This window comes from Micromys minutus (genome assembly GCF_963924665.1).
Source record: "Micromys minutus genome assembly, chromosome: X".
NCBI classification, from domain to species: Eukaryota; Metazoa; Chordata; class Mammalia; order Rodentia; family Muridae; genus Micromys; species Micromys minutus.
Genome location: NC_137970.1, coordinates 126,655,883 through 126,800,061, shown reverse-complemented (window position 1 = coordinate 126,800,061; position 144,179 = coordinate 126,655,883). Strand labels below are relative to the sequence as shown.

Genomic DNA, 144,179 nt, shown 5'->3' with positions numbered 1-144,179 from the left:
GGCAGATCAGAACTGTCTATAACTCCAATTCCAGGAAATCCAACACAGAGACATACATACAGGCAAAACACCAGGTCACATAGAAAAATAAGTAAGTAAATAATTTTAAAAATAAGAAAAGGTCAGAGGATGAGAAGAGAAACTCCAACATGGAAGTCCACAAAAACCAGCTGGACTCAGGTGATATTGATTGGTGTTAAAAAGCTACGAATATTAAGGATTGTGTAGGTCTAATATTTCATATAGAAGGGCAGTTTGTATCTTAGTCTATTTGATGTAATCTTGTTGTATAGAGGGTTTGTGGATTGAGAATCGAACACATAAACCTGTATGAAAAGCTAAAATAATAAAATAAAATAAAAACAAGAAAAAGAAATGAAACCCAGAATTAAAAAAAGATGAAAATAAATGTTGAAATTCACTCATTCACTGATTCATTCAGTTGCTATTTTGAGACAGGGTCGATTGTAGTCTGAATTGGCCTCAAATTCCCCATATAATCAATCTCTGATCTTCCTGCCTCTACCATTCCAATGCTGAGGCATTTCACTACCATGCCCAAATTCAATATTGTTTTTTTTTTTAACTTTTTCCTTTCATTTTCATTTTTTATGTATAGGTGTTTGTTCTTCTGTGTCTGTATACCTCATGCACACAGTGCCCAAGGATGTCAAAAGAGGGCATCAAATGTCCTAGAACTGGAGTTAAGATGGTTGTGAACTACTATATGGATGCTAGAAATCGAACCCAGGTCCTATATTAGTTATTTAAAGGGGCCATGTCCATTCAGACCTCTATTATATGGAAGGTTTATAAACATTTTTAACTTAATACACAATTACATGCATTTATGTAAATATATACATATATAGTAATAGCAAAGGATGCATGGATGATGCTAACAATGCATATGTGAACAGTAACTAGGGGCTGAGATGTAGCTCAGGGGTTTGAGTGCTTGCTTACCATATATGAAGCAGTTTGCTTGATCCCAAGCACCACATAAACTAGGTGTGGTGGCTCATACCTGTAATCCTAACACTTTGGAACTGAAGGCTGGAAAAATGAAAGTGCAGATTAATCCTTGTCTGTATGGTAAGTTCAAGACCAGCTTATGATACATAACACCTGATCTCAAAAATAAATAAACAAGTATGCAGAAGTATTTTTATTCTTTGAATATTGTCCAAGTATGTATTCATTGATTACTCAAAGTAACAAAGATAAAATAATGGTAAGGCAACATGGAAGGATAATATGATCATGGTCATAAATCCAAACTGGACACAGAGAGCCTGGAGATAAGGGGTTAAGAACATTTGCTGCTCTTTTGGTTGACCCAGGCTCTATTCCTACCACCCATATGGATGCTTTCAATGATCTAAAACTGCAACTCCAGAGATTCAATGCCTTCTTCTGGCCTCAAAGGGTATTTCGTACAAGTGGTGCGCACATATACACAAAGGCAAAACAGTTAAACACATTTAAAATTAGCATTTACAATTGACGAAGAAATGTGACACTTCAAAACTTTACTTGTCTTACAAAATGGTGCCCCTTTGTGGGTCTACAGAAGTTATTGCCATTTTTGGATATTTAAAATGGGATTTTTTTCCCAATAAAGACATCATTATAAGTTAATTTAGTTCAACTCCTGTGCTAAATAACTGGCTAATTTGTGAAAGAAAAAAGTATTATAAGTTGACAAAGACCCATTCAATGAAGACTTCTGTAAGAAATTAATAACAAATATATCTAAAGTTGTGCAAAAAAACAAAAAGCCCCTGAAACATTGTTTGCATTGCATTTCAAACTGTAATAAAATTGGGAAGAAGATATCAAACTATCTTTAAAATAGAAGTTAAGGAAGCAATTTAATTTATTTGCAGACTTTTTTCCAGCTACTGAGGATTGAATCTAGGGCCTCATGCATGCTAGGCAAGTGCTCTACTGGTGTGCAAAAAGTGACCAAGAGATTCAGGAGAGATCCAATTCAAACTCTGGTGAAGAAGGAAGAATTGACCCTTGAAGGAAATAAACAATTTTATATTCATGTTGAGCGAGAGTAGTGGAAGCTGGACACTCTATGTGAATTGTATGATGCTTTGATGATCACATAGCAGTTAATTTTCTCAATACAAGGCACAAGGTGGACTGGCTCACAGAGAAAATGCATGCCAGGGACTTCACAGTTTCTGCTCTGCATGGTGACATGGACCAGAAAGAAAGAGATGTCATCCTGAGGGAATTCCGATCAGGGTTAATCTGGGTTCTGATCACTACTGATTTGTTGACACGTAGGATTGATGTGCAACAAGTGTCCTTGGTTATAAACTGTGATCTACCTACCAATCGTGAATACTGTATTCACAGGAGTCGATAGTGGCAGTTGAAGACGAGATGGCACTCAGAATTGGCATTGACATAATTTAGGATGTGGAATCATAAGCAAAACAGCACACTGTTTGAATAAAGAGTGAGTCAAATTGGCAGAGGGAGTCAACTTGTTACTGAAGAAGATAAGAGGATTCTTCAGGACATTGAGACTTCCTACAATACTACAGTGGAGGAAATGCCCATGAACGTGGCTGACCTGATTTAATTCATAAGATGGTTTTGAATGCAGTGATCGCTGTTGCCGAATCAGTGATCACAACGTGCATTGTGCTTCTTTGAGATTATTTGAATCTTGTCTCAATGCTCATATCACAAATACAGATTTTGATAGCAAAGCAACATTAGTCCTGAGCTCTTGTGAGGAAAGGTATTGGCTCCCAGAGTTAGACTATTGGGGATGGGTATAAAAGATCGGATCTGTATTATATTTTTTCTTAGAAATTTATTTACTAGTTATGTAGAAATGATTGTATTAGATGTACTCTATCATTTTTTCTTACAACTTTATTTTAAAAAGAGAGGTACATGTACAGATTCTTAAAGGCATTTTGGCATAACACTGTATGAATATAATTTTGTCAGTACTTAATTCTTTTAGAAGTTTGATAGCATGCGTTAAAATCTACTAGTTAACATAAGCATGAAGTAAGTATATGTAGAACAGAACATAACATGGAAACAGGCAGAGTTTTCTTGGTATGTATAGATTAAACATAAAGATCTTTGGATACCAAAAATTGCCACAAGGCTATATTCCTAGCTCTTGGATTATTAATGATTTAAGGTCTAGTGTACCACACTCTGAGAGGGTGCTATGCACTTATTTTTTTCCTAAGAAGGAATGAGGCTTTCACATTTGGTCTTTGTTTTTCTTGATCTACATGGCATGTGAGTTGTTTCTGGAGGAATTCAGAGCTTTCTGAGGCTAGTATCCAATTATCAGTGACTGCATATTATGTCTGTTCTTTTGTGACTGGGTTATCTCACTCAGGATGATATTCTCTAGATGCAGCCATTTTCTTAAGAATTTGGTTAAGTCATTGTTTCTGGTGGCTGAGTAGTATTCCATTGTGTATATGTACCACAATTTTTGTATCCATTCGTCTTCTGAAGGACATCTGGGATCCTTCCAGCTTCTGGCTATTATAAATAGAGCCGCTATGAACATTGTGGTGCATATATCTTTGTTGTGTATTAAAGTATCTCTGGGGTATATTCCCAGAAGTGGAATAGCTGGGTCTTCAGGTAGTACTATATCCAATTTTCTGAGGTATCGCCAGACAGATTTCCAGAGTGGTTGTATTAGCTTGCAACCCCACCAACAGTGGAGAAGTGTTCCTCTTTCTCGGCAGCCTCGCCAGCATCTGCTGTCATCTGAGTTTTGGATCTTGGCCAATCTGACTGGTGTGAGGTGGAATCTCAGGGTTGTTTTGATTTGCATTTCCCTGATGGCTAAGGATGTCGAGCACTTCCTTAGATGTTTCTCGGCCATTCGGTGTTCCTCAACTGAAAACGTTTTGTTTAGCTCTGTACCCCATTTTTTAATAGGGTTATTTGATTCTCTGGTGTCTAGCTTTTTGAGTTCCTTGTACACCTTGGATATTAGGCCTCTATCTGATGTGGTGTTGGTAAAGATCTTTTCCCATTCTGTTGGTTGCCGTTTTGTTTTCTTGACGATGTCTTTAGCCTTTCAGAAACTTTGCAATCTCATTAAGTCCCATTTGTTAATCTTTGACCTTAGAGCTTGAGCCATTGGTGTTTTGTTCAGGAAATTTTCTCCTGTACCTATGTGTTCTAAGGTTTTCCCTACTTTCTCATCTAATTGTTTCAGTGTATCTGGTTTAATGTGGAGATCTTTGATCCACTTACACTTGAGCTTTGTACAAGGAGATAAGAACGGGTCTATTTTCATTCTTTTGCATGCTGAGTGCCAGTTGGACCAGCACCATTTGTTGAATAGGCTGTCCTTTTTCCATTGAATGTTTACTGCTCCTTTGTCAAAAATCAGGTGACCATATACATGAGGGTCCATTTCTGGATCTTCTATTCTATTCCATTGATCCACATGCCTATTTCTGTACCAGTACCATGCAGTTTTCAGCACAATTGCCTTGTAATATAGCTTGAGGTCAGGGATAGTGATTCCCACAGATGTTTTTTTGTTGTTGAAGATGGATTTCGCTATTCTAGGTCTTTTGTTATTCCATATGAAATTGCACATTGATCTTTCCAATTCCATGAAGAATCAACCAATTTAAATTTTTCTCTTCCTGTAGGGGTCAAAATTCTCAGGGAAGCAGGACTAGGGTCACCTTTAAGAATATCAAAGAGTGGCTTAAGTTCCTGTGTCGTAAGTTTAAGATAAGGCCTAATCCAATTAATATCTCCTAAGAATTTCTGAAAATCATTTAAGGTTCATAAGTGGCTGATTTTTAATTGAATCTTTTGAGTAATTGTAGTTTAATGGCAGAATTCAAATCCTAAATAAAAATAAGGGTTTTTAATTAAATTTTGTCCAGGACTATTTGGAGCCCACAGTCTGTCATCTACATAAGAGATTAGCATTCTCTCTCTTTTTTTAAAAGAATGTCTTAAAAGATTCTTTTTTAAACTTTATTTTAAAAAACAAAGATAAATGTACAGATTTTAAGCATTTTTGCATAAAAGTATACAAATACATTTTTATAAGGTTGTAATTAAGTATTTGTGGGTACATATACATACACATATGTATATATGTAACAATAATATAGGAAAAGAGGTTATTAATTTGAGGAGATAGGAGAGAAACTGGGAGGGGCTGTAGGAAGGAAAGGGGGATGTGATACAGTTCTATTTTAATTAAAATATATTCTTTTTTTCTTGATCTTGACACAGTCTGTGGGTTGTTTCTGGGGTGTTCAGAACTTCCTGGGGTTAGTATCCCATTATCAGTGACTGCATATTATATCTGCTCTTTTGTGACTGGGTTATCTCACTCAGGATGATATTCTCTAACTGCATCCATTTTCTTGAGAATTTCGTTAGGCCATTGTTTCTGATAGCTGAGTACTACTCCATTGTGTAAATGTACCACAATTTTTATATCCATTCATCTACTGAAGGACATCTGGGTTCTTTCCAGCTTATGGCTATGATAAATAGAGCTGCAATGAACATTGTGGTGCAAGTATCTTTGTTGTATGTTGGAGCATCTCTGGGGTAGATGCCCAGAAGTGGAGTAACTGGGTCTTCAGGTAGTATTATGTCCATTTTTCTGAGGAACCACCAGACTGATTTCCAGAGTGGTTGTATCAGTTTACAACCCCACCAACAGTGGAGAAGTGTTCCTCTTTCTCCACATCCTCGCCAGCATCTGCTTTCATCTCAGTTTTGCATCTTGGCCAATCTGACTGGTATGAGGTGGAATCTCAGGGTTGTTTTGATTTGCATTTCCCTGATGGCTAAGGATGTTGAGCACTTCCTTAGATGTTTCTCAGTCATTCGATATTCCTCAATTGAGAAATTTTTGTTTAGCTCTGTACCCCATTTTTAATAGGGCTGTTTGATTCTCTGGTATCTCGTTTTTTGAATTCTTAGTATACCTTAGATATTAGACCTCTATCTGATGTGGGGTTGGTAAATATCTTTTCCCACTCTGTTGGCTGCCGTTTTATTTTCATGATAGTGTCTTTAGCCTTACAAAAACTTGCAATCTCATTAAGTCGTATTTGTCAATCTTTGACTTTAGAGCTCAAGCTATTGGTGTTCTGTTTAGGAAATTTTCTCCTGTGCCTATGTGTTCTAAGGTTTTCCCTACTTTCTCACCTAATAGTTTCAGTGTACCTGGTTTAATGTGGAGATCTTTGTTCAATTTACACTTGAGCTTTGTACAAGGATATAAGAAAGGGTATGTTTTCATTCTTCTGTATGCTGAGTGCCAGATGGACCAACACCATTTGTTGAAGAGGCTGTCCTTTTTCCATTGAATGTTTACAGCTCCTTTGTCAAAAATCAGGTGACCATATATGTGAGGGCTCATTTCTGGATCTTCTATTCTATTCCATTGATTCACGTGCATATTTCTGTACCATTAACATGCAGTTTTCAGCACAATTGCCTTGTAATATAGCTTGAGGTCAGGGATAGTGATTCCCACAGATGTTTTCTTGTTGTTAAGGATGGATTTCACTATTTTAGGTCTTTTGTTATTCCAAATGAAATTGCACATTGCTCTTTCCAACTCATTGAAGAATTGGGTTGGAATTTTGATGGGGACTGCATTGAATCTGTAGATTGCTTTTGGTAAGATGGCCATTTTTAAAATGTTGATCTTTCCAATCTATGAGCATGGGAGATCTTTCCATTTTCTTAGATCTTCCTTGATTCCCTTCTTTAGAGGTTTGAAGTTCTTGTCATACAGGTCCTTCACTTGCTTAGTTAGAGTCACACCAAGGTATTTCATAGTTTTCTGACTATTGGAAAGGGTATCTTTTCCCTAATTTCTTTCTCCACATGTTTGTCCTTTGAATAGAGGAAGGCTACTGATTTGTTTGAGTAAATTTTATATCCGGCCACTTTGCTGAACTTGTTTATCAGCTGTAGGAGTTCTCTGGTGGAAGTTGTGGGGTCACTTAAGTACACTATCATGTCATCTGCAAATAGTGATGTTTTTACTTCTTCCTTGCCAATATGTATCCATTTGATTTCCTTTTGATGTCTAATTGCTCCATCCAGGACTTCCAGTACTATGTTGAATAGGTAGGGGAAGAGAGGGCAAACTTTTCCAGTACCTGATTTTAGTGGGATAGCTTCAAGTTTCCCACAGTTAAGTTTGATGTTGACTGTTGGTTTGCTGTATATTGCTTTTATTATGTTTAGGTATGGGCCTTGAATCTCTGTTCTTTCCAAGACTTTTAACATGAAGGGGTGTTGAATTTTGTCAAATGCTTTCTCAGCATCTAGTGAGATGACCATGTAGTTTTTTTCTTTGAGTTTGTTTATATGGTGGATTACATTGATAGATTTCTGTATGTGAAACCATCCCTACATGCCAGGGTTGAAGCCTACTTGATCATGGTGAATGATCGTTTTGATGTGTTCTTGGATTCTGTTTGCAAGGATTTTGTTGAGTATTTTTGCATCAATGTTCATAAGTGAGATTGGTCTGAAGTTCTCTTTCATTGTAGGGTCTTTGTGTGGTTTAGGAATGAGGCTTATTGTAGCCTCAAAAATGAGTTAAGTAGTGTTCCATCTGATTCTATCTTATGGAATAATTTGGAGAGTATTGGTATTATGTCCTCAATAAATGTTTGATAATATTCTGCACTGAACCCATCTGGACCTGGGCTTTTTTTGTTTGGGAAGCTTTTGATTACTACTTCTATTTCTTTAGGTGTTATGGGATTATTTAGATGGTTTACCTGATCCTGGTATAACTTTAGTATCCTGTATCTGTCTATTAATTCATCCATTTCCTCCAGATTTTCCAGATTTGTTGAGTATAGGCTTTTGTAGTAGGATTTGATGATTTTTTGAATTTCCTTAGTACCAGTTATTATGTCTCCACTTTCCTTTCTTATTTTGTTAATTTCTATACTCTCTCGTTGCCCTCTAGTTAGTCTGGCTAAGGGTTTATCAATCTTCTCAAAGAACTAGCTCTTGGTTTTGTTGATTCTTTGACTGGTTGTTTTTGTTGCTATTTATTCAATTTCTGCCCTAAGTTTGATTATTTCTTGCCGTCTACTCCTTTTGGGTGTATCTGCTTCCTTTGATTCTAGAGCTTTCAACTGTGCTGTCAAGTTTCTAGTGTATGCTCTCTCCAGTTTCTTTTTGGAAGCACTCACAGCTATGAGTTTTCTTCTTAGTACTGCTTTCATTGCATCCAATAGGTTTGGGTATATTGTGTTTTCATTTTCATTAAATTGTAGAAAAACCTTAATTTCTTTCTTTATTTCTTCTTTTACCATGCTATCATTTAATAGAGCATTGTTCAGCTTCCATGTCTATATGTGATTTTTGTTGTTTTTGTTGTTATTAAAAACCAGCCTTAATCCATGGTGATCTGATAGGATTCATGGGAGTATTTCAATCTTTCTTATATCTATTGAGGCTTGTTTTGTGACCGATTATATGGTCAATTTTGGAAAAGGTTCTGTGAGGTGCTGAGAAGAAGATGTATTCTTTTATTTTAGGATTAAATGTTCTGTAGATGTCTGTTCATTCCAATTGGTTCAAAACCTCTGCTAGTTTCACTGTGTCCTTGTTCAGTTTTTGTTTCCATGATCCGTCCATTGATGAGAGTGGGGTGTTGAAGTCTCCCACTATTATTGTGTGTGGTGCAATGTATGTTTTGAGCTTTAGTAGGGTTTCTTTTATGAATATGGGTGCTCTTTTGGAGCATATATGTTAAGGATTGAGAATTCCTTCTGATTAATTTCCCCTGTAATGAGTAAAAATTGTCCTTCCTTATCTTTTTTGATAACTTTTGGTTGAAAATCTACTTTATTTGATATTAGAATGGCTACTCCAGCTTGTTTCTTGGGGCCACTTGCTTGGAAGGTTTTTTCTCAAACTTTTACTCTGAGATAGTGTCTGTCTTTGTCTCTGAGATGAGTTTCCTGTATGCAGCACAATGCTGGATTCTGTTTATGTATCTAGTCTGATAGTCTATGTCTCTTTATTGGGGAATTGTGTCCATTTATGTTAACAGATATTAAGGAATAGTGGTTGCTGTTTCCGGCTATTTTTGCTTTTAGAGGTAGACCTGTGTCTCTGTGTCTTCATTCTTTTGGTTTTCTTGCTTTTTCTAGGATGTAGTTTCCCTCCTTGTGTTGAATTTTCTATCTATTATTCTTTGTAGGGCTGGATTTGTGGTGAGATATTGTGTAAATTTAGTTTTGTCCTGAAATATCTTGGTCTCTCCATCTGTGGTGATTGAGAGTTTTGCAGGGTATAGTAGCCTGGGCCTACATTTGTGTTCTCTTAGTGTCTGCATGTCTGTCCAGGTTCTTCTAGCTTTCATATTCTCTGTTGAGAAGGAGGGTGTAATTCTGATTGGTCTGCATATATATGTTACCTGACCTTTTTGCCTTACTGCTTTTAGTATTCTGTCTCTGTTTTAACACTTGGTGTTTTGACTATTATGTGTCGGGAGGTATTTCTTTTCTGGTCCAACCTATTTGAAGTTCTGTCGGCTTCTTTTATGCTCGTGGTCATCTCATTCTTAAGGGTAGAGAAGTTTTCTTCTATGATTTTGTTGAAGATATTTACTGTGCCTCTTAGTTGATATTCTTCGCCCTCTTCTATTCCTATTATCCTTAGGTTTGGTCTTCTCATTGTGTCCTGGAACTCCTGGACATTTTGGGTTAGGAGCTTTTTGGTTTTTGCATCTTCTCGGAATGTTTTCTCTATGTTTTCAATGTTGTCTTCAGCCCCTGAGATTCTCTCTTCCATCTCTTGTAGTCTGTTGGAAATGCTTGCATCTGTGACTCCTGATTTCTTTTTTGGTTTTTTTATCCAGGGTTGTCTCTTTTTGTGTTTTCTGTATTGTTTCTATTTCCATTTTCAATTCCTTCATCTCTTTGGTTGTGTTTTCCTGGAGTTCTTTGTGTGATTTTCATGTTTCGTCTTTTAAACCTTCTAATTGTACTTAAGAGAGTTATTCATGCTCTTCTCAAAGATCTCCATCATCATCTTGAAGTATGATTTCAGGTCTGAGTCTTCTTTTTCTGGAGTGTTTGGCAATCTATTGCTTGCTGTGGTGGAGCTGGGTTCTGATGTTGCCAGGTTGTCTTGGTTTCCATTGCTTAAGTTCTTTCATTTTCCTCTTGCCAACTTGTTCTGTGATTATACATGGTCTTGTTGTCAGTGATTGGTACCTGTTTCTCCCGTGGACCTGAAGGCCTGTGGGCTCAGAAAGAAGACCTCTTCTGAGTGTTCAGCTTTTAGTGGGCAAGCAGTGAGTTCTGGTAGCAGTTTCTCAGCTCTGTCTTTGTGGGATCAGATGTGGGAGCTCTTGTGAGGCTGTTCTGGGAGCTCATCCCTGTGCCCACAGGTTCTGAGTACTACTGGCAGAGGCCTGGCTCTTTCTATAGGCCAAAATGGACTCTTTTCCAGATAGCACAGTATTTTTTGCTCTCTGAGAACTCCTGGTGTGCCAGGCTTCCCTCTGGTCCAGGTGTTAGAGGGCTTGGAGATTTGAACTACAAGCACCACCTTTCCCGGGAAGACCCCAGCTCCCACTAACAAGGGCCTTTGCCTGAATATAAAATTAACTCAAACAAATCAGTAGCCTTCCTCTACTCAAAGGACAAACATGTGGAGAAAGAAATTAGGGAAAAGATAACCTTCAAAATAGTCACAAAAACTATGAAATAACTTGGTGTGACTCTAACTAAGCAAGTGAAGGACCTGTATGACAAGAACTTCAGACTTCTAAAGAAGGGAATCAAGGAAGATCTCAGAAAATAAAAAGATCTCCCATGCTCATGGATTGGAAGGATCAACATTTTAAAAATGGCCATCCTACCAAAAGCAATCTACAGATTCAATGCAACCCCCATCAAAATTCCAACCCAGTTCTTCATTGAGTTGGAAAGAGCAATGTGCAATTTCATCTGGAATAACAAAAGACCTAGAATAGCGAAATCCATCCTCAACAACAAGAAAACATCTGTGGGAATCACTATCCCTGACCTCAAGTTATATTACAAGGCAATTGTGCTGAAAACTGCATGGTACTGGTACAGAAATAGGCGTGTGGATCAATGGAATAGAATAGAAGATCCAGAAATGAGCCCTCACATATATGGTCACCTGATTTTTGACAAAGGAGCTGTAAACATTCAATGGAAAGAGGACAGCCTATTCAAAAAATGGTGTTGGTTCAACTGGCACACAACATTCAGAAGAATGAAAATTGACCCTTTCTTATTTCCTTGTACAAAGCTCAAGTGCAAGTGGATCAAAGATCTCCACATTAAACCAGGTACACTGAAACTATTAGATGAGAACTAGGGGAAAACCTTAGAACACATAGGCACAGGAGAAAATTTCCTGAACAGAACACCAATGGCTCGAGCTCTAAGGTCAAAGATTGACTAATGGTACTTAATGAGATTTCAAAGTTTCTGTAAGGCTAAGGATACTGTCAAGAAAACAAAATGGCAACCAACAGAGTGGGAAAAGATCTTTACCAACCCCATATCAGATAGAAGCCTAATATCCAAGGTATACAAAGAACTCAAGAAGTTAGACACCAGAGAACCAAACAACCATATTAAAAATGGGGTACAGAGCTAAACAAAACGTTCTCAATTGAGGAATATTGAATGGCTGAGAACCATCTAAGGAAGTGCTTGACATCATTCTCTATCAGGAAAATGCAAATCAAAACAACCCTGAGATTCCACCTCACACCAATCAGGATGGCTAAGATCAAAAACTCAGATGACATCAGATGCTGGTGAGGATGTGGAGAAAGAACAATCTTCTGCACTGCTGGTGGGGTTGTAAACTGGTACAACCCCTCTGGAAATCAGTCTGGCGACTCCTCAGAAAATTGGACATAGTACTACCTGAAGACCCAGTTATTCCACTTCTGGGCATATACCCCAGAGAAGCTCCAACATACAACATAGACGCATGCACTACAGTGTTCATAGCAGCTCTATTTATAATAGCCAGAAGCTGGAAAGAACCCAGATGTCCTTCAGTAGATGAATGGATACAAAAATTGTGGTACATTTACACAATGGAGTACTATTCAGCTATCAGAAACAATGACTTTACAAAAGTCGTAAGAAAATGGATGCATCTAGAGAATATCATCCTGAGTGAGACAACCCATTTACAAAAGAACAGACATAATATGCAGTCACTTATAATTGGATACTAACCTCAGAAAGCTCTGAACCCCCCCAGAAACAACTCACAGACTATATGAAGTTCAAGAAAAGAAAAAAACGGGAAAAAAACCATTATGCTTAATCCTTACACACCAAGAAAACTTTGACTAATTCCAGGTTACATCCTGTTTTACATGTACTTTATGCTCATTGTAACTAGTAAGATCTTAATGCACACTATCAAACCTTTAAAAAAAAATACCAGGCACTGACAAAAGTGTATTCGTATACTTTTATGCAAAATGCTTAAAATTTGTACATTTATCTTTGTTTTTAAAAATAAAGTTGTTTAAACAAAAAAACTAAGGGCTTTTGCCTTGTTGTGGGCCTGTCTGTGAGCCTGGGATTTCTGGGCAGATCCCGAGTCTCTCTGTTAGAGGTCCAGCCCTACTGTGTGCTGCAGGGTCAGGTTTTCTGCATGTTCTGCGAAGCCCTCTCCATGCTCTGGTCACTCACAGCACAATCTCACCTGGCCTGTGTTCCTGGATCTCTGCTGTTCTAGGTGGCAAAATGCCTGATCATCTGGTCTGTGCCCATAGGTTTTCTGGGCAGATCCCGAGTCCGTATGACAGAGTCCAGCCCTTCCTGTGGGCCACAGGGGCAAGTCCTCCACAAGCTCCACCTAGCCCTCTCAGCGCCTTGGTTACTCACAGGCAATATCACCAGGCCTGTGTTCCTGGATCTCTGCTGCTCCAGGTGGCTAAGGGCCTGAGCCTGTTCTCTATCATTTAATAATATACTTGTGTACTAAAAAGATATAAGTGCTGTATAAAATCAGCCAATTATGTCAAACTAGCATATCTATCTTTATTGTGTTTCTCATTAGCTTGACTAGAAATGCCTTTAAAAGTTATTTTTTTAGAGAAAATTTGAATGCATTTTGTTGGTATTGTATTTATTCAATAAAGTATTTAATCAGTGCTAAGTGTGAACTGGACCTTGTTGCTGATCCTCAGCTAGCAATCATCCTAGGTAGGGTTAACCCCCAAGTAAAATTGCCATATTGCACATGTATTAATAAAGTTTGAATGTTAAATAAACTTGTATTCACTTAAAATATGATGAAAAATTAAAGATATCGATATTAGGTGTTTTGCCTGTATGTGTATGCCTGTGTGCTTCTTAAATACCTGGTGCCTGCAGGCTAGAAGAGTGTGCCAGATTACCTGGAATTGCACTTACTCGATTATGAGCCGCTTTGTAAATGCTGGGAATTGAACCCAGCTCTCTAGAAGAGCAGCAGTACTTTTAACCACTGAGCCATCCCTCTTTTTTGAGACACAGTATCAGAATTACTTTATTTTATTACACTTATTTACTTGTTTGTTTGTATGTGTGCATGCATACACATGCATGAGTGCCATGGCCTAGGTGTGGAGGTCAGAGGACAACTTATGGGAATCAGTTCTCTCCATCCACTACGTAGATCCCAAGGATCAAGCTCAGGTCATCATGGTTGTCAGCAAGTGTCTTTACCTGTTGAACCATCTCAAAAGCTTAGGTCTCATGTTTTGAAACTGGAAACAAATATCCTAGGGGGTTGTGTCATGTTTATATGCTGGAACATAACCAAGATTCCCAGAAACAGAACTTTTTGTGTGTGTAAATGTTTGTGCATGTCCGTGTATATAGGTATGCTCAGATGTATACAAATCAGAGGATCTCTTTTGGCCGGGAACTCTCCTAATAAGTTAGACTGGCTGGCCAGTTTACTCCAGAGATCTGTTTGTCTTTCTCCCAAGCATTGGAATTTCAAAGACAAGCAGCCACACTTGGCTGTTATTAATTAGATTCTGGGCATGAAGCTCATTTCTTCATTCTTTCAGATAAGCACTTTACCAACTAAGCCATCTCTCCACCCCACCTCCACCTCCAGAATCAGGGCTTTTGGTCTGTACTTCAAAAGGTGTCACGCGCCCCACATCCCGCCGGCAGGAACGGCGTGCAACAACAGGATTCTTCTGCGATCAACCTTTATTGTACAGTACTCTGAGCAGGGGACCACGTGGAAGGAAAATGCACTGCTTATATATGCCCATGTCACTACCTGATTGGTGTGCCCTCCAGTAACTCATTAGCATGCCCCAAGAGTGGGCTGTGATGTCTGTGGCACATGCGTGCTATGTCTCTTGGGCTGGGCAACAGCTCTGTTTGCTGAGTCATCGGCGGGAAGCCGGTGCCATCTTTGGGTGTGGCACAAACGGCTCTCAACAAAAAGGTAAAGGGGATTATCCAAAAAATTCAGAGAACCAGAAAGACTAGTGACTCTCAGATTTCTATAGACAAAGAACCTAGAAGTCAACTCAATGGCTGAAACTAAGACCTTACTTCACCTCCCTTGTATATCACCTCATTAGCTGCAGTCTTCCTAGAGAATAGAGTGGGAGACTGTAACACCCAGCCCCTCTGAGTGCCTGGTAGGAACTTTCCATGCCAGTGCTCTGCTTAGATAGCACATAGCCTGAGGCCAGTGACATTTGGGAAAACTTCTTAACTGTGTAGGCTGTGATCTCAGCCAAGGAGGCACTGAATATGTGTCCAAGTGCAGTGAAGCAGCCAGTCATCAGAGGTATAGTTCCAAAGCTTCAAAAGAAAAGGAGCATGTAGGTGGTTACTTTAATAGGCACAGCACGTTAGTTACCCACGGGCTAAAACTCTGCTAGTCAGCCAGGTATGATGACAAGCACCTGCAGTTCCAGCTACTTGGATGGTTGAGGCAGAGGATTACTTGAGCCCAGCATTTCAATATTATTGTAAGCAACAACATAGTGAGTTCTTATCTCAAAGCAACAAAAACCTGCTCTGTATTTATGAGTTGTGTAGGTTAAACCTGAATCACACTGGAACAGATATATCTCCAAGAAACACCAGAAACAACAGAAAAACTTCCTTCTTTTCTCTGTCATCTGTCTGCCTGTATGCATGTGTGTCACAGGTATGAAGCATCAGCAAAGGCCAGAAGATGGTGTCAGACTAACTGGAACTGGAGTTACAGACAGGCATGAACTGCTACGTGGGTATTAGGAATCAAACCCAGGTTCTCTGGAAGAATAACCAGTGCTAGGTCAAAGAGGTCATCTTATCCCCAGGAATTGAAGATCCCAACAGTTCTAAGTCACCATATGGGTGCTGGGCAGTGAATCCAGGTTTTCTGCAAGGAGAGATATTGCTCTTGATGGCTAAGCCATCATTCCAGTCCCAATTTGGATTGTTTGTTTTTGTTGATAAGTTGTAAGAATTTTTTATGAAGAGCAGGGTCTTACTGTGTTGCTCTAGATAGACTGTACTTCTCTATGTAGACCAGGCTGACCTTGAATTCACAGAATATTTCCAGCTTCTGCCTCTTGAGTGCTGATCGTAAAAATGAGTGCTGCTATACTTAGTCAGAGGATTTTCTTTTTAGTTTGGGGTCAGCCTGGGCTTCAAGCTGAATTCAAGACCAGTACAGGCTACACAGTAAGACCCTATATCAAGATAAAAGAAAGGAAGAGAAATAATAAAACATAAAATTGGGACTGTTTATATTTTAGAGTTTGAATAGGTGTGATGACTAATAACCAATAGCTAGAACTTACATTGGAGTGAAGATAGTTTTTCTAGTTCCATCCATTTGACTAAGAATTTCATGAACTCATTGTTTTTAATAGCTGAGTAGTACTCCATTGTGTATATGCACTACACTTTCTGTATCCATTCCTTTGTTGAAAGACATCTGGGTTCTTTACAGCTTCTTGTTATTATAAATAAGGCTTCTATGAACATTGTGGAGCATGTATCCTTGTATGTTGGAGCATCTTTGCGGTATAATGTCCAGAATTGGAATAATTGAGTTTTCAGGTAGGACTATGCCCAATTTTCTGAGGAACCTCCAGACTGATTTCCAGAGTGGTTGTACCAGCTTACAATTTCACCAACAGTGGAGGAGTGTTCCTCTTTCTCCACATCCTCACCAGCATCTTCTGTTGAATGCCCCCAAATTGGGGAAGTCCCTCACTCTAGTACCGGGAGAACTGGAACCCAAGAACTCACAGAGAGCCAATCTTGCTGCAATCAGGCAAGAGGTTTATGGGGAGGGGGAGGCCAGAGCTCTGGGGATGACACATATCTGAGCAGGAGATAGAGGAGTCGACCCCGAACTCAATTAGGGGGACATATTTATAGGGAAAATTATATAAGCAGATAGCAACATGTGCATAGCAATTTCATTGGTTTATTCAAATTGGCATTCTTTGTCTGCATTTGGATATTGTTCAACTCCAAATCACCCTGCTTTGGGGCACACTGATCTTCATACTAGCTTTTGTCAGGACTGCATAGTCAGACCTTATCGAGACCAGGTGGTCTGTGGTTTTTGTTCTCAGCCTTGAAACATACTTGTCCTCAAGGCAGGGTTAGCGGGGCTAACTTAAAATTTTAACTCTTTCACTATCACCTGAGTTTTTGATCTTAGCCATTCTGACTGGTGTGAGGTGGAATCTCAGGCTCGTTTTACTTTGTGTTTTCCTGATGGCTAATGATATTGAACATTTCTTTAGGTGCTTCTTGGTCATTCGATATTCCTTTGTTTAGCTCTGTACCCCATTTTTAAATCGTATTTTTGGTTTGTTGATTTCTAGTTTCTAGAGTTCTTTATATATTTTGGATATCAGCCCTCTGTCAAATATGTGGTTGGTGAAGATCTTTTATATATTTTGAAAACTAGCCCAGCATGATGTGTTGGGGTAAAGGTGGCATAGAAATAGTTGGAATGGCTAACCAATAACCAGTTTGGGATTCATGCCACCAGAGGGAGCAGACCCTTGACAGTTCCTTGAAGGCCAGGAGCAGAGGCTGGATAGCTTATAGACCTATGGTTATACCAAACACAAACTGTGGGAAAAGTCAATTAAATGATTCCTAATGCTATTCTGCTATACCCATAGATTGTCATCTAGACCAGTTGGCATTAAAAAGGTTTCATTCAGTAACCGATGGAAACAGATTCAGAACTCACAGCCAAACATTAGGCAGAGATTGGGGAATCCTGCTGAAGAGGAGGAAGAGGGATTATAGGAGCCAGAGAACACCACAAGAAAACTGAAAGAATCCTTGCACGCAGGAGTCTAGCATAACTGTCTTCTGAGAGGATCTGTCCAGCCACCAGGGAAAACAGATGCATATACCTACAGCCAAACATTAGAGAGCTCCAGGGGTCTTGTGGAAGAGTTGGGAGAAGGATTGAGGGACCCAAAGAGGAGAGGAACTCCACAAGAAGACAACAGAGTCAACTAACCTGGACCCTTAGGGGCTCTCGGAGACTGAACCACCAACCAGAGAGTGAGCATGGGCTGGACCAACTACCCCAACTCACATATGTAGCAGATGTGCAGCTTTGTCTTCATGTGGATCCTCCAACAACTGAAGAGGGGGCTGACTCTGACTCTGTTGCCTGCTTATGGATCTCCTTCCCCTAACTAAGCTACCTTGTCTGGCCTCAGTGGAAGATGTTCTTAGTCCTGCAGTGATTTGATGTGCCAGGGTGGGCTGGTACCCAGGGTAGGCCTCTCTCATCTCAGATGAGAAGGCAAGGGAGAGGGACTATGTGAGGAAGGGACTACATATAGGTGGGCTACTGTCTGGATGTAAAGTGAATAAATTAATTAATTAATGGAGAAAAAATATCAATTGACCTGGACTCATAAAGGCTTACAGAGACTAAACAAACAGGGGGCCCACATGGGACTGACCTAGGCCCTCTGCATATACATTATAATTGTGTAGCTTGGTGTGTTGTAGGATTCCTAACAATGGAAGCATGGGAATGTTTGCCTGCTTTGAGAACCCTTGTTTTCCTACTGGGTTGCCTCATTCAGCCTTAATAAAAGAGGAGGTGCCAAGTCTTACTGCAATTTGTTATGCCATGTTTGGTTTATATCCATGGGGGACTGCCCTTTTCTGAAGGGGAATGGAGAAGTGGATGAGGAGGAAAGAGGCAGTGGGGAGGGATTAGGAGGAGAAGAAGGAGGGGGAACTGCAGTGAGGATGTAATATATGACAGAATAAGTTAATTTAAAAAAGAAAAGTCCCTTTCTATTCCTGTCCTCTTCTCTTTTCTTTACCCAGCCTTTTCTCTCTTTCTTCCATTTCTCTTCACTTCCCTTTTTTCTTATTTATTATTATTTGAAGATATTATACATGTATATAATACATTTGGGCCATTTTACTACCATTAATGTCTGTCACTCTTATCCCCTCTCACTAACTCTTCTCAATAAGTTCTCCTCCTACTTTCACATCTTTTTCATTTTCATTTTGTAATGTGGTGTGTGTGTGTGTGAAAACTGCCAGGCCTCAGCCAAGTCAGCAAGAGTCAGAAGGAGAAACCAAGACCACTAGGGACACAGGAGAAGTTCTTTGCCATGCCTCTCTCAATGAAGCAGAGATCAGAGAAGGCAGAATTCTAAGAAGCATTAAAGCTAGCTATGCAAGCAAGCCAAGCCTCTATCACTGTCCATTGAGTCCTAATAATATCCCCCCAAACAATATGTGTCCTCTATGGGTCTTGCCTCAGCACATGAGTGTCTTAGCAAAACTCCACATGAGTTTGTATCATCTGACATCACTCTGACAATTGGCCAGAGTCAGAGGAAGCAGAAAGAGCCTGCTAACACCTCATTAGAAGTTTTTTGAGACTCGGAACATCGGCCACCAGAAAAAGCAGAGACCCAGACAACATAGGACTGGCGAGAACCAGGTGAAAACGAATTCCGACTAGCTAGGGGCCAGAGAGATCTCAGCAGAGCACGCAGAAAGTGTGTTACTGCCCACCCGGCTTGATCCAGGTATCCAGAAACCTGGCGGCATCGGGCCCTCTGTTCCCAGCCGGCGGCTTCCGGGGTGCACAAAAGGCACTCGGAACATCCGCCACCAGAAACAGCAGAGATGCAGGGACACAGACCAGGTACAAGGGAAAGGCGAGAACCAATCACTGACAACAAGATGGCAAGAAGAAAGCAAAAGAACATACCCCAGGGAAACCAAGACAACCTGGCAACAGTAGAACCCAGCTCTCCCATCACAACAAACAGCAGAATGCCAAACACTCCAGACAAAGAAGACTCAGACATGAAATCCTACCTCAAGATGATGATAGAGATCCTTAAATAAGAGCGGTAAGAAAAGCATAAAGAACTAGAAGCTTTTAAAGAAGAAACAAGAAAAACACTCAAAGAACTAGAAGAAAACAGAACCAAAGAGATGAAGGAATGGAAGAAGGAATTTAAAATGGAAATAGACACAATAAAGAAAACACTAAAAGAGATAACCCTAGAGGTAGAAAACCTAAAAAAGAAATCAGGAGTCACAGATGCAAGCATTTCCAATAACTTTCAACTGAGGAATATTGAATGGCTGAGAAGCACCTAAAGAAATGTTCAACATCCCTAGTCATGGGGAAATGCAAATCAAAACAACCACCTCACACCAGTCAGAATGGCTAAGATCAGAACCCCAGGTTACAGCAGATGCTGGTGAGGATGTGGAGTAAGTGGAACACTCTGCCACTGTTTTTTATTTATTTAACCATTGTGTAAGATTTAATCATGAAGGAGTAAAGAGTTCTAAATAATGAACTTTTACATTTACATGACATTAATTTTTTAAACTTTATATTAAAAAACAAAGATAAAAGAAAAAAGTTTAAACATTTTTGCATAAGTGTATACAAATACAATTGTGTCAGTGCTTGGCTCTTTTTTTTTTCTTTTTTTTAAGGTTTGATACTCTGCATTAAGGTCTTACTAGTTACAATGAGCAAAAAGTACATGTAAAACAGGGTGTGACCTGGAATTAGTCAACGTTTTCTTGGTGTGTAAGGATTGAGCATGACTTTTTTTGTTTGTTTGTTTGTTTTTGTTTTGTTTTCTTTTTTTCTTGAACTTCAGACAGTCTATTACATTCTCATTATCTTTCTGTTTTCCAACTCCTTCATCCCCTATGCTCTACTGTCCTGGGACTTGCTTTGTAGATTGTCCTTGAATTCAAAGACCTGCATGGCTATGCCTCCTGAATACTGGTATTAAAGGAATGTATCACAATTCCACTATTCCTCAAGATCTGGATCACAATTGTGCTCTGTATTTCTGGATTGTAGTTCATTCCAGATATAAAGTCCAAATGACAGCAATATCCACATAATATTAATGCCTAGATATAACTATTTCCTGTTCAATGGCAAATGTATAAAAAGTAAGCTTATCTGGGTGGCATCTTGCCCCAAAGACACATATTTAATTTGTTTACCTCCTTGAACACAGATTTTAGCTTCATTGCACTTCCTGGTGCCCTTTTATTATACTGGAAATTACATTTTGTATATATTTTTAAAGTTTTCTATCCAAATGATATTCATGAGACTAAAGCATTGTATGGACTTTAAACTGGATTGTTTTGGGACTTCCTTTGTCAGTGCCATTAATTTGACTCTCTTCATCTTGGCCTCAGGCATACCTTTTGGACAAGGACAAAACACAGCAACATTCTCCAGCAAAACGCCATAAGAATGATCCCCAGAATTCAAGTCACCCTTAGCACCAAAGTCTTCCATATTCTTACTAGGATAGCCCATTAAAGCTCCACTTAAAGCATTCCATGGCTTTCTGAGTCCAAAGTCCCAAAATCCAAAATCTTCCAAACAAAACATGGACAGGCTTATTACAATACCCCACTTCTGGCACCAATTTTTGTTTTAGGGTTTCCATTGCTGTAAATAGATACCATGATCAAGGCAACTCTTATAAGGACAACCTTTAATCGGGTTAGGGGTACAATCCATTATAATTATGGCAGGAAGCACGGCAGCATCCAAGCAGGCATGGGGAATGAGGGGGAAGACTTGTATGAGGAGGTACTCGGAGGAGAGGAAGGGCTGATATTGTGTATTAAAGTGAATAAATAAATAAATATTTTTAAAAATTAAGAAAAATAGAAAGTAGGCTGAGGGAGACATGGGGAGCATGCCAGTAAGCAAAATCCCTCCATGGCCTCTACATCAGCTCCTGCTTCAGGATACTGTCCTGCTTGAGTTCCTGCCCTCACTGCTTTTGATGATGATCTATATATGAAATTGTGAATAGAATGAACCCTTTTATCTTCAGTTTGCTTTTGGTCCTGGTGTTTCTGTTTCACCACAGCAATATAACCCTAACTAAAACATGTATGTTTTTTACACACACACACACACACACACACATGTTGCCTGTGTGTGTTTGTGTGTGTCTGTGTGTGAGTGAATGAAAAAGGGGGTGTGGGGGGCATCAGAGGACAAACTTGTGGGAACTGTTTCTCTTATTTCACTCTGTAGATTCTAAGGATTATATCAAGCCATCAGGTTTGCAAGACAATACCTTTATGTTCAGAGTTATCATACAGCTCCATTCTCTTTAAAAAAAGAGAAAGAGAAGACAGAAGACTTAGTGTATCTTAGGATGGCCTTGAACTATAATCCCAGTGGGTCTTTTCACGGGGATTATAGTTGTATGTTAACATATATGGCTTCATTTTGTGTCATACATCGGTCTCAAATTTGCTATGTGAATAATGACGACCTTTAACTCCTGATTCTCTTGTCCTCACCTCCATATTTGGAGATGGTAGACCTCCACTCTTGTGTCTATTTTTTGTGACATTTTCATACATAATTTGTTCTTATTTATCCTCTTCCCTTACTGCTCTTCCTTGACCAGTTTCTCTCTCTTGTTGGTCCCTTCTACCTTCATAGCTCCCTTCTTTATATTGTCATATCACATGCTATGCTGATTAGATTTAAAATTTTTAATTTTCACTATTTTTTCTTTTTTTTAATTGGATATTTTTTTTACTTACATTTCAAGTGTTATACCCTTTCCAAGTTTACCTCCTGAAATCCCCCTATCCTACCCCCCCATCCCCAACCTCTGTGAGAGTGTTCCCCTACCCACACACTCCCTCCCTCCCACCTCCCCAATTTTCACTATTTTTAATTATGGGTATATGTGTGTAAGGGGTATATGAATATTAGTGCAGGTGCCCATGGGGTCCAAAAGAGAAAGTGGTTGAGTATTGAACCCAGGTCCTCTGAAAGAACAACAAATGCTCTTAACCACTGAGTCATCTTGTAATTTTAATTTTTTAATTTTTTCAAATCTTATTTTTAGTGATGGTTCTTAAATGCTTTAACTTCCTTTGTAGTCCACCACCCACCAAGGGGTAGTGGAAAAGAAAGGATCCAGGGGAAGTGGACCTTTTTAGAAAGGTTCTTTAGAGCAACTTTCATCTGTGTTGTCTGGAAATTAGCAGTTCAGTTCACAGATCAGCAGTGAATGTGTCTTAGTTACGGTTTCTATTCCTGCATAAAACCTCATGACCAAGAAGCAAGTTTGGGAGGAAAGGGTTTATTCAGCTTACACTTCCACATTGCTGTTCATCACCAAAGGAAGTCAGGACAGGAACTCAAGCAGGTCAGGAAGCAGGAGCTGATGCAGAGGCCATGGGGGGATGTTACTTACTGGCTTGCTTCCCCTGACTTGCTCAGTCTGCTTTCTTATAGAACCCAGGTCTACCAGCCCAGGGATGGCACCACCCACAATGGGCTGGGCCTTCCCCCCCTTGATCACTAGTTGACACAATGTTTTATAGCTGGATCTCATGGAGGCATTTACTTAACTGAGGCTTTTTTTCTCTCTGGTAATTCCAGTTGACATAAAACCAGCCAGTACAGAATTTTATTGAGTATTTTTTCATTAATGGACATAAGGGAAATTGGTCTGAAGTTCTTTTTCCTTGTTGGATCTTTGTGTGGTTTAGGTTTAAGCACAATTGTGGATTCAAAGAATGAATTGGATAGTGTTCCTTCTGTTTCTATTTTGTGAAATAGTTTGAAGAGTATTGGTATTAGGTCTTTTTTGAAGGTCTGATAGAATGCTGCACTAAATCCATCTGGTCCTGAGCTTCTTTTGGTTGGGAGACTTTTGATGACTGCTTCTTTTTCTTTAGGGGTTATGGGACTGTTTAGATGGTTTATCTGTTCCTGATTTAACTTTGGTACCTGGTATCTGTCTATAAAATTGTCCATTTTGTCCATATTTTCCAGTATAGTTGAGTATAGGCTTTTGTAGTAGGATCTGATAATTTTTAAAACATTTCTGTTTCTGTTATTATGTTCCTCTTTCAATTTTTGATTTTGTAAATTTGGATAATGTCCCTGTGTCCTCTGGTTAGTCTGGCTAGGGGTTTAGCTATCTTGCTGATTTTTCTCTATGGGATCTTCTTTCCTTGCATATACTAGCAGCTTGACAGCACACCTGAAAGCTCTAGAACAAAAAGAATCAAATATACCCAACAGGAGTAGAAGATAGGAAATAATCAAACTCAGGGCTAAAATTAACCAAGTAGAAACAAATAGAACTATACAAAGAATCAACAAAAGGAGGAGCTAGTTCTATGAAAAAAATCAATGAGGAATATTCTTTAAATTCATAATCTCTGTATGCAAAGTTAAAACATCCAGAGAGGTGTTAGAATTATGCCAAATACTCAGCATGTATCTTTCAACTTTTCCCAATTATAGTGACTCCATTGTAAGTTTTTGAAGCAACACAAATCCATCAGTATTTAGTATGACACTTAAGATGGTTTCTTAATTTTAAACTCTGAACCTTCTCTCTAATAATTTGAACAGTATCATAAAGAACATCAATCCGTTGTTCCAAACACCTATCTAAATCCTCTTAAATACTCAGAACATTAGTAACATTTTTTTTTTGCTAAATGATTAATAAAGGTAGCTGTCTTAACTTCTTCTGCCAAAGCAATTGCAGAAGCAGTGTTTCTGGCTATTAGTGTAATCAAAGCTGCTATATAAACAATAAACAAGCCCACTATCCTCTTGCTTCTGCTTAAAGACTGACTCACTTCTTCCAGTATTTGCAAATGTTTTTCAGAATATCAAGATCCTGTAAACTCACAGGCAATAAAACAAAAGCTGACTGATAGGCCGCCAAAACAGACATGCTAGATTTCAATACACTAATACAATTAGAAAGTGTACAATCCTGGCCCACAGTATAAGACTATCTGGATCTGCCCAGAAAGGCTGTGCTCCTGGACCAGACACCCAGGCGCTCTGCCACCTAGACCAGCAGGTAACCAGAGGCACAAACCTAGTGAGGTTGTGCAGTGAGTAACCAGAACGCAGAGAGCACTTGGAGGTGGTGCTTGTGGCAAAGGTTTTTTTCAGGCCCACAGTAAGGGAGTACCTAGATCTGCTGGGAAAGGTTGTACTCCTGGACCAGATGCCCAGGTGCCCTGCCACTTGGGCCAGCAGATAACCTGGGACACAGGCCTGGGGAGGCTGTGGCGTGAGCACCCAGAACACGGACAGACTCATCTCAGAGACAAAAACAGACACTACCTCAGAGTTAAAGGCTGAGGAAAAAAAAAAAAAAAAAAACCTTCCAAGCAAATGGCCCCAAGAAACAAGCTGGAGTAGCCATTCTAATATCAAAAAAGTAGATTTTCAACCAGAAGTTATCAAAAAAGATAAGGAAGGACACTTTTTACTCATTATAGGGAAAAATCTACCAGGATGAATTCTCAATCCTAAACATATATGTTCCAATTTCAAGAGCATCCATTTTCATAAAAGAAACCCCACTAAAGCTCAAAGCATACATTGCACAACACACAATAATAGTGGGAGACTTCAACACTCCATTCTCATAAATGGACAGATCGTGGAAGCAGAAACTGAACAGAGGCACAGTGAAACTAGCAGAGGTTATGAACCGACTGGAATTAACAGACATCTACAGAACATTTCATCCTAAAACAAAAGAATACACCTTCTTCTCAGCACCTTACAGCACTTTTTCCAAAATTGACCACAGAACAAGCCTCAATATATATAAGGAGACTGAAATACTCCCATGCATCCTATCAGATCACCATGGACTAAGGCATGTCTTTAATAACAACAAAGACAACAAAAAGTCCAGATATACATGGAAACTGAAAAATGCTCTACTCAACAATAGCATGGTCAAAGAAGAAATAATGAAAGAAATTAGGGATTTTCTACAATTTATTGAAAACGAAAGCACAACATATCCAAACCTATGGGATGCAATAAAAACAGTACTAAGAGGAAAACACATAGCTCTGAGTGCCTCCAAAAAGAAACTGGAGAGAGCATACACTAGCAACCTGACAGCAGAGTTGAAAGCTCTAGAAGAAAAAGAAGCAAATACACTCAAGAGGAGTAGACAGCAAGAAATAATCAAACTCAGAGCAGAAATGAACCAAGAAAAAAAGAAGAACCATGCAAATAATCAACAAAACCAAGAGTTGGTTCTTTGAGAAAATTAGCAAGATCGATAAACCCTTAGCCAGACTAACTATAGGGCAAAGAAAGAGGATCCAAATTTAAAAAAAATGAGAAAGGAAAGGGGAGATATAACAACTGAAACTGATAAAATTCAAGAAATCATCAGATCCTACTAAAAAAGCCTATACTCAACAAAACTGAAACATCTGGAGGAAATAGATATATTTTTAGACAGATGCCAGATACCAAAGTTAAATCAGGACCAGATAAACCATCTAAACAATCCTATAACACCTAAAGAAATAGAAGCAGTCATCAAAAGCCTCCCAAAAAAAAAAAAAAAAAAAAAAAAAAAAAAAAAAAAAAAAAAAAAAAGCCCAGGACCAAATGGATTCAGTGCAGAATTCTATCAGACATTTATTGATGACCTTATACCAGTAATCCCCACACTATTCTACAAAACAGAGTCAGATGGAACACTACCAAACTCACTCTTGGAAGACACAATAACCCTCATTCCTAAACCACACAAAGACCCTACAAAGAAATAGAACTTCAGACCAATCTCCCTTATGAACATTGATGCAAAAATACTCAATAAAATTCTCACAAACCAAATCCAAGAACATATCAAAACGATCATTCACCATGATCAAGTAGACTTCATCCCTGGGATGCAGGGATGGTTTAATATAAGGAAATCCATCAACGTAATCCACCATATAAACAAACTCAAAGAAAAAAAAAAACCACATGATCATCTCACTAGATGCCAAGAAAGCATTTGAAGAAATTCAATACCCCTTCATGTTAAAAGTCTTGGAAAGAACAGGATTTTGAGGCCCATACCTAAACATAATAAAAGCAATATACAGCAAACCAACAGCCAACATCAAACTAAATGGTGAGAAACTTGAAGCAATCCAACTAAAATCAGGGACTCGACAAGGCTGCCCACTCTCCCCCTACCTATTCAACATAGTACTGGAAGTCCTGGCTGGAGCAATTAGACAGCAAAAGGAAATCAAAGGGATACAAATCAGAAAGGAAGAAGTAAAAACATCACTGTTTGCAGATGACATGATAGTGTACGTAAGTGACCCCAAAAATTCCACCAGAGAACTTTTACAGCTGATAAACAAGTTCAGCAGAGTGGCTGAATATAAAATTAACTCAAACAAATCCATAGCCTTCCTCTATTCAAAGGACAAACACGCTGAGAAAGAAAGTAGGGAAAAGATACCCTTCACAATAGCCAGTAACAACATGAAACACCTTGGTGTGAACCTAACTAAGCAAGTGAAGGACCTGTATGACAAGAACTACAAATCTCTGAAGAAGGAAATTGAAGAAGATCTCAGAAGATGGAAAGATCCCCCATGCTCATGGATTGGAAAGATGAACATTGAAAAAATTGCCATCTTACCAAAAGCAATCTATATTATAAAACTATATTACAAAGCAATTTTGTTAAAAATGGCATGGTACTGGTGCAGAGATAGGCAGGTAGATCAATGGAACAGAATAGAAGATCCAGAAATGAACCCTCACACATATGGTCACTTAATCTTTGACAAAGGAGCTGAAAACATTCAGTGGAAAAAGGACAGCCTCTTCAACAAATTGTGTTGGCTCAACCGGCAGTCAGCAAGCAGAAGAATGAAAATAGACCCTTTCTTATCTCCTTGTACAAAGCTCAAGTGCAAGTGGATCAAAGATCTCCACATTAAACCAGGTACACTGAAACTATTAGAGAGAAAGTGGGGAAAACCTTAGAACACATAGGCACTGGGAAAATTTCCTGAACAGAACATTAATGGCTTGTGATCTAAGATCAAGAATCGATAAATGGGACTTAATGAGATTGCAAATGTTCTGTAAGTCTAAGGACACTTTTAAGAAAATAAAATGACAACCAACAGATTGGGAAAAGATTTTTACCAATCCCACATCTGATATAGGTCTAATATCCAATATATAGAAAGAACTGAAGAAAGTAGACTCCAGAGATTAGACTCAAACAAACCTATTAAAAATGGGGTACAGAGCTAAACAAAGAATTCTCAATTGAGGAATATCGAATGGCTGAGAAGCACCTAAGGAAGTGCTCAACATCCCTTGTCATCAGGGAAATGCAAATGAGAACATCTCTGAGATTCCACCTCACACCAGTCAGAATGGCTAATATAAAAAACTTAGATGACAGCATATGCTGGAAAGGATGTGGAGAAAGAGGAACACTCTTCCACTGCTGGTGGGGTTGTAAGCTGGTACAACCACTCTGGAAATCAGTCTGGTGGTTCCTCAGAAAATTGAACATAGTATTACCTAAAGGTCCAGTTATTCCATTTCTGGGCATATACTCCAAAGATGCTCCAACATACAATAAGAACACATACTCCACCATGTTTATAGCAGCCCTATTTATAATACCCAGAAGCTGGAAAGAACACAGATGTCCTTCAGTAGATGAATGGATACAAAAATTGTGGTACATTTACACAATGGAGTACTCCTCAGCTATTAGAAACAATGACTTTATGAAATTCCTAGGAAAATGGATGCATCTAGAGAATATCATCCTGAGTGAGGTAACCCAGTCACAAAAGAACAGACACAATATGCAGTCACTGATAATTTGATACTAGCCTCAGAAAGCTCTGAATACCCAAGAAAACAACTCACAGACTATATGAAGCTCAGAAAGAAAAGAAAAAAAAAAAAAAAAAAAAGAAAAACCAAAAGCAGAAAGTCTAAAATGTGGAAACCTCAGTCTTACTTAGAAAATAATAACAATAATAACAAATGTATAGCACCTTCTCAGAGTGGGGTACACCTAGACCTTAAATCATTAATAACTCAAAAGCTAAGAAGATAATCTTGTGGCAATTTTTGGTAGTTAAAAATCATTATGTTTAATCTTTACACACCAGGAAAACTTTGACTATTTTCATGTTATGTTTTCTTTTACATATACTTTATAATCTTTGTAAATAGTAAGAATTCAATGCATATTATCAAACCTTTTAAAAATCAAGTGCTGTGGAAAATATATTCATATATTTACTCTAAAATGCTTTTTAATAATCTGTATGTGTATCTGTTTTTTAATAAAGTTGTTAAAAAGAAAGTGTACAATAAACATAACTTACATTAAATATTGTAGAAAAACAAAAGTAATCTTAACATGACCAATTAATAATAGTTTAGGAGCCTTAACACATGCACTAACACTTGTTCAAAGTCCATATCCTGTCCCAATTTTATCTATTGTTAATATATCTTCATAAAGAACTGCAGATAACTTCCGAGTATGTCTCTAAAAATGTCCAGAGCTGGCCTTCCAAATGAAGACTGTTATTTTCTTTTTTCCAGTATTGAACTAATTTCTAGATAAGTTCATAATTGACTCAGGAGAACTTGTCACATTAAAGGAAAGAGAAGAGTCATTATAACTTCTCTTTTTGATTAAGTTTTTAAAGGCAGTTTTCACAGTCTCCACCTTCTCTGTCCCACAAGGTCTAAAAGCTTGAGGCAAGGCAGCTTGTCCAATCTAGGATATATGCAAGCAAAGCTGGGTCAGAAACATACATCCAAAACAGCTTCCCAATCACCATTGTCAGGACTCTCAGCAAGCTCACAAGTTAGCATCATTCTTTGTCCCAGCATCAGCATGTCTCATCAATCACACTGGAAGCCAGCATGCTCCTTCAGCATCCTGTGGAAAGAACACAAACATTCCCTCTTCCCCATAATAAATACCTGATCAGCATCCCACATGCTAGTAAGTGGACCCTTCCATTTCACCTAGGCATAAGTATGCCTCATTGTAGGTGCTATAGACATTCAGTTATTTCCCTGGCATCCAAAATTTAAAATTTATAGTAAAAAGAACATGGTTTAAATAAATTTATGATGTACAGGGATATAATTCTTCTTTTTTATTTTATGAAGATTTTTTTAAAGTTCCACGATACCTGTTTCACAATATCTTGTCCTTGAGGATTATAAGGAGTCCCAGTAATATGGGTAATATTAAAATGTCAACAACACATCTCAAATGCTTGCCCGCAATAGCTAGTTCCAGTATCTGTTTTATTCTGATTTGGAACAACCAGCATAGATAAACAATGTAAGCAATGACTAATTACAGTTTTAGTTACTTCTCCTATTAAAACAGTTGCAACTAGAAAGCCTGAAAAGGTGTCAATAGTCACAAATACCCTTTAATTTTCCAAAACTAAAAATATGGTAATAACTATTTGCCATAATTTATGAGGTATAAGTCCTCGACGATTAACACTATTATGTGGTACAGGTAGAAACTGAAGACATTCAGGACAAGTCTTTAGAATTTGATGTGTACATTCTCTAGAAATTCTAAATTGTTGTTTCAAGCTATTATTGTTTTGATGATGTAAAGAATGAAATTTTGGGCTAATTATTCCTGTGTAAGTCCTATAATTTGCCTGGTACACAAATCATTACCCTTGGTAAGTGGCCAGGAAATTCAGTATGAGCTTTCAAATGTCCTACAAATTAAGGAACAGTATGTTCTCTTAAATTGAGTTGCATTTGCATAAATAATTACAAAATTTAGAATTAACATTATCTAAAAAGGAACAGTTTCAAGAAAGTTTGAAAACCATGAGCTATATATTGGCTACTTTTTTAACATCTTTATTTTACAAAACAAAGATAAATGTACAGATTTCAAGCATTTTTTGCGTAAAATTTTACAATACATTTTTGTCAGTACTTTTTTTCAGATTTTAAAATAATTTTTACATAAATCTATATGAATAGTCAGTACTTGATCTTTTTAAAGGTTTGAGAGTATGCATCGAAAACCCAATATTTACAATGACCACAAAGTACATGCAAAACAAAATGTAACATGAAAATAGTCAAAGTTTTCTTGTTGTGTAAAGATTTTTCTTTGTTTTGTTTTGTTTTCTTTATTTCTTGGACTTCCTACAGTCTGTGAGTTATTTCTGGGGCAGTGCGAGCAGAGATCTCTCTGTTCCCTGGCTGCCCAGATCTCCTACACACCAGTCTTTAAAACTTTAGGAACTGCTGGTCCAGGTGGCAGATGGGCCGAGCCCTGTTCTCCCAATTTCTTTATGGAAGCACTCAGAGCTATGAGTTTTTCTCTTAGCACCACTTTCCTTGTGTCTCATAAGTTTGAGTATGTTGTGCTTTCATTTTTGTGATGATGCCTCTGAAGGAGTTTTTTTTTTTTAATTGAACAACTTTATTTTAAAATACAAAGATAAGTGTACAGATTTTAAGCATTTTTGCATAAAAGTATAGGAATACATTTTTATCAGTACTTGATTTTTTTTAAAGGTTTGATAGTGTGCAATAAAATCTTCCTAGTTACAATGAGCATAAAGTACACATAAAACAAAAAGGAGTTTTACTACAAACGTTTGCTCTTACACCACAAGCTTTAACGTTTTGGGGAGCAGTTGTTGCTCCAGAAAAGATTCAAAGGCAATATTTTTCTCAATATTTGGGACATCAGTTATATCCTAAACTAAGCGTGTAATAGAAAATTCAAATAAGAAAAGACAACGAACTTGCTTTAAATGATTTTCCAAAGTTGTTAGATGTTAATTGGCTAAGACTTTATCTTAAGTTTACCACAGTAGAACTTAAACCTCTGTTTGATATTCTTAAGGAGGATTCAAATCCTAATTCCCTCTAACAATTAACTAATGAGGGATGAATAGCTTTGCAGAAAGTAGAGGAAAATATTAGTTAACAACAGATACGTTGTATAGACTATGATCAATTGTTGGCTGTTTGCATCCTTGCTACAATTTACTCACCCACAGAAGTCCTTTGGCAAAAGGGACCATTAATGTGGATTCATCTTTCTTCATCTCCAAAAAAAAAGTTTTAATGCCCTATGATAAAACTTATTTTGTATTAACACAGAATTGTAGGATAGAAAGTATTTTGGGAAAGAACTTAATGAAATATTCCTTATTCCAAACAACAATTAAATTGGTTATTACAGAGTACTGATATTTGGCTTATTGCATGCGCAAACTTTTCAAGAAAAATTAATAACCACCCAAAAAACAAGTTGTTACAATTTTCCTCTATGTGTGCTTTTGCATTTTCTATAAATTTACACATGCAGCCCATGGAAAATACACTTACTCTATTTACAGATGGCTCATCTAATGGGAAGGAAGCATATGTGATTGTATCACAGGTCCATTCTCTTGAGTTTCCCCCTGCTTCAGCTCAAATAATTGAACTACATGCTGTAGCTATTATTTTTGAAATGGTGAAAAAATAGCTTTCAAATTGTATAATAATAGCCAATATATAAGTGCACAGAACAGGATGCGGCCCATCCACGACACGGATCAGCAGCGCCTAAAGCTTTAAAGACTGGTGAATAGGAGACCTGGGCATCCAGGGAGCAGAGAGATCTCTGCGGAGTGAGCACTGTAAGCGCACCCCCAGCACTGACTGATCCAGGGACCAGGAACAGAACTTTGGAACTACTGTTTCCACCCGGTGACTCTGAGGCATAGAACAGGGCTCGGCCCATCTGCCACCTAGACCAGTGAAGAGCCAGGGACACAGACCAGATACAAGGGAAAGGGGAGAACATATCACTGACAACAAGATGGCAAGAGGAAAGCGAAAGAGTATATCCCAAGGAAACCAAGACAACCTGGCAACTCCAGAACCCAGCTCTCCCACAACAGCAAACATAGGAATGCCAAACACTCCAGAAAAAGAAGACTCAGACCTGAAATCATACATCAAGATGCTGATAGAGATACTTAAACAAGAACGGGAGGAAAAGCAAAAAGATTCAGAAGCTTTTAAAGAGGAAACAAGAAAAACACTCAAAGAACTCAAAGAACTAGTGGAAAACACAACCAAAGAGATGAAGGAATGGAAGAGGGAATTTAAAACGGAAATTGACACAATAAAGAAATCACTAAAAGAGATAACCCTAGAGGTAGAACACCTAAAAAAGAAATCAGGAGTCACAGAAGCAAGCATTTCCAATAGATTACAAGAGATGGAAGAGAGAATCTCGGGGGCAGAAGATAACATTGTAAACATAGACAAAACAGCCAGAGAAGATGCAAAAAACAAAAAGCTCCTAACCCAAAATATCCAGGAAATCCAGGACACAATGAGAAGACCGAACCTAAGGATAATAGGAATAGAAGAGGGAGAAGAGTATCAACTAAGAGGCACAGTAAATATCTTCAACAAAATCGTAGAAGAAAACTTCCCTACCCTCAAGAATGAGATGACCACGAGCATAAAAGAAGCCTTCAGAACTCCAAATAGGTTGGACCAGAAAAGAAATACCTCCCGACACATAATAGTCAAAACACCAAGTGCCCAAAGCAAAGAAAGAATACTAAAAGCAGTAAGGGAAAAAGGTCATGTAACATATAAAGGCAGGCCAATCAGAATCACACCCGATTTCTCAACAGAGACTATGAAAGCTAGAAGAGTCTGGACAGACATCATGCACATCCTAAGAGAGCACAAGTGCCAGCCCAAGCTGCTATACCCAGCAAAACTATCAATCACCATAGATGGAGAGATGAAGATATTTCAAGACAAATCAAAATTTATACAATATCTGACCACAAAACCAGCACTACAATGAATTATAGGTGGAAAACCCAATACAATGAGGGAAAATACAGCCTAGTAAAAACAAGAAAACTCCTAAACAAGAAAACTAAAAAAAGAAAAAGATAGAGACACAACTCAACCCACAAAAGCAATAATGGCAGGAAACAGAAACAACTATTCCTTGATATCTATTAGCATAAATGGACTCAACTCCCCAATAAAGAGACATAGGCTATCAGACTGGATACATAAACAAAATCCAGCCTTTTGCTGCATACAGGAAACTCATCTCAGAGACAAAGACAGACACTATCTCAGAGTAAAAGGGTGGGAAAAAAACTTCCAAGCAAACAGCCCCAAGAAGCAAGCTGGAGTGGCTATTCTAATATCGAATAAAGTAAATTTCCAACCAAAAGTTATCAAAAAAGATAAGGAAGGACACTTTTTACTTATTACTGGGGAAATCTGTCAGGAGGAACTCTCAGTCCGTAACATATATGCTCCAAATAAAAAAAGCACCCACATTCATAAAAGAAACCCTACTAAAGCTCAAAAATACATTTCACCCACACAATAATAGTGGGAGACTTTAATACCCCACTCTCACCAATGGACAGATCATGGAAACAGAAACTGAACAAGGACACTGCAAAGCTAGCAGAGTCTTTGAACCAACTAGAATTAATAGATATCTACAGAACATATCATCCTAAAGTAAAAGAATGCACCTTCTTATCAGCATCCCATGGCACCTTCTCGAAAATTGACCACATAATTGGACACAGAACGAGCCTCAATTGATATAAGAAGATTGAAATACTCCCATGCATCCTCTCAGATCACCACGGTCTACGGCTGGTCTTTAACAACAACAAAGACAACAAAAAGCCCACATACACATGGAAACTAAACAATGCTCTGTTAAACGATAGCGGGGTCAAAGAAGAAATAAAGAAAGAAATTAAGGATTTTCTAGAATTCAACGAAAACGAAAACACAATATACCCAAACCTATGGGATGCAATGAAAGCAGTACTGAGAGGAAAACTCATAGCCCTAAGTGCTTCCAAAAAGAAACTGGAGAGAGCTTACATCAGCAACCTGACAGCACAGCTAAAAGCCCTAGAACAAAAGGAAGCAGATATACCCAAGAAGAGTAGATGGCAAGAAATAATGAAAATTAGGGCAGAAATAGACCAAATAGAAACAAAAAGAACCATTGAAAAAATCAACAAAACCAAGAGTTGGTTCTTTGAGAAAATCAACAAGATTGATAAACCCCTAGCCAGACTAACTAGAGGGCAAAGAGAGAGTATACAAATTAACAAAATCAGAAAGGAAAGTGGAGACATAACAACTGAAACTGGGGAAATTCAAGAAATCATCAGATCCTACTACAAAAACTTATACTCCACAAAATTGGAAAATCTGGAGGAAATGGACGAATTCCTAGACAGATACAAGATCCCAAAGTTAAACCAGGACCAAGTAAACCATCTAAATAACCCTATAACACCTAAAGAAATAGAAGAAGTTATCAAAAGCCTCCCAACCAAAAAAAAAGCAAAGGTCCAGACGGGTTCAGTGCAGAATTTTATCAGACATTTATTGCGGACATAACACCAATACTCTCCAAAATATTCCAGAAGATAGAATCAGATGGAATACTACCTAACTCATTTTTTGAGGCTACAATAACCCTAGTACCTAAACCACACAAAGACCCTACAAGGAAAGAGAACTTCAGACCAATCTCACTTATGAACATTGATGCAAAAATACTCAACAAAATATTTGCAAACCGAATCCAAGAACACATCAAAACGATCATTCATCCCTGGGCTTCATCCCTGGGATGCAGGGATGGTTTAATATAAGGAAATCCATCAATGTAATCCACCATATAAAGAAACTCAAAGAAAAAAACCACATGGTCATCTCACTAGATGCTGAGAAAGCATTTGACAAAATTCAACACCCCTTCATGTTAAAAGTCCTGGAAAGAACAGGAATCCAAGGTCCATACTTAAACATAATAAAAGCAATATACAGCAAACCAACAGCAAACATCAAACTTAATGGTGGGAAACTTGAAGCAATCCCACTAAAATCAGGGACTCGACAAGGCTGCCCACTCTCCCCCTACCTATTCAACATAGTACTGGAAGTCCTGGCTAGAGCAATTAGACAGCAAAAGGAGATCAAGGGGATACAAATAGGAAAGGAAGAGATAAAAACATCACTCTTTGCCGATGACATGATAGTGTACTTAAGTGACCCCAAAAATTCCACCAGAGAACTCCTACAGCTGATAAACAAGTTAAGCAAAGTGGCTGGATACAAAATTAACTCAAACAAATCAGTAGCCTTCCTCTACTCAAAGGACAAACATGTGGAGAAAGAAATTAAAGAAAAGGTACCCTTCACAATAGTCACAAAAACTATGAAATACCTTGGTGTAACTCTAACTAAGCAAGTTAAGTTAAGGACCTATACGACAAAAACTTCAAACCTCTAAAGAAGGAAATTGAGGAGGATCTCAGAAAATGGAAAGATCTCCCTTGCTCAATGATTGGAAAGATCAACATTTTATAAATGGCCATCCTACCAAAAGCAATATACAGATTCAACGCAATCCCCATCAAAGTTCCATCACAGTTCTTCATGGAATTGGAAAGATCAATGTGCAATTTCATATGGAACAACAAAAGACCCCGAATAGTGAAATCCATCCTCAACAACAAGAAAATATCTGCGGGAATCACTAACACTGACCTCAAGCTATATTACAAGGCAATTGTGCTGAAAACTGCATGGTACTGGTACAGAAATAGGCATGTGGATCAATGGAATAGAATAGAAGATCCAGAAATGGGCCCTCATGTATATGGTCACCTGTTTTTCGACAAAGGAGCCGTAAACATTCAATGGAAAAAGGACAGCCTATTCAACAAATGGTGCTGGTCCAACTGGCACTCAGCATGCAAAAGAATGAAAATAGACCCTTTCCTATCTCCTTGTACAAAGCTCAAGTGTAAGTGGATCAAAGATCTCCACATTAAACCAGATACACTGAAACTATTAGATGAGAAAGTAGGGAAAACTTTAGAACATATAGGCACAGGAGAAAATTTTCTGAATAAAACACCAGTGGCTCAAGCTCTAAGGTCAAAGATTAACAAATGGGACTTAGTGAGATTGCAAAGTTTCTGTAAGGTGAAGGACATTGTGAAGAAAACAAAACGGCCGCCAACAGAATGGGAAAAGATCTTTACCAACTCCACATCAGATAGAGGCCTAATATCTAAGGTATACAAAGAACTCAAAAATCTAGACACCAGAGAATCAAATAACCCTATTAAAAAATGGGGTACAGAACTAAACAAAACATCCTCAGTTGAGGAATATCGAATGGCTGAGAAATATCTGAGGAAGTGCTCGACATCCTTAGCTATCAGGGAAATGCAAATCAAAACATCCCTGAGATTCCACCTCACACCAGTCAGATTGCCCAAGATTCAAAACTCAGATGACAACAGATGCTGGCGAGGTTGTGGAGAAAGAGGAACACTTCTCCACTGTTGGTGGGGTTGCAAACTAATACAACCACTCTGGAAATCAGTCTGGCGATACCTCAGAAAATTGGACATAATACTACCTGTAGACCCAGCTATTCCACTTCTGGGCATATACCCCAGAGACACCTTAGTACACAACAAAGATATATGCACCACAATGTTCATAGCAGCTCTATTTATAATAGCCAGAAGCTGGAAAGAACCCAGATGCCCTTCAGAAGATGAATGGATACAAAAATTGTGGTACATTTACACAATGGAATACTACTCAGCCACCAGAAACAATGACTTGACCAAATTCTTAAGAAAATGGCTGCATCTAGAGAATATCATCCTGAGTAAGATAACCCAGTCACAAAAGAACAGACATAGTATGCAGTCACTGATAGTGGTATGCTAACCCCAGAGGCTCGCACTGCCCCAGAAATAACTCACAGACTGTGTGAAGTCCAAGAAAAAAAGAAAAAAAAAACAAAACAACAACAACAAAAAGTTTTGCTCAATCCTTACCCACCAAGAACACATTGACAAATTCCGGGTTACACCTTGTATTACATGTACTGTTTGCTCATTGTAAAAAAAAATCTTTACACACCTAGAAAACGTTGACTATTTTCAGGTTACATCTTGTTTTACATATGCTTTATGCTCATTGTAACTAGTAAGATCTTAATCACACTATCAAACCTTTAAAAAAGAAAAACCAAGTACTGACAAAATGTATTGTATACTTTTATGCAAAAATGCTTAAAATCTGTACATTTATCTTTGTTTTTTCAAATAAATTTGTAAAAAAATAAAGCTTGAAATGTATCTATTAAAAAATAAATAAATAAATTGGAAATATCATACAATACCAGCTTAACAGTACAATTGAAATCTTTAGAACAACAACAACAACAAAAGCAAACACACCAAAGAGGAGCAGACAGCAGAAAATAATCAAACTCAGAGCTGAAACCAACCAAATAGAAACAAAAAGAACTATACAAAGAATCAACAAAACCAAGAGTTGGTCTTTGAGAAAATCAACAAGATACATAAACCCTTAGCCAGACTAACTAGAGGGCACAGAGACAGTATCCAAATTAACAAAGTCAGAAAAGAAATGGGAGACATAACAGAAACTGAGAAAATTAAAAAAAAAAAAAAACATCAGATCCTACTACAAAAGCTTATACTCAACAAAACTGGAAAGTCTAGACCTTCATAGAAGACCTAATATTAATAATTCTCAAACTATTCCACAAAATATAAACAGAAAGAACTCTATCTAATTTGTTCTATGAAGTCACAGTTATGCTCATCCCTAAACCACACAAAGACCCTACAAAGAAAGGGAACTTCAAACCAATTTCACTTATGAGTATTCATGCAAAAATACTCAATAAAATCCTCGAAAACTGAATCCAAGAACACATCAATATGATCATTCACCATGATCAAATAGGCTTTACCATAGGGATGCAGGGAAGGTTCAATATACAGAAATCCATCAATGAAATCCACCATATAAACAAACTCAAAAGATAAAAACTCATGATCATTTCATTAAATTCTGAGAAAGCATTTGACAATATACAACACCCCTTCATGTGAAAAGCCTTGGAGATATCAGGAATCCAAGGCCCATACCTAAACATAATAAAAGCAATATACAGCAAACCAACAGTCAGCATCAAGTTAAATGGAGAGAAACTTGAAGCAATTCCAAAAATCAGGGACTAGACAAGACTGCCCACTCTCTCCCTATTTATTCAATACAGTACTTGAAGTTCTAGTTAGAGAAATTAAACAACAAGAAGAGATCAAAGGTATACAAATTGGAAAGCAAGAAATCAGATATCACTATTTGCAGATCATATACATATACATAATAGTATACATATGTGATCCCAAAAATTCTACTACCCTTGACACTGCTAATGATATTTTGCTGTACTTGCAGACAGGAGCCTAGCATAACTATCACCAGAGAGGCTTTACACAGCAATTTATGGCAACAGATACAGAGACACACAGCCAAACATTAGGTAAAGCTTGGGGAATCTTATGGAAGAGGATTATAAAAGCCAGAGGGTCAAGAATACCACAAGAAAACCTAAAGAATCAACTAAACTGAGCTTATAGGTGTTCACAGAGACTGAACCACCAATCAGGGAGCCCGCACAATACTGACTTAGGTCCTCTGCACAAATGTTACAGTTGTGTAACTTGATCTTCATGTGAGACTTCCTGACAGTGGGAGGAGTGGCTGTCTCTGACTCTGTTTTCTGCTTTAGGACTCTTTCCTCCTAGTGAGAATAGGAGAGGAGGTACCTAGTTTTACTGCAACATGATATGTCATGGCTGGTTGATGCCCATGAGAGGCTTGACCTTTTCTGAAGAAAAATGGAGGATTGGATGTGGTAGGAAGATAGAAGGAAGGGAGGGACTAGGAGGAAAGGAAGGAGAGCAAACTGATTTTATTCTTTTCTATGTCTTCATAGCTTTTGACTTTTATGTTCTATTTTGGGATAGCAGCTTCTCAGATGCTTGGTTTTCTCATCATTATCCATGTATATGGATTTAATGTTCACTGTCATTCTTCAGACTGCTCCATAAGTCTGAGTGCGTTAGACATCATCATCTAACATCTTGGCATAGATCACTTGACATAGGTTCTAGAATGTTTCTTGTCAGATAATCACTTTTTTTCTGAAATGGAAATGATTTAACACAAAGTGACTACTAAAGACATGTCTTAGGCCTGTATAAACCCCATGGGCTGACCATTGTAAAGAATGGTTTAGCTGATCTGTTCCTCAGATTCAATTAATTGAACTGTTTGAATTCTTTAGAGACCTATCTGTTCTCTACATCATCCTTTGGTTTGGCAAACACATGTAAATCAATGGGAAAATATTAGGTTATGACAGAGGAAGATTTAAAGGACACCAGATGATATTAAAAATATAGCTTTTATTTTGAAACAGGGTCTTGCCATGTCACCCTAGGCAACCCTTGAACGTCTATTTCTGCTTGTCTCTACTTCCTGAGTGCTGGGATCACAGGTGTGGGCTGCCATATCTGGATCTAGAAAGTATAATTTTGTCGGTGAAGAGAATATATGTGCATAAAGAGAGAACTGTAATGAATTGTTACAAATCAAGGAAAGAAAGTAGAATCTGCTGGAATATTTGAAGAAAAGAAGGACAAAAAGACAAAACAAAAAAAGGAGCCTTATTCTTGAGGCAAAAATCAGGAGAAAGATATAAATTGGCTAAAATTGCAAACAATAACTTTGATTTAGTATGTACCATGTTCACAATAGAAAATGCATGTTTTCTAGATTCAGTAAAAATTTACCAAAAACAACATTCCACAAAGGAAGTTGGGACAATTCCTTAATTGTGTCAGCCTCATTCACTGGACTTGAAACAGAAGGCACCACTGTTACCACCACTACTTGTCATCCTTAGATTTGCTTCTGTCTTAGGATTTCTGTTGCTGTGATGAAACACCATGACCAAAAAAGCAAATTTGGGAGGAAATACTTTATTTGGCTCTTATTTCCATCATTAAAGGAAGTCATGACAGGAACTTAGGTAGGACAGGAACCTGGAGGCAGGAGCTGATGCAGAGGCCATGAAGTGGTGCTGCTTACTGGTTTTCGTGGTCAAGGCTTGCTCATCTTGATTTCTTATAGAATCCAGGACAACCAGCCCAGGGATGTTTCCACCCACAATGGGCCCTCCCACACTGATCACTAATTGAGAAAATCTCTTACAGCTGAATCTCACAGAGGCATTTTCTCAACTAAATCTTATTCCTCTAGAACGAGTATAGTTTGTGTCAAGTTGACACAAAAAATAAGCCAGTATAACTCTTTTTCCATGATGTCACAGAATCTAAAAGTGTGTTTGTTAAAGATTCTGTAGGTGTATTAGCTTTTGTCCCCTCTACTGAAAGGGAAGAGCCTCATCCAGGCATGGTGGAACTTACTTTTTTCTGTCTCTGGACTCTTCTGCTTCAGATTGCCTACTTTCAAGCTTGGGGCCTCATTCAGGGAAAATACACATGTTGGGTTCCCTTCACCTCTGACCTCTATGGAATGTTAGATATTGATAGTCCTTGTCTTCCTTGGCTCTGACAGGACATACCCTCCAATTCTCCAGCAGTACATCTTGAAAAGGGGATGGGATTCTGACAATGTTTCTATTCTGACTTTTGATGCCATTGATAATTTGGCTACTGTCATGAGTGCACTATGCTATAAACATAGAAAATACATTTGTGTCTGTCCAAAATGTCAGAGTTTATTACAGAGACAGAATTTTTAACAGCAATTTACAAAGGCTAGATGTTTCAACTATAGCAATTTTTCATATTACACCTACCTTGTTAGCCTAGCTGAGGAAATGTAGGTTCTTGTATTCCAATCTTAATTACTAATATTAACTCTCATATCACACATCATTCATAACATAGTAAATGCATCTGCATATCTGTATGCACCTATATTGTTTATAGAATGAATACAAGTTAAAGAGGCTGCAGCAGAGTTTAAGAGGTTTCAAAATTAAGACAAGAAAGAGTTTGTATTGATAGTGAATTAGATTATTGCAGGAGAGAACTTCTGATTCTGGAGCTACCAGAGTCAAGGTTTGAGAACAAAGCTGTTCCAGTTTTCCAGTATCCAAGAATAGAAAATGGTGGATATAGGGCCAAGTACAAATAGTGAACAGTGGGAGACTGAGCTAAGCTGAAGTTCCAGAGGCAGTCAGGGGATTGTCTACTTGTTGGTCTTTGACATACACATTAAGTATTGGGATAGGTTGATGTGGGGCCATGCCATCACATTATGAGCTGTGCATCCATTATAGGTCTCAGGTGAGGAAATGATACCACTTCCTCAGTCTGTTGTGTTTGATAAGTTCTTGGACCACTTTCCCTGATATGATTTTAATATACTCAGAGTGTCCGCATCATCTCAGTTCTCCATACAGTTACATAGTGCCTTCCTTCTATTCCCAGGAAAAAACATTCATCATTCTGTGCCACATGGAGCTACCTGACATGTGGAGCAGTTTCTGTGTTGATCCAGGGGCTCCAGTCATCCTTCTCACTCAAAATGGAGTTTCATAAGGTAAGGCATAGCCTGAAAAAAAAAAAACCTGCACTTTTTATATAATGACTTAGCGTAGGGCATAGCCTGAGCTTGGAAACCACCAGTTTGTAAACTAAACTGGAAACTTAAATATTCTTTGAAAAGTCAATTATGTTGGATGATGTTTGGGGCAAACACATGAAGGAGTTTTTTCCTGAAGTGGACACAGGAGAGAGGATGTTTTGCTAAAGAAAGCATGTGAGAGGACATGTGATAAAGGACTCTTTGCTAACAATATGCATGTATTGGTCCACCTTACAGTGCATAGTTGAGCTGTATTAGTCCTGAATTCATAGAGAGAAACAGATCAAAAAACTTCTTTTTTTCAGATTTGTTATTTATTTTTTTTCGAATACATTTTATAAGGTTGTAATTAAGTATTTGTGGGTGCATATACATACACATATGTATGTATATATGTAACAATAATACAAGAAAAGAGGCTATTAATTTGAGGGGATAGGAGAGAGACTAGGAGGGGCTGTATGGAGAAAAGGGGGATGTGATACAGTTTTATTTTAATTAAAATATATTCTTTTGTTGTTGTTGTTGAACTTCACACAGTCTATGAGTAGTATCTGGAGTGTTCACAGCTTTCTGGGGTTAGTATCCCATTACCAGTGACTGCATATTATGTCTGTTCTTTTGTGACTGGGTTGTCTCACTCAGGATGATATTCTCTAGATGCATCCATTTTCTTAAGAATTTCGTTAGGCCATTGTTTCTGATAGCTGAGTAGTACTCCATTGTGCAAATGTACCACAATTTGAAAGTTATTTGTCTAGCTTTGTACCCCATTTTTAATAGGTTTATTTGATTCTCTAGAGTCTAACAATAAGGTGTAGGATTGGTAAAGATCCTTTCCCAATCTGTTGGTTCCTGTTTTATCCTTTTGACAGTGTCCTTTGCCTTACAAAAGCTTTGCAATTTAATGAGGTCCCATTTGTCGATTCTTGATCTTAAAGCAAAGGCTATTGGTGTTCTGTTCAGGAAATTTTCCCCTGTGCCTATGTGTTCTAAGCTTTTCACCACTTTCTCTTCTAATAGTTTGAGTGTACCTGATAAAATGTGGAGATCTTTGATCCACTTGGACTTGAGCTTTGTACAAGGAGATAAGAAAGAATCGATTTGCATTCTTCTGCAATGCTAACTGCCAGTGGAACCAGCACTGTATGTGTTGAAGAGGCTGTCCTTTTTCCATTGAAGGTTTTTAGCTCCTTCGTCAAAGATAAAGTCCCCATAGGTGTGTGGGTTCATTTTTGGGTCTTCAGTTCTATTCCACTGATCTACCTACCTGTCTCTGTATCAATACCGTGCAGTTTTTATCACAATTATTTTTTAATACAGCTTGAGGTCTGGGATAGTGATTCCCCCCAGAAGTTTTTTTTATTGTTGATATTAGTTTTTGCTAACCTGGGTTTTTTATTATTCCAAATGAATTTTCAAATTGCTCATACAGATTTTTTCACTTGCTTCGTTAGGGTCACACCAAGGTATTTTATATTCTTTGTGACTATTGGGAAGAGTGTTGATTCTCTAAATTCTTTCTCAGCTTGTTTATCCTTTGAGGAAAGAAAGGTTACTGGTTTGTTCAAGTTAATTTTATATCCAGTCACTTTGCTGAAGGTGTTTATCAGCTGTAGAAGTTCTCTGGTGGAATTTTTGGGGTCACATAAGTATACTATCATATCACCTGCAGATAGTGATTTGACTTCTTCCTTTCCAATTTGTATCCCTTTGACCCTTTTTGCTGTCTGATTGCTCTGGCTAATACTTCCAGTACTATATTGAATAGGTAGGAGGAGAGTGTGCAGCCTTGTCTAGTCCCTGATTTTAGTGGGATTGGTTCAAGTTTCTCACCATTTAGTTTAATGTTGGCTACTTGTTTGCTGTATATTGCTTTTACTATGTTTAAGTATGTGCCTTGAATTCCTAATCTTTCCAAGACTTTTAACATGAAGGGGTGTTGAATTTTGTAAAGTGCTTTCTCAGCATCTAAAGTGATGATTGTGTGGGGTTTTTTTTCCTTTGAGTTTGTTTATATAGTGGATTATGTTGATAGATTTTTGTGTATTGAACCATCCCTGTATCCCTGGGCTGAAGCCTACTTGATCATGGTGAATGATTCCTTTAATGTGTTCTTGGATTTGGTTCGCAATGATTTTATTGAGCATTTTTGCATAAATGTTAATGCGGGAATTGGTCTGAAGTTCTCTTTCTTTGTAGGGTCTTTGTGTGGTTTAGGAATGAGTGTAATTGTGGCTTCAAAGAATGAGTTGGGTAGTATTCCCTCTATTTCTATTTTGTGGAATAGTTTGGAGAGTATTAGTATTAGGTCTTCTATGAAGGTCTGATAAAATCCAGCATTAAACCCATCTGCTCCTGGGCTTTTTTGGTTGTGAGGCTTTTGATGGCTGCTTCTATTTCTTTAAGGGTTATGGAGCTGTATGGGTAGGCCTCCCAATTCTGGACTGTGGTTCATTCCAGATATAGTCAAGTTGACAACCAGAAATAGCCACTACAGATGGTTTATCTGATCCTAATTTACCTTTGGTACCTGGTATCTCTCTAGAAAAGTATCAATTTCCTCTATATTTTCCAGTTTTGTTGAGTATAGGTTTTTGTAGTAGGATCTGATGACTTCTTGAATTCTTCAGTTTCTGTTGTTATATCTCCCCTTTCATTCTGATTTTGTTAATTTGGATACTCTCTCTGTGCCCTCTAGTTAGTCTAGCTAAGGGTATATCAATCTTGTTGATTTTCTCAAAGAACCAGCTACTAGTTTGGTTGATTCTTTACATGACTCTTTTTATTTCAATTTAGTTGATTTCAGCTCAGAGTTTGATTATTTCCTGTGAGTTCACATGGCAATGGGCTCTAGCTCTAGCTCTGGGTGCAGATGGAGGCCTGAAGAGCACAGACCCAAGCAGTAGCATGATACCTGTGCCCTGAGAGTTCCTTGAGCTCTCTCCCCATATATTTAGTGGAGAGAGAGTGTGGGCTCACATGTGGGCTCAGTAAGGAGAATGCTTCTGAGTCTCCTCTGGGTGCTCAGTTCTCTGCTGGCAGTCCGAGGGTCCTGATGGCAGAGTGCCTGCTCTGTCTGTAGCTCTAGGAAGAGATGGGGAATCTCTTTCTTTAGGTTAGGAAAAATTCCTTCTGTGATTTTGTTGAAGATGTTTTCTGAACCTTTGAACTGGAAATAATCTCCTCCTCCTATCATCATCATCATCATCATCATTATCATCATCATCCTCATCATCAATCGGTTTGGTCTTTTATAGTGTCCCAAATTTCCTGGATGTTTTATGTCATGAACATTTTTAGACTTTGTGTTTTCTTTGAGGATATATTTATTTCTTCTATACCTGAGATTCTCTCTTCCATCTCCTGTATTCTTTTGGTGATGCCTGTGTCTGTAGTTCCTGTTCTCTTCCCTAGATTTCCCATCTCCAGGATCCCCTCAGTTTGTGCTTTCTTGATTGTTTCTATTTTTCCAGGTTTTGGACCGTTTTATTCATGTCCTTCACCTGTTTGATTGCATTTTTCTGTATTTCTTTACATTTATTTGCTTCCTTTAAAAAAAAGTATTTATTTTATGCATGAGTACACTGGAGCTGTCTTCAGACACACCAGAAGAGGGCATCAGATCCAATCATAGATGGTTGTGAGTCACCATGTGGTTTCTGGGAATTGAACTCAGGACCTCTGGAATGGACACATTGCATTTAACTGTTGAGCCTTCTCTCCAGCCCCTTGCTTCCTCTTTTAATGCTCTACCTGTTTGAATGTATTTTCCTGTGTTTTCTTAAGGGATTTATTTATGTCCTTTTAATAGGCCTGTATAATCTTTATAAATTGGATTTGAGCTCTTCTTCTTGTGCTCCAGTTTCATTAGGATATCCAGGGTTTGTTGTATCAAGAAAGCTTAGCTCTGGTGGTGCCAAATTGCCCCAAGTCTTGTTGTGTTCTTACACTGCCCTTTAGGCATCTGGTTTTCCCTGGTGTTGGCAGGATGATCCTGATGGCAGCAGGACTTTGCAGGAAGGTGGGAGGAGTCATGGGCTAGAAATGGAGGTCAGAGTACCCTACTCTGTTGGCTGTGTCTCTGGCAGACCCCACTCTGCAGGCTTTGTCTTGGGGAAACCCTATTCTGCAGGATGTGTCCCAGTCAGACCCAGCTGGGGTGTCAGGCAGATTCAACTAGGATGAGTGGTCAGGCAGGGTTTCAAGCTGGTCTGGTCTGAAAGCATGTACTCACCCTACTTTCTTATAGAACCCAGGATCACTAGTGCAGGGATGGCACCACCCATGGTGGGTTGGGCCTGCCCATATGACTCATTAAGAAAATACTCTACATGGTTGTCCACAGCTAGATCTTATGAAGGTATTTTCTCAATTGAAACTCCTTCTGCTTTGATGATTCTAGCTCGTGTCATGTTGACATAAGACTAACCAGCACACACACACACACACACACACACACACACACACACACACACAAAACTGTGCTCTGCAACAGATTCTAGATGATAATGATGTGTCTGTGTAAATTCATTGAATTTATGGAAGTCTCACTCTAGTGGGTGTTGATAATAAGGAACTCTGCATGTTGTTGGGGCAGAAGGTACGTGGGAATTTTCAGTAGCCTCTTCTCAATTTTGGTATCAACATTCTGCTACTCTAAAAATAAATCTAAAAACAAAATAAAAATAAAGCTAAAGATGATCATGAGTTTCTAGTCTTCGTGCTTCCACCACTGGAGATCTGGAACCACAACTCCCTGCTTATGTGGTGCTAGGGACCAAACCCAGGGCTTTGTGCATGGTAGGCAAAGAAAGATTCTAAAACCCATCCTTTACCTCTTTCTTGTCCTGCAGGGTGGCTTACTCTAGATAGTAGATCCTGCTTAGCACAGTGGCAAGGGAGCTCGTGAAAGAGCCAGAGACTAATATTAAGCCCCAAAAATGACCGTTAATGAAGTTTCAAAACTAGAAAGGAAACAATGAACAAAATGGGGATCTACTAAAATTAGATTTGAATTTCAGTCAAAAACAACCAAAGTTTGAAAATATGTAGAACACTGAGACTGTGAGAGGAGAGGAAAGACCAAGTCAGAACACACAGAGAGAAAAACAGCTCTAACTTCCCAGAATGCCCCAGTCTACTCACCCTCACCTTTCATTGGCTAGAGCTAGGTCCCAAGCCACATTTCTGTGAATTAAGAAAATGAGTGGGTGGGGAAATAGAAGCAGGGCTGGCCAACAAGCTGCTGGAGCTGCTCTTACTGTATTTGGCTCCCTTTAAGAATCCTTGTGTTTCTGTTGGCTGTCTGTTTTGACAGCAAACATGGATTTGTTTCATCTCTGTATTTCCATAGCATTTTAAATTATCTAGTTAAAGGAAGGTTTCACTTCTTGACTGAAGTTATGTTTACTGAAGAACCTTTAAATAATTAATTCTTAGCTAAACTTTGTGTGTGTTTGCTTATTAAGTTCCACCACAACTCAGTGAGGAAAGTGGGTATCATTTATCAGGGTCTCTCAAACCCTAATATCCTTTTTTTCTACTTTCTTCTGTTCTATTTTTGGTTATCTTTTTACATTTCTTACTTATTAACCCCAACAATGTAAAATTAAAGTCTAGCTGATACAAAACTGTCAAATGTAATATTGCTATAGAAAGTTAGTGGTATTGGAAAGTAACGTGTGTTTTTTAGATTTACCAACAACTAAAGATAACCACGTAAGGCTGGGCATGGTGGCTGACACCTGTAATCTGAACACTTGGGAGGCTAAGAGTAAAAACATTGCTGTCAGTTTGAGATTACTCTGGGCTACAGACTGAGAGACCTCATCCCAAAGAACCAAAAGGAGGAGAAGAAGGAGAAGAAGATATGCAAGAGTTGTATTGCATTTTCATGAGTCTAATTTAATGACCTCTGAACCAGTTAAAAAGATAGCACTATACCATTGTGCTGTCTTTTCTTATGTGCCATCAATTAGAAAATTGTGATAAATTTTACTGTGCTTCTGATTTTGATCTTGGTATGTTCTAAGATTGAGAATGACCTTGAACTTCTGATCCTCCTAACTCCTTAGTGCTATACTGTACTGTACAGGCATGTACTATCACTTCCAGTTTATGTGGTACTGGGGATCAGTCCCAAGGTTTCTTGTATGTTAAGCAAGCAGTCTCCCAACCAAACCATATCCTAAACCCATATTCAGCTTCTCCAAACTCCTAATTACACTTTCTAATACACTGAATTCACAAACATATACCTATTTTTTTTTTAATTCTTGGACCTCTTTCTCTCCCTCCCTCCCTCCCCCCCCCCCACTCACTCAGAGTCTGTCATTCTCCACTTCCAACGGGGGCTGATTAGCAGCCAGGACTTCTGCCCAGTGAGCATCCCTGTGACCTCCATCTCCATCTTGTGGAACCCACCACTTCCTTCTTGGCTTATACCTTTGTTTTGCTTCAGATCATGCTTGAGTAGCTTCTTAAGAAAATGTATTTAAGAGAATTTTTATTATCTCATATATCTCTATAAATGCTTATTTCATTGTTACACTTAATAGGTATTTTGACTTGTACATGATGCTATTACTTACTGACAATCATTTTTCTTTAGAACATTTTTAGGGTAACAAGCAAGGTTTTATTGAGAAATAAACAACCTTCTGGATCAGAAAGGGATCCCTAACAATGGATTGCCTTTCCTGCAATTTTAAAAGTGTTGCCCTATTGTCTATGTTCTTGTTGCCCTGTTATCTTTTATCTGGTGCTAGTCTCATGACTTTTCCTCATTTTTTTACTTGTTTATTTTATTAATCATTTTATTCATTTACATTTCAAATGATATTTTCCTCCTCAGTTACCCCTCCACAATCCCCTATCTCATCCCTTCTCTCCCCCCTTCCCTTTGCCTCTATGAGGGTGCTCCTCCACCCAGACACCCACTCCTGCCTCACCACTCTAGCATGCCCCTACCCTAGAGCATTAAGCTTCCCTCTCCTCCCACTGATGCCCAACAAGGCCATCCTCTACTACATATGCATCTGGAGCCATGGCTCCCTCCATGTATATACTTTGGTTAGTGGTTTAGTCCCTGGGAGCTCTGGGTTATCCAGTTAGTTGATATTGTTCTTCCTATGGGGTTATAAACCCCTTTAGCTCCTTCAGTCCTTTCTCTAGCTCCTTCATTGGGGACCCCATTCTCAGTCCAATGGTTGGCTGAGAGCATCTGCATCTGTATTTGTCATGCTCTGGCAGAGCCTCTCAGGAGACAGCTATATCAGGTTCTTGTTAGCATGGACTTTTTTGCATCAGCAATAGTGACTGTGTTTGGTAGCTATATATGGGCTGGATCCCGAGGTGGGGCAGTCTCTGGATGGCCTTCCATCAGTCTCTGCTCCATTTTTGTCCCTGTATTTCCTTTGGACAGGAACATTTCTAGGTTAAATGCTTTAAGATGCATGGGTGGCTCCATCTCTCAACTGGTACCAGGCCTACCTACTGGAGGTGGCCTCTACAAGTTCTCTCTCCCCTTTGTTAGATGTTTCAGCTAAAGTCATCCCTATTGGGTCCTGAGAACCTCTCTCTTCCTTGGAGTCTGAGACTTTCTAGTTTCTCTTCAGTTTTTAATTTTCCAGAACACTCCTCAAAGTACTCATTTTCCCCTCTTCTTAAAAAGTTTATTTTCCTCATAGTTTTGTCTTTGCTATTTCACTGTTTTCTGAGAAACTTCTTGAATCTTCCTCTTTAAAATCTATATGGGAATTTGAACTTAAATAATATTAACTTTTGTTGTGCTAAAGAATGAACTGGGAACTTGTGCAAGGAAATAAGTACTCTACCACTAAGCTATGTCTCCAGCTAAACAATCAAATCCTTATTTCTAAGAATTCCTTTTTGTCTAATTGCTCTTTTATATAATGTTCTGCTCTTATTTGTGGATACAATATTTTCTCTTAGTTCTCTGACTATCTAATTAAATTTAATCCTTTTTACATATACCTTACAGTTCATGAGATTCCAATTTTTTTTCAGTATTGGGCATTAAAGCCTGTGTTTGTACATTTTAGACAAGACCTTGGATTTTTGTGTGTACTGGAGGCTCTCTTCTAATTTCTTTTTTATGTTTAAGAAGACAGGTTCTAACAATATACCTCTGGATGACCTGAAACTTGTGATTCTCCTGCCTCTTGGCCTCTTCAGTGCTAGAATTACAGGTATAAGACACCACACTTATTCTTTCAAGTTTTTATGATACTTAGTAATTATTTATAATTAATAAAGAAGAGTTCAATAGTTATTGTAGATTTAATGTTTTGTTGGAGATTTGTTTTCCTGATTCAAAAGACCTCTGTGAGGGCAGGGGCTGAAGGATGAAGATCATAGAGTCTACTGGATAAAATGAGGAAGAAATTACTCAGGAGTTGTCAGCATCCATGCTGGAAGCCTTGGCTCTCTGCAGATGTCGTTCAGTTTCTTCATAGAACAGTCAGAAGTTTTCTTGGTAGTACTGTGCCAGCAACAGCTCAGCTGTCTGCTGGGGGAGAGGGGTGTTCCAACTGAAGCCATCACCCTGAACTGGGGCCTTCACTGAATCCCTGTGTTTCCTATTGTTTTATTTAATTTTTTTCTATAATGTGCCTCCAAATTCAGACTCTTTGTTGTTAAACCTGCAAACTGTCCCCTGTCTATTCTGCAGCTGCCTTGTTAAATATTTTCAGCTATATTTTCCTAACTACCTACATCATTTTCAAGTAATTCTTAGCTGCATATTCTCTCTCTCTCTCTCTCTCTCTCTCTCTCTCTCTCTCTCTCTCTCTCTCTCTCTCATGCTCTCTCTCTCACATGCTCTCTCTCTCTCTCTCTCTCTCTCTCTCTCTCTCTCTCATGCTCTCTCTCTCACATGCTCTCTCTCTCTCTCTCTCTCTCTCTCTCTCTCTCTCTCTGTGTGTGTGTGTGTGTGTGTGTGTGTGTGTGTGTGTGCGCGCGCGTGCAGGTATACATGTGGATATAGGTGCATGTCTACACGTGCATGTGGAGGCAAGAGACAACCTCCAGTGTTGGACCTCAGGAAACATCATGGGGCTCTCTGCAAGCTCTGCTGTGGTGTGGAAATTAACTGCAAGGGGCAAGAAGGAAATATGTTCTGATTCTCCTTGGTTAGCCAGTGCAGGTTCAAGCTACTAGAGTCTGACCCCGGGCAGTTTGTTTTAGACATATTTAAGTACAGTGCAATTTGGGGAAAGAAGAGTTCCCCGGTTCCCTGTGGAGAACGACAACTCGGGCCTAAGTGCATGGAAAGCCTTTTGCAAAGTATAGGTGACATCTGCCAGGAGGATGTATTCTGCTTCTTGGGGGCCTGGGATCTGGTGTGGTTTCAGTCCTGCAGATAGTGTCGAGGTTACCAGGCCAGAAAGTACATTTTGACGTCTCCCGTAAAGAAGGGTTCTCCCCTAAAGAGGGGTTCTGGTTTCCACCTCGCAGCTGGGGTGTGCGAACACTGCTTGGGGCTGCTCTGGCAGACTCGGGAACAGGTGATGGTCTAGGAATGTAGCCTAAGATGGGGCCCGGCCCAGGTGAGTAAGACAGAGGGAGTGCAGAGGCCAGTGAAGCAGGGGTTCCCAAACTCCTGGTCATCCAGGCGCCACTGGGAATTGGCTAGATCTGGAAAGAAGAGAGGCTGCACAAGCCAGTGATAAGCCCAGGGCCAGGGGGAGGGGGAACTTTGGCCTAGCTCAGGGGCCAGTGTTCTTGTCCAAAGGTCAGAGGAGGGGCCTTCTGCAGGAGACTTAGGAGGCAAGGGCTTCTACCCACAGTGGTCCTTGAGGAGACAGTCTTTGCTTGTCCAAACTGTTTATTCATTGTTCATCATGGAAAATGGGTGCACGTGATTCACTCAGGGTGGACCAGAGGTTAAATACACTTTGCAGGAAGGAATGTTGGTGAAGGGAAGCTTATTGGCTGAACCCTTGGGGGCCCATCTATCTGGATACCACATTAGCACGAAGAACTGGGTGTTCTGTGCTATGTGACTAGGTGATCAAGATTTTAAGGGGTGGGGGATTTGTGGTCACATGTTCCAGGACAGAAACCAGGCGGGAGCAGATGAATCACCTCCCATTCTCCTATATGAGTATATAGCAGGGTTTCTGTATGCGCTGAACCTTCCCAGGTTTTGTCTGGTGACACAGTTCCACGGGTCTCACAGGGCTCTACTGACTGGCAAACAAAACTAAGGATGAAGGTCTAGGGGGTGGGAGTTCAAGATAAACCAAAAAGTCGGGGGATTCTGGTGTCACCTGACTCCACAGGTGGCACAGACCACCAGGCTCCTAACAACATCCACTCCCAGCGTTCTGGGTGGAAAGGGGGCGTATACATTTGTTCTGCTGAAGAGACGAGCCTGCCTGCATGCTTCACATCCCCGGGTTCCATATCCTTGTCTATATCCACAGGCTGCGTGTCATCTTGAGTGAGTGTATTGGGGAATCTTTGTATTTGCCTCTGGGGCATTCTTTGGGCCTCTCCTGGAGGCCTGGGTCCCCGAGTTTCTCCAGAAGCATCTAGACTGAGAGCGGGTAGGAATTTCACCTGACCGCACAGCAGGGCTCAACCAGGGCACGGCTCCAGTGACTTCAAGGGCCATTGGTGGATTCGTGCTTGTGACTAGACACCAACGTTGGATCACTTGGCTTGGGGTCTAGCCAAGCTTGTCCTATCCTGGTGACAAAAAATCAGGAGAAAGAGCTTAGATCAAGGGCTACTGGGTTGTAGAAAGCTCTGCTTCCAGCCAGAATGATGGGACAGGATGTGATTGGACCTTGCAGGGCATCGATGTCACCCTCCCACCTTCTCTTTGCCCCAGCTCACATGGCCACAGCCTGTGGTGTCCTGGTCCCTGTTTTCATGTACAGTCATAAAATTCAGCATCTTTACTGTCCGTGCATCCCACCGTTGTTTCAGGACTCCTGTCTGAGCCAGGAAGGTCCCAGCCATGTCAAGCAAGGCACAGAAGACCATGAAGAAAAGTGCCAAGTGCCGGAGGGTAGATAAGACCCTGCCATCAGATGACTGGAACCCAGAAGCAGCCAACTCTGGTAATAACTGATGGGGATTATGGGGCCCAACCATGGGTACGCTCTACTACTTGGCACATGCAGCATGGGGGCAGTCTCAGACTCTTCCATTCCAGGAATATGGTAGTTGACTTTTTCCACATCTTTTAACTATTTCAGTAAAATTTTTATATATGTTTTTACATTTCTTCAAACATTTTTATTACCTGTATTTATTATTATATGTATATGTACACAGGAATTCAAATGCCACAGTGTGAGTGTGGAGATCAGAGGACAGCTTCCTTGGGAGTATATTCTCTTCCTCCATGATATGTATCTTAGGTATCACTCAGGTTATTAGACTTGGCAACAAGTGCTTTTATCTGCTGAGTTGTCTCAGATACCCAGTTTTTTATATTTCTTAGTAAGTTTATCTCTTGACTTTAACCCTCCCATTATATTTGACAACATTTTATTACTGGCTAGGTTTACATGCCTGCACCCTAATATTAAACCATCCTTGTATTTGGTAGAATAAAACTCATAGTGAAGGGCCAATTATGAGATTATAATAGAAAATGATATATTTTATGAATGACATTGTACTGTAGATCTTTGACCAGATTAAGGACATTCTAGCTATAGTTTTTAAAGGTGTTTTCAAAATCACAAGTAAGTATTAAATTTTATAAATGCTTTTTCCTGCTTGTATTGGGATACTCACATGATCTGTTCTTAAAATTGTAATTGACTTCTAATTTTAAACCATACTTGTATTTGTGGAATAAAACACAGCCTGGAGAGGGCAGCTGGAAAAATGGCTTGTTGCCTTGCAGAGGTCCAAGTTCAGAGCTTATCCTCTGCATGTGCAAATACCTGCATGCTCACACACACACACACACACACACACACACACACGCACACACACACACACTACCATTCTGAGATTATAACCACTTGTTTTTTTTTTACATTTATCTATCTTAGTATTTTATGTGTATGAGTATTTTGCCTACGTATATGTATGTGTACCATATGTGTGCTTGGTGCTTACTGTGGTCAGAAGAGGGCACAGGATCCACTAAGACCAGAATTACAAATGGTTTTGAATGGCCATATGGGTGCTGAGAATCTTCTCGATTTCCCCATTGTAGTAAAAAAAAAAAAAAAAAAAAAAAAAACAAAAAACATTTACTTAGGTGATCCTGCCCCAAACTTAGCCATCATCCTTATTTTTTTTTCTTTCTTTCCATCTGATATCCAATACTTTTGGCTCAATTTTGAGCATAAATCTTAAATATCACAACTTATCAGAATTTAACTGCTAGTTACTGCCATAGTTAAAGCAATCATCATTATTTCTCTATTTCTCTTCAACTGTTGCCAGGCCATCTGATTGGCCAGTTCTCCGTTCTTCACTGGCAACATGAGTTTTATGATGCCAGCTAATGACTCAAATATCTATCAAGGGCTTCTCACCTCAAAGTAATCCCCTAGTTCTTTTGGTGGCCTAAATCTCTTTCCAGTCACACTGGCCTCCTTGGTAAGGGAGGCATAGTCCTTCTTTGGAATGGTTAAACTTGCCTAGAATGTTTTTCCCAGTTACCCATATTGGAGTATGACATGACAGCAAAAGCTAGAGGGTATCAAAATAGCATTTCTTTCATCCTTGCCCTATCTATTTCAAGTCTTTGTCTCTGTAAAATTTTAATTTCTACTTGTATGTTTAATATGACTCTTCCTTACCAGGACTCTAATTTGTCTCCTTGTTCACTACTAAAACAGTGCCTAGCAAATAAATGAATGGAAAAGGAAGGCAAATTTGAATCCAAAAATCTTTTGTTGAGTATATGATTGGCACAAGGAGCATTTGGATGCTGACTGGTATCAGGGTAAGGTTGCTTTTACAAACCTGACACCCTATTACCTAAACCTTCCCTCATATTCTTAAACCCAGATTGCTGGGTCTCAGGTCTTCAAAGCCGTGCTGCTTCCTGTGGGCTCACTCCCGTTTATACATACTTCCATCAAACCATCTGATTCAACAATGACAGACAAATCTCTTATAGGCTTGGCATGCATCATCTGCCCACTATAAAAGTCTGCAAAGACCAGGGTTTATTTGATAAGTTGATTTTACTGCCGGGCTTAAAAGTGCAGCACCTGCTAATTAAGTGGAATAATACAATGGTTAGATCCTTTAAAACAAGTCCCTTGGCTTGGAACAACGTCCTTAACAGGTAACTTTGCTGCTTCTAAAGAAAATACTAAGAAAATGGTGGTACACTCAAATGCTTATTGCAGCGTGCCCGACGTGCTTGTGGATAGAGGGTCAACTGCTTGGCAGGGCGGCTTTAATAGGTGCCAAGAGCCTAGAGACTTCCTTAAATGCCAGCGTCTACAAGGGCCCTGTTAATCCTCAACATTCTAATGCTGCCCAGAAAACCAGCCCCTCTGTACCCTAGCCGCCTCTTTTCTCCAAGTGACAGTAGACCTCCACCAATCCGCAGCAGAATGGGATCCGCCCCTTTTCCCTGCCTCAACAGACAGAAACTCCTGCCAATTGAGGGCGTCACTGCTAAGGATCCGCCCCAGCCTGGGATCCACAGCCAATGCAGGATAAGCTCGACAAAGAGCCTCTGGTGGGGCGCGGGCGCGCAGGTGCAGCAGCGCCCAGGCTGGCCGAGAAGGCGGGGCGCGACGTCAGCCGTGCGGGGTCCCGGCATCGGTTGCGCGCGCGCTCCCTCCTCTCGGAGAGAGGGCTGTGGTAAAAGCCGTCCGGAAAATGGCCGCCGCTGCCGCCGCCGCCGCCGCCGCCGCCGCTGCCGCCGCCGCCGCGCCGAGCGGAGGAGGAGGAGGCGAGGAGGAGAGACTGTGAGTGGGACCGCCAAGGCCGCGGGCGGGGACCCTTGCTGGGGGCGGGGGGTAGGGGCGGGACGTGGCGCGGGAGGGGCCCGCGGGGTCGGACGACAAGGCTGGCGGATGGCGTCCCTCCTCTCTACCCTCCCCCTCCCTCTGCCGCCGGTGGTGGCTTTCTCCTCTCGTCTCCCGCAATCATGAGCGACAGTCCTCAGCGTGATCTCCCTGGAGCCACCTTCGAATGACGCCCTCCCGCTGCCCATCCCATCTGTGCGCATCCTGGGCCCCAGCCCTGCTAGCGCCCTTGTCCTTTGGGCTTCGCCAGTTGGGGCTGCGCGCGCTCCTGCCCTTCTTGGGGCTTTGGGCCGTGGCACTGTCGCGCGCCCGCGTTCTCGGCCTCTCCCTGGATCGCGCTGTCCCCTCTTCCTCGCGCGCCCCCACTTCTGTTACTCGCTCCCCCCTCTCTGTCTCTCCTTCTCTGTCTGCCGCTCTGTCTCTCCCTCTCTCGCTCGCTCTTTCGCGCTCTCCTCTTCTCTCTCTCTCTCTCTCTCTCTCTCTCTCTCTCTCTCTCTCCCCCCTCTCGCTCTCTCGCTCTCTCTCTCTCTCTCTCTCTCTCTCGCTCTCTCTCTCTCTCTCTCTCTCTCTCTCTCTCTCTCTCTCTCTCTCTCTCTCTCTCTCTCGCTCGCTCTCTCGCTCTCTCGCTCTCGTACTGGTGCGCGTGCGCAGTCAGCCTCCCTTTGGGCGAGTGCGCCACAAGGGCCCCTGGGCTCTTACCCCCATCTTTGGGTTTTGCTCCCTACTCCTCCTCTCCCATTCCATGACTTTTTGCCCCCACTACAAGCAAGTCGGTCCATCAGCTCCATTCCCCACTTGGCAGGAACAAGTTGGGGGTTATTGTCCATCCACAAAAAAGGTCTAGACATTATGTTCCCAGGTCCCACAACTCGTCATAAAGAGATGGTTGTAGTTCTCTTCAGGAACCATAGGCAAGGGACTGTGCATTCCTCAGCACTTGAAGCTCTTCCGTGAGACTATGCCCGCAGGGTGCTCTGGTTCTTTGGGGATGCTGTGTGTGCTATAGCTTCGGAATATGAGCGTCTTCCCACCCTCCCTCCCCTCCCTTCGCCAGCGATCATCCAGTTACATAAGTGGAATGGGACGTTGTATGTAACGGGTTCTCTTCCTCCTGGAGTGCTCAGACTCACCAGTACCAGATGGGGCGAGTTCATCACATCACTATGACTCCTGTCAATTATCTCTGAAAGTTCATTCTCTTTTTTAATTTGGTTATGGCTGAATCACTTAAAATAAAGCACAGGTGACTTTTATGTGGCAGTGGCAATGTTTCTGAGGTTTTACACTAAAGGTTTAAAGTCATCGTGGAGTCTAAAAGGATTAGGTCTCACAAGAAAGACCCTGGTATGACATTGTTAAGTACAGACCCCCTTAGGACAAAGCTTGCTAGGGAATACTGTGCTAGTTTCTTGTATGTTTTCATATAGGTTGATCGAAACAAAAATGGGCTTCACCACAAAATTGATATTCCTGACTCATAGTCAGGCAGATATGTACTACTGGTTAATTTTCCAGGAACACAAATGGGCTCTGTTGAGTCATTTGCATGTTGTCTCCAGTGTTTGGAATCATTACCCCAAACAGTGAGACAATAGTGTCAAATATAGGGTGGTTGATGGTGATCATGAAACAGAATGGACTAATTTATAGTGTTAAGTGGCTAAGACATTGTAGGACTCTCACAAGTTCTAGATATTTTGATATACTATATACATGAAACAAATTTGGGCCTGGGTAGTAAAATTTCACTAATAGGTAATTATTACTGTAGAGGAGTATTTGGGGTTTGTTGTTGGAATTATATGAATCTCAGCAATTTCAATTAATAACATGATTTAAGCTGATATCTTGGGTTCCTTGAAATATGTCAAATCTCTATAAAAAGATAAAGTTTGGATTGTTAGATCCTTGGAGAATTTCTACAAAGGATTTGGAAAAATAATTTATAGGCTTTTGGTTTTTCCTTTGTTTGTTTTTGGCTTTAAAATCAAGTCATACTCAGAAAGCCTAGGAAACACTTGCTTTTATTACCTGGGTATGTCAGAGCCTTAAAGAATACAAACACTTTAAAAGTACAAATGATCTAAAATGAGTTAATACACATGACCCATTCCTTAAGCAAAGTGGCTGAACGACAGAGTGGATTCACTTTCACAAGCACACCCAAGTCTTGCTTGTCAAAAAAAAAAAAATTCCAAGGTTTGTATATCTGAACCTGAGCTCAGAGTTGGAACCTTTACTTTGTTTTCATATTCTGTGACATGTTTGCTTCCTCGGTGCCTCTTGGGTTAGCTATTTGTTGTACCCATAGCGCTTTAAAAATTTTAAGCAACTTCTAAAACACAGTTTCCTTTCAAAGTGCCTGTTGACATCTGAAGTTAGTGTGTCCTAAGAATTTCAAGAAACTGTATGGCTTTCTTGCTAGTATCAATCTATCACATATGCCTATTTCCTTTCCATGAGAATGTGTCCTGAGTACTTTAAAGCTACAGTAGTAACAGGTCTCTGTTTCACTGAAGAAGAGAGCATCAAGTAGTCGTTTACTTTAAGGATTTTTTTTTTCATTTTTGTTGTTACTGTTATACTGGTGGTCAAACCCAGGACCTCATGCATGCCAGGCAGTTAGCCCACATCCTTAGCCTTCTTCTCTGCTTTTTGTGCTGTTTGAATCCTGAGGTACCTATGACAACAAAGACCACACATAAACCACGAAGATTTTGGTTATGATAAGTTTTTGCAATCTGTGCTTGTATTTTCCAGATAGAGTTGTTCCCTCTACCTCTACCTAATCTGCTTCTGTGAAGCCTAATCTACTGGGGAAAGGGAGGCAAAGCTATGGAGTTTGAAGGAAACACCTGCTAAATCCCATGTTCCAGTGCCCCAACTCTACCCATGCATTCATGAGAAGTTTTGTTTTTTAAGATTTATTTATTTATTATATGTGAGTCCAGTGTAGCTGTCTTCAGATACAGCAGAAGAAGGCATTGGATCCCATTACAGATGGTTGTGAGCTACCTTGTGATTGCTGGGAATTGAACTCAGGACCCTCTGGAAAAGCAGTCAGTGCTCTTAACTGCTGAGCCCTCTCTCCAGTTTTGTTTTGTTTTGTTTTGTTTTTTAAGCTAGAATAAAGAGCAGCAGTGGTAAACTTGTTAGTTTGTTTGCATGGTAAATGTGTCCTGGAACTTGTTATCTTTTCTAAAGGTAACTGTTAGTGAGAGTCTTTTTTTTTTTAATAATTATTCTCATATATTTCATCCCAACTGCATTATCCACTTCTCTTCTCCCAGTCCTTCCCTCTTCCCTTCCCCTCCCCATCCACTCCTCCTTTTCCCTTTAGAAAAGGGCAGGCCTCTCAGGGATATCAACCAAATGTGGTATATTAAGTTTCAATAAGACTAGGCACCTCCCCTCATATTAAGACAGCCCCAGTAGAAGGAAAGGGATTCCAAAAGTAGCCAAAAGTGTCAGAAAGAGCTCCCGACTGCCTTTGTTGGGAGTCCCACAAAAACAGGTCACTCATTGGGGAGTCTTATAATTGGCTAAGAGCAGTTTACCACTAGTGAACTACATCTGGGAAGCAAAGAGTCATGGACAGTAACATTTCTAGTAGCTGGTGTTTTAAGCACAGCCTAGACTGGAGAATTCCAGGGAGTGTGGCAGAATACTTCATTTTAATCACCTGCTCTAGTAACATCTGTGCAGACCAAGCCATGTGGCTGAAAAAAACAATATTTTTAGTTGGGTAGAGAACACTATTCTTCCAAGGGAAGGACATTGTCCTCAGTGCCCATCACAGCCTTTTTAAATCACTCTGCTGTTGTCCACCCAGAGCACTGCACCTGTTCTTCATTTCAGGGAGGACCAGTGTGAGTCCAGTGGCTCCCTACTGGGGCTTGCTTATACAGAAGGTGTGTGTGCTCTTCTGCTTTCTACAATTCTCTTCTGCCTTTCTCTTCCAAGGAACATTTTCCTTTGAAAGTTTGATTTCAACACTTTCATGGAAAATACAGTGTGTAGAATGTCTGAATGGTGGCAAGACTCAAGAGAAGGCAGATGTGCCTACTCCCATGTTAAAGGGGGGAATTATGACCTTCTCCTGGACTCTCTGCTAGTATGTGAGTGTCTGCTAACCTAGCTCTGCTGGCATTATGGATGTCTGAACTCTTGTTACTGGCCAAGCCTTACTAAAAGTATGCTTATCTTTTTCTAAGAGCTGGGGATGTTTTAGTGTAAACATTTTTGTTGGATTTTCACCTAACTGTATTCATTTTTAGCTTTTTTTTTTCATGAAATCTCAAACTTTTTAAGAGCTTATAATAAAGCTTAGTCCAGCTTCCAATGAAATAAAGGCTAAAGATATAGGGTTCAGTTAGTAGTAGAGCATTTGCTTCATGCTCAAGTTTCAGTTCCATCCTTAAAAAAAGTAAAAATTGCAGGTAGGTAAAACTGTGGCCTTAAGAAGTTGTAACTTTGCAGGCCTTCTTAAACAAGACACTGGTTTTGTTTGATTTTTATTAGGTTGATATCCAAAAATAATTAACTTTGGGTTAATTTAATTTTGGGGTTTTAAACTGTTCCATGACTTAATTCTATGAAATTATGAGAATGAAGAGGTTTTTACTGAGCCTTAAAAGATAACTGTAAGCATCATCAAGGGAAATAGAATACAGCTACAAAGGACTTGGTTGCTGTTTCCCTTTCTCTGGATTCGACCCCATAAGTGACTATAATAGTCTTAAGTTGTATAATATAAGCTTTTCTTTTAATGTAAAGATAAAAGTGTTATTACTAGGAGAGCCGGGTGTCTGAAATTATGTATTTCGGTATAGGCTTTAACAAGTAAACGATGGTTAACTTGATGGCAACAGTTATTTGAACATGTGTGCAAAAAAACGAGACAGAAGCAGGAAGATCTGAGAGTTTGAGGACAGCTTGAACTATATAACAAGAAATTGCCTCAAAAAGCAGCAGCAATGAGTAGAGAAAGAGAGATGGCTCAGCGGTTAAGAGCACTGGCTTATCTTCCACTACCTTCATAGAGGCTCACAATGGTCCAATTCCAGTCCCAGGATTCATCTTCTGGCCTCAGCAGGCACTACCTCTGGGTAGTGCACAGACATACATTGAGACAATTGCTCATACACAAAAAATAAAAATAAAATCTCAAAAAAATTAAAGAAAAATAACAAAAAGTTCAAAAGAACCATCAACCCAGTGTGTTACAGACATTGAGATTTACTGATTTGAGAGGCTTACTGTAATTGGTTAGAGAAGGATTTATATAGTTTGAATGATGGCTTTGGATCTCCTGGTGCTTTTTGTCTTTTATCTCAAGGTGAAAACCCCTTTGTGTGATGTTAGAGCAGTTCCTTGCAGCTTTGACTGCTGGAAGCAGAAGAGAGACTTTTGCCTCTGGATTTGGTTGTGTTCTTTTTGAGGTGATGTGTGGGTGTTGTTTGTTTTGGTTGGTTTTTGTTTTTATTTTTGTTTTTTCCTTTTTTGTTTTGTTTTTTTTTTTTTTGGGAGGGGAACTGGGGGTTGGATTTGGGTTTTTTTTTTTTTGTTGTTGTTGTTTTGTTTTTATGTTGCATATACTCTTGAACACATTCTATCCTTGACTTTTTCTGTATAATGTGGTGGAAGAAATACTTAATCAGAAATCACCACTTGTGGGATGCATTGTAGTTTCAAAGTGTTCCCCAGAGGTGTAAAGACCTCTCTGAGAGTGTCAATTCTGACAACCATAAATCTTGTTTTTATTGTAGCATTTTGTGTTATGTGGCAGTAATTTTGCAGTTTATTCTTTGCTTCTAACTAGCTGAGCTGGGAAGTAACATAGTACTTTGTCTGAATTTATCTTCAGAATGTTCCAAAAAGCCTTGGGAAAAAGGTGCAGCTCAATGGGGACTTTCAACTTACAATTTTCTTTGTTTTAGGCTCCATAAAAATACAGACTCACCAGTTCCTGCTTTGATGTGACATGTGACTCCCCAGAATACACCTTGCTTCTGTAGACCAGCTCCAACAGGATTCCATGGTAGCTGGGATGTTAGGGCTCAGGTAAGTAACCTTCCTTTTTTTTTTTTTAGTATATGTCCTGGTTTGGCCATCTGTTTTTAAAAAAAAGGAAAAAAAAGATATACTATTCTTGGACAGTATGAAAGTACCCCAAAGACAAAAAAAATAACTGAGCCAAACTGTGCCATATAATAAAAAAAAGTCACTTCCCTGAGCCCTGAAAGTTCAGTTCAGTTTGGGTAGAGTTACTTGGTAGCCACAATGTGATCTGGGGGGTGGGTGTCAGATTAGAGCTGGAACTGGTGATCTGCAGCTTCAGTTCACCTTGAAGCAGGAGAGTGCTTGTCCTGAGCTCTTCACCTGTGCTACTGTTCTTACCTAGTGGTCTTCAGCATGATGTTTTCTTTGATTTGGTTTGGGCTAAATGAGTTGCAGGTCAATGTTAGCATTACAATTGTGTACTACATTTTCAGATATAGGAACTGGTATGTGGTCCCCTAAAAGAGCACCCTTCTGAAAGTGTCACAGCACAATGGAGCCTCTGGTTAATGGTGCTTGCTTGCTGAAATCTGATGGAGTGCATCCAGACAGATGTGCAGCTCTTGGGATTCTAGAGCAGGATAAGTGCTTTTGGAAAAACTAGAAAGCCAAGTTAAGACCTAACAGATCTGCTGCAGTGTGAACTACTGTGGTACCATTGTGTGGACTTTAGTTTTGCAAGAGTGAATTGTTCTGTAGTCTCTTATCCTTTATGAGGCTCAAACCTCTCAAGCTTTCTTTTAAATTTGTAATTATTCCACATTTGATATTTTGTCACCTGTATTTCTGTGTGATAAAACAGTTAAATCCAGTTGAATTTTCCTATATTCTACCAAAAAATGTTGAACATTCATTCACACATGCTGCATTGTGATTCTAGCTGAGATCCCCAATTTGCATTTTTCTGTATCTCTAGATTTATTACACCTCATAAAGCTATTGTGTGTGTGTGTGTGTGTGTGTGTGTGTGTGTGTGTGTGATTTATTTGGGAGAGTAGGTTTTGGATGGAGGAGATAGAAGGAAATGAAGAATGAAGACCATAGCACTGCCTCCAGGTTCTGGATTTATTTCTGCTTCTGATCCTGTGACCTTAGTTGTCATTCTTCTTACTGTGATGGGGTATGCTCCAAACCTGGCTAACGGTTCTTTTTGCGTCACATATTTATGCTGGTGGGAGTTTCATGGCTAGTGCTTAGTCTCGGGAATTTTACTGAATGTAATAGAAGCAATGATAGGTTTCTTCTGGTGGATGTTTGGCTGGGAGTAGTTTATGTTTTTTTAAAGTTTTTTTCTCAGTTTATTAGTGCCTTTAGAAAAAAGACAGTGATGACACTATACATGTTTCTCCAAAGAAAGGGTGAATTATTTTTTTTAAGAAAAAGTTCTTACTACTTACAAATGAGAAAAACAACCATTTCAGTTCAAACAATAGAATTTGTCTTTCTAGAAAAGTATATATATTCTTCTTTAAAAAATGCTATGCATGATGGTATACAATTTTAATTCCAGCACTTGGGACGCAGTGTTAGATAGATGGATCTTTGTCAGTTTGAGGCCAGCTTAGTTTACATAGTGAGTTCCAGGCTAACCAGGGCTACACAGCAAGACCCTGTCTCAAAACAAACAAACAAACAAACAAAAACTGTAAAACTTTAAAGTAGAACTTTATCGGCCAGTCATTTTTAAAGATGGCTTCCTAGTCTTGGAGGTACTGGTAGGTATTGGCCTATCACCTTTCCAAATGGCAATCAGAATTCTTGGAACTTCATAATTAGACACCTATTTTTTAAAATCAGTGTTCTTTTTGTTATTACTAAGCTGAACTTGAGTAATTATTGGCCATTAATTTTTAATTCTGTGTGTGAGTGTGTCTTTCTGTGTCTGTGGGGCACACATGGAAGGTGAAGGGGTGCATATGAACTCAGGTACCTGCAGAGGCCAGAGGTAAATCCTCTTGGAGCTACAGTTATGGACAGTTGCAAGCTACTTCACATGAGTGTTGAAAACCAAAAACACCGGTCCTCTACAAGAGTCACAAGTGATCTTAGCTTCTAAGCCATCTCTTCAGGCCCGAGATACTTGTTTTTAAGTGGATCTATAAGAAGCCAGGACCTTATACTTTCTAGAGTCACTTAACCTGCTTGCCTTTCTACTATATAAAATCTCAGGCAGCCCAGTGATTAGCTTAGTAGGTTAAAAATGCTTCCATCAAGCCTAATGACTTGAATTTGATCTCTAGAAGCCACATAGTAGTGGAAGGAGAAAACCAACTCCTCCAAGTTGTTGACTCCCACAAGCTGTCCTTAGACTGTAGCATACATGTAGCATGGACACTAAAAAATATGTTAGGATTTCATTTACTCTTCTTAGAAAGTGTTTTCTGGGGGCTAGAGATATGGTGTAGTAGTTAAGAACATAAGAACACTTGCTGTTCTTGAAATGAAAGGGCCTGGATTTAGTTCACAGAACTCACAAGGGTATGTAACTCCTGTTCCAGGGGTTCCAGTACTCTCTTCTGGCCTCCACATGGTATTTGGTGCTTAAATTTACACTAGACAAAACACATAAAAATAATTTTATACAAGAAAATATTTTTCTTAAAAGAGTTAGTTGATACTTTCATTTTCTTTCTAAAAAGATTGATGTATTTCTGATGGATACATATTTAATGCACCTTAACTTCCTGTTTGTTGATATTCTTTTTAAATTGTTTTTTTTAATTGTGTGTGTGTGTGTGTGTGTGTGTGTGTGTGTGTGTGTGTGTGTGTTAGGCTAAGGGATCATTAGGCTTAGTGGCATGCTTCTGTCTCTCCAACCCTTAGGTAGTTTATTAAGTTAGCTTACAAAATGATAATTTTATTGTGGTATTTTTATATATACTCTGTTTTGTTTCTCATTCTTCTCCATTCTTTTTCCTGTTCTCCTGCCTTGTCTTCTGGTTCTCTCTACAGAACTACCCAGAAAATTTCTTGGTTTCATGTCATATTGCCTGTTTCCCCTTAAGATTGCCCTACGTTTCCCCAAATACTGGTTTTTTTTTTTTTTTAACTTTGAGATGGGATGATTTTTGGAGTATGCTTGATTTTGTTTTAGCCATTTGGTGAACGAGTCATTCACTTTTCAGATTATTATTATTGCCATCCACATCCAGATCTCTTTCATAAAGCCGTATTTTTGTGCTAATTGAACACTAATACCCACTTTCTTCCTTCAGCCCCATCCTTTGCTAAACCACTATCCTACTGGTTATCAATACTAATCTAGTGCCTTACTCTGAACGTTTATGCGCGTGTGTTTTATGTACTTTGTATGTTTACACATGTACAAAAGTATGTGGAGTATATCTTTTACCTGAACCATAAAATATGTCACATAATTGCAAAGCTTGCCTTCTAGTTAATGTATCTTGGAGATTATCTGGAATTAGTTTATACAGAACCATATCATTCTTTTTAACTGTTGAAAGAAAATAGTTCATTATGGGCTATGCTATAATACATTTAATTTATTTTCTATTAATAGATGTTTGTGCTTCTAATTGTTAAAATGTCATTTATCGTACCATAGTATGGTGGCACACACCTTTAACTCCAATACTTGGGAGGCAGAGGCAATAGGATCATTGCAGATTTGAGGCCAGCCTGCTCTACGTAGTGAGTTCCAGACAATTCAGAGTTACATAGCAAAACCTTATCTACCTCAAAGTGTTGATGTTCTATGTCTTAGGGTTTTATTGCTGTTAAATATGGTTTATTGCCTGATCACCATGACCATGACAGCTCTTATACAGAAAAACATTTAATTGGGGTTGGCTTACAGTTTCAGAGGTTAAGTCTGTTATAATCATGGCAGAAAGCATGGCAGCCTACAGGTAGAAATGGTGCTGGAGAAGGAACCACGAGTTCTACATCTTGTTCATCAGGCAACCAGGAAGAGACTCTGATTCCACATTGGGTAGAACTTGAGCATAGGAGAACTCAGCTGGTGCTTCATTCTTTTATGAATGTTGTAGTGTATATAGCAGTACTTTATTCATATAACCTTTGCTGATTGAGCGTCTTTTATGTGGGTTAACTGTGCTAGCTACTGGGACTGTCCTTACCCTGGCCTAATGTAGGTACAGATGGGCAAATGGGATGTGATTTTTCAACGGGTAGACAACTGTGATTGTGAAAAGTATCTGCCACTGAGAGCACATAAAATGTTAGATTTATGGGGTGGAGGCAGAAAACAGTTTAGTTGTCTTTTACTTAAATGGCAGTAAGCATCTGCACAGTAAAGGAAGTTGAGTCTATGAGAAAGCATCAGCAGGTAAAGATGGTATGATTATGATGTTCAGGCAACTGTATACCAGGCATGCCAGGGAAGCTACATCATACTCTTAAGAAACTACTCTTATCCTCAGAGTCACCAAGCAGGACTGTGACCATCCATCCTATACCATTTCCACTGGCTGGCCTAGAATTTGAAGCAGTCTTTCTCCCTCTGGTTTCCAGGTGCTGGGATTACTGGTGGGAACCACTGTGCCCAGTTGTTTTGTTTTGTTTTGTTTGAGACCATGTCATATAGCTCAGGCTAACCTTAAAATCACTATGTAACTGACACCAGTCTTAAATTACTAGTCATCCTACCTCTTCTATCTCCCAAGTGCTTAGATTAGAAGTGTGTGTCACCATAGTTGGCTTTATTAATTTTTTGAACCGTACTTTGATAGTAAAGGAAACATATATGAGCAAAATTGTTTCTTCCTTGTCATGCTAGGTCCACTCTGATGAACCACTGTTAACATCACTCCTCTAATTCTTCCATCCTAGGCTCAGGGACTGAAACTACAACCTTCTCCCAGATCCTCTGAGCTTTTTGCTCATCTGTTCTCCCTAGGTCATTCTGCAGTTGTTTTCCCACAGCCTTCCTAGCCCCGTGCTCTACTCATATGGTAGCTACCTCAGTACTTTTTGACCCAGACATAAATGTTATCCATTTGCATATTCATGCCAGCCTCCTTCTGTGGAACCCAGAAACAGTCCCAGCTAAACTCCAACTCATGGCCATTTCCCTGCCTCCCCAAGGTAGCCAGCCTACTAAAGTTCATCAGGACACATTACATTCCTTGCAAGGTTTGTATTGTACATATAACAGTATATTCTACAGTGCTTAACAAATTTGCAGGATGCTATTGTATGCAACTCCTTTCTCTATTTTTTTAAAGTATGGTTATGTTGATCTTTGCAGACCCTTTCTTCATTTGTGCTTCCTTTTTAACAGACATCTAATCAGTCTTCACTGAGAATAGATTAAATAGAAACAAGGATTGAGGTTTGGTTTATATTTGCATCCTTGGGTCCTGTTAACCAGAAGTTGTTATTTTCTATGTTTATAAAATCTTCCCACACACAAATATAGATATATGGAATCTATAACTAGACTTAACTCCTTTGTAACCCTCTATATTTCTACTAAACCATGAATTTAATACTTTTGCAGCATGATCTTATTTTTTTCCATGTAAGTCAATTTTTAAAATCTTGAAATACTTTTTAGCTTGTTTGGGGCTTCTAATAATACTTTGGTGTTCTCATCTAACCTGGGACCATATCTGATGCATTTTTGTAAATTATTTGAGCAGTATATGCTAGTGTTCCTTATGTTTACTTGCCTAGTCATTGACAGTTGTTCCTCTGTGACCAATTCCTGATAATCCTCTATCTTCATTAGTTTGCACCTTATAAATGAACAGATTCAGTATACCAAACTACTAAGGGAAAAATCCATTGCTTGAGGTATGTATTAGTATTGCTTTGATGTGTTATATTCTAATTTTTCTTACACATATTTGGTAATTTGTTTTTAAAATATAAGTTTCCATGTGTTTCTAGGTTTTGTGTTTTTGTAAACAGCAGAAGGTATTAGAGCATATTAAGGACTAATTTGCTCTAATATTTTTAGCTGGTTTTGGAATTATACTTGGCAAAAATTAGACAAACGTCTGCAAGTTGTGACAGTTTAGCTTTTGTTCTTTTAAATTCCAAGCTAAATAAATATGGTGATTTTTTTAGGCTTGTTAGACTATGGGAATAATAAAAATCCAAGTAATTAGGACAGTTGAAAGTCATGTTTTTAATAGTTATTTATTTTTTATGTATATGGGTATTTTTCCTGCCTGTGTATTTGTACACAGTATACAGGCTTGGTTCCTTGAGGAAGCTAGAAGAGAGTTTCAGACACCTAGGGCTGGAGTAACAGACAATTGTGAGTTACCATGTGAGTGCTGGGAATTGAACCCAGGTCCTCTAAAAGAGAAGCCAGTGTTATTAGCCAGAGCCAATTCTAGCCTTGACTGTGTGTTTTAAGGTGGTACTACCTTATTAAAAGTGTTAATGTAGGGCTGGAGAAATGGCTCAGCAGTTAAGAGCACTGACTGCTCTTCCAGAGGTCCTGAGTTCAATTCCCAGCAACCACATGATGGCTCACAACCATCTGTAATCGGATCCAATTCCCTCTTCTGGTTTGTGTGAAGACAGCGAAAGTGTACTCATATACATAAAATAAATAAATCTTTAAAAATGTTAATGTAGCTATTCCTTGGATGTTCTTCCAGATTAATATAAAACAAACAGAAATAGGTTATTTTTAAACTTTTTGAGTTTTTGGTTTTTTATTTTTTTAAGGCAGCATGTCATATATCCCAGACTGATCTTAAAGTCCCTATATAACTGAGGATGACCTTGAACTTCTGATCATCTTGCCTCCAAAATACTGGGATTATAGGCATCACCCTACAAAGCAGAGCTCTTTATTTTTAATTATAAAAATAAAATATTACAGTAAGAAACTTAGAAAATGCATATAGGTACAAAGATTAAAAGTTAAAAACATTCTGTCGAACATGGTGGGACATGAATCCAGAACTGAGGGAGTACAGGCAAGATGGGTCTCTTAAGTTCAAGGCCTGCATGGCCTGCATAGTGAATTCCAAGACAGCCAGGAGTACAAAGGTAGCCATACTACCTTCTTAAAAAAAAAAAAGCAAAACAACAAAAGTAAAAAATATTCTGATACTTCACCAAAGGAAACTGCTATTCATGTGCTTGTAGCTCAATAGTGGAATGCTAACATGGTCATACATAGACCTGATTTAGTCCCAAATACCTCAAGGAATTATATCTTTCTAGATTTCTAGATTAAGGGCTTTGAGTCTTAGCTCAATAATTCAGGGGTTTATGGCCTTTGATGGGAAAAACATTTTATTCACTGACAGTTGTGGACAATAGATCGTTTATGGTATGTTGGGAATAGCTCTAGCTTTGGCATGTAGCTCAGTGATAGAGCATATATTTAGCATGGGTAAGGCCCTGGATTTGATCTCTACTACCAGAAAAATATGTGACTATCATCAGTAGAAAATAAAAGTCTTTTCAGATTACACTATATTTGTTGTAGATACTTGAAATGTCATGTGTTCTTAACTGTCTCTAACTTTGATAGTTAGATCTACCTCTGGATCTGATTAATGATTTACCAAAGAAGCACATTTTATTCTAGCACAAATTCTTAAAAAGTCATAAATCAATGTCTATATATTTTATGTATTTCAAATCATTTCCTGAAGAGGAATCCAGAAAACAAAAAGGATTCATAGCAAAAAGGGGGAGCAGTAATGAATGCTTATCTGAAAGTGTAGCTTATTGGTAGGATGCTTGCCTAGTATTTGTGAGGTCCTGCAACTCAGCACTTGGGACCCCATCGTGAGTGAGTGAGTGAGTGAGTGAGTGAGTGAGTGAGTGAGTGAGTGAGTGAGTGAGTGAGAGAGAGTAAGTAAGTAAGTAAGAGTAAGTAAGTAAGTAAAAGTAAGTAAGTAAAAGTAAGTAGAAGGAAGGGAGGGAGGGAGGGAGGGAAGGAAGGAAGGAAGGAAGGAGTAAGTAAAAGTAAGTAAGTAAGTAAGTAAAAGTAAGTAAGTAAGTAAAAGTAAGTAAATAAATAAATAAATAAATAAATAACCAGTTGATTTCAAAAACACCCCAATGGGCTGAAGAGCTGGCTCAGTGTTAAGAGCACTGACTGCTCTTCCAGAGGTCCTGAGTTCAATTCCCAGCAACCACATGGTGGCTCACAACCATCTGTAATGATATCTGATGCCCTCTTCTGGTGTGTATGAAGACAGCTACAGTGTACTCACATACATAGAGTAAATAAATCTTTAAAAAGAAAAGAAAAAAAAATACCCCAGAAAAACTTTAGGATCACTGGGTAAAGTGCTTCCTTTACACATGAGAATCTGAATTATAATAACAAACAAACAGCTTTGGCAGAGATGAAAACAGGATTCCAGGGGCTCTCTGACTAGCCACTTTGGTCAGTCTGTGAGGTCCAAGTTTGGTGAGAGAAATTTTCTCAAAAAACAATGTGGAGGATGCTGAATAGAACACTCAGTGGTTAAGAGTGCTTTCTGCTCTTGCAGAGGGCTTGGTTTAGTTTCCAGCATCTAAAGCAGCTCACAGCCAACTGTGGCTCTTAGAACCAAGATATCTGTCACCTTCTTCTGGCCTCCTTTGCCACCTGGATATTCATGATGCATGAACATACACACATACACATAAAATAGTAAGTCCCTTAAAATAGTAAAAATAAGCTGGGAATCAACAGCGGAAGACACTACTTGCTATCCTCTTACTTCTGTATGTGTACATATGGGTATACACGTGTGTACCCATGATAAATTAGTAAAACTTGTAAAATAACTTATCAGTGGGCTAGAGAGATGGTTTAGCAGTTAAGAGCACCCATATCTCTTATTGGAGGACCCAAGTTTGATTCCCAGCACCTGTGTTACAACAGACTGCAACTCTAGTTCCAGGGAGATTCAACATCTCTAGCATCCATGAGTGCTTTCACTCTACACACACTTAAAAATAAATCTTTTTTTTAAAGCTAAGGTATCTGTTGAGGTTTGGTCTGTTATTATATATTGTAATGCTAGGGCCAAAGACCTGGTTGCCCCAGAGATGAAAGAGCCTGCATATAGACCCAAGTGATGTTATATGACCTTGTCCCCAAGTTATTTCTGATTGGTGAATAGAGAGAGATGTCTGCAGCTTCTAGCTGAGCAGAATTGAAGATAGGCAGGGATTGCTGTTCCTGACCTTGGGGTCTGAGCAGACCACACAGAAAGAGGAGAAAGACACCATGAGTTAGGAGTCAAGAAAGCATGCCCATGAGGGCTGGCCAGTTGGAGTTAAGAACAGCACAGATGAAACACAGTAAGTATAGTAACTCGGGGTTATCAATAGGAAAGTAGATTTTAACAACATAGAGGGTAGATAGCTGCGCAACTTTAGTGCATATTAAATCTTATTGTAAATCATAAAAGGTGTGTGTCTTTTATCTGGGAACAAATGATCAATGGCAATAGATGCCATGGATTGAGATTAAATATTTTTACAATAGGCACCAGTACCCAACTAAGCAGTTGTATAGAAAATAAAAAGCACAAATATGAAAAAGACAAAGGAACTGGAGAGATGGCTTAGCAGTTAAAACAGCACCTACTACTCTTATAGATTGCCTGAATTTGGTTCCCAGCAGCTATGGTAGGTAGCTCACCAATTATCTTTCAATCAATCTCCAGGGCTTTTATCCTCTATGGATACTCACATGGGTACATTACCTCTATCCGTACTTCATAAATGTAATTTTAAAAGTAAATACTTTAAATTAGATACAAAATGAAATTTAAAGTTTCATCTTTTAATTTTGAGATAGTGCCTCACTATGTTGAAGTGGAAACTTATGGATTCTTTGGAAAGTCAGTTGTGTTAGATGATGTTTTGCTGGGGCAGACAAATGAAGGAATTTTTTTTTGAAGCAGACACAGGAGAAAGAATGTTCTGCTAAAGCAAGCATGTGAAAGGACATGTGATGAAGGATTCTTTCTTAAAGACACATATGTATTGCTCTGCCTTACATTACATAGTTGAGCTGCATTGTCTAAACTCCATAAAGAGAAATGCACCAAAAAACTTCTGATGGTGTGCTGTAGTTTCTTGCCGCTTCCACAGACTCAGAATGATTGGCAGAGTGATGTTAGCCAAAACAGACACACAAGCTGAGGCAAGACCTGTGAAGGACACTTGATGTTTGGAGGGTATAAATAGGACTCTACGGACAGTGAAGGAAGCTGAGCTTGGCTTGATTTTAGAGCTAGCTGTGCAATGCTTGTTGGTCTCATGTCTTCGCTGAGAGGCACAGCTGAGAACTTCTGGCATCTCTCCAGGTCCCTCCTGCTGACTTGTGCCAAGGCTGAGGCCTCCCTGTCTCTGCTAGGTAGTGCCACTGCTGCTGAGTTGTATTACAAGTACATTTGCCTGCTGAGCCACCTCAGCAGCCCAAAAATCTGTTTTTAGTACTTAATGCCACATCAATGACGTAATATTTAATAGCCTAAAATTTTATATTAATAGCCTATGCTGTTGACATTTTAGGTGGATTTTGTTGTTGTTGTTTTTCCTTTCTTTCTTTGAAACAGATCTCAATGTGTTGCACAGGCAAACCTCAAACTTGGCAATCTTTCTGCCTCAGCCTCTTGAGTTCTGGGATTATAAGTGCTATTGGCATTTTAAATTTTCTCCTAGTTTTCCTTTTCCTTCCTGCATACATAATGTTTTAGGGAGTGAGATCATTTAACATGTGCTGTTGTAATCTGCCTTCTCTTTTTAACGTGTGTTTAGGTATCTCTGCACAGCAGTAAAATAGATGGCATGAACACTTTCCTAAAGTAAAGATAGCTCAACTGTATTTTCTTACTCTAAAAATGATAATGTATTAGAATTTGTGATCCTTCTGACTCCAAAAATAAAAATAATATATACTTGATAGAAAAGGTTTCATAAAATATAGAAAGAGGAAAGATAGGTATTATCCATAAATTTGCCATGGATTGGTAGCTAACATCTAAATAAGAGTTTTATAGCACTATTTTTAGTCCCCACATAACATTTCAATGTCATTTTATAACTTTTCAAGACTGTGCCTTCAGTGAGTGACATTTCTATTGTTTCTGCCTTTTTATTACTCCGAATGATGATATATCAGCAAACCAGAGGCACCAACTCTGCCTGTACCCAAGTCTTCCTGAGTCTCAAATTTAATGGCTTCTTTAGATACACTTGTTGCCCATTAAATTTAAAGTCTGAAACAATTCTTAACTTTCTTTTTAACTTCATTTCTTTTGCTCTTTACTCCATTTTAGGAAATAATACCAATATCTAACCAGTTACTTAATCCAAATTCAAAGAGTCAATCTTGATTCTGCTCTTTCTTTCACCATCTTTTAATAGCACTTCCTATGAGACAGGATGCTTCTCATCATTTTAACTGCCAAGATCTCAGTCCAAGCCACAAATTGCCTCTCAGATGGATACATCAGTACTTTGGATGACATGTCAAACATCATCCTCACTGACATCCTTATGAAACAGATCTCTTGGTTATACTGACACTCCATTTTTACATAATGAAGTTTTTGCATACTCCATGCAGAAGCATATACAGTACATCAAGTTACCACCATTCATTCATCTCACAATAGAATGAAATGTCTATAGTGGCCCAAGCACTGATTTAGACAATTGATAGGATGATCATAGAGTTTTGGTAGAGTGTCAGATACAGACATAAAATAATTATACAATATTTAATTATACTAAGAACAGTAGTTCTCAACCTATGGGCTGTAACCTCTAGGGAGTATCAATTGACTTCACAAAAGTTGTGCATCAGATGTCCCACATAGCAGATGTTTATATTACAATTCATAACTAACAAAATTACAATTATGAAGTAGCAAAAAATAATTTTATGGATGGCAGTCACCACAACATGAACTGTATTAAAGGGTCACAGCATTAAGAAGGTTGAGAACCGCTGGCTTAAAAGGACAAGTGTGACTCACTATCCTTTATACTGTTGGAAGAGCTCAGCCTTGGGTGAATTAAGAAAGTCTTTACTGAGGAGGCACAATGACAAAGCTGGGAACTGGTACTTGAGTGGAAACAGGCAAGTTGTAAAGTAGAGGATGGCTTTTTACACTGAAAAAAAGCATGGATAAAGGTTTAGAGTTTAGCAGGAACTTAGCCTTGGCTAGAGCAGAGCAAAGTTTGGGGTAATGGTGAGAAGTGGTCAGAGAGATGATGACAACTGGATCATTCAGATTTTGGGTGTTGACACCAGAGTAGTAGGAAACTTGAGGGTTAAGGTTATTGGGGTTTAAGATTTAGTTTACAAAATAATAGGTTTAATTATGACATTTACATATGTATAAATATTTGGTTATATTAACTCCCTTGTTATCCACAGTTACCCTTCTTGCTTGTCTTTTTATTCCCTAAAAGTCCCTCACTAATACTTTCATGTCTTCTTCTTTTAGACTTAGGGGGGAAAATGTATTTTTTTATTTTAATTCTTTTTAATATCTTTTTGTCTTATTTCCTTTAAGACAGAGTCTCATGTATTCAGGGTGTGGCTTCAAATTTGCTGGGTAGCCAAGGATGACCTTCAAATCTTCCTGCCTCTTTTTTGCCCCAAGTAACTGGAGGTGTGTATCACTATGCTAGGTTATTGTCTTTCTGAGTTGGCTTATTTTAGTTCTCATATAAGTGACCTCCTTTATGTATTTCCTTTCCTAGATTTTTTAGAATATTCTCTTTATCCTCTGTGTTCTAAGATTTAAAGGGACTGTTGTTCTAGGAATTACTCAATCAGAACACTTTTGTCTATCATCTTTTTAAAAAATTAACTTCTTAGGTCAGAGAGATGGATGGCTTAGTAGTTAAGAGCACTTGTTGCTCTTGTAGGGAACCCAGGTTCTATTTCCATCACCCACATAGTACCTCACAACTGTCTGTAACTCCAGTTCCAGGAGAATCTAATGTCCTCTGCTGTCCTCCATGAGCACTGCATGCATTTGATACAATTACACGGAGACTGGACAGTCATGCACATAAAACAAATATATACTCAGTTCTTTTCTTTTAATTTTGGAACCGTGGATTGCTTCTGTATCAACTTTTCTGGAACTCACTTTGTAGGCTAGGCTAGCCTGGAACTCAGATCTGCCCACCTCTTCCTCCTGAGTGCTGGGATTTAAAGGTGTGTGCCACCATCACCTGACTTCTCAGTTTTTCTTTTAATTTCCATTTATTGGAGTATTACTGAAATTCAAACACTCTCTTCATTTTCTGAGCCTCTGTTAAGTGCTTTATTTCATTCTATCCCTTTTTCTTTATTTTGAACCTTGTATGTCTGCTGCCTAGAATTGTCAGTTTTTAACATAATGGCATATTTGCCTGGTCTACATAAACTGGTGTATTTTTACACTTCTTTGCTCATAGTTTGAAAGGAATTCACAGATATGATAGCATTTTACTCTGAAGTACATCTCCTAAAAATACTATATTTTCCAGTCTAAGCACAATGTCCTGGGTCACATCTAAAACACTTAATAGCTCTACATGTTATCAAGCACTTGCTCCAATTTCCTGTTCCCTTCAAATATCTCTTATTCCTGTGAGTTAGGCCACAAATCAATTGTTTTATATATTTACATTGCATTCAAGTTTTCTTCCTTTGTCTATTTTGACATGGACATCCTATCCTCCCTGCCTCCACTTTACTTTGGACAATGAGTCTTTAAAAATGTGTTGTTTTTTTAGATTTAATTGTTTTATGTGTATGATTATATTGCATGAATGTATGTATATGTGCCAGTTATGTGCTTTGTGCCCCCACAGATTAAAAAGGGATATTGAATCCCCTGGAATTGGAGTTCTGAATGGTTGTGAGCTGCCATGTTAGTGCTGGGAATTGAATTCAGGTGTTCTGCAAGAGCAACAGTTAATCTTAACTGCCAAGTCATTTCTCCAGCCTCCAGCACTGACTTTCTAAAGCAGTCATCTCAGACAACTCACATTTTAGATTTCTCTCTTAATATAGAACTTGACTTTTATCCATTACATTAATTGTGAGAAAGTAAGTCGGCAAGTTTGTCTGGGTTAAAAGCTTACAGCACGAATTTCTTATAGGCAGTACTTCATTTCACATCAGATCAGGAAGCACTTAATGGCCTGTCTTATGTGTTATATGAAGTTACATTTTACTAAGTTGTTAAAGGAGATAACTGTTTCAAAATGAGCAAAGCATAAGGGCACACAGTGTACATACACACTGAGAGTAGATGATGACTGCCTAATCTGTTCAATATAAATGTACAGTTCTTTTGTAATAACCAACAAATAATCTATGTTGTTTAGCACTGCACAAATAATTATCTTTTTCCCAACAGGTATTCATTTGATGACTTTAGCATTCATTCATAATCCTTGCCTGAATCCATTATTTTACTGTGTGCTGAAAAATTATGGCTTAATCTAACTCTGTCATCTTAACAATTGCCATCCCTCTGTAAAAGAATTAACCATAAGGAGGAACTATTTCCCCTCCCCCCAAAGTTATAGATTCTTAATCTTTGCCTTTAATTACTGGATTAATTACTAAATTTAAAAACAAAGAGTTAATAGATTATTGGTGACAACATATTTGTTGTTATGTTTTTCATGTTGATATGGACTCCTGAAATTATAGTTCTTAGAAATTTTAGAATTCAGGAAGTCTATGGTGACAAACATCTTTAATCCCAGCACTAAAGAGGCAAAGGCAAGAAAATCTCTGAGTTTGAGGCCAGGCCAAAACTATACAGAGAACTTGTTTAAAAAAAAAAAAATAGAAATTTTAGAATTCAGCTACAGTCATTGTTTTGTCATTAGTTATTCTGAATTTGGTCATTGAAAAACCTCCTTATATTGGTGCCTGTGCTCCCTTGTCACACTTTTATTAACAAGTCTTTGAGCAGTCCTCTTGTTTTCTAGCACCAAATATTGCATCCCAACATATGCTTTTTCTGTTCCAGAATTGACTGCAAAGATCTTTGGTTCATTTTAGTGGTAAATGATATTTAGGCCCCCAAATATTTATGCCAGATGTGATTTATTTTTGCTGGGTTAACAGCACACCTAAACCCATTGGGTGAGCAAAGCTAGGAAGATTTTTTTTTTTAAGAAAAATCATGATTGTATAATGAAATCTTCAAAGATAGTTTTTAGCTTTCAGTGGTCTTTAATTTATGCCCATATATTTTTCACTGAAAATGTTGATTTCTAACAATGCTAATATACATACTTACTTGCTCTGTTTTATACTAAATATAAAATAATTACAAGGGACAGAAGAGATGGCTCAGTAAAGAAGTGTACTAATGTTCTTGCAAAAGACATGGTTCTGTTCCCAGCATCCACATGGTCGTTAATAACCATCTGTAACTTCAGTTTCAGTGGATGCAAACCCCTCTTCTGTCCCCTGCCAGCATCAAACACTCGTGTGATGGATGTATAGACAAGCATGCATACATACACTCATTCATATAAATATATATATATATATATATATATTATAAAACTAATGACAGTATTAACAAGAAATTGATACATAAGGTTTTTATTTCTGGTAGAGATTTTACTAAGGATGTAAAGTCAGGATATATATACAAAAATTACCTGGTATACCTGCCTGGGCTGTGATGATACATGACTTTAATTTCAAAACTCAGGACTACATAGAAAGACCCTGTTTTAAAACAAAAATTACATGGAGTGTTTGCTTTTATTAGTGGTAGAGTAGCTCATTTTGCTCTACTTTTCTTACAAATACTCAAAACTCTGATAAACCATATATATATAAATTTATTAGAATGTCTTACAGACTGTGGTCCTGCTAGTCCAACAATGGATGTCTAACAACAGAAGACCCTAGAATCCAGTAGTTGTTCAGCCCATGAGACTTAATGTTTCTCTACTGGTCATTCGTATATGCCAGAATTCCATAGAAGTGAGTTCTAATGCCAGTGAAGGAATGGACTTGCCAGCCAGAGAAAGCAAAACAGTAAAGAGAATTAAGTTTTCTTCTTTCCTGTTCTTTATATAGGCAGCTAACAGGTGGGGCCAGATTAAAGGTGGATCTTGCCACCTCAAAAAATACAGATTACAAGTAGTGTTGGCATTTAGTCCAAACTCTGTCCCACAGTTACCTGGCAACTGTTGCTGAGATGAAACACCATGACCAAAAAGCAACTTGGGTTTATTTGGCTCACATTCACGCATCATAGTCCATCATCAAAGGAAACTAGGACAGGAACTGAAACAGGGCAGGAACCTGGAGATAGGAGCTGATGCAGAGGCCTTGAATGGGTGCTACCTACTGACTTGCTCTTCTAGCTTTTTCAGTCTGCTTTCTTATAGAACCCAGGACCACCAGCATAGGAGTGATACAATCTACAATGGGCTGGGCCCTCCCCATCAATCACTAATTAAGAAAATGCCTACATCTAGATTTTAGAGAGGTATTTTCTTAATGAAGTTCCCTCCTCTCAAATGACTCTTAAGTTCTTTCAAGCTGACATCAAAACTAGCCAGGACAGGGATGAAGTGATTTTTGTGATGCATTAAAAGTGTATAAGACCCTGAGTTGAACCTCCAAAATTAAAGAAAGATAATCTGATAGATTAGTAGATGGGTGAATGCTGTGCTAAGTCTTTTTGTTGTTTTGTTTTGTTTTTTCACTTTACTTCCTCTTACTCTTTTCACATCCTGTTAGGATAGTGATCTTCTTTGGGCTGCAAGAAGCTACACTTCATTCTTCTCATTGTTGACTCCTTTGTATAGATGAACAATACTTTTTCAGTTTGGCAGTTTTCCTTTGAATGGACATTTGGGTCATTACAGACTTCTCTTCTGGGAAATGATTGGATACTGGAAAACACTATACAATACATGTGTTGTACCTAACCTGTTTTTAATTTCCAAACTCTTTTATCATCTGTTTCCTCATTGTATAAGAGTCTCTTTTGGGATTTCTCTAAAATATTTTCTGCTTTCTCTAGGGACAGAATTGGAGTCTATATGATACTGATTCTCTGAGCCTCTAACCCTGCCCTGAAGAACCTCTGGGATTGGGGTATGGAGTCTACATGGTCTCTCTACAGAGGGAGTCTGGAGACAGGAATTCTATGGATGGAAGGGCAGGTTGACAGGCAGACTCAACTTTATGAGGAAGCAGTCTATTTGGCCCTCTGAGGCCAGAAAAGATGAGTTTCACATGGAGAAAGTTTTGCTAAATATACCTTTCTTCATAAGTTTGTAGGTCTCTGTTGGAGATTTCTTTCTTTTGGGGTGTCTGCACTTGTAGTTCTTAGTGTCATTGTTCTCTTGCAGTAAATAGACACCATGACTGATTAACATCTAATTGTGAGCTTGTTTACAGTTTCACAGTCTTAGTCCTTTATCATGGTGGTAGGAAGCATGCTTGCAGACAGGTGTGGTGCTAAAAAAAAAGAGCTAAAAGCTACATCCTGATCTGTGGGCCAAGTGAGACTAGGCCTTGCCTGGTCTTTTTAAGCCTAAAAGCCCACCCTCTGCTACAGACTCCCTCAAACAAGGCCAGACCTTCCAAAAGTCACACCTCATAATCCCTCTTAAGTAGTGCCACTTCCTGATGACTAAGCATTCAAATATCTGTGCCCATGGAGGTTATTCTTATATAAACCAACACACAAGAGAAATTACTCCTTTGGGGGGATAAGAACCTATTTCACAAGTTTCGTAGGAATGCTGGATTTTACCTAATCACCAGAAATATGTCTATAGTCCATTTTGAAATCATTTTTAGGCATAGACTACCTAAGACCTAACAGATGTATATATACCATGTTTGTGCCTGGTGCCTGTGGAGATCAAAAAGAAGGCATAGGATCCCTGAAGCTGGAGTTAATGGATGCTTGTGATCCACAATATGGGTGCTGGAATTGAGTCTGGGTCTTCTGGAAGAGTAACAAGTGCTCTTAATCTAAACTTTCACTCTGTCCCTGTCAAAAACTTTTTAAAGCTACATTTGCTCTGCGTTAGCCACTTCTTTCTCAAGCATTCATGGTGGCTAGTGCTAGTTCTGGTGTCAGAAAATTTAGCCCAGTTCATGCTTTTTTTTCTTTTTACTTCATTTTATTTTGTCTATTAATATGTGCATGTGTATCACACCAAGTGTTTTGTACTGGCTTTGAAAACTTGTATCTGCAAAAGCAGAGATCCTCATGTTTCAACTGCCTATAGTGCTCAACTCCGATACTCTCATTACCTTGAGGACACTTAAAATCCATATTTGCTTGCATTTTTAGTCTGGCCATGCCTTCCTCTTATCTCCTTCCTTGTTTTAATACCACCATCAGTTGTTTGTGCTCAGTCATTAGGCACCAACTTTGGTGAAATCTCTGTCTGCTCCACACACACTGAATATGGTTTCTCTTTAATACACTCCAGGTGAACCTTATGTTCACCTTTCTTTGGCAGGTATAATCTACTTCCCCATGTCTCTGTTCCATCTCCTTTAGCTATGTGTTATACAGTACTATAACAAATATATGAAGAAAACTTAAAGGAGGATTATATTTTGGCTCACTTTCCAAGGTCTCTTCATAGTCAATTGGCTCCATTGTTTCTGGACCTATGGTGAGATGAGCATCATGGCAAAGGGATGTTAGAGAAGAGCTTCTTACTTCATAGTGGCCAGGAGGCAGGAGAAAGCTTAGAATAGGAGACAAAATACATCTCTCAAAGACATGCATGCCTTCAGTAACCTATTTCTTTCTAGCTAGATCAAACCTAATAACATTTCTACTGCCTCCCAGTAATGTTGTCAAGTTATGAATCCATCAGAGCTCTCATGGTTCAGTCACCTCTCAGGAATTGGATCAAGCTCCGGATCAAGGCTTCTGTATACCAGAGCTCTCTGATATCAGCCTCTCCCCTCAGTGGCACTGTTTCTGGTTCCTGCTCCCTTCAGGCTTCACCACTTCCCTTTCCCTTTTCAGTGACACTATGTCTTTCTTAATGCTTTCCTAAGCTCTTTGCTACCAAAGCTAGGACAGGCAACACAGTAAGGCTTCACCAATAATGACCTTCATATTGTTCAGTACAGGTCCAGTTGTTGCTTATCCTGTTCCAGGACATTTCAGCACCATTTGATCCTAATATCTATAGAAGTCAGTTCCTTTCTTCTGTATCTGCATGAATGTCTCCCTTCTCGTGGAGCCTACCGTGACTGGGCTTCTTTTCCTCTAACAGTAGCTTTTGTCCTTTTTAATGCTATGTAGCTGACAGTACTTATTTGGACTATCAGCCCATTTTAGCATATGCTACTTTAAGTCAGAGTTGTCCACTTGATATGTTCCCAAGCATCTAACTAGAACAATGGCTAGTGTCTAATGCAGTCATTCATCCACTGTATCAGGGTCAGGAGAGTAATAAGGGCTTCCTGGATCTACCCTGACAGATTCAGGTCCTTAGCCCATGCTATGTCTTCTGTTCCTGGTATCACAGCAAGCTCCCTTGTGGTTTTTTTCAAGTCTATTCAGGGATCACTTTTCTACTATGACCTTCTCTGGCCATATCCTAGGTCAAAGTCTTCTTTCTCCACCCTTTCACTGCCAATCTTAACACTTGTCACCTTGTCACCATCTGCCACAAGCTGAATATTTTTGCTTATACTCTCCTCTCCACAGTACAGTCTAAGCCCCATGAAGGTAGAGGATTGGAATATACAGATAGTGCTGTATCTCTAGTACCTAGACTCACACATGACTATTGAATGAATGAATAGATCTGCTTTGGGACTTTGCCCTAAGGTTTTTGTCTTAAAATAAGCTGGACAGAATAAAACACAACCTGCACTACTGTTAGCTCAACTTCTGGGTGGCCAACAAGGACATTATTTATGAGTTAATCAAACCTGTAGTTGTGACTCAGAGATACACAAAAAAGGGGAAATATATGTGTTTGGGGTTATTTTGGGGGAGTTGTAGTCACCCAAAGCAGAATGAATCAGTGAGAGCCTAAGTAGCACCCTCATATTCTACCTCCTTTTAAATATAAGTGTATGATTAAACAGCACAGTTTCTCAGTTCAGCTTTGCAAAACAAGAGACATGAATTTTAAAGACTATCAGGTGCCTCTGCAATCTGTGACTTCATATTTGTGTAACAACATTTGTGTTTTGCCAACAGTTGTGCCACTTAAAGTACCCATGAGAATAGCCTCTGTGGTTTTCTGTTTCACTAGAGGAAACTTTAGGAACTGATGAATGCACAGAGACTGGCTCTACCCCCAGCTCCAACCCTGGGGAATTTGCCACTCTGTCTGGGTCCTGGTTAACCCCTGTAGGCATTTGTCACTGCTCCTTCCTGGCACATTGTTCTGCCCTCATGTTTAATGTGTTCCTTGAGCACAGAAGTGCACAGGTGACTTCCCTTTGCTTCCTCTATATAGGAAGGCCTGTGTGTTGAGGTATCCAACAACTAGTCAATGAAAAGAAAGTATTTGATAGAGACTTCCAGGACGTTTAAGGGAACAGGAAAGGCAGCAATTCTGTCTCATTCCTTAAATCCTGACCATTGCATCTAAGGAAGTATGTCACGTGTGCTTGGTGTCCAGGTTCAATCACAAGGCTTCAGTTGCTTCCTTCACTTATAAGTGACTGCTGTAGCTTGGGAGTGTGTTTTCTTTTCTGTGGCTAAATGAACTTTCTGAGTCTCAGCAATTTAAACAGCTTAGTTTTGTTCTGATAAGATTGAAAAGGAAGAGTTTAGTATTAATAGGCTTAAGTTTTTTATAGTGTTTTAGCAAAGTACATTTTCTTTGAATAGATGCTATGAGGTTACTTCCTAGAAGACATAATGTTTATACAATACAATCTGAATTATCTTGGTTTGTTATGTTTTTTTGGATTCACTTATAACCAAAAGCAGATTTTTGGGGTTTTTGACAATACATAGGAAAATCTTTAATTTTATCATTTTTATTTGTTTTTATCTATGTGTATGTGTCTATGTGAGTATATCCCACATGATTGTGGGTGCTCCCAGGTATCATATCTCTTGAAGCTGGAGTTACAGATGGTTATGAGCTATTCAACATGGGTGTTGGGAACCAAACTCTAGTTCAGTTCTATAAGAGCAGAAAGTACTTTTAACCACTGAGCCAATCCCACTTGTCATTTTCCCAGTGGGTTGAATTGTGACATGTTAGTGGAAAAGCAGTATTGCAAATAAATCTCACATATGGTCTATCATGCCTGTCTTTTGTTTCTGTTCATTTTGATATCTCATTTGTATTATAAGAATGACCAAACGTGCATGTAGACAAAAGAGCCATACATATACAGTTTTAAAGAATTCTCTTGCTGGGCATGGTATTACATGTGTGTAACTCCAGCTCTTGAGAAGCTGTGGCAAGTGGATCTTTGTGAATTCTCACATAGTTCTAGGTGAGGTATACTATGTAGTAAGACCTTGTCTCAAAAAGTGTGTGGGGTGGCTAATAGAAATTATGTCTTGAACTGGAGAGATGAGTCAGTGGTTAAGAGCACTGACTGCTCTTCCAGAGGTCCTAACTTCAATTCCCAGCAACCACATGGTGTCTCACAACCATCTGTAATAGGATCTGATGCCCTCTTCTGCTGTGTCTAAAGATAGCAAAAGTGTACTCAAATATATAAAACAAATAAATAAATAAATTCTTTTTTAAAAAAAGAAAGAATGTCTTACTTTTTGTTCCTGTGATAAAACACCAGGACCAAGCCAGCTTATAAAAGAAAGCATGTAATTTAGAGCTTACAGTTTTAGGGCACTAGAGTCTTTTTGCCTCTAATTTGTGGAACAAGATGTTAGCTCTCAGATGTCCCTGTCACTGTGCCCTACTCCACTACCATAGACCCTAATCTTCTGAAACAATAAGCCAACTAAACACTATATGTTGTTCATGGTATTTTGTCACAGCAATGTAAAAACAACCTAAGACAGATAGTTCAGTCATTAAAGCACTTGCTGTTCTTCCAGAGGCCCTGAGTTTGATGGTAAACACCATGCTGAGTAGTTTACACCTTCCTATAACTCCAGCTAGAGAACAGGGCAGTTGACACCTCTGGCCTTTGTGGGTACTTCCATTCACTTGCACATTCTCCACACAGATACACACATGATTGCTAAGCATGGTGGTTGGCATGCCTTTAATCCCAGCGAATGGGAGGCAAAGTCAGATGGATCTTTGTGAATTAGAGGCCAGCCTGGTGTATATATATAACAAGTTCCAGGATAGCCAGAGCTATGTAGAGACCCTGTCTCCAAAAAAGAAAGAAACAGGTACATATAATTAAAATTTTGACATTTCTCTATTGTCTACTTAGCCTGAAAACAAAATTAGGCATTGATATTGCACTTATCTTTCATGTACCATGATATCTAGAAGTAGGATTCCTAGTAGTTATGTGTGTATATACAAAGCAAAGCCCCTCAGTAGGTGTATTTCATCCCCAGGATAGTGTTCTAGCCATTGCACCCATCTTTCTAGACTAGAGGAAGGGCAAAAATGCTACCCTTGAAGGTAGTAGTTGTTTCCAGAGTCTGGCATGGTTGTTGTGGTGGTGGTGGGTGTGTTTTGTGGTGTTGCATGTATGTATATACAGGCATTATCTTTAAAATTGTAAGATCCTAAGACATTTTAGAAGAAATTACCATTCTAATGAATTAACTCATTAACTCTCTATCATATTTTTAGGAATTATAATAAAAAAATCTTAGTCTTAACATTTGGGTAGCACAATGCAATAAATTTCATAGCAGTTAAAACCCCAATTGTGACAAGTTTATAAGGATTCCTTTCTCCCTGTATCTTTGCAAACATTTAGTAGCTCAATAACATCATGGTCAGAGAACCTAATATAGTGATACCAGTCCTTGCTATTGGTTGATAACTACTTTGTGACCTTACATAAAACAGACATGAGCCTGGCTGCCATCCTCAGCCTCTTCTTAGTCCCTGGTGAGGCTTGAGTTTCAGCTGACATCCCATTAGGTGGTGATAGAGAACACTGAAAGAAATTACCATGGACTTGATTGACTTTATGGTAGAAAGAGGCTAACATAAAGTATGCATTTTGTCAGATTTTACCAATATCTTTTCTAGTGTATATTACTTTTACAAAATAACAGGGTTTCTTTATGATATTTTCATATAGACGTATGCTGTGTGCCTGTTATCACTCTCCCTCACTACCTTATCTTTTCTTTTTTCCCTCCTCCTTGTGTACTTCCTTGGCCGAAAAATAGTACCTGATGAATTTTTTGTTTGGGGTTGTTTTGTTTGTACTCTTCCTCCTCTTCTCAACTCACTGCCTGCCCTACCACCCACCAACCTTCTTCAAAACACACTGGGAAAATAGGAAGACCAGGCAGCCAGATGGCATGTGCTCTGCTTACAGTCCCCCCGGCTGGGCACTCAAGGGTCTTCTGCCCTATACTACAGTACCAATATTCGGGGAGCTGCCCAGCTATGCTATACTGCCCTTATCTTTTTCCCATCTTTCCTTTGACCACTTCTACCTCTGTCCTGAATCAAACACCCTCTTGATGATTTCTGTAACCTTGTCAACTTTCCTACATATACCTGTCTTTCACACAGTCTCTGAAGTCAGATCTCTCTGCTTTAAACCCAAGTGCTATATTCCTGATTTTTGAATAACATCAAGGCCCCTAATTTGACTCTTGCCTTTCTTTCTAGACTCTTCCCTATTCGGGTTAGATTCCCCTATCTTTGTACACCCAAACTTCATGCCAAATCTCTTGCCCCACCCCCAACAGGAGCTGGTTGATTGTTTCCTATCCTGTATACCTTAGAAACATAAGGGCTATGATACTCAACATCTTTATACCCACAGCTTCTGTCTTTTTCTCTCAGCCCCTCTCATCCTGAAGGTGACTACATTGCACATGTTAACAACCTTTCTAGTGTCAGACTTTCCATCTCCTTGATCACCTCCATTCCAGTGACCTCAGCCACACATCCCCATACTCATGGACTAGACTTAGTCATGCATGACTAAAACCTGTTCCACCCACAGAGCCTAACACAGACCTCTTGATGACAAGGATTTCTTGTCTGTCCAGCTTGTGCTGTCTAGTGCTGTTGCATGTCCCTGGGACTTTATTTGTCTTCTCTCCTCATGAATCACACTCATAATCATAAAAATGTGTTTTAGAATTTCCTGTTTAGCCATGCAAATCTTCAGCCTCTGTTTAGTCTCTACCTCCCCTTTTAATCAAATTCTTCCAGCATTCTCTGCTCATGGACCCTTCCCTCACCTCCTGTAATTGACTGTATAAAAGCATATAAACATTCCTGTGTTCCATGAAATAATTATAGCAGTCTCCAGTGGACCTTCACATTGTTATGGCCAGAAACAAGCCCTCTTCTTTGTTGGCATTGTTCAGTCCTTTAAAAAAAAAAAACTGTTATCATACAGAGGAATGGATTCAAAAATTGTGGTACATTTACACGATGGAGTACTACTCAGCTACTAAAAACAATGACGTCATGAAATTCCTAGGCAAATGGATGGAACTAAAAGCTGTCATCCTGAGTGAGGTAACCCAGTCACAAAAGAACAGACACAATATGCAGTCACTGATAAGCTGATAGTAGCCCCAGAAAGCTCTGAATACCCAAGAAACAATTCACAGACATTATGAAGCTCAAAAAGAAGGAAGGCCAAAATGGGGATGCCTCAGTTCTTCTTAGGAGGAAGAACAAAACACTCATGGAAGGAAATACAAGGTCAAATAGAGAAGCAGGGATTGAAGAAAAGATCACTCAGAAGCCACCTCACCAGGGGATCCACCCCATATGCAGCCACCAAATCCAAGCACTATTGCTGATGCCAAGAAGTGCTTACTGGCAGCAGCCTGATATGGATGCCTCCTCAGGGACTATGCTAGAGTCATATAGATACAGCTGAGCATATTTGCAGCTAATCATCGGACTGAACATGGGCACCCCAATGAAGGTGCTAAAGAAAGGACTGAAGGAGCTGAAAGGGGTTGCAACCTCATGGGAAGAACAACATTATCAACCAACCAAACCCTCCAAATCTCCCATGGATTAAAACACCAACCTTTGTGCACAAACCTATGGCTCCAGTTACGTATGTAGCTAAAGATACCAGTGTCTGGCATCAGTGGGAGAGCGCATTTTCTGGTGTAGGGGAATGCCAAGGCACTGGGGTGGGGAGGGTGATTAGGAGTGAGTACACCTTCTAGAAGACTAGTGGAGGGGGATGGGAGTGGGTTGGGGGAAGGAGATAACATTTCAAGTGTAAATACAGAGAGTATCTAATGTAAAATAAATAAATGAATGAATGAATAAATAAATAAATAAATAAATAAATAAATAAATAAATAAATAAATAAAGGCATGTATGGCCAAGAAAAGAAAGAAAACTGTTATCTTGTACCTCTTCTGGGACTCCACAGTCTCTAGGTAACATTTTGTGTTTGGAGAACTTCTCACCCTACCTTAGGAGTTTGAATGGAGGCCAAGTAACCTCTATAATCACTGAAAAATGCCAGTAGCTTGTTTATGTAGCTTCTCTTCAATTAACACCAGCAGCTGGTGAGCCACATCCCAGGAGTTAGCTCTGGCTCACTGCCTGATTTAGTTCAGTTTGTTTGTGACAGCCTTACTGTATAGCCCAGATTGGCCTCCAACCTCTGATCCTGCTGCCTCAGTTTCCAGAATGCTGGAATTATAGTTATGTGTCACCATACCATACCCGCTTCCACTGCTTGTTTTTGCATATAAAATTCCAGTGGAACTCAGCTCAACCATTCCTTCATGCATTGTTTTTGGCTGTGTCCCTGCTACAGCTCTTAGGTTGAATGATTATAACAGAGGCTGCTTAACTATCAAAATGGGAGGAAAAGCTCCTGAGTCCTGTGCAGGGATGTGAATCAGGCTCTGCCAGTGTTCCTCACCTACTCTTGTCTTAAAAATACCAAGAAGATTATGGCTTAGCAATTAAGAGAGCTTGCAAAGGACCAGACTTCAATTTATAGCACTCACATTAGGCAGCTTTTGTCTCTGTAACTCCAGCTCCAAAAAATCTAGTGCCAGCCACACATGCACACTCACCCCAACATGGGCATATGTTTAAATACATTTTTTATTTATTCATTTTAATTTTTGTTTGTTACAATCCAGTCATTATCCGCCTTCAGATCCAGCATCCTCTCACAGTTCCTCATCCCATTTCTACCCACCCCTGTCTCCAACAGGATGTCTCCACCCCACCAGTCCTTCCCACTCCCTGGGTCTTCAAGTCTCTCGAGGGTTAGGTGCATCTTTTCTCACTGAGACCAGACCAGGCAGTCCTCTGCTATATATGTGTTGGGGGCCTCATATCAGCTGGTGTATGCTGCCTGGTTGGTGGCTCAGTATTTGAGAGATCTTGGGGGTTCAGGTCAGTTGAGACTGCTGGTCTTCCTTTGGGGTTTGCCCTCCACCTCAACTTCTTCCAGCCTTTTTCTAATTCAGCCACAGGGTTCTCCGACTTCAGTCCATTGATTGGGTGTTAATATCTGCATCTGTCTGGGGCAGCTGCTTGTTGGGCCTCTTGGAGGGCAGTCATGACAGGCTCCTGTCTGTAAGTATACCATAGCATCAGTAATAGTGACAGGCCTTGGAGCCTCCACTTGAGATGGATCCGGATTTGGGCAGATCACTGGACCTCCTTTCCCTATCTCGGAACTACCAGAAGAGGAAGAGAAGCCTGCTAGAACAGAGTCAAAATCCCAAGGGAAAGTGAGGAAACAAAAGTTGCTTATAATATAGGCTTCTCAGTGGAAGAAATGAATGAAAGCCTGTATAAGCAGTGACTCTGACATTTTCTCTCTTCTAATCTCATTTATGAGGTCAGTCTGTGAGAAAGACACCCTACCTGGATTTTTTGACTACCAGTTTGTAACCTTGACCTGATTGTTTTTTCTTCCTTGGTGAGTCCTAGAGTAGCCATTTTATCCCTGTTCTGGAGCCTTTCTGGCTACTTGATAAGTCTTCCCTAGCTCCTAGCACTGATCCTTTATGTTCATCAAAGCTGCTATTTTGGAACACCATCCATACAAGAAAAAACAGCAGCAGATGCTTCATTCAAGTAGAGAGTCTTTATTGATAGCCCAAGTGTGGCATGAACAAGATACATAGATGTTTAAGGGGCATTGTGTAATGCATGATCAAGTAAGTTAAGTGAGTAAGATGGAGCAACACAAAATTTTCCTGGAAGTATTAGACTAATGGGATGTACCACCATGCTCTGGTTCTAGGATGACTTCTATTTAAACCCTGCCACTAGCTACTAAGCATTCAAGAAGCATTTCTGCCACCCCACTTTACTTCTATCTAGCTCCAGAACATTTTAAGTACTGCTAAAGGGAAAGCAGTCTGTCAGCTTCTCAGAATGTTAAACATAAGAGTAATCACATGCTATAACAATAACTCATAGGTTTATAAATAGAAGAGAATTAAAATGTATGTTCACATAAAACTTGTAGAAACACTATTCCTAATACCCAAAGGATGAAAAGAACCCATGTGTCCATCAATGGATAATCAAGGAATTTTAAATGTTTTTGTAGGTGTGCAGGTCTGTGTGGCTCTGAGTACATGTGTGGAAACTAGAAGAGAATCTCAGATATCCTGCTCTGTCACTTTATGCCTTTCTCCCTTGAAACATGGTTTATCAGCGAGCTTCTTGGATCTGTATACCTCCACTCCCCATCACCAAGATGCAAAGGCAGGCAGATCTCTGAGTTCAAGGACAGCCAAGGTTATACAAAGAAAACATGTCTTTAAAAAAAACACCAAACAGGGATATTCTGATCCATGATACTTTAAAGACATTATGCTACATGGAAAAAATAAGCCATGAGTCACAAAAGGCCACAAAATTTATGACACCACTGTGAATAATGAAATGTACATAATAGGTCAGTTCAGTAACAGGAATAGATAAGTGGTTGTTAGGGACTGAAAGAAATTTGAAAGTTAGCAGCTACCTATGAATACAGGGTTTCCTTTGAGAATTTCCAAATATGCAGGAACTAGATAATAGTAATGATTACTAGATGCAATTAATGGTAAGCTTTATGCCTGTGTTTATTTTACCACAGTTTTTGTGATACTGAACTGCCCCGAAGATATTTAGCTAATAATCTACAACCTGACCAAAACTCCTAGTTGTTAGGCTTCTTGAACTAAATTCCTTTCTGGGGAATTTGCAGTAGCGGTACATACCTATTTAATCAGCACTTGGGAGGCAGAAGCAGGAGGATCATAAATTGTGGTTAACCTGTCTTTAAAGAATAGCAAGAATCTGTCTTTAAAAAAAATGGGAATATGGTTCAATTGGTAGAGTATTTTCCTGGCATGCATAAAGTCCTGATTTTAATCTCCAGCACCATATAAATAGTACATGTTGGCATACACTAAGGAGATAGAGGCAAGAGGATCAGAAATTCAAGGTCATCATAAGTTTTAGTTATATGAATATATATTTATATATGCATAAATACATAAAATTGTAGTTCAGTTTGAGCCTAGTGAGTGGTACAGGATGTAATCCCAGCTACTCTGGAGGCTGAGGCAGAACAATTACACATTCCAAGGCCTGCCTGGGCTACAGATTGCATTCAAAAACTGCAAAAAACTTTTTGTGAGACCCTATCTCAACATTAAATTTTTTAAAAAGAGTTAGGGATTTAGCGATTGATGGAACACTTGCCTACCACAAATACAGCCTGGGTTCAATCCCCAACACTGCAAAAAATAAATGAACATTGTGTACAATTCAGTGGTATCAAGTATATTCAGAGTGTTGTGGAACCATCATATATGTAATTCCCAAACATTTTCATCACTCACCACCCTGGAGAAAAAAATCCCTCATATCCATTTGTAATCACTTCTTATTACCCACAGCCCTTGCAAATGACTTTCTGTTACTACCGATTTGCTTATAAATTTTATTTGAATAGAATCACACTGTGTGGACTTTTGTGTCACAGAATGTTTTCTCTAGACTCATCCATGTTATGCTGTATCAGAATTCCTTTCTGTTTTGACATTAAATAACATTCCATTGTACTTAGAGATTCTCCATTCATCCATCACTATACAAGCATCTGTTTGTAGGCCTATTCTCAAATTTTTGGAATCTGTACTTCAAATTGGAATTGCTAGGTCATAGGAACTCTATATATAACACTTTGGCCTCAGAGCTATCAAGACTTTTTCACTATAGAACTTTTTGTGTTGTTTTGTTTCATTTTTGTTTGTTTGAAGGAACCCAATCTCAAACCCACTGTGTAGTCAAGGATTGCCTTGAACTTCTAGTCTCTGCCTCCCAAGTGCTAGGATTATATATAGGTGCATGTCATCACTCATTTAGGAGTGGGATTTTATTGTTGTTGTTGTTAGTTATAACTGACACAGTGGATTTGTTTTTGGGTTTTCATTTTTATTTTAATAGATATTTTATTTTCAGTAGCATAAATAAAAGTTTATTGATAATGCAATAAACATTCTTCAGTCAGCTTTTTCAAGCCTAAAGAAAAAGTCCTGAATTACAATTTATATTTTGTTTCACATATTACAAACTTCATTTATGTCAGCTGTGGATTTTTAATTCTGATACTGTTGGTCTCTTGTAAAGATAAACATTGATCGGGGACCTAATCCTTAATTTTTGCTATTCATTTTTTTCTGATCTTTCTCTCTAATCCCATACATTCCAGGCTGTTTAATGGATTTGTAATAAACTTCCAAAATGAAGGGAAATGTCTTGCTCATTGTTTGCCAGAAATCTTGGCTTCAATTCATCTTTTTAAACAAAAAATAAGCTCCAAAGACACCCACAAGCTCAGTGGCAAAAGTTTCTTTAAAGATCTTCCTTGCCAGAGGTTCCATGGTCCTGAAGCCTCTGCAATAGGTTTTAATTTTATATACCTCTAAAAATGAGGTGTACTATAAAGAATTGGTTTCCTTTAGTCTTTATATTTACTTGAACTTTATATTTACTCAACTCAATTTCATTTCAGTAAATTTTACTAATGTGAAAATATTTCAGTCTTTCATTATGTTTCTTTAGGCTAATTAAGACATAGGTCATAAGGAGGTGAAGGGGTTTACAACCCCATAGGAAGTACAATAATATCAACCAACCAGACCCACCAGAGCTACCAGGGACAAACCACCAACCAAAGAGTACACATAGAGGGACCCATGGCTCCAGATGCGTATGTAGCAGATGATGGCCTTGTCTGGCATCAATTGGAGGAGAGGCCCTTGGTTCTGTGAAGGCTCAATACCCCAGTGTAGGGGAATGCCAGGACAGGAAGGTGGGATAGGGTGGGTGGGTGGGGGAACACTCTCATAGAGGCAGGGGGAAGGGGATGGGATAGGGGGATTCCAGAGGGGAAGCCTGGAAATAACATTTGAAATGTAAGTAAAGAAATATCCAATTTTTTTTAAAGACAGGTCGTTTCTTGCATCTTAGTCGGAGAGATTTTAGAATACATACTGAATTTAGATCCAGGCAGCTAAAGTTCAGACTCTACCATTGTAGCCTTCAAGCTACAACTTTTTCCCTCTTCCTTAGAGACCTTAAAAGACTGTTTCAGTGCCAGTTTGATTTCAGGGATATTTAAACAGCTGAAGGTGTAATTTCAAATTGGTGCTGCCTTTATACTACTTCATGCAGAGAAGCCTCCCTAACTTAGAGATTCTACCAGCAGAAAAAAGTGGGAAGGAATGAGTGCAACAATTGAATCACACTGTAGTTCGGAAGCAACTGGTGTAAAGAAACTAATCTTGTTCTTTGGCCCCATACCGTTGTGTGTGGAAGTAGCCTCTATTCTGCCCTAAGACCGTGAAGGTCTTGTGTGGTGTTTTGACTTGTGTTACTTCATGAGATAACCAGAAATGAAGGGGGCTGAGAAACATTCTATCCTGAAATTGGCCTAGTGCATACATACATGAGGAAGGTGGGCTTGGGTATGAGTGAAATTAGACTTAGAATGTTGCTAAGTTGCTGAATTTTGTCCTAGAGCTCATGCAAGAGAGGAATTGTGCTGGGTTCCAATTCAAGTGAATATGTTTTAGCTGGTGGTTTCACCTGGCTTTTTAGTACTTTTCTTAGTTAGGGTTCCTATTGCTGTGTAAAACACTATGACCAAAAACAACCTGGGGAGGAGTTTATTTTTTCTTAAAACTTAATAGTTCGTTACTCAGCCAGGGCTACACAAAGGAAACCATCTCCAAACACAAAACAAAAACAAAAAGAAAAGTTCATTACTGAGGGAAGTCAGGGCTAGAACACAGAAAAAGAACCTAAAGGCAGGAACTGAAGCAGAGGCCGTAAAGGATGCTGTTTACTGACTTGCTTGCTCTTTCTTCTCATAGCTTACTCAGCCAGCTTTCTTACAGCATCCAGGACTACCCAGCTCAGTGGTGACACTACCCACAGTGGCTTAGCCCTCCCTCTCAGATTAATCACTAAGAAAATGTACTGCAGATATGCCTACAGGACAGTCTTGTGGAGACATTTTTCTCAATCGAGAGTTGCTCTTCTCAAGTGACCATAGTTTGTGTCAAGTTGACATAAAACTAACCAACACATTTTCCTTGTTTTCTTTGAGACAAGGTCTCTACATAATCCAGGCCAACACTGAACTTTCAGTCCTTCTGTCTCTCAGCCTCTTGACCACTGAACTTACAAGTGAGTGCCACCACACTCAGCTCCCCCTTTTTTGTAATACTAGAGATAGAACTTAGAACATGCATGTGAATATTACAAAAACACTCTACTGAGACATACCCAACCCACCTCCCTTGTTTTGTTTTGTTTTGTTTTTTCTGAAACGGAGTTTCTCTGTGTAACAGCTAAGGCTGTCCTGGAACTCTCTTTGTAGACCAGGCTGGCCTCAAACTCACACAGATCCACCTGCCTCTGCCTCCTGAGTGCTGGGATAAAAGGTATGCACCACCACACCTATTTCTTCCCCATTTTTTTAAGTTTAAAAGTCTTAGGGATTGTGATTAGCCTTTGATCAAGTACGGTTATTTGAGGGACTTAGGCTACCCATGTTGGCCTGCTGAGAACAGAACATAGCCTCCCAGTATTGCCTCCAGGTGTTACTATAGATAACTGTTACTATAAAACACAAGTAATTCTTACTCCCCAACTCCTTGGGATATAATGATTTGGCCTCCAAGTTCAACAAGATTTATCCAACTCTTAATTTTCTTTTTCTGCATCCAGTGAAGGCTTTGACCTAATATTTACATCCTAGCTGTGGAATACCCAATGTTGTTTTATTACCCAAGAGCATTACTTTGTGCTTTATAGATTTTAAGATCTATGATCTGTTCCAATTTTGGGGGGATAGGGAAATAGTTTTTTTTTTCAGTGCTGTGTATTAAACCAGGAGCCTCACACATAAAAGGCAAGTGCTTTACCCAGCGCAGAAGTATGAGTTTTTAAAGGAAAAGCTAGGGTGGAAACATAACAAACGTGGTTTGGTAACTAGACCTCACTAGTGAAACCATTAAAAATGTTTACTCATAGGGGCTAAGAGATGCCTCACAATTATGAAAACCTCAGTTTGATTCCCAAGAGCCTACATACAAAGCTGGATATGATGGCACACCCTTGAAACCCCAGCACTGAGGAGGTGAAAAAAGGATGATCCCTGGAACTCAGTGGCCAAGATAGTTAGCCTAACTGATGAGTTCTGGGACATAGTAAGAGATCTCAAAGGAAGTCTTATTCTTAAAGATGACACTCAAAATTGTCTTCTGGCTTTTACATTCATGTGTGCCTGTGAATATACACACAAACGTGCACACACACCAGCACATACAAGCATTTAAAATCATGGTTACAAAGCTGGACATGGTATGCACCTGTAATCCCAGAACTTGGGAGCATCAAGAGTTCCAGACTAGCCTGGACTTTGTGAGACCTTATCTTGCACACTACGGCCATCCTTTCTTCACCATAATCAGCCTGCTCCATTTCTCATGTTGCCTCAGAAGATTCTGGATGTCATTTGCTCCTAGGCAGACAAGTTCTTGGAGCCCAGATTAGGCTACCTCTGGCAGTGCTTTTTTTCTTAAACATGAAGGCTGTAGCTTTATATCTGTTTCGTCCCCACATGGGAGCTTCACCATATACAGTGTAGTGTTGTGGTTAGGCATTATGTCTGTTTGAGCTACTAAAAGACAGTGTTTCATCAAGGTTTCCAGGTGTTTCTTTTTGTTTTGCTTTTTTAAGAAAAAAATCAACCTGTACAGACCTTTAATCCCAGCATTTGGGAATCAGAAGAGATGGATATGTGAGAGTTAAAGGCCAGCCTAGTCTCCATATTTTGTTCCAGGATAGCAAGAGCTACATAATGAGACCCTGTTTTGGAAAACAAAACAAAAAATGAATAACAAGGTATGGATATGTAGTGCTAGCTAGCCTAGAACTCATCATGTATGTAATATGCAGCCTGATCTAGAACTTGCAGTGATCCGTCTTGCATCTGATTTCTAAGTCCAGTTGTTTCTTATTGTTTCCTTGTGACACAAAGGCACTTATTCTCTTTGCTAAGAAGCTTGCTTGTTACTACTTCAAAATAACTACTCTTAGAGCTAAGGATATGACTCAGTGGTAGAGCACTGCCTAGCATAACCATTAAAAATTGACATCATGCTGGGTGAGGTGATGTACACTTTAATCCCAGCACTTAGAAGGCATAGGCAAGTGGATTTCTGTGTGTTAGTAGCCAGCCTGATCTACATAGTGAGTTCTAGAACCACCAGAGCTACATAATAAAGAGACTCATGTCTCAAAAGATTTTTAATTGCCATAAACTAGTAGAGTTTCTGATACATTTCCTCTTTTGAAACATGTTATATAACATTGACACTATACTTTGACCCCTGAATCAGGTTCCCCTTGAGAGTTGGAAGGCATCATGATGTTCACTTATAAATACTTAGGGCTGACTTTCCTAATAGCACACAGTCTAATTACAACAGTCCGGAAGTTTAGCAATAAGCTAATATAGAGCCTTGTTCACATTTCCCTGGATATCCCATTAATGCTTTGTGTGTGTCTTTAAAACTAGAATCTAGTCCAGGGTCTTGTGTTAACATTCAAATATTCTTTCTCCTTAGTCTTCTTACTCTTTAGTCTGTATATTTCTTCTTTTCTTGTAAATGTGTTTAACACGTTCTGTCATGTCTTCTCTAAGATATTTGTTTAGTTCAGCATGTTTAGGTGTTTCCACACGAGGGTTGTGTGCTATGTTACCTGGAAACTGAGCGGTCCTACTGTTGTAATCATCTTCTATATTACCATCCTGTCACTCTAGGACCCTCAGGGACTTCTCCAATCTCATCTTCTGCCAATTCCAAGCCACTGATGTCCAACATGCTATTGCTAGTTTATTCAAAGCCTATCTGAAGCACAAACCTAGCCTTTGGTCAGAGATATAGACATCAAAAAAAAAAAAAGTAGATATAGCACACAGTCTGTGCCCTGACTTCACTTGGCATACATTTATTAAGTGTTACGTCTTGCTGAGCACTGTGCAGGAAGATGGGATATGCAGTGGTATATTTTATGTTCATCAAGAGTGTAGGATAGTGGTGCCCTGCTTCCAGGTCACTTGATGAGAGAGGCAGGAGCAGGAAAGCCCTCTGAGAAGTGCTATCTTAATCTACAGGATGAAAGATCTCCAAGTGAAAAGACAGGAAAAAGCAGGCCTAAAGCTGCTGTTGATACATGAAGGATATCACAGTGATTAATAGTATAAGACACAATAACAAAGACAGTTGATAAATGCACATATTTGTAGTGATACTAAATTCGTTGTAAATCCTGGCCATAAACTGGACAGTGACCTCAGACAAGTTACTTTGTATAGTTGAGCTTCCTTTTTCCTTTATCTGTAACATTCCAAAATTGAACATGGTGGTTTTCTGATGAGAGGGGGGATAAAAGAGTATTTGGTTTCTTTGGAAATGTACTTCACTAAACAGCACAGACCCTCTTGGATGGCAACCTTGGGAAGTCATCTGGCACCACAGCCTAGCCCTTCTCCCTTGAATTCTATAGTGATGACAACTTGCCCTAGGACTGAACAGGCCCTTGGACAAGTGTCAGTTCATTGGAATTGCATCATTTGTATCCTTTTTATCTTCATTTCACATCCAGAAAGAATCCAGGGTGCTTTGTGGGGTTTTGTTAATTTTTAAATTTATATGTGCATGTGTGTTCCTGCTTGTCTGTATGTGCACCACATGCATGCAGGAACTGACAGAGGCCAACAGCAAAGGGTGGCAGATCCCCTGGACCTGGAGCTACAAGTGATTCTGAGTGGTCATATGGATGCTGAAAAGCTGAGAACCAAACCTGGTTCCTCTGCAAGAGCAGTAAGTGCTCTTAACCACTGAGCCATAATTCCAGCTTTATTACTTGTTTTTAAATAGAGAAATAGCTGGTATGATGAAACTTGTTTGTAATCCCAGCACTGAAGAGAATGGAGGTCAGGGGCTGGTCTTAGCTACAGAGTGATTCACGGATAGACCAATCTCAGTATTTCTTCTTCCTCCCTTTTCCTTCCTCCTTAACTAGTAATGAGAAAATAGAATGCCAAACATCTGTGGGCCTTTCAGTACACAGAATTAAAAATCACTATATAGTTGTTATTTGCTACAAATGTTTTCAATTTGAAAGGATATAACTCAATTAATAAAGTACAATGGGGGCCCCCACATTTATAGCTAGTAGCTACAGAAATGCTGTTGAGTGCCTGTTCCTCACCCAGACTTCTCTTTCTCATTCATTGGCACTGCTGTCTGCCCGTAATTCTTAACTTACTTCTGCCTTGTTGATCCCCTGCTATACAGATCCCAAATTCATTATGGCCTACATCCTTGGCCATGCCTAGGCTATTCCCCCTCCTTCACCCTCACTGTATTTGTACTCCCATCCGTAGTGTTACTGGCACTACAGGATGCCCCAGAATCAGAGTCACCCATTTTGCCTTTGAACTGGTTTAATGTATATACTGCCCCTGAAATATTACTATTGGCTCTGGACTGTATCCCATTACAGAAGTACTGTGGTCAAAAGTTAGTCTTTTTTGTATAGTGCGTGACATTTGATAATACAGTGAAGCTTCGTTTTCCTGTTTGCATGCATTATAATATTACAGTTTTGTTACTTTTAAGTATATAAATATTGATGTAATCCATTAGACAAAAGTATATTCTAAGAGGTGTTCAACAAGAGCTCTTACCTAGTTTTCACCTACTCTAGACTTCATTAGTTTCTAGGCTAGCCTACAATCCTGTATACCTGATACATATGGAAAATGTGTCTGCAGTTTGTTTTGTTTACATCAAAAAGATCTTGACACTCATCTAGTTGCACACCTTCCAGTATGTAGGCATCCTGTAGTTGATTCTCCAAGACTCCTTGGTGATGAGGACCTGAGAGGCCTGCATTCTCAGCTAGTGAAAATAAAATCTTAGTGAAAATTATTATGCCTTTGTTGCTAGATTTCTAGAAAGTGCTCCTTTGCTCATGTAGTTTGTATTTGATGGTAGTTAACATATTTCAAAATACAAGTGAGAATTCCAAAGTAGCCAGCCTGCCCTGTTAGTTTAGTGGTTTTCTCAAGCTCAGAATCAGAGCAGCAGCCCTGGTGTTCAAAAGGGGCCTGTGAAGTTATATGCACATGATGAGTACCTGTTGGCCTTTGTCAGCTTTGCTGGTGAATACCCCCTTCTTTTCTTCTGTCACTGAGAGATTCTGAATAAACCAGTCTGAAGACTGAACTGTAAGCAGACCATAGGCTTCCAGATGCACATCACAGCCTTAATTCTCTTCATTTTAGACCAATTAGGCATCTGCTACTTTTTTTCCAAACCTTCCTTAGTCTGGCCTGTAACTCAGAGGTACAGCGTAGTGTGGTCAGATTCTAGTCAGAGAAAGACTCACTGTTTCCCTACAGTGGCCATTAAAGCATCAGAGACAGGCTTTGAACGCTAAAGTGCATAAAGGGACCCCCACAAAGAAGAACCAAAACCTGTAGAAGGAGGCAGTCTCTGTCCTGGAATATGGTAGTTTCCATATACTATACACTGTTCTATTGCATCTCTTTCTCTGTTTCTGCTGAGGATGTGGTTTTGCTTTTATTTATTGTTTTGCTCCACCACCACCACCCCCCCCCCCCCCGCTTTGGTTTGGTTTTAGATGTTTGTTTTTGTGTAGGGGGGGGATACTTTGTGATAAAGACCCATGTGACTCAAGATACCTTTTTTCTCATACTGGAACCCTAGACAGCAGTTGCTATTTGTCTGAGTTAGCAATAGTTATACAGTACCTTGGGGCCTTTATGTTCATAATTCTCACAGAAAGAATGCCTCATGGATGAGATTAGCTACTGTTGAGATGAAGAAACTGGAGCTTACAGTGCTGAAATATCTTGTTGGAGTCCTTGTTTTGAATTGGAAAGTCAGGAGACTATAACAATGGGTCAGAAGTTAAGAGCACTGGCTGCTCTTCCAGAAGACCTGGATTCAGTTCCCAGCAACCACATCATGGATCACAACCATCTGTAACTTCAGTCCCAAGGGATACAATGCCCTCTTCTGGCCTTGCCGTTTCATTTTATTTATCTTATATGTTTTGTCTTGTCATGTGGCAAGCACGGGGGTCCTAGGTGCAACTTATAAACTGACTTTTGCCAATGGTATGTTAAGAAGCTAGCCATACAGTGCATATATATATATATATATATATTCCAGGGGAGGAAAACAATGTGCCACTTAACAGCACTAGAACTAGGGTTTGGAGAAGTATGATAAAAGTCAAATGTGTTGACCAACATCCCTAACTTGGCCCAAGGATACATTGTCCTAGGGAAGTTACCAAAATCAGAGAGAATATGCAGCAGCCAGGGATCTCATGTGTGGCACTCAAGTTCACCTATACTCACTGCTGCAGACAGCTTTGTTCTCTGTAATACTTACATATATGTTTAATACTTCAGGGAGGAAAAGTCGGAAGACCAGGATCTCCAGGGCCTCAAAGACAAGCCCCTGAAGTTTAAGAAGGTGAAGAAAGACAAGAAGGAAGACAAAGAGGGCAAACATGAGCCACTACAGCCTTCAGCCCACCATTCTTCAGAGCCAGCAGAGGCAGGCAAAGCAGAGACATCAGAAAGCTCAGGCTCTGCCCCAGCAGTGCCAGAAGCCTCTGCTTCCCCCAAACAGCGGCGTTCCATCATTCGTGACCGGGGACCTATGTATGATGACCCCACCTTGCCTGAGGGTTGGACACGAAAGCTTAAACAAAGGAAGTCTGGTCGCTCTGCTGGAAAGTATGATGTTTATTTGATCAAGTAAGTAAGAGCAAGTCCTGTGTCTACAGAACAGGGAAGGCCAGGTGGGTAGGAAGGCTAGGATAGAAAAAAATGGCTTCTCAAAGAAGCTGGACACCATGCCTTGGTTAAAATGTAGGAATGTTTTGGTGGTGGATTAGGTCTGGGTACCAACCAACAGATTTGGCTCAGTCCATTGATCCCCAAATACCAGGCCTTTGGTTTCAGGCTTGAAGGCAGGCAAGTTCTGTTTTCAGATCCAGCTGTTATGGCTTCTGAGCAAGCTGTAACATGGTTTCTAGCCATGCATCTGGCCTAGATGTGCCCTCCAATTTTAGGACTTAAGTTTGTTCCTTGTTTACTTACAATGTCTTAGAAGAAAGTCTATCTCAGTCTCTACAGTGTCAAAAAGCTTCTATTATTTGTGTCTCTCTGTTTGTCTCTACAGTCCCCAGGGAAAAGCCTTTCGATCTAAAGTAGAATTGATTGCATACTTTGAAAAGGTGGGAGACACCTCCTTGGACCCTAATGATTTTGACTTCACGGTAACTGGGAGAGGGAGCCCCTCCAGAAGAGAGCAGAAACCACCTAAGAAGCCCAAATCTCCCAAAGCTCCAGGAACTGGCAGGGGTCGGGGACGCCCCAAAGGGAGCGGCACTGGGAGACCAAAAGCAGCATCAGAAGGTGTTCAAGTGAAAAGGGTCCTGGAGAAGAGCCCTGGGAAACTTCTCGTCAAGATGCCTTTCCAAGCATCACCTGGGGGTAAGGGTGAGGGAGGTGGAGCTACCACATCTGCCCAGGTCATGGTGATCAAACGCCCTGGAAGAAAGCGAAAAGCTGAAGCTGACCCCCAGGCCATTCCTAAGAAACGTGGTAGAAAGCCTGGGAGTGTGGTGACAGCTGCTGCTGCTGAGGCCAAAAAGAAAGCTGTGAAGGAGTCTTCCATACGGTCTGTGCAGGAGACTGTGCTCCCCATCAAGAAGCGCAAGACCCGGGAGGCAGTCAGCATTGAGGTCAAGGAAGTGGTGAAGCCCCTGCTGGTGTCCACCCTTGGTGAGAAGAGTGGGAAGGGACTGAAGACCTGCAAGAGCCCTGGGCGTAAAAGCAAAGAGAGCAGCCCCAAGGGGCGTAGCAGCAGTGCCTCCTCACCACCTAAGAAGGAGCACCATCATCACCACCATCACTCAGAGTCCCCAAAAGCTCCCATGCCACTGCTCCCACCCCCACCCCCACCTGAGCCTGAGAGCTCTGAGGACCCTATCAGTCCCCCTGAGCCTCAGGACTTGAGCAGCAGCATCTGCAAAGAAGAGAAGATGCCCCGAGGAGGCTCACTGGAAAGTGATGGCTGCCCCAAGGAGCCAGCTAAGACTCAGCCCATGGTTGCCGCTGCCGCCACCACCACCACTACAGTTGCAGAAAAGTACAAACACCGAGGGGAGGGAGAGCGCAAAGACATTGTTTCATCCTCCATGCCAAGGCCAAACAGAGAGGAGCCTGTGGACAGCCGGACGCCCGTGACCGAGAGAGTTAGCTGACTTTACATAGAGCGGATTGCAAAGCAAACCAACAAGAATAAAGGCAGCTGTTGTCTCTTCTCCTTATGGGTAGGGCTCTGACAAAGCTTCCCGATTAACTGAAATAAAAAATATTTTTTTTTCTTTCAGTAAACTTAGAGTTTCGTGGCTTCGGGGTGGGAGTAGTTGGAGCATTGGGATGTTTTTCTTACCGACAAGCACAGTCAGGTTGAAGACCTAACCAGGGCCAGAAGTAGCTTTGCACTTTTCTAAACTAGGCTCCTTCAACAAGGCTTGCTGCAGATACTACTGACCAGACAAGCTGTTGACCAGGCACTCCCCCCAACAAGCTCCCCCCGCCCCCGTGTGCTCATTAGAGAGGGCAATTGAGAGGACACTCCCATTTTTGGTGCCATTGATGCCCTGTCCATAGCTTCCCTGACTTTTACACCACCCAGTTTCAAATCTGAGGGACTGGGAGGTGTTAACGCAGGAGAAACTATAGGACTCTTGGGAGAAAACTATGGAGTTGGCCAGTGATTGAGGCTCAGTAATTCCAACTGTGGTAGCACAAGTCTGGCTCCACACCAACCCAATCCAAAACTGACAAGGATATTTTACAAAAAAAATGAAAGTGGCACCTGTCTGATTGAGCTCTGGCATGGCTAGAGGTGAGTCCTAAACTGCTGGCTTATAAACTGCCCTGAACCACAGAAGAGGATGGCTCAGAGTGAAGTGTCATCATCTGTTCACAAGGCATGCTCCCCTAGAAGATAATGCTAAAGAAGTGCCAAGGAGGCAGCAGGACAAAGTACAGGCTAGGTGGAGTCAAGCCAGGCCTAGTGCCACAGAACAAGAGAGCAGTCTGTGACTAGTAGTGAAGAAGGAAGAAAGGAAAATATTCTTCCAATTACTTTCCAGTTCTCCTTTAGGGACAGCTTAGAATTATTTGCACTATTGAGTCTTCATGTTCCCACTTCAAAACAAACAGATGCTCTGAAAGCAAACTGGCTTGAAATGGTGACACTGTCCCACAAGCCACCAAACATGGCAGTGTTCAGAACTACCTGTATCTGTATATACCTGCGCTTGTTTTAAAGTGGGCTCAGCACATAGGGTTCCCACGAAGCTCCGAAACTCTAAGTGTTTGCTGCAATTTTATAAGGACTTCCTGATTGCTTTATCTTTTGTCCTATCTCTTCCTTTCTTCCATTTCATGCTTTCATTTCTTCCCCTAGCTTCTAGTTGTTTCTTCTGTTCCAAGCAGCTGCAGTGCCTAACCACATGCTTACCTGACAGCAGCCAGCTGCAGCCCTAGGATTCTTTCTGCCCCTTAACTTCCCATTGCCAGTGCCAGGTATCATGTTTAACCATGAGCAAGCGCTGGGCTCTTCTGAGCCCTCCCTAGCCTCTGAAGAACAAGAAGGTAGGAAGCTCTTGCTCTTGCTAAGAAAAAGTCAAAAGGCTTTCAGACCCTAAACAATAAGCCTTTTCACCTTCTACTCTAGAAAAGTGGACTAGAAAATCTGGGTCACATATGGTAGATGAAGGAGATATAGAGGCCTCTATGGCCTACCAGAATCATTGCATGGCCCAACAGGAGTTCAGTGCCCACTACCCTCGACCCTACTCAGAAGTCTAATATCAAGCGTAATATGGGCAGGGTATCTATCAGGACAGATATAGACCTGAGCAGGGAGTGTGACACCAGGGCCCCTGGCCCTTTTTCTGAGAGAGACAGATACACACTCACACTCTATCTATCTATCTATCTATCTATCTATCTATCTATCTATCTATCTATCTATCTATCTATCTATCTCTTTATCTCCCCAAGTCTTTTTCTAGTGGAATTCTTACCCTCTTGCTTACTGGGGACTGGGCAGCATCAGCACATCCCATATATCAACCTCTGTTCTATAAGTGTAGTGGTGAATTTTATAGACTTGACTTTGCTGTGGGATTTTAATTGGTTAATTTTCATTTGGGATTTAACCTCTGTTCAGGAAGTCCTTATCTAGCTGCATATCTTCATCATATTGGTATATCCTTTTCTGTGTTTACAGAGATGTCTCATATCTATCGAAATCTGTCTGAGAAGTACCTTATCAAAGTAGCAAATGAGACAGCAGTCTTATACTTCCAGAAACACCCACAGGCACGCCCCATATGAGCTGCTGCCATGAACTGTCAAGTGTGTGTTGTCTTGTGTATTTTCGTTAATGTTCCCCAGCTTCCTTCCTGCAGTGTAATTATGGAAGAGTGAAACATCATAGAAATCTTCTAGCACTTTCTGGCCAGTCTTTAGTAGTTAACAGTTCCAATCGATAGCTTAAGATACAACCATGTTTGTCTCTTATGGAATGGTTTTAGAACTAAGTGAGAGATCTTGCCCCATTCTGTTTGCCGAATCATAGCTGGACTTTCTAGTGTATTTGTATCCATTTCCTCGTGCTATAAAAGCAAATCCTGCAACCAGCTTTCTATCAGGCAGTCCTTTTGCCTGCTCTGCTTTTGATCCTTAGTCTTGCTTCTGATTCCTCTCTGGAGAGGGAGGAGGGGTTGGAAGAGGAACTCTGGAGGGTCCAGGATGTGTCCTTCTGAACTGCTTCTTCCAATGATGAAAGACCCCTGCTGCCCCACCCTAACCTGCCCCATGCACTCCTCAAGGACACTTCCATACCCTCATAGCACCTAGCCAGGTTGACACCAAGTTGTTTATTGTGGTCCACTTGGGATTTTGCCTGTTATGCTTACTTAGTCCAATAAAATGGACTCCTAAGTTGGGGAATTCCTCATCCTTGGAAGACAGCCTATGATGATTAGACATTTACAGTTGGGATTGCAGCACTTTGGGTGCCATTTTCTTTTATTTGGGCTTATCTGAAGTCCCTATACTCCCCCACTTTCCTGTATGTAGAACTGTTTTCAAAACTGCAGGTGGTGGGTTTTCTTCGCTTCCTGCTTCTTTTCCTATTCCCTCATCCCACAAACTACTAGTCAGTCTCCTTTGAGCAGGCAGCATTGGGAGGGTTTTTTCCCCTGGAAGCCAGGGACCCTGTATAGCTAGCTCTCAGGCTGCCTCTGCCTTTTGGTCAGGTTGACGGGAGGTTGGAGGAGAAAGCCTTATTAAGTCATGGGATTCTTACCAGCTTTGTCTGGCTCAGACCTGGAGTGTGACCTTTATTTTGTTGTATTTGAACATTGTAAAGTATAGGTGGTATCTTTCACTGAATATGTGAAGAATGCAGAAACTGACCAACAGCTTTCAAATACCTGAGGCTAGGTCACTAAGGACACATCCAGTCTCCCCTACCCTGTTCTAGTTGTTAGTTACTACCTCTCCCAGATAAATTGCTGTAATATCCTCCAACTATGATCATCCTGGCCCAAGTTTGCCCATTCTTGAGTCTGTCTTAACGAGTAGAACTGCTACCCTTGATGTGCAGTGAGTGGAGGACTCTTGGTCACAGCCAGGCTCTAGTAGTACAGCTCCTTTCTGCTGGTGCTGTATTTCCATATCAAAAGGCACAGGGGAGATCTAGAAATACCTTCTCCTCCAGTCCATCAGTGCCAAACAAGCCCATGATCCCAGCATGGGTACAGACAATTCTGTTCAGTGCTATCACAACAGACTACAGGCCATGAACACAGACGTGGGAACCAGAGCAATCCAAATTGCTGCTGCTTCACTCTGCTTTCTGTTGCTCTGACAGTGATAAAACAAGGCAGGAACCAGAAACAGACTGCCAGGTTTGGCAGGCAAAGGAATTTCCCTAGCTGACAGGACCTCCAGATTTTAAATAAGTTGTGATAAGTGGCTCAGACCCATCCAGGAAAAGGCAAAAGGGTTGTAACTGACCAGATAAGACCAGCCAGATTTCATGCAGCCCAACTAGAGTCCATCTGTCTGAACTCTGCAGCACTTCTCTAACTATAGTCTCCTTCCAGAGCATTCCAGCCAGGCTCTTCAGGCTGAGGAGACATCACAGGTGCCAGTTCTTCACGAAGACCTTTGTGCATCAGTTTATAACCTATATCTTTGCCCCAAATTGTTTGCTGATTCAGGTTAACACTGCAGATTCTAGGGCGGAAGACTGAGACTCAGAAAAAAAAAAGCAGTTTCTAAAGCCCCTGTGGAGTGTAGTATAGCCAAGTCCAAAAATTGAAGGGGATTAGGGCAAATGCAGCATGCCCCATGCCTGAGCCAAGCACTGTTCCATCCACATCATCTGGCTCTTCCTTCCTGCTCTCCGCTTCAGTGAACCAGCCCCATTCTGAAGAGATTTGTTGATTCTCTATATTTTTATGTCTTTCTCTTCTAGGTACTATATAGAAAAGGCTTAGTCTAATTGTTATAAATTGCTAGAATACTGCCTCCCCAAGGGTCTAAAATTATATGCTAAAGGGGAAAACTTGAACACTGAAAACAGTTTTGAACAATTTAAAAGGAAAATCTTGAAATTACATTTTGATGTTTATGAATAAGAAGAGGCTTTTGAAAAAAAAAAATGTTGATCTATAAATACTTAATTTTGGCCTGAAGTGTCTAATGAGTGATCTAAGCAAAGGGAACTCAAGGCTTAAGCCTCCTGAATCAAAGGAGGTAGACCAGGAGCCTCTTGAGATTTGAGGTGTTTTAGCATTGGAAAACCACTCTTTGGGTAGCTGACCCCAGAATACAATTTTTGACCTTGTCATTTGGTATGGAGATTAGTGGTCTGCCAGATGCCAAAGCTACATGACACCAGCTCTTGGTGTATCAGTTTGAACACTCACTGACCTAGAAGGCCCAGCACAAAGTGTCTGCTCTCTCTTCTTAACTGAGCCTGCCCCAGCACTACTGCACAAATTAGGGAAGGTCTACTTCCTACAGAGCATCCATCCCTGGGGCCTCCTGTCCCTTGCACTCTACCTACCCCACCGTCAGGATCTTCTTAGCACATATGAAATGACTGTGTGGCAAGCACTTTGACATGCCCTCCTAGACTTACCCCAGAGTCTCTCCCTGTCTCCTTAAGCCTGCCTGCCTTCTGGGAAGGTATTAGAGCCTGTAGAGTGGAGAGGAGAAAGAAGACAGGAAGAGGCAGGCAGGCAGGTAGTGAAAACGCTCTGGGAGGAAAGACAGGCCCCCAAGGCTTTGCACAAGCAGGACTCAGCCCCTCATGGGAACTAAGTGCCATCTTTGAGTTTAAGAAGATTTGGACAATTTGCAAATGACCTTTGCTCCTTGCTTCTCTCACCTTTTATCAGGCCCTACTAAACACTGAGAGCAAATGTGGTGAAAAGGTAAAGAGGTTTGGCTCCTGCCCACTGATAGTCCTTCTCCCTGCAGTGTTTGTGTGCCAAGTGGCAAAGCTGTTCTTCCTGGTGACTCTGATTATATCCAGTAACTTAGAGATTGTATACATAGGTCTGCTTTGACTCTTCTATTCTGGGCTTTTTATTTGTTTTTCAGTTTTGCTTTTAGTTTTCCTATTTTTATTTTATGCACCAACTAGACACACAAAGCAGTTGAATTTATATATATATATATATATATATATATCTGTATATTGCACAATTATAAACTCATTTTGCTTGTGACACCACACACACACAAAAAAAAAAAAACCTTTGAAATTATACCTGTTGCTTAATTACAATATTTCTGACAACCATAGAGTAGGACAAGGGAAAAAAATTTAAAGAAAAAAAGAAAAAAAAAACACATCTGTCTGCTGGTCACTTCTTCAGTCCAAGCAGATCTGTGATCTTTCCTTGCTTCTTTCAAAGGCTTCCCTGTGCTGAGTGAAGGAAACTCCAGGCTGCATACAGGTTTTGTGCTTTGTTTCTACTATGTTTTGAAAGGGGCCCTAAGATTCTGGGTACAGGACAGTTCATTTCAGCATGGAGTTGGGAAACAAGAGCACTCCCTTTACATGCTGAAGTCCAGAACTTAGTGGGCATAGCCTAGTCCCTACCTCTAGGGATTGATAGCTAGCATGCATGGGGATGGCCCAACTCCCTCCATCATTCCCTGGCCAGGGAGAGAGCCTATGAACAGTAAGTCTGGCAGGCTTTTCCTAGTTAGCAGGGCTCAGAGCATTTCAAAACCTTCCAAACTTTTCTGAGTCCAAGGGACTAGACAGGAGATAGGAGACTTGATTTGTCTCTAAATCCTGTAAGCCATACCAGGTAGAATGCCAGAGACCCCAGAATCACATCCAACAACCCAATGGGTCTCCCCCAGAAAGTAGTGAAAACTTGAGAAACAACCCTTTCTCTTCTCCCTGCTCCCATGAGTAACTGCATTTGCTTATGTGATTCTTAATGAGAAATATCTGCTAGAAAGTTTAGCTGTAACAGTTCTTTTTGCAAAAGAATCATTCTTAATTAAAAACACCGCCCCTCACCTCCAAAAAATAACTCCAGAACCTTGTTCTTCCAAAGCAGAGATCATTACAATCACCAGGGCCAAAATCTGTCCCACACTTCTACACCATCCCCTCATTGCTTCTTCTGAGGCCAGAATACAGCAGAGATATTTGTAGGCCCTTTAAGTGGCTGGGCTACCCCTTGGAGCTCTTAAAAGATGGGCTGGGGAAGCCTCTGAGACCCTATCCTAGGGTCTTGCTCTAGGTAGTAATCAGTATTAGTAGAGTATCACAACATTATTCCCCAGCTAGCATGGGATGGGGGCAGAAGAACCAAAGGGTTGTTGCCACTGCTCCTTACTTGGCCACTGACAGGTGAACCATGTATGTCCATATACATGCTTTATGGCTGATGTGAGATCAGCACCCAAGTTAGCTTCACCTGGTGACCTCTAACTCTGCCTGGATGGAGCAGGCCACCTGGTTCAATGTTTCTGGGAAGCTGGACAATGGAGTACGAAAGGCTTGCAGAACTTGAAGCCTTTTCCTTACCTTGCTAGCACGACCTCCTTTTCCATTTGATTTGTCACTGCTTCAATCAATAACAGCCGCTCCAGAGTCAGTAGTTGATGAATATATGACCAAATATCACCAGGACTGTTACTCAATGTGTGCCGAGCCCTTTCCTTGTGCTGGGCTCCCTGTGTACCTGGACACTGTAATGTGTGCTGTGTTTGCTCTCTTTCCTCTTCCTTCCTTGCCCTTTCCTTGTCTTTCTGGGGTTTTTCTGTTTGGGTTTGGTTTAGTTTTATTCTTCCTTTTGTGTTCCAAACATGAGGTTCTCTCTACTGGTCCTCTTTAACTGTGGTGTTGAGGCTTCTATTTGTGTAATTTTTGGTGGGTGAAAGGAACTTTGCTAAGTAAATCTCTTCTGTGTTTGAAATGAAGTCTGTATTGTAACTATGTTTAAAGTAATTGTTCCAGAGACAAATGCTTCTAGGTACATTTTCATACAAGCAAAGCATTTGAAGGGAGGGGAGTGGTGAATAAGACAAGAGGGGCAATCTGAAGAGATGACCCCTGCCCAGATCAGCCAGAAGCTATCATAAGTTAAGCACTGGATTTTCATTCCAAGTCAAGAGACTGAAGCTGATGTGTTGCCATTTTCAAAGTCAAAGCAAAAAGAGCTTTTTGACCCAGTGGATTCTTGGCTTCTCCTTCCCAGATTATTGCTACTATTGTAATAATCTAGGAGTGCCAGGAGGGAAAGGGGTATGAGAGCAGAGCTGAGCTCACTGAGTATGGAAAGGCTTGGCCTGACTTTTCAGGGGGATGCCCCACTGTGGACACAGAGAAAACAGAAGATGAATTAGCCGCTCCCTCCCTGAGATACCTCTTAATAGATAAGCCATGGACATTATTGTCTCCAAGGCATACTTCAGAGACATGACCAGTTAGGACACTTCTGTCACACTCTATACTGTCCACCATGCCTGGGGGAATAAAATGATAGCAGAGACCTCTCTCCTTTGATGTGATCTGATTCCCAACAAAATCTGGATATGAGATACCACCTTCTCTTTCTGTGGCAAACATCCTCAGTAAAGTGTTATCCTCATTACAAATAGTTCCAAGTTCATATAGAGGAACAGAGCTGTGCTCCATTGTAGCCTCATGTGAGGACAGTGATACCTGTAGTGACCAGTTGGCTGTGGTAGTTATTAGCTGGAAGAACTAGACAGGGTACATACCCCCCTCTTAAATCCATGTTGTACTCCCCTCTGCCAGCCTGGGGGGTGGGATGTTGAGATCTGTAGAATAGTGTACCCACTGACAAGCCACCCTGTATTTGACACCCTCAAAAACCCATCTAATGTTGGGAGCAGGCAGAGAAGGCAGAGAGAAAGATCCAGGACAAACAGCTGGAGGGGTCTTGAAAAGCCCTCTGTAATATTCACCTTCAGTTTTTGTGCTTTGGGACAATTACTTTAGAAAATAAGTAGATCGTTTTAAAAACAAAATATTGATTGCTTTTTTGTAGTGTTCAAAACAAAAGGTTCTTTGTGTATAGCCAAATGACTGAAAGCACTGATATATTTAAAAACAAAAGGCAATTTATTAAGGAAATTTGTACCATTTCAGTAAACCTGTCTGAATGTACCTGTATACGTTTCAAAAACACACCCCACTGAATCCCTGTAACCTATTTATTATATAAAGAGTTTGCCTTATAAATTTACATAAAAATGTCCGTTTGTGTCTTTTGTTGTAAAATCAAGTGGTTTTTCATAAGGTTCTTTTACTATTTGAAAAGATGGGCAGCACGTGGTTTCATTTTATTTTTGTAAGTTTTTTAATACATGTGAAAGCAAAGAATACTCAGCATGCCTTTCTAAGTGATGCGTTTGCACCTTTTGTTGGGAAGTACTGTATCCTGTGCTGTTAGCATTCTCGATAAATCTCTCTGTGAAAGTGACTAAAGGTCTTGGCTTTCATTATAAGTCACCAGTCCCCTCCAGCTCACCTGACAGCATGGTATGTTTGATTCAGCTATTCCTGAACCCCAGTAGCCTCTCTCAGGAGTGGTGTGGGAGGGAAGGAAAGCCTAGCCCATATATTTGCCTCCCTGGCATTCTCTTTAGTTTGTTCTGTGTCAATGCTTTCCAGGGATACTACACCAGCATGCAGCAGGAAGGCCTGACACAAGTGTGCGTAGAGCATATCTTCCCTCTCCTGACCAGTGTGGCAAGGGCAGCTGCTGAGTCCTGGTATGCCGTATTGTTATCACTTTTCTTCCCAACTATGAGAACTGCCCAAAGAGAGCTTCCTGTAAGAATATGAGCCTTCTGTAGTCACCTACTCTTTAGGCTGACATGACCTTGAGGAGAGGATAATGGCATGGCAAGTGTAATTGTGAGCATACCTACTAGAAGTTATCTTGAAGTTCTGGCCTCAAATGTTACATATTACATGAAAGGGTTAAAGATTCAACATGTAGAAATGGAGAAACTGCTGTGTAACAGGTCTGTACCCGACACTGAGAGTCCCCAATACATAAAAAGGACCAAATGCCTGCCCATAGAGTTTAACATATATGTACATGATAATTTTGAATACTGGAGTTGACAGATCTTAATACAGACTGACCCATGAGAAACCACTGGAAGCTTAGCATATAGTTGACCTCTTGAGTTGTTTTGTTTTTAGTCAGGATCTGACTTCTACTCCAGGCTGGCCTGAAACTGAGTGTGTAGGGTGATCTACCTCAGCCTCCCAAGTTCTGGAATTGCATGTATAAGCCACCATGCCAAGCTTTGTTTTATAATAAGGTCTCACTGTGTAGCTCTGTCTGACCTGGAAATATGCATTGTAAACCAAGCTGGCCTTGAACTTTTAGTGATCTTCCTACCTCTACTGAGGGAGTGATGGGATTACAGGCATGCACCATCACATCGAGTTTGACCTCATCTTGAGAGTGGGCCACAAGAACTATGGCTTCAGAGAAGAGGCCCCAGTGAGAGCCAGCCATGGATCTTGTGTAGACCTTTCTGGAAACATACTATAAGTTCCTTAGAGAACAGACTAAGGAGAGGGAACCCTTTGCAGTTAGGATCAATATGACAAAAAGTGTCTGTTGGAGAAACTGGAATCAGGAGAAGAAAGCTGTCACTTTACAAGCATGCTTTCAGTTGGGGAAACAAGGAATGCCAAGTTGCTGCCTGTGGATCTTCCCTGGGCAGTGGGAAGTGAGAAAAGTTCAGAGGTACAGAACTCCAGCAAGTTCAAGATGTGTTCAAGAGAAGAGTTGGGTTTAGGAAGCTTTCCTCACAGCTGTTTATATTCAGTCTTGTCAGGAAGGGCTACAGCAGGGGTGTATATGCAAACTCAATTTCAGAGCAGAATGAGAAGTGCTTTTCAGGACATCACTAAAGAGGGCTTTTTTGGGTTTGGTCTTGGTCTTTCTGATGTAGGGTCTCACTTTGTATCCCTGACTATTTAACCCAGGCTAACCTCAAATTCAAAGAGATTCACTTGCCTTTGTTTTCTGGTTACAGGGATTAAAAGAGGTGTATCACCAAGCCCAACATCTAAAAAGTTCTTACTGGCTTAAGGCTATTGGTATATACAAGTTCAGGTGGGTGGACAGAGGCTGGCTATGCCATCTTCCTAACAGCCATAAAAGAACTGGGATTCTGGGGGCCTTGGTGATTTGAACCTGAGAACTCCACCTGAGCAATGAGCTCTATCCAAGCCATACAGTCCATGCAGGTGAGTGGCAATGGCTAATGTTAAGAGTAGTGCACTCGTGTGAAGAGGACTTAAGAGAGCATAATGAGAAAGTAGTGTACACTGAGATATGTGCCATAGAGTGACCAAAAAAGCCAAAGAAATCCCTGAATGGAGAACAGTAAAGGAGTAGGCAATGAACACATGACTAAAGGTCACAACAGATGGTGTCACCAACAACTGTTCTAGAAAGGGGTAGGAGAAGCTGCTAAACCTTAGCGTCCTTATAGAGAGAAGTGCAAACTAAGATAAAAGTGTGAAAGAAAAAGGAAAGGGACATTTAGAGCTGAACACTGTGTGTATGTTAAGAAACATAAATGTGTTAGTTGGCAAGCAAGTTAGGATCCTGCACAGGCAGATTCTGTGATCTGACACTTTGTTGGCCCAACTGCTGTCAGGTTCCTGGAGACAGAGGTAAGGGCATGGGGATCTAGCACACAAGCAGTGTGTTCTAGTGATATACACTCTTACAAACCATTCTCAGGGCATCCATCCTTACCACCAAATGACTAGTCTGCCAGAGGGCTATTTTGTGACCTACATTTGACCCTGACTGACAATTTGGCTGACTCTCCACTGCTCCTCAAGTAAAGCCGAGGGGAGCCTCTCCTCCATGACTTTAACCAGGCCTGGCATAGAACATTGTGTAAAAAACATCGTGCCCTTTGTCTTCAGAACAGTAGTCCTTCATCCTGTTCAGCCCTATTCAGATGGTTCCCACTACTGGAAGCCCGTCGTCCCTGTAGAACCACAGCCCTCTGTTCTCCTACTAGGGACACCCTCCTTCCTACCTAGCCGAACTCCTCCGCGTCTAGGGCGGCGCCGGACGCCCCCGTGTGGCAGAATGCCGCGGAGGGCAAGATGGCGGCGGGCCGAGCGCCGCCTCTTCCGCCCTGCCGAGTGTCGCACGAGGCCGGTTTGAAGGGGAAGTGAGTCAGTAGTGTCCGTGGACCCGGCCGGCTAAGGCCCGCGCCCGCCGAGGCCCCAAGAGGCCTCGGCCCGGCGGCGGGGGGCGGCGGCGGTGGCCATGGCCGGGGGCCCGGGCCCCGGGGAGCCTGTGGTTCCCGGCGCCCAGCACTTCTTGTACGAGGTGCCACCCTGGGTTATGTACCGCTTCTACAAAGTGATGGACGCCCTGGAGCCCGCCGACTGGTGCCAGTTCGGTGGGTGACGGCAGGCCGACGTGGGGCGGTGGACCCAGGCTTTTGGAGCTGAAGCCTGATGTTCCCCGTCCCGCAGCGGCCTTGATCGTGCGCGACCAGACAGAGCTGCGGCTGTGCGAGCGCTCCGAGCAGCGCACGGCCAGTGTCCTGTGGCCTTGGATCAACCGCAACGCGCGTGTGGCTGACCTCGTTAACATCCTCACGCACCTGCAGCTGCTGCGTGCGCGGGACATCATCACAGCCTGTGAGCGAGCTTAGCCCCAGGGACCCTAGGGAAGGGAACCCAAGAGGGATGATGGGTACAGAGCTTCCTAAGACAGGGGGACTATATGGGAGCCCCCCACCCCCAGCCCCTACAACTGGAGATGGAGAGACCTTAGTCACAACCCTCCTCTCCTTCCTTGTTATCCCAGGGCACCCTCCTGCCCCTGTTCTGCCCCCAAGCACTGCTGCCCCAAGGCCCAGCAGCATCTCTACAGGCTCTGAGGACTTGAACCCCCGGAAATTGCAGTCCTCTGCCTCCACCTTCCTCTCTCCAGGTAAAAAGAACCTGGGTGTTGGTCTTGATATACCTGAGGAAAAGGCCACCATGACTGCTGACATGGCTGTAGACTGCTGCTGGTCTCTGCCTCTCACTGCTATCTTTATGAAGCTTTTCCAGGTTCCCAGACCCATTCTGAGTCAGAGCTCCTCCAGGTTCCACTCCCTGCTTCCCTTGGGCCACCATTACCATCTTCAGCCCCTTCCTCCACAAAGGTAGGTGTCCCTTAACCCCCAGGAAAATTTCCAGACAAAGAGGAAGAAACTTAACTTTTGTTCTACCACAGAGCACAGCCAGGTCATTTGAGAGACAACTAGTGTTGAAGGGAGCTTTCAACCTGGACCAAAGGGAATAGACAGAGTCCTCGCCTAATTCATGGTCTCTTCCAGCAGCCAAGCCCAGAGAGCCCAGTGGCTGGCTTCCAAAGAGCCCATCCCTCCCCATTTTGCTGGCCCTTCTGTGAGATTTCCCAAGGCACCTGCAACTTCTCTGAAGAACTCAGGATTGGAGAGGGTGGTTTTGGGTGTGTATACCGAGCAGTAATGAGAAATACTACATATGCTGTGAAGAGACTGAAGGAGGTAGGTATAACAGTGGGGTAGCCACCTGGAAGACAATCCGTCAGTCCTTGTTTGTCCAGTTCCTCCGTCCATCAGCCCCTCACTTCTGCAGTTCCCTGCCTCCAGCCTCCCCAAGCAATTCCTTCAGTCCTGATTCCAGTTCAAGGACCCCAAGCCTTCCATTGTTATGGGCCTGGAAACAGCTGGCAAGCTTGGCTCATGCTGCCTACTTTCCCTACCTCTTCCCCCACCATGCCTGGGGCTACAGGAGGCTGACCTAGAGTGGACTGTGGTGAAACAGAGCTTCCTAACGGAGGTGGAACAGCTATCAAGGTGAGCCTTGGGGGTCCCTCCCATCTAGGGGCACAAGGAGAGCCACACCAGGACCTTATCAGTCTTTAGGACTTCACAAGACAAGATCTGGTTCCCTTGGGCCCTCAAGGCCTTGCCAAACCCAATGAGGGAACATCAAGTGCTGCCCACTTAGCCTGGCCTGATGAAAACTAAAGAACTCAGACTCCACACTTTATAACAGGTTTCGTCACCCAAATATTGTGGACTTTGCTGGCTACTGTGCAGAGAGTGGCTTCTACTGCCTTGTTTATGGCTTCCTGCCCAATGGGTCCTTGGAGGATCAACTCCACCTTCAGGTAGCCCTTGCTGATCTGGCACCTTTACTAGCATAGCCCCTTAGCCTATGTCAGGCAGGACTTGGGCTTCTGGCTCCCCCTCAAACTCAAGATTTGTTCCAGGGTTTTCTTTCTTCCTTTTTATTTGCTTGTTTGTTTGAAACAATGCCTCACTCCCCAACCAAGGTCAGCCTCAAACTGGCAATTCTGCCTCAACCTGCCTGCTCTATGCTAGAATTATAGGCACGTACCATTATACTCAGCTTGGCCCAAGATTTTTTTCACACATTTTTCCCTCTAGCCTCTCCCCACTATTCCTCTATTGGGAGTTATTGGTTTTGCAAGCAGAATAGCTAGAGGATTTAATCCACGTAGCTCTTGAAGAATAGGGACCAGTGAAGACCGGCTGTCAAACTGAACCCAAGCTTGAGCCAAGCCTGAGTGTCATACTCACAAGCCATCACATATACAGGATAAGAGCTTTATTTCTCAAATTGTTTTGGGAGAGGGGAAGGAAAAGGGCATTAGCACTTTCTGTGCAGTCAGGTGAACCTAAGCCATCACATTTTGTCTTGAGTTCTAAGAAATGTTCCCTAGCTGTTATCCCAGTTGTAGAGTGTTTGCCAAAACGTTTGGATTAGCTTTAGCTACCACTCGATCATGAATTAGGTCATAGACAGTCTTGCTCCTTGTTCTCCAGAAAGTGAAACTGAGGCTCAGAATAAAGTGGATAGCTTGCTCTAAGGTTCAGAGTAACAGGTGAGGGGAGGTTGGGGGGGTGTCAAAGAACAGCTGCCCCAAGCTGCCCCTGTGCTTCCATCTTTGCCACTGCAGACCCAGGCCTGCTCCCCCCTTTCCTGGCCTCAACGACTAGACATTCTTCTGGGCACAGCCAGAGCTATTCAATTTTTACATCAGGACAGCCCCAGCCTTATCCATGGAGACATCAAGAGGTAAGGAGGGGCTCAGAAGAGCTATATAGCCAGGGAAACAGTGACCCCTGATCAATGAGCAGCTCTGTTCTGAGTGTTTCTGTGATAATTCTTCCTGCCCAGCCCTGCAGATATGGGGACAAGTGTTGCCTGGGACCTCAGAGCTGAGAGTACTTAGGGCTATGAGCACCCCAGCATGGTGCAGGTATAGATAAAGCTCCAGTGGGTGAGCAGAAGCCAAACAATGTGAAGGGGTTCAGGGACAGCTGGCTCTCGGACAGCTGGGATGCCATGCCAGCAACTTTCCATAAGCAAAATGTCAGGCTGGTAGCCTCTAATCCAGTTTATCAGAACCATTTAAGTGTGAGGGACAGAAAAAAAAATGTAGTGGGACCTGAACTGGTGCCATTCTTCCCTTTCCAAGTTCTAATGTGCTTCTGGATGAGAGACTGATGCCCAAGCTGGGAGACTTTGGCCTGGCTCGTTTCAGCCGCTTTGCAGGGGCCAACCCAAGCCAGAGCAGTACTGTGGCCCGGACTTGCACAGTTCGAGGTACCCTCGCTTACCTGCCTGAGGAGTACATCAAGACAGGCCGGCTGGCTGTGGACACTGATACCTTCAGCTTTGGGGTGGTAAGGCACTGGCCCTTCTGTTGACTTTGGGAGGAAAAAACACCAGTAAGTAAGTAAAGGCAGGAAAACCTAGAGAATTCTAGGCCTAGGACAGAGGCATATCTAGTGAAAAGTTAGCATAGCACTAAATTGTGTTGATAATTTGCATCCTTTTACTTCATATAGCCGCTCTGAATTGCTTAAGCTTCAGTCCCATAACAACTCTGTCTTTGCTGGGAAGTAGTCTTTACCTGCCTATCCCAGCCCATGCTACAAGCCTCTTTTCTGCACACAATTTCTCCCTGCTAAGGTGATGCTGTCTGTCCCACCCCCTTTTAGGTAATACTGGAGACCCTTGCTGGTCAGAGGGCTGTCAGGACGCAAGGTGCAAAAACCAAATATCTGGTAAGCCTCCTAAGGTGGGGCATGGAGGGAGGGAGGGAGGGACAGATGCAACCAGTGTGTACAGCCCCAGAGAGTGGGATAATATAGATTCTTTACAGTGCCCCACAGTAGCCTGCTACTGCTGCTGCTGACCCTTCTTTAGAAATGGGTGAGTCCCCAAACAGTTTCTTTTACCTTGCAAGGAAGAATCTGTCTTTATGTAACCTCAGTGGTAGAGTGGTTATCTTATTGCATGCAAGGCCCTGAATTCTATACCCATCAAAGGGGAAAAAAGAACTTTGACAGATTCCCCCTCTGCTTTTGGCTCGGGACAGAGAGGTGGGTATTCCTGATACCCTGGAACCAAACCTGCTATGGAAGTTAGAGAAAGCAGGCCTGAGTAAAAGTAGTGGGAGATAGGCAAGCTGTTAAAGTGACAGCTCCACGCCATCCTGACCTATACCCCTAATAGGCCTAAGGAATAAGAGACCTAAAGCTTAGTATCTGAGCACATGATTTTAGTCCCAATATTCAAGAATCTAAGGCAGGAGGATTGCTGGGAGCTAGAAGCCAGCTGGGGCTATATAGCAAGACCCTTTATTAAAAACAACAACAACAAAATTAGTTGATTATGGTGGCATATGTCTATAATCCTAGTGCTTGGGAGGTAGAAGTAGGTGGAGGGTCACAAATTCAAAGTTATCTTCAGTTATATAGTAAATTCAAGGCCAGAGTAAGTTACATGGTGCCCTCAAGCAAACAAACATACACAGAAGAGACAAGAGACCTGGGTTTTATTCCCATCTGCAGAGTTGCCATGGATTGAATTCCTGCTCTTCATTGAGCCTCAGTTTCCCATATAGAAAATAGACTTTAAAGGTGATGACCTAGCATTAGCCAAGCAATTCCTGGGCCTAGAACATCCTTGGCTAATGTAAGGTCATCACCTTTTAAAGAGTTGTACATCTCCCATTGCTTCTCCAGGATGAAGCCTATTGTTGAGCTGAGTGGGGGATTTAACCCAACCAAACAACTGAACCAGATTCTACCCATCCCTCTTTCCTTTAACCTTCTACATCCATTAGCACATCCCAACTCAAGTATCATTTGCTCAGGCCCCATGGACCTTGGCTAACAGACTAGTAGGTTTGTTGGCATCTATTTCCCCCACTGCAATGGAATATCAGGACTGTAAAACAAGGCTCAGAGTGTTTGGTTTGTGGATGTTATCAGTGCAGCCCCAGATAGCACTGGGCACACAGTGGGTGTTTAATGAACCCAAGGAAGGAAGACGGTAGTACTGGGTGGCAGTGGCCTGGAAGATTTGGCAGAACCATGCTGACAGTATTTGTTCTACAGAAAGACCTAATTGAAGATGAGGCTGAAGAAGCTGGAGTGGCCCTGAAAAGCACCCAGCCTACTCTGTGGGTGGGTGTAGCCACAGATGCTTGGGCTGCTCCCATTGCTGCCCAAATATATAAGAAGCACCTGGACTCCAGACCTGGTCCCTGCCCACCCCAGTTGGGCCTGGCCCTGGCTCAACTAGCTTGCTGCTGCATGCACCGTCGGGCCAAGAAGAGGCCCCCCATGACCCAGGTAGTCCTGGGGAGGCCAGCTACCAATCGGGACATAGTGGCCAGCAAAAAAACTTTCATACTTGCCCTGCTTGATAACAATATTTACCAAGTGCCTACCTGATCTCTATAGAGGCAAAACTCCCAACATTCTTTGCTTACCCTTGGCTCTGTTTGGGGAGGTGCTCTGTGGAACTAAGTGGTAAAGGGTTGCTGCTTTCCTGGGTGGGGCTCAGATCCTAGAAACAGCAGAAGGAAAGGGCTCTCCCTAGTGTGGGGGCTCTGTGCCACTCACTGCCTTTGTCTTTTTCTCTTAACTTCCACCTCTTCTGGCGATGGTTCAGAATAGAGTTCTTGACTTTGGTGGTCATGAATCTCAACAGTTCTTGGAATGAGACAAAAGACCAAAGGGCAATGTTTTCCCAGCTGCAGAGTGCACTAGCTTTGTGTTATCTGTCATTCCTATGGCTGTATGGGGCCTGTGGTGTTAACCTCAGCACAGGCAAATCTAGGCCAACCTGGAGCAGCAGAATACCTGTGTGGTTTGAGCACAGGGTGTCAGGTCTGGGGTGCCCTGTCCAGCCAGGAACCCATGCTCCGCCTATACTGAGAGCCTTTCTCTTCACACAGGTATACAAGAGACTAGAAAGGCTTCAGGCAGGGCCTCCCTGGGAGCTAGAGGTTGCCGGCCATGGCTCCCCTTCCCCACAGGAGAACTCCTACATGTCCACCACTGGCAGTGCCCAGAGTGGGGATGAGCCATGGCAGCCTCTGGTAGTGACCACAAGAGCCCCAGCCCAGGCTGCCCAGCAACTCCAGAGAACTCCCAACCAGCCAGTGGAGAGTGATGAGAGTGTTCCTGCCCTCTCTGCTACCCTGCATTCCTGGCACTTAACTCCAGGTTCCCACCCAAGCCCAGTGTCCTTCAGAGAGGCTAGCTGTACCCAGGGAGGCACTTCCAGAGAATCAAGTTTGAAGACTGGCCCAGGCTTCCAGCCTACAACCATGGAAGGTAACTCTGGGGCTAGAATCTCCCTTAGCCCTTCTCCCCCACCCTGTGCCTAAAGTCAAAAATGTAGAATTCTAGGCTCTGTCTAGGCAGCCTGGGAGCCAGGTTTGTGGTCTGATCCCTCCCAACCTGGGCCCCAGAATTTACTGGAGAATTCTGCCCTGCAGCCAGCATCACAGACAGTGGGGGCTGGGAAGACTCTGGAGGCTAGAGTGGCACTCAGGGTTGCCAAAGACAGCTAAGAAGTTACTGTCTCTGCCCAGGCTCATCCATGGGCAGCTCATCCCTGCTGTCATCAGAGCCACCACAGATCATCATCAACCCAGCCCGACAGAAGATGGTACAAAAGCTGGCCTTGTATGAGGAGGGGGTCTTGGATAGCCTGCAACTGCTGTCATCAGGCTTTTTCCCAGGTACCTGCAAATAACTCTAGCTCAGCTTCCCCAGAAGAGCTTCCCACCACTGTATTACACACATACAAACATGCATACGAGCTCATACTCTGCAACTCCAAGGCACACAGGCATAATTCCTTATACCAACCCTTAATAGCAGAGCATTTGTTCTGGTTGCACAATTAACCCCCTCCCACCAAGAATATAGGACCCAGGTTTTGCTCAACACCTGTAGGGAGATGTCTGGCTCAATCACTTACATTCCCTTTATCTGTGGGTACCAGTCTCCTCCCACATGCTCCCAGAAAATGTGAAGTCCCAGCAGGAATTTTCTACCCCAGGTACTATATGAAAAGCTGCTGTTTAGAAAAAAGAATGCCTTAGCTGGGGATAAGAGTATGACTGTAAAGGTCATCCAAGTTAACAGGCTGGAAAGACTGCTCAGTGGATAAGGCCATGTAATGCTTTTGCAGATGACCTGGGTTTAGTTTCCAGACTCCAAATTAGGTAGTTCACAATTACTTGTAACTCCAGTCCCAGGGAATCTGAGTTCCTCCACAGATACCTTTGTATATACATATGGTGCATATAAAACTCATTCAGGCATATACACGTTCACACATATAAAAATAAAGAATCTTATTTTCAAAAAGCAAACTAACAAAGAAGAAAACCTTGGCTCCAAAGACTGCCCTGAGCTGGGCAGTGGTGGGAGGCAGAGGCTGGCATATCTCTAAGTTTGGGGCCAGCTTGATCTACAGAGCAAGTTCCAGGACAGCTAGGGCAACCAGATAGAAAAACTCTGTCTCAAAAAGAGGTGGGGTAGGGTGGGGTTAGCTCAGTGATAGAGCACTTGCTTAGCCAGGGAAAGGCCCTGGGTTCTTCCTGTTCAAATCCCAGCAACCACCTGGTGGCTCACAACCATCTGTAATGGGATCCAATGCCTTCTGGTGTGTCTGAAGACAGCTATAGTATACTTATATATAATAAATAAATAAAAATTTTAAAAGATTTTTTAAAAAAGAATCCAGTCTCCTCCCACCCTGTAAGTTCTGCAGTTATGGTTTATATCAGGGTATTCGGAAGACAAGAAGTTATCCCATACTTATTAAGTGTTATTTTCTCTTTCATAGGCTTGGATTTAGAACCTGAAAAGAGAAAGGGACCTGAAGAAAGTGATGAATTCCAGAGCTGATTTGTTCACCCAGGAAAATCCCTCAGACTCATGTCAAAGTTCTCATGGTTGGAAGTTCTCATGATGTGAAAAATTCCTCAGTAGCCCAAAGGCATCAGGTGTGGGACCCTACCCTGGCAAAGAAGAGAGGGTGGTGGACTCTAGTGTTCAGAATGTGAGCAAAGACAGAGCCAGCCAAAAATCCTGATAGAAGCTGATAAGCTGTCAGGCCAGCATTTGTTAGCAAGGCAAGCAGAGTACCTAAGGGATTAAGTAGTACATAACAAAAGACTGCTAGGTACACAGACCCAGAAGACGAAAGTGAATCTGTTTGTATGGTGGAAGCTGGCTCCCCTGAGACCTAGACAGGTTATCTGCAGCCTAACTATGAGTCCATTCCTGTGAACTTCCCTAGAACCCCAAGAGAAAGAAGCTATTGTGCTTGTAAAATTGGAAAAAAAAAATGAGTGTCTTACAGTTCAATCCACTAGCTAGAAGTGAGCACTTTGAAATTCTCTCAAGAGTTCAATAAAAACCCCATTCTGACCTTGGGTGGGTATGTACAAGCCTTGCCAGATACTGATAGTTTCATATGACTACTGCCTGCTAGGCAGGCTGTCTCTAGACCTTGCAAATTGACTGGATGCCCAGGTTGAGCTATAGATCAAGATTCTGCTTATGACAGAAAGGTCCAGCAAAGCCCAGCTTTGTGGTACACAGACAGTGGGAAGCCCCAAGAAAGCAGAAACTGAGAGCAAGGCTAAATATTTGAGGAGGGAGGGATGTTAGATTTTAAGAAACAAGTTTTTGTGTAACCAAATGTCTTCACATGTAGCCTAGGGTTATAGCTCAGGCTTATAGTGATTCTGTGTTCGAGTCACGAGTCACACTACATGGCCCTATGAAATTGGTGACATCCAATTTGTCCTTGAGTAATAAAAGCATTCATTTCACTGTCTGGTTAAACTTGTGGAATTTGTTTTGCCAAAAGCTTTATGCTTTACTAATGCTTTATAACTCCAGGTTCTTAAGTATCTACCCAAAACTCAGGCCCCTTGCATTTTTTATTTTCTTTTACCCAGCCTAGACTGGGGATAGATCCCCAGGCTGCTCCCCTTGCTTTCATGTCCTGCAGATTTCATGGATATTGATGCTATTGGAAATAAAGCCTTCATGTCTGAATTATTCATCAATCATATATAGAAATTTAATTAAGTTTTGATTCTGATCTTTATTCTGTGACCTTACTTAAATACACTTACTGGTCCCACTTGTTTTGGGGGTAATTACTCTGGGATAGTTTGTATACAATCATCCCTCCAGAAAATAAAGACAATTTTACTTCATTGCCAACCTATATGCCTTTTAGTTTTATTTTTTTAAGATGTATTTATTTATTTATATGAGTACACTATAGCTGTCTTCAGACACACCAGAAGAGGGCATCAGATCCCATTACAAATGGTTGTGAGCCACCATGTGGTTGCTGGGAACTGAACTCAGGACCTCTGGAAAGCAGTCAGTGCTCTTAACCACTGAGCCATCTCTCCAGCCCCTCTTTTCTTTTTAGAACTAACTATAGCCCTGACTATTCTTGATCTTGATATGTAGACCAGACTAGCTTTGAACTGCCTTTGAACCCGCCTCTGCCAAGACTTGTTCCACCATACCCAACTTGACTTTTTTTTTCTTTGCATTGGCTAGGGCCTATAAATTTTGAATACAAATGAGGAATCCCACCCACTCTCAGGAGTTCTCACCTTTCTTAACAAATCTATGTTTGCTCTATTTAAAAAGAAAAGAAACATCCTTGTTATTTTTCTTGTGAAGGTTGAATTGGAAGAGGAGTTACAAAATGTTTCAAATGATGCTTCTGAGACTATTGAGATAAACATGAAATTTCTCTTCATTTTGTTCATGCAGTGGTCACATTGGTTTTGAAATGCTAATGCATATCCTGGCTTGGTCACCACATGTTCTGTTCTTGTTTGTTTTGCTGAATTCTGTAAATGCAAATTTAAAAGTGACATATTTTCTCTATCCCTGCTCTCTCCCAGATAAACGAGACAGACTATATGATTTATTTAATAAGCTTTACATTTACAGCACATTAGATGAACAGGAATACCTATTGTATTCCTCTAAAATAATCTGGCTACTTCTCAGCCAAAATCCCCATGATACTTGCAATTTTAGTATTGATCTGCCTCTCTCTGCTTCAGATGTTTTTCCAGAGTGTCATGACCGTCTTCTCATGGCTCAATTCTCCCTTCCTCTCCCACTCTCTGCTCTCCCTCTGGCTGGTGGAGTCCTACCCTATTTCCTCTTCTTGGCTGCTTAGTTTTTTATTGACAAATAAGAAAATTAATGAGGAGCAATATCTACACAAACTTGAAATGGAAACTTAAGGGTTCTTTGGAAAGTCATTTGGATGATACTTTAGCTGGGGCAAACAGATGAAGGAACAGTTCCTTAAAGTGAACACTGGTGTGAAAGGCTAAGGTAGATTCCTAAAGGAAGCAGACACTGAAGCAGACAGGAGAGAGGATATTCTAAAGCAAGCATGTGAGATGACACTTGATGAAGGATTCTTTGCTAATGACACACATATATTGGTCCACCTTACACTTCGGAGTTGAGCTGCATTTGTCAGGACACCATAGAGAGAAAAGCACCAAAAACTTCTGGTGGTATGTTGCAGTTTCTTGCCACCTCTGCCAACTCAGGCTGATTGGTGCTGAGGCAAGACCCATCATGGAGAACACATGATGTTGGAAGGTATACATAGGAAGACTCAACACACAGTGCCAAAGGCTGAGCTAAGCTTCCTTGTAGAGCTGGCTGTACCACACTTGTGGGTCTCAAGACTTCATTAATCTTCACTTTCCCAAGAAAAGCGCAGCCAATAACTTCTGGTGTTCCTCCAGGTCCCTCCTGCTGATTCTAACCTAGGCTGAGGCCTGGCTTTCTCTGCTAGGTCTTATCATTTCTGTGGCTAATCCAGCTCTACCAAAGTAGACTGCTGGTGTATCTAATGAAATGTTTTCATCCACCCCATATCCTTTCTTTTCCACTACCTCTGGTGGGTGGTGGGCTAAAAGGGAGGTTAAAACATTTAAGAACCATTATTAAAAATAAGACATTGAAAAAATTAAAGTTACACAAACTTGAGATAAGAGATTCTTAGAATAAGCATTACAATGCTATGACCAGATTACAACTAGATATGGGGGCGGAGAAATCAGCATTTGAATATCAGCATAATATTTACATAGTACACAATAACATTTTGCCTACAGAATTTTATTTATTAACATCTTCAATGGGTTGGGGTTTTGTTGATGCTTTGTTTTCTTTTTTCTTTTCTTTTTTTTTTTTTTTTTTTTTTTTTTTAGGCAGGGTCTCACTATGTAGCCCTGGTTGATTTCCACTACATAGCTACATAGACTGGGCTGGCCTAGAAGTCTACCTCTTGCATGCTGGGATAAAAGTAATGTGTATGTGGCTGTGTGTCTGTTTCTGGATATGTGTACAAAATTGGGAATCAGTTTTCCCCTTCACCACTTACATTGATCATTTTGCAGCAAAGACTTACCTGCTGAACCATCTCACCAACATTTATGTTCAGTTTTTATACCTATATTTGTGACAGATGATTGTACTACAATTTCCTAGTAATATCTTTTTCTTGTTTTAGTAACTGAGCCTCAAAAAAATAAGTTGGAAAATACTCTGCTTTTCATTTTGTTAAAGAGTTTGGGCATACTTAATATTGTTTTTTTATGCATTCCATAGGTTCAATTGGGAAAGTCATTTGGACCTAGAATGTCCTTTCTTTTTTTTTTTTTTTTTTTTTTTTACTTTATTTTAAAAGACAAAGATAAATGTACAAATTTTGAGCATTTTGGCATAAACGTATACAAATACATTTTAAGGTTGTAATTATTTGTGGGTGCATATACATACACATATGTATGTATATATGTAACAATAATATAGGAACAGAGGCTATTAATTTGAGGGGATAGGAGAGAAACTAGGAGGGGCTGTAGGGAGGAAAGGAGGATGTGATACAGTTCTATTTTAATTAAAATATATTCTTTTGTTGTTGTTGTTGAACTTCACACAGTCTATGAGTAGTATCTGGGGTGTTCACAGCTTTCTGGGTTAGTATCCCATTATCAGTGACTGTATATTATGTCTGTTCTTTTGTGACTGGGTTATCTCACTCAGGATGATATTCTCTAGATTCACCGATTTTCTTAAGAATTTCATTAAGTCATTGTTTCTGATACCTGAGTAGTACTCCATTGTGTAAATGTACCACAATTTTTGTAACCATTCATCTAATGAAGGACATTTGGGTTCTTTCCAGCTTCTGGCTATTATAAATAGAGTGGCAATGAACATTGTGGTGCATATATCTTTGTTGTATATTGGAGCGTCTCTGGGGTAAATGCCCAGAAGTGGAATAACTGGGCCTTCAGGTAGTACTATGTCCATTTTTCTGAGGAACTGCAAGACTGATTTCCAGAGTGGTTGTATCAGTTTACAACCCCACCGATAGTGGAGAAGTGTTCTTCCTTCTCTGCAACCTCGCCAGCATCTGCTGTCATCTGAGTTTTGGATCTTGGCCAATCTGACTGGTGTGAGGTGGAATCTCAGGGTTGTTTTGATTTGCATTTCCCTGGTAGCTAAGGATGTCGAGCACTTCCTTAGATGTTTCTCAGGTGAGAACTCTTTGTTTAAGTCTGTACCCCATTTTTAAATAGGGTTGTTTAATTCTCTGGTGTCTAGCTTTTTGAGTTCTTTGTATACCTTGGATATTAGGCCTCTATTTAATGTGGGATTGGTAAAGATCTTTTCCCACTCTGTTGACTGCCATTTTGTTTTCTTAAAAGTGTCTTTAGCCTTACAAAAACTTTGCAATCTCATTAAGTCCCATTTGTCAATCTTTGACCTTAGAATTCAAGCCATTGGTGTTCTGTTCAGGAAATTTTCTCCTGTGCCTATGAGTTCTAAGGTTTTCCCTACTTTCTCATCTGATAGTTTCAGTGTACCTGGTTTAATGTGGAGATATTTGATCCACTTACACTTGAGCCTTGTGCAAGGAGATAAGAAAGGGTCTATTTTCATTCTTCTGCATGCTGAGTGCCAGTTGGACCAACACCATTTGTTGAATAGGCTGTCCTTTTTCCATCGAATGTTTACAGCTTCTTTGTCAAAAATCAGGTGACCATATACGTGAGGGCTCATTTCTGGATCTTCTATTCTATTCCATTGATTCACGTGCGTATTTCTGTACCAGTACCATGCAGTTTTCAGCACAATTGCCTTGTAATATGGCTTGAGGTCAGTGATAGTGATTCCTGCATATGTTTTCTTGTTGTTGAGGATGGATTTCACTATTCTAGGTCTTTTGTTATTCCAGATGAAATTGCACATTGCTCTTTCCAACTCAATGAAGAACTGGGTTGGAATTTTGATGGGCATTGCATTGAACCTGTAGATTGCTTTTGGTAGGATGACCATTTTTAAAATGTTGATCCTTCCAATCCATGAGCATGGGAGATCTTTCCATCTTCTGAGATCTTCCTCGATTTCCTTCTTTAGAGGTTTGAAGTTCTTGTCATTCAGGTCCTTCACTTGCTTAGTTAGTCATACCAAGGTATTTCATAGTTTTTGTGACTATTGTGAAGGGTATCTTTTCCCTAATTTCTTTCTCCACATGTTTGTCCTTCGAATATAGGAAGGCTACTTTTGTTTAAGTTAATTTTATATCCAGCCACTTTGCTGAACTTGTTTATCAGCTGTAGGATTTCTCTGGTGGAATTTGTGGGGTCGCTTAAGTACACTATCATGTCACCTGCAAATAGTGATGTTTTTACTTCTTCCTTTCCAATTTGTATCCCTTTGATTTCCTTTTGCTGTCTAATTGCTCCGGCCAGGACTTCCAGTACTATGTTGAATAGGTAGGGGGAGAGTGGGCAGCCTTGTGGAGTCCCTGATTTTAGTGGGATTGCTTCAAGTTTCCCACCGTTAAGTTTGATGTTGGCTGTTGGTTTGCTATATATTGCTTTTATTATGTTTAGGTATGGACCTTGGATTCCTGTTCTTTGAGTGTTTTTCTTGTTTCTTCTTTTAAAGCTTCTAATTCTTTATGCTCTTCCTCCCGTTCTTGTTTAAGGATCTCTATCATCATCTTTAGATAGGATTTCGTATCTGAGTCTTCTTTTTCTGGAGTGTTTGGCATTCTGCTGTTTGTTGTGATGAGAGAGCTGGGTTCTAGTGTTGCCACGTTGTCTTGGTTTCCCTGGGATACCTTCTTTCGCTTTCCTCTTGCCATCTTGTTGTCAGTGATTGGTTCTTGCCTTTCTCTTCTACCTGGCCTGTGTCCCTGGATCTCCGCTGTTCGTGGTGGTGGATGGTCCAAGCGCCTGTTGTGCACTCCACTCCAAAAGCCGCTGTCTGAGAACAGAGAGCTCATTGCCGGGTTCCTGGGTCCCTGGATCAAGCCGGGCAGGCGCACACTTTCCGCGTGCTCTGCTGAGATCTCTCTGCCCCCAAGTTAGTTGGAATCAGTTCTCACCCGGTTCTTGCCAGTCCGGTGTGTCTCTAGATTGTTCTTTCAATTTGGGTGCTGCTGTTGTTTTGAGACAGGGTTTGTCTGTGTAACCCTGGCTGTCCTGCAACTCACTATATAGACCAGGCTGGCCTCAGAGTCACAAAACTTTGCTTGCCTCTGACTCCCATGTGCTTGGATCGAAGGTGTGAGCCACAACATCTAGCTAGAGTACATTTTGTTGTTGTTTAGTTTTTTGTTTCATTGGTTGTTGTTTGATGATTTGATTTAGTGGTTTGGTTTATTTTGGGATTGTGATTTTGGATTTTTTTATATACTAGGTATATGAAAGGACTTCATGAGCTGTACTAGAAAGTTCTTAACACCTACCTCAGAAAGCTTGAATTATAAGTTCAGTGCCAGTGGGAGTGATGGTGCTTACCTTACTCCTAGCATTCAGGAGAAAGAGCCTGGTGGGTCTCTGTTAGTTCAGGCCAGCATGGTGGCAGAGGCAGGTGGATCTCTTTGAGTTCAAGGCCACCCAAATCTTTTTTGTTGTTTTTGTTTTGTTTTGTTTTTATTGAACAACTTTATTTTAAAGAACAAAGATAAATGTACACATTTTAAACATTTTTGCATAAAAATATACAAAAACATTTTTGTCAGTGCTTGGCTTTTTTTTAAAAGGTTTGATAGTGTGCATTAAGATCTTACTAGTTACAATGAGTATAAAGTATATGTAAAACAGGATGTAACCCAGAATTAGTCAAAGTTTTCTTGGTGTGTAAGGATTGAGCATAATAGTTTTTTCTTTTCTTTTTTCTTTTCTTGAACTTCGCACAGTCTGTGAGTTGTTTCTGGGGTGTTCAGAGCTTTCTGGAGGCCACCCAAACCTAAATAGTGAGTTCCAGGAAAACTAAGACTACATAAGGAGAACCTATCTTAAAAATAAAAAGGTAAGATAAATTTAAAAAAGAAATTCATTGTCTTTAGATATTTGGCTATTCAGGTTGTGTTTTGTGTCAGGGTTAAGTTTGTGGACTTAACCTCTATTATGGGATTCATCCATCTCATTTAATAAAAGGAATATCAACTCATCCTTTTAGCATCTATGGGATCTGTTGTAATAGCTGTCATTCAAATAGTGGTAGTGTTTCTTTTTTTTTCTTTTTTTTTAAATTTTATTATTGTATATTCTCTGTATTGACATTTCAGATGTTATCCCCTTCCCCCAAAACCCATCCCCCCTCCCTTTGCATTCATGAAGGTGCTCCCTCTCCAACCACCCTCTCCCACCTCAGCACCTTAGCATTCCCCTACACTGGGAAAATGAGCCTTCACTGGAACAAAGTCCTCTCTTCTCACTGATGCCAGAAAATCCTATTCTCTGCTGCATATGCACCTGGGGACATGGGTCTCTCCATAAAAACTCATTGTGTGGTGTTTTAGTCCCTGGGAGCTGTGGTTAGTTTGATTAGTTGATAATTTTGTTCTTCCCATCGGGTTGCAAACACTCTGAGTAGGCATCCATATCAGGTTCCTGCCAGTAAGCACTACTTGGCATCAGCAATAGTGCTTGGGTTTAGTGGCTGCTTATGGGGTGGATCCCCAGGTGAGGCAGTCTCTGGACGATCTTTTCTCCAATCCCTGCTCCTCTATTTGTCCCATTATTTCCTCCTATGAATATCTCATTCTCTCCCCGAAGAAGGACTGAGACATCCACCTCCTGGCCTTCCTTCTCTTTGAGCTTCATAATTTCTGTGAATTGTTTCTTGAATATTCTGTGCTTTTTGGGCTAGTATCCGCTTATCAGTGAATACGAACCATCAGTGCTCTTTTGTGACTGGATTACCTCACTCAGGATGATAGTCTCTAGTTCCATCCATTTGCCTACAAATTTCATGAAGTCGTTTCTAATAGCTGAGTAGTACTCCATTGTATAAACGTACCACATTTTCTGTATCCATTCCTCTTTTAAAGGATATCTGGGTTTTTTCCAGGTTCTGGCTATTATAAATAAGGTTCCTATGAACATTGTGGAGCATGTGTCCTTGTTAGATGTTGGAGGTTCTTTTGGGTATATGTCCAAGAATGGTATAGCTGGGTCCTCAGGTAGTACTATGTCTAATTTTCTGAGGAACTGCCAGACTGATTTCCAGAGTGGTTGTACCAGTTTACAATCCCACCAAAAGTGGAGAAGTGTTCCTCTCTCTCCACATCCTCTCCAGCATCTGCTGTCATCTGAGTTTTTGATCTTAGCCATTCTGACTGGTGTGAGGTAGAATCTCAGGGTTGTTTTGACTTGCATTTCCCTGATGACTAGGGTTGTTGAGCATTTCTTTAGGTGCTTCTCAGCCATTCGATATTCCTCAGTTGAGAATTCTTTATTTAGCTCTGTACCCCATTTTTAATAGGATTATTTGATTCTCTAGAGTCTAACTTCTTGAGTTCTTTGTATATTTTGGATACTAGCCCTCTATCAGATGGAGGATTGGTAAAGATCTTTTCCCAATTGCCATTTTGTCCTTTTGACAGTGTCTTTTCCTTACAGAAACTTTGCAATTTCATGAGGTTCCATTTGTTGTCCTTACTCTTAGAACATAAGTCATTGGTGTTCTGTTCAGGAAATTTCCCCTGTGCCTCTGTGTTCTAAGCTCTTCCCCACTTTCTGTTCTAATAGTTTCAGTGTACCTGGTTTTATGTGGAGATCTTTGATCCACCTGGACTTGAGCTTTGTACAAGGAGATAGAAAGGATGGATTTGAATTTTTCTGCATGCTGACTGCCAGTTGAACCAACACCATTTGTTGAAGATGTTGTTCTTTTAACATTGAATGTTTTTAGATCCTTTGTCAAAGATCAAGTGTCCATAGGTGTGTGGGTTCATTTCTGGGTCTTCAATTCTATTCTGTCGACCTGGCTGCCTCTGTATCAATACCGTGTGGTTTTTAACACATTTGATCTGTAATACAGCTTGAGGTCAGGGATAGGGATTTCCAGAGAAGTTTTTTTATTGATGAGAATAGTTTTTACTCTCCTGGGTTTTTATTATTCCAAATGAATTTGCAGGTTGCTCTAACTCTATGAAGAAGTGAGTTGGAATTTTGATAGGGATTGCATTGAATCTGTAGAATGCTTGTGACAAGATGGTCTTTTTTACAATGTTGATCTTTCCAATCCATGAACATGGGAGATTTTCCATTTTCTGAGATCTTCTTCAATTTCCTTCTTCAGAGACTTGAAGTTCTTGTCATACAGATCTTTCACTTGCTTGGTTAGGGTCACACCAAGGTATTTCACATTGTTTGTGACTATTGTGAAGGGTATCTTTTCCCTAATTTCTTTCTCAGTCTGTTTGTCATTTGAGTAGAGGAAGGCTACTGATTTGAGTTAATTTTATATCCAGCCACTTTGCTGAAGTTGTTTATCAACTGTAGGAGTTCTCTGGTGAAATTTTTTGGGTCACATAAGTGTACTATCATATTATCTGCAAATAGTGATATTTTGACTTCTTCCTTTCTGATTTATATCCCTTTGACCTCTTTTTGCTGTCTGGTTGCTCTGGGTAGTACTTCCAGTACTATATTGAATAGGTAGGGAGAAAGTGGGCAGCCTTGTCTAGTTCCTAATTTAAGTGGGATTGTTTCAATTTTCTCACCATTAAGTTTGATGTTGGCTGTTGGTTTGCTGTATATTGCTTTTATTAGGTTTAGGTGTGGAGCTTGGATTCCTGTTCTTTTCAAGACTTTTAACATGAAGGGGTGTTGAATTTTGTCAAATGCTTTCTGAACATCTAGTGAGATGATCATGTGGTTTATTTTTCCTTTGAGTTTGTTTATATAGTAGATTACTTTGATGGATTTCTGTATATTGAACCATCTTTGCATACCTGGAATGAAGCCTACTTTAAAATGGGGAATGATCATTTTGATGTGTTCTTGGATTAGGTTTGAAAGAATTTTAATGAGTATTTTTGCATCAATGCTCATGAGGGAAATTGGCCTAAAGTTCTTTTTCTTTGTAGGGTATCTGTGTGGTTTAGGGATAAGCATAGTTGTGTCTTCGAAGAATGAGTTGGGTAGTATTCCCTCTGTTTCTATTTTGTGGAATGGTTTGGAGAGTATTGGTATTATGTCATCAATAAATGTCTGATAGAATTCTGCACTAAACTTACCTGGTCCTGGGCTTTTTTTTTTTTTTTTTTTTTTTTTTTTTTTTTTTTTTTTTTTTTTTTTTTGGTTGAGAAGCTTTGATGACTGCTTGTATTTCTTTAGAGATTATGGGGCTGTTTAGATGGTTTATCTGATCCTGATTTAACTTTGGTACCTGGTATCTGTATAGGAAATTGTCCATTTCCTCTAGATTTTCCAGTTTTGTTGAGTAGGATCTGATGACTTCTTGAATTTCCTCAGTTTCTGTTATGTCTCCCCTTTCATTTCTGATTTTGTTAATTTGAATACTCTCTCTGTGCCCTCTAGTTAGTCTGACTAAGGGTTTATTAATCTTGTTGATTCTCTCAAAGAACTAGCTCCTGGTTTTATTGATTCTTTGTTTAATTCCTTTTGTTTCTATTCGGTAATTTCAGCTCTGAGTTTGATTATTTTCTGCTGTCTGCTTCTCTTGGGTTTATCTGCTTCTTTTTGTTCTAGAGCTTTCAGGTGTGCTTTCAAGATGTTAGTGTATGCTCTCTCCAGTTTTGTTCTGGAGGCGCTCGGAGCTATGAGGTTTCCTCTTAGTACTGCTTTCATTGTATCCCATAAGTGTGGGTATTTTGTGGCTTCATTTTTCTTAAATTCCAAAAAGTCTTTTTGATTTCTTTCTCTTTTTTCTTCCTTGACCAAGCTATCATTGAGTAGAGCATTGTTCAGCTTCCACGTATATGTGGGCTTTTTGTTGTTTTTTATTGTTATTGAAGACCAGCCTTAGTTCATTGTGATCTGATAGGATGCATGGGATTATTTTAATGTTCTTGTACCTGTTGAGGCCTGTTTTGTTACCGACTGACTATATGGTCAACTTTGGAGAAGGTGCTGTAAGGTGCTGAGAAGAAAGTATATTCTTTTGTTTTAGGATGAAATATTCTGTGGTTGTCTGTGAAATCCATTTGGCTCATAACTTCTGTTAGTTTCACTGTGTCTCTCTTCAGTTTCTATTTCCATGATCTGTCCATTGATAAGAGTGGGGTGTTGAAGTCTCCCACTATTACTGTGTATGGTATAATATATGGTTTGAGCTTTAGTATAGTTTCTTTTATGAATGTGGGTTCCCTTGTATTTGGAGTGTAGATGTTCATCTTTATAGATTTTTCCTTTGATGGGGTAAAAAGTGTCCTTATCTTTTTTGATGACTTTTGGTTGAAAATATTATATTCAATGTTAGGATGGCTACTCCAGCTTGTTTCTTGGGACCATTTGCTTGGAAAGTTTTTTTTCCCCAAACCTTTTACTCCAAGGTAGTGCCTGTCATTTTTGCTGAGATGGGTTTCCTGTATGCACCAAAATGTTGGGACTTGTTTAAGTATCCAGTCTTATAGTCTATGTCTTTTTATTGGGGAATTGATTCCATTGATATTAAGGAATAGTGATTGTTCTTTCCTGCTATTTTGTTGTTAGAGGTAGAATTATGTTTGTGTGCTTTTCTTCCTTAGGATTTGTTGCAAGAAGATTAATTTTTTGCTTTTCCTAGGGTGATGTTTCCCTCTTTGTGGTGAAGTTTTCCATCTATTATCCTTTGTAGGGCTGGATTTATGAACAGATTGTGTAAATTTGCTTTTATCATGGAATATCTTGGTTTCTCCATCTACAGTAATTGAGAATTTTGCTGGATATAGTAACCTGGGCTGGCATTTGTGTTCCCTTTGAGTCTGTATGACATCAGTCCAGGATCTTCTAGCTTTTCACAGTTGAAAAGTCTGGTGTAATTCTTATTGGTCTGCCTTTATATGTTACCTGTCCTTTTTCCCTTACTGCTTTTAGTATTCTTTGTTTTGAACATTTGGTGTTTTGACTACTGTGTGCCGGGAAGAATTTCTTTTCTGGTACAATCTATTTGAGGTTCTGTAGGCTTTTATGTGCATGGTCATCCCTTTCTTTAGGTTATGGAAGTCTTCTATAACTTTGTTGAAGTTATTTACTGGGCCTTTTTAGGTAGTAGTCTTTGCTCTCTTCTACACATATTATCCTTAGGTTTGATCTTCCCATTGTGTCCTGGATTTCCTGGATGTTTTGGATTAGAAGCTTTTTGATTTTTGCATTTTCTCTGACTGTCATGTCAATGTTTTCTATCGTGTCTTCTGCCCCTGAAATTCTCTCTTCCATCTCTTGTATTCTGTTGGTGATGCTTGCTTGTGTTTATGACACCTGATCTCTTTTTTAGGTTTTTCAACTTCAGGGTTGTCTTCTTTTGTGATTTCTTCATTGTTTCTATTTCTGTTTTCAATTTCTTCACCTATTTGGTTGTGCTTTCCTATAGCTCTTTAAGTGATTTTTGTGTTTTTGTGTTTCCTCTTTAAGGGTTTCAACTTGTTTGTGTATCTTCTCCTGGCTTCTTGTACTTCTTTAAGTGTGTTATTTATGTGCTTCTCAAGGACCTCCATCATTATGAAGTATAATTATAAGTCTAAATCCTGTTTTTCTGGTGAGTTGAGATATCCACAATGTGCTGTGGTGGGACAACTGGGTTCTGAAGTTGCCAGGTTGCCTTGGTTTCCTTTTATTAGATTCTTGTGCTTCCCTCTTGCCATTTTGTTATCAGTGAGGCTAGGTGATCTTGTCTCTGACCAGAGCTTGTCTCTCCTGTGGGTCTGTGGGCCCGTGAGCCCAGAAGGAGATTGCTCCTGTGTGTTTGGATCTCTGGGTAGGCTGTTAGTTCCAATGGCAGTGGGCTGGTTCTGGGTTTGGTCTGAAACAGTTCCTTCCCAGGTAGCACTGAGCTACCTGAATTCTGAGAGTTCTAACTGGTCTCTCTCCTGATAGTCAGTGGAGAGGGAGTGTAGACACATACCCATGGGCTCAGGAGTGAGACAACTTCTTCAGCTCCTCTGGGTGCCCAGCAATCTTCGGGCAGGCTGCCAGTCCTGATGAAACTCAGTGTTTCTTTTTCTTTCTGGTTTTTCTTTTTTTCTGGGCATAGCAGTCCTCCTAACTCAGTCTCTCCAGTAACTGAGACTATAGTTATACGACTGTACCTATCTTTCTTATTTTTCCCAGTCATCCTAAGATAAAGGCTTTTCAATTTTAATGATAATTTAAATAACTAATTTGGGGGATTTCAACAATTTTTCTGAGTTATTTATTATTTATCTGTTTTCTATTTTTTCAATTTCTACTCCTGTTAATTTTCTTTCTTTGTTTTTTGTTTTGTTTTATGACTATCAGTCCACCATGTACTTGATTTCTAAGCTGGCTTAACTCAACTGGAATTTCTATTTTTCCTTTTCCATTCTCTGTGTAACTGCTGAAATTTATATCTTGCCTACTCTGAAATTTTTCTTTTAAATTCTAACACAATTTATATTATAAAATTATCATCAAACTTCAAAAGAAATGTTGGTTGGTTGGGTCCGTAGATATGAAACAATAAATACAGGACAGCTGCAAGGTTTTACAAATTATCTTAAAGCTCTCTCATGAAATACATTTGTCTTAATGTATCTTTCTATTGTTATAAAATACCCTTCTGTCCCTGGTAGTGTCCCTTCAGAAGTTGGCTTTATCTGGCATTAATATAGCCACTCTAGCTTTCTTTTCTTTTGGGGGAGGGGGTGAGACAGGATTTTTCTGTGAAGCCTTGGCTATCCTCAAACTCAATCTATAGACCAGATTCAGAGATCCTCCTGCCTCTGCCTTCTAAGTGCTGCTATTAAAGATAGGTGCCATCACCACCTGGCTACTCTACTTTTCTTACATATAGGATTTTTTTCATAGTATAACTTCCGCCATTTTTAAAAGATTTATTTGTTTATTATATGTGAGTACACCGTAGTTGTCTCCAGACACACCAGAAGAGGGCATCAGATCTCATCACAGATGGTGTGGCTCATCATATGGTTGCTGGGATTTGAACTCAGGACCTCTGGAAGAGAAGTCAGTGCTCTTAACCGCTGAGTCATCTCTCCAGCCCAACTTTCCCCATTTTAATGTATTTGTTGTGTCTTTATAATTAAAGACCATTTATGACCAAGCACAGTGGTACACACCTACAATCCCAGAACTTAAGAGGATGAAGAAGGACGACTGCCATGAGTTCAAGGCCAGGCTAGGCTACTGTCTTAGTTAGGGTTTTACTGCTGTGAACAGACACCATGACCAAGGCAAATTTTATAAGGACAACATTTAATTGGGTCTGACTTACAGGTTCAGAGGTTCAGTCCATTATCATCAAGGCAGGAGCATGGCAGACATGGTGCAGGAGAAGCTGAGAGTTCTACATCTTCATCTGAAGGCTGCTAGTGGAAAACTGATTTCCAGGCAGCTAGGATAAAGGTCTTAAGCCCACACCCACAGTAACAGACCTACTCCAAAAAGGCCACACTCACTCCAACTGGGCTATACCTCCTAATATTGTCATTCCCTGGGCCAAGCATATACAAACCACCACATTCCACTCCCTGGCCCCCATAGGCTTGTTCAAACACATGACTCTATGGGGGTCATTTCTAGCCATAGCATAATAATAAAATACATTTAATCCAACTTCCAAAGTCTCTGTAGTCTATAGCAATCTCAACAATGTTAAAAGTCCAAAGTTCAAGGTCTCTTCTGAGATTCATCCAATCACTTAACTATAATTCCCAAAGCAAGACAGGAAACCATCTGGGCAAACTCCAAACTCTGCATCTCCATGTCTGATGTCAAAGTGGTTGGTCTTCAGATCTCCAACTCCCTTTTCATCTCTGTTGATTGCAACAAACTTTTTTCCTGGACTGGTTCTACTCTTTGTTGGCAGCATTCTTCAGCTGATATTCTTTTTTTTAATTTAATTTTTTAATTGGATATTCTCTGTATTTACATTTAAAATGTTATCACCTTTCCCTTCACTTTCATCCCCCTCCCCCTCCACTTGCTTCTATGAAGGTGCTCCCTCTCCCAGTCACACTCCCTACCTCAGTGCTTTGGCGTTCCCCTACACTGGGAAATAACACGGGACCAAAAGCCTCTTTCCCCACTGATGCCAGACAATGCTATCCTCTCTCAGCAGATATTCTATAGCTCTGGCATCTCAAAACTCCTGGGGTCTCCAAGGCAGCTTCAATGTTACAGCTTCTTGTTTCAATGTCTGGGATCTACACATGATCCTCTGGGCTTAGGTCACTTCAGCTCTGCCCTCTGTAGCACTTTAAACTCAGGTTAATCCATTTTACTGCCGCTTTTGTTCTTGGTAATCATCCCATGGTACTGGGATCTCCAATATTCTGGGGGTCTTCTGATGCAACTAGGTTTCACCAATAGCCTCTCATAGGCTCTCTTCATGGTGCCAAGCCTTAACTCCTCTGCATGACCCCTTCATTCCTGGGCCATCAACCATAACTGAGGCTGCACCTTCACCATGGCCTTCTACTGCCTCTCACTGTGCCAAGCCTCAGCTTCTTCATGATGCCTTCATGCCTTCAAAACCAGTACCACCTGGGTGACTCTTAGACATTACCAAGTACAGCTGCTGCAGGAGGTACAGCCTTGGCTATCTCTGCAACACAGCTTCTTTGTGCTCTCAGAAAACACGTCCCAGAAGGTTTCGTCTCAGTGGTGCTGGTCTCTTCTTAATCACCAGTAATCTCATAACTCCAGCTAACCAGCATCAATTTTCTCAGTATTCCCTTTTATTCTGAACTATAAAGCCAGAGCCACACGGCCAAAGCTGCTGAGCTCTGCTACTTGCAAGAGCTGGAACATGACCCCCTTATTCTATTTTATCATCACTAGCTTTCTGTTTTCCATCTCCTTCACTGCCTAAGCTTGGGTGTCCTGGAACTTGCTATGTAGACTGACTTTTGAACTGCATGACTGTTTCCTAAACACTGGGATTAAAGGTGTGGTCCACCAAGCCTGGATTTAAGTTTTTCTTCACCTAGAATTTGCAGTATTCTAGGCTGACCTTGAACTCAGAGATAAACTTGTCTTTTGCCTCCTGGGATTAAAGGTTTGTACTAAATTGCCTAGAGCTAATTTAGCTGGGTGTGGTCTTGCCCCAAGGTCACTACTCCCTTAGTTCAATTTAATATCCTTGAACACTGGATTCAGCTCCATTTCACTTCCTGGTGTCCCTTAAATACCATATATTTTGTATCTTTCCTTTCTCAGCTTGCTCCTTTTCATTAAAATGCTCTTCATAAGAGTGAACTTCAGTAACCACACAACAGAATTGACACCACCAGGCTGTTTTGAGACTTCCTTTTTCAAAGCAATTAATCTAAATCTCTTCACCTTAGCCACAGGCAGATCTTTTGGAAAATGGCAAAAAGCCACATTCTTCTCCAAAAATAGTCTCTTGGCCACATATTAAAATTCTTCTCCTAGAACCAGTTCAAATCACCCTCAGCAACAAAGTCTTCCATATTCCTACTAGGATGGCCTATCAAACCCCACTTTAAGTATTTCATGGCTTTCCACATCCACAAAATCCACAAATTACAGCTACAATTTCAGGGACTTGTCTCTGAAAAACTCAAAAAACAGAGCTGAAGACATGGCTTGGCAGTCAAGAGCTATAGCTATTCTTTCAGAGGACCAGGGTTCAATTCTAAGTCAATTCTAAGCAATTACCTGGTAGCTCACAATCATCTTTAACACCAGTCCCAGGAGATCAAACGCCTTCTTCTGGCATCTGAAGTCACAAGTGGGATGCATAAACAAACATGTAGGCAAAACACTCACACACACATAAAGTAAAATAAAAAAATTTAAGCCACGTATGATGTCACACACCTGTAATCACAGTATTTGAGAGGTGGAGGCAGGAAGATCAATGTTAATGCTCTAGAAGCAATAGCCAACTTTATGCAGAGCCTCAGGCATTTTATACTGAGAGTTAAGGTCACCTGAGTAAAATTCTCAAGAATACAGGTTGTATACAATCACAAGAATAAGCCACACATGGCAAAAACTTGTTTTTACATAGAGGCATATAAAGGATAGTTGAAGGATTTAACTGAACAATGTGAACAAGCAATAATGGTAAATCTGAAGTAAATGCTACACCATGTTTTGAAGAACAAGACAAGAAACCTTGGAGTTATGTTGAAAGCACTCAGAATTTTTCTCAAAGGACCCATCTCTGGGGAGGGTGTGTACCTGAGGGATGGGTATGGGAGGAAGAAGCATCCTCTAAGGAACTGATTCTCGGCCTTATTAATGTTGTGACCCTTTAATACAATTCCTCATGCTGTGGTGACCCCAACCATAACATTATTTTTGTTGCTACTTTCATAACTGCAATTTTGCTATTGTTATAATTTATAATGTAAATATCTATATTTTTGATGGTTTTAGATTATCCCTGTGAAAGGGTCCTTGGCTACCCCCCCCCAATAATGTAGGAAGGTTCAGTTCACTCTGGACAAGTAGGTGGTCCTGGGTTGTATAAGAAAGCAAGTTGAGGGGCTGGAGAGATGGCTCAGTGGTTCAGAGCACTGACTCCTGAGTTCAATTCCCAACAACCACATGGTGGCTCACAGCCATCCCTAATGGGATCTGCTGCCCTCTTCTGGTGTGTCTGAAGACAGCTACAGTGTACTCATATATATATATAATAAATAATAAATCTTTATAACAAAAAGAAAAGTTGAGCATGCTATGGAAAGCTAGCCAGTAAGCAGAACTTTTCTGCTTCAGCTCCTGCTGCCTTCGGGTTCCTGTTTTGAGTTCTTATTGCTTCTCTTCTTGGTGGACTGTAAGCTGTAAGATGAAATGAACTCTTTCTTCCCCAAGTTATTTTTTGGTTGGGGTATTTATCACAACAATAGAAAGCAAACTAGGACAGAAATTGATACCAGGTTCATGAGATTTTTTCTGTGGCAGCCCTGACCGTGATGTTTGGGGGCAGATAGTGAAACTGTTTGGAACTTTGGTCTGGAAACTCATTGAGTGCTCAAAGCTTAAAGAATTATTCTGTGAGACTCAAAAGCTAAGAATGTAGCCAGTAAAGCAGACAATGGAGGCCTAATATTGTACTTGAAAAGGAAAGCAAAGATTCTATTTTGGTTGTTAGTGTGATGTTTTGAATTAAAAGTCAAGCCAAACACGTGGTTCATGTCTTTAACCCCAGCATTATGGAAGGTAGTGGGAGTTAAAGGTGGCCTACTATTATTATCAAGAGATCTTAATGCTTTGTTTTTAGATTTTAAATTATAATTTTATTTATTGTGTGCATGTGTGGGTGCACATAGTTAGAGTACAACTTGTAAGAGTTGGTTATATACTTCTACCTAAAAATATATTCAGAGTTATATAGACTTTCTTCATCTTGAATTTAATATTTATCTGAAGATGACCTTGAACTGCTTTTCCTACTGTCTCTACTTCTCCAGTGATGAGATTTCTTTTTTTAATCTTTTTTTAAAGATTTATTTTGTGTATATGAGTACATTGTAGCTGTCTTTAGACACACCAGAAGAAGGCATCAGATCCCATTACAGATGGTTGTGAGACACCATGTGGTTGCTGGGAATTGAACTCAAGACCTCTGGAAGAGCAGTCAGTGCTCTTAACCACTGAGCCATCTCTCTAGCTCCCAGTGCTAAAATTTTAAGTGTCCAACACACCTCCATTTAGGTTTAGTTGTTGTTTGATTTTGTTTTGCTGTTGTTTTTCTTTACAGGGTCTCACTATGTAGCTCTGGCTGTCTTCGAACTTATTATATAAATCAGGCTGGCTTCCAATTCACAAAGACCCTCCTGCCTCTGCTTCCTTATTGCTAAGATTAACTGGTGTACCACCACACCCAGCCAAGTTTCTTAATTTTATAGTCTGAAACCAATATTATTTCGTAGTCCTGTGTTCAACAATACTGGGATCAAACACATCTTCTTGCCTCCACAAACAACAATTCTGGGACCTGGTAATCTTTCCCTTTCCTGATGTCAAATTGATAGACCAGCTTGACTCCATTTTAAGATTAGAATCCTTTTTTAAAAAAAATAATAAGGTCCAAAAAAGCTCATTTCTGTTTTTTGTAAAATTTTAATTTGATCAGGACTTGAACCAATCTGTTGGAATTTAACACGTTCCCATGTTATACCCTGACTTTCGTCCTGATAAATTAAGATGTTCTGCTAAATAATTTTGAAATGTTCAGTCAAGTTCCTATGGAACCCAAAATCCTTGCAAACTTCCTAGCCTTGCAATTTGGAGGTTAATACAAACCCTACCTTTTTCTGTGTTCAATGCTATTTTCTCAAAACCCTCTTTAAAGAGATAGCTCTGTTTGACAGAAAATAAAACTTGCATAATTTGACCTAAGGCTTTGGGTAATGGTATTTATTTATTTATTTGTTTGTTTATTTTTGTCCCACCCATCTCAAAATCCTACCTACTTCTCAAAAACTTTAGGCCGTTCCTAACATGATTTCCTCAGCTGTAATTGTGTTTCCTCCTGTGGATGTAAATCCAATAAGTCCATCTGTAGATCTTTCTTTTTTAATTATTTATTCTTATTTTATGTGCATTGGTATTTTGTATGTTTCTATGTCTGTATGAGGGGATGTCAGATTCTGGAGTTCTAAACAGTTGTGAGTTGGCATGTAGGTAGTGGGAACTGAACTCAGGACCTCTGGAAGAGCAATCAGTGCCTTAACCACTGAGACATCTCTCCTGATGACACGGAGTAGGGACAGATACAGCACAGGGCCTCTCAGAAACGGGAGAGAAACATTTCTTGCTTAAGTGAAAGCTATTATCACCTCAAGCAATGTAAAAACAATCCATTCATCAAGTTCAGGCCTGAAATCTCAGAATTAAAAAAGGTTTGGGGACAAATACTAAGACTTGGAGACCAGCCTGTCTGAGATACAGAATGAGACCTTGTCTCAAGGGAAAACAAAGCAAACAGACTAAAAAGGTGCCTGTTCCTTGGGCTGTGCCTGGACCCTGTAGAAAAAGCCCTCAACAGCTATGTGCTTTGTTATGGCTTTTGCTGTATTCTGTTTTTCCCCTGCTCCTCCCTAATCCTTCTCCACACTGAGTCTGGCTGTGTTGCCTAGGCTGGTGTCTAACTTCCGAAGTCAAGTCATCTACCTGTTTCAGCCTCCTAGGTTGCTGTGACTACAGGCAGGTACCTCCATGCCAAGCTTAGATAGATTCTCATGATTTCGAATTTTCCTATTTTTCACAGAAAGCTGTTTAGCTAATGCAGGTTTTCAGATGTATTGATATAAAGTTACACTGTATTTAGGTTTCTTTTGTTTTCTTCTTGGTGAGGCATATCTAAAACAGTTGAGGCTAGTCTTGAATTCCTTCTACATCCCAAATGCTGGGATTACAGGCATTAACTCACATAGATGTCTAACATTTAATATTTTCATTTAAATTTGTTGTGAGTTACCATAGGGGTGTTGTGAGATGAACCAAGGTCCTCCATAAAAACAGTAAATGCTCTTAAGGTCATTTTTAAAGCACTCATGTTTTCTAAGGGAGTGTTGCTTAGTGCAAGAGTGTATGCGTAACATGTATAGAATCCAGGGTTCAATCTCCAGCACCAAAAAGTTAAACATATTTTCTGCAGAAGATCATCAGGCTGACAGATACATATAGAGAACTATATCTAGGACTGGAGAGATGAGTCAGAGGTTAAGAGTACTGACTACTCATCCAGAAGTCCTGAGTTCAATTCCCAGCAACCATGTGGTGGCTCCCAACCATCTGTAATGGGATCTAATGCACTCTTCTGGTGTGTGTGAAGACAGCTACAGTGTACTCACATATAATAAATAAATAGTTCTTTTTTTAAAAAAGAGAACTATATCTAAGAGAAGTTACACATTCTTCCCAAACATACATGAAATAGAAAAATATCATGTGGTAGACCATTAATAAAAGGCTAATAAGTTGTAAGAAGTGAAAATTTAATAGCATTCCTGACTGGAAAAAAAAACAGGTTAGCCAAGAAAAGATAATAAATAACTCCTCCTTGGAAAACCTCATACTGAAAATGGAAAAATCTTCTTTGTAAATGAATCTCTCCAGACACTAGACATATATGTGGTACATATACATATACATAAAATAAAAAGAAAAAAGAAAAGAAAAAAAAATAATCAAAAATAAATAAATAAAATAATAATGAAATACAGCAAAGCTTTTTAAAGCCAGATTTGCAGGCCAGAGCTGTTAAACATTAGTTTTTATGTAGAAAGTATCAAACACGTTACCAGTCAGAAGAGAATATTTCTTCCTTTTTAAGATTTATTTTATTTTATTTTTTCCATCAGAGGTAGTGGGAAAGAAAGGATATGGAGAAAGTGGACCTGTTTAGATAGGTTCTTTGAAGCAACTCTGGTCTGTGTTTTCTGGAAATCAGCAGTTAAGTTCACAGGTCAGCAGCAACAGCTTGATCCACTCACAAGCACTTCACAGATACACCAGCAGTCCAGTTTCACAGAGTCAGGACAGCAGACAGGAATCAGCGGTGATGGCAGGATCTAGCAGAGACAGCCAGGCCTCAGCCTAGGCACAAGTCAGTAGGAAAGACCCACAAGGACACCTCTTTCACTCTGCCAGTCATCCTGAGTCCTTGGACTCTCTCATTCTGTGTGACTCTCTTACTCTGCCAATCAGCCCAAGTCCACAGAAGTGGCAAAAAACTACAACACACCATCAGAAGTTTTTTAGTGCATTTCTCTATGGAGGCCTGACAAATGCAGCTCAATAACAACTGTAAGGCAGATCAATACATGTATGTTGTTAGCCAAGAAACCTTCATCATGTGTCCTTTCACATGTTTGCTTTAGCAGAACATCCTCTCTCCTGTTTGCCTCAGCATTTCACCTGTGTCCACTTCAGGAAAACACTCCTTGATGTTTTCACCCAGCAAA

General features: G+C 40.3%; 2 protein-coding genes and 1 pseudogene across 6 annotated transcripts; 2 read left to right on the top strand and 1 right to left on the bottom strand.

The window, feature by feature from the left end:
• Positions 1–55,825: 55,825 nt before the first annotated feature.
• On the top strand, positions 55,826–102,306 carry MECP2 (methyl-CpG binding protein 2). Of its 2 annotated transcripts, XM_080910656.1 has the most exons (4): positions 55,826–55,931; positions 61,931–62,054; positions 100,136–100,486; positions 100,914–102,306. In XM_080910656.1, the coding sequence occupies exons 2-4, from the start codon at positions 62,029–62,031 to the stop codon at positions 101,998–102,000; spliced, it is 1,464 nt and encodes a 487-aa protein (XP_080766782.1). In that variant the 5' UTR covers positions 55,826–55,931; positions 61,931–62,028; the 3' UTR covers positions 102,001–102,306. The 2 variants fall into 2 exon arrangements, with proteins under 2 accessions (XP_080766782.1, XP_080766781.1); XM_080910655.1 differs by lacking the exon at positions 61,931–62,054 and having other exon boundaries at positions 55,828–55,931.
• On the bottom strand, positions 91,764–91,991 carry LOC308416009 (protein CEBPZOS-like; annotated as a pseudogene). The gene has a single exon. The product of its transcript is annotated as a protein CEBPZOS-like (transcript).
• An 11,246-nt stretch (positions 102,307–113,552) lies between the features above and the next one.
• IRAK1 (interleukin 1 receptor associated kinase 1) lies at positions 113,553–122,937 on the top strand. 3 transcript variants are annotated; one of them, XM_080910863.1, is made up of 14 exons: positions 113,553–113,785; positions 113,862–114,029; positions 114,199–114,324; positions 114,438–114,541; positions 114,719–114,907; positions 115,155–115,219; positions 115,422–115,536; positions 116,350–116,468; positions 116,872–117,079; positions 117,398–117,463; positions 118,802–119,038; positions 119,647–120,028; positions 120,289–120,438; positions 122,730–122,937. In XM_080910863.1, exons 1-14 carry the CDS (start codon positions 113,650–113,652, stop codon positions 122,795–122,797), a joined length of 2,133 nt encoding a protein of 710 aa, XP_080766989.1. In that variant the 5' UTR covers positions 113,553–113,649; the 3' UTR covers positions 122,798–122,937. The 3 variants fall into 3 exon arrangements, with proteins under 3 accessions (XP_080766989.1, XP_080766988.1, XP_080766987.1); XM_080910862.1 differs by lacking the exon at positions 122,730–122,937 and adding an exon at positions 121,554–122,560; XM_080910861.1 differs by lacking the exon at positions 122,730–122,937 and adding an exon at positions 121,554–122,560 and having other exon boundaries at positions 114,716–114,907.
• Positions 122,938–144,179: the final 21,242 nt, after the last annotated feature.

Bases quoted from the DNA above. Each gene is read 5' to 3' on its own strand.
- IRAK1 (XM_080910863.1), top strand. From the start codon at position 113,650: ATGGCCGGGGGCCCGGGCCCCGGGGAGCCTGTGGTTCCCGGCGCCCAG. The intron at 113,786-113,861 runs GTGGGTGACGGC...CCCGTCCCGCAG, and splicing joins CGCCGACTGGTGCCAGTTCG to CGGCCTTGATCGTGCGCGAC. The intron at 114,542-114,718 runs GTAGGTGTCCCT...CTCTTCCAGCAG, and splicing joins CAGCCCCTTCCTCCACAAAG to CCAAGCCCAGAGAGCCCAGT.
- MECP2 (XM_080910655.1), top strand. From the start codon at position 55,843: ATGGCCGCCGCTGCCGCCGCCGCCGCCGCCGCCGCCGCTGCCGCCGCC. The intron at 55,932-100,135 runs GTGAGTGGGACC...TTAATACTTCAG, and splicing joins GGAGGCGAGGAGGAGAGACT to GGAGGAAAAGTCGGAAGACC. The intron at 100,487-100,913 runs GTAAGTAAGAGC...TTGTCTCTACAG, and splicing joins TATGATGTTTATTTGATCAA to TCCCCAGGGAAAAGCCTTTC.